General features: G+C 48.3%; 4 protein-coding genes across 16 annotated transcripts; 1 reads left to right on the top strand and 3 right to left on the bottom strand.

Moving 5' to 3' along the window:
* Positions 1 to 29,357: 29,357 nt before the first annotated feature.
* STARD7 (StAR related lipid transfer domain containing 7) lies at positions 29,358 to 70,816 on the bottom strand. Of its 4 annotated transcripts, none has more exons than XM_084804147.1 (9): positions 70,731 to 70,816; positions 46,519 to 46,971; positions 39,501 to 39,703; positions 35,276 to 35,325; positions 34,348 to 34,458; positions 34,154 to 34,236; positions 33,616 to 33,715; positions 31,589 to 31,673; positions 29,358 to 30,582 (listed from the first exon to the last, which is right to left on the bottom strand). In XM_084804147.1, the coding sequence occupies exons 2-9, from the start codon at positions 46,938 to 46,940 to the stop codon at positions 30,380 to 30,382; spliced, it is 1,257 nt and encodes a 418-aa protein (XP_084660273.1). In that variant the 5' UTR covers positions 46,941 to 46,971; positions 70,731 to 70,816; the 3' UTR covers positions 29,358 to 30,379. The 4 variants fall into 4 exon arrangements, with proteins under 4 accessions (XP_084660273.1, XP_084660272.1, XP_084660270.1 ...); XM_084804146.1 differs by lacking the exon at positions 70,731 to 70,816 and adding an exon at positions 56,809 to 56,949; XM_084804144.1 differs by lacking the exon at positions 70,731 to 70,816 and adding an exon at positions 56,575 to 56,718.
* Positions 60,028 to 74,632, bottom strand: TMEM127 (transmembrane protein 127). Of its 2 annotated transcripts, XM_084804159.1 has the most exons (5): positions 74,504 to 74,632; positions 74,090 to 74,224; positions 70,731 to 71,172; positions 63,813 to 63,977; positions 60,028 to 62,842 (listed from the first exon to the last, which is right to left on the bottom strand). In XM_084804159.1, the coding sequence occupies exons 3-5, from the start codon at positions 70,972 to 70,974 to the stop codon at positions 62,535 to 62,537; spliced, it is 717 nt and encodes a 238-aa protein (XP_084660285.1). In that variant the 5' UTR covers positions 70,975 to 71,172; positions 74,090 to 74,224; positions 74,504 to 74,632; the 3' UTR covers positions 60,028 to 62,534. The 2 variants fall into 2 exon arrangements, with proteins under 2 accessions (XP_084660285.1, XP_084660284.1); XM_084804158.1 differs by lacking the exon at positions 74,090 to 74,224.
* A 30-nt stretch (positions 74,633 to 74,662) lies between these two features.
* CIAO1 (cytosolic iron-sulfur assembly component 1) lies at positions 74,663 to 88,767 on the top strand. Of its 9 annotated transcripts, none has more exons than XM_084804153.1 (9): positions 74,663 to 74,783; positions 77,351 to 77,516; positions 78,405 to 78,553; positions 79,372 to 79,483; positions 79,639 to 79,727; positions 82,106 to 82,307; positions 83,981 to 84,068; positions 87,743 to 87,974; positions 88,566 to 88,767. In XM_084804153.1, exons 2-9 carry the CDS (start codon positions 77,378 to 77,380, stop codon positions 88,608 to 88,610), a joined length of 1,056 nt encoding a protein of 351 aa, XP_084660279.1. In that variant the 5' UTR covers positions 74,663 to 74,783; positions 77,351 to 77,377; the 3' UTR covers positions 88,611 to 88,767. The 9 variants fall into 9 exon arrangements, with proteins under 9 accessions (XP_084660279.1, XP_084660274.1, XP_084660282.1 ...); XM_084804148.1 differs by having other exon boundaries at positions 74,663 to 74,853; XM_084804149.1 differs by lacking the exon at positions 74,663 to 74,783 and adding an exon at positions 75,004 to 75,061.
* A 1,018-nt stretch (positions 88,768 to 89,785) lies between these two features.
* On the bottom strand, positions 89,786 to 137,147 carry SNRNP200 (small nuclear ribonucleoprotein U5 subunit 200). Its single transcript, XM_084804143.1, has 45 exons — positions 137,020 to 137,147; positions 135,033 to 135,196; positions 133,805 to 133,976; positions 132,549 to 132,741; positions 130,942 to 130,997; positions 129,743 to 129,841; positions 129,308 to 129,460; positions 128,809 to 128,908; positions 127,409 to 127,545; positions 125,905 to 125,988; positions 125,505 to 125,678; positions 124,137 to 124,274; positions 123,801 to 123,956; positions 122,955 to 123,125; positions 122,529 to 122,722; positions 121,776 to 121,899; positions 120,516 to 120,665; positions 119,927 to 120,037; positions 118,427 to 118,558; positions 117,669 to 117,857; positions 116,610 to 116,807; positions 114,117 to 114,269; positions 113,405 to 113,485; positions 111,999 to 112,082; positions 111,207 to 111,313; positions 109,400 to 109,518; positions 107,923 to 108,077; positions 107,231 to 107,420; positions 105,722 to 105,895; positions 104,805 to 104,965; positions 103,947 to 104,174; positions 102,041 to 102,232; positions 101,596 to 101,774; positions 99,093 to 99,244; positions 98,008 to 98,116; positions 96,844 to 96,952; positions 96,445 to 96,634; positions 96,002 to 96,166; positions 95,764 to 95,885; positions 94,688 to 94,831; positions 94,306 to 94,482; positions 94,026 to 94,186; positions 93,261 to 93,342; positions 93,019 to 93,111; positions 89,786 to 91,425 (listed from the first exon to the last, which is right to left on the bottom strand). Exons 1-45 carry the CDS (start codon positions 137,062 to 137,064, stop codon positions 91,282 to 91,284), a joined length of 6,411 nt encoding a protein of 2,136 aa, XP_084660269.1. The 5' UTR covers positions 137,065 to 137,147; the 3' UTR covers positions 89,786 to 91,281.
* Positions 137,148 to 141,787: the final 4,640 nt, after the last annotated feature.

Here is a 141,787-nt window from a genome sequence, read left to right as displayed (position 1 = left end):
AACCGGGCATGTTTAGCCTTGAGAAGAGAAGACTGAGGGGAGATATGAGGGCGCTCTTCAAGTACTTGAACGGTTGTCACAGAGAGGAAGGCCAGGATCTCTTCTCGATCATCCCAGAGTGCAGGACATGGAATAATGGGCTCAAGTGACAGGAAGCCAGATTCCGGCTGAACATCAGGAAAAACCTCCTGACTGTTAGAGCAAGACGACAATGGAACCAATTACCTGGGGAGGCGGTGGGCTCTCCCACACTGGAGGCATCCAAGACGAGGCTGGACAGCCATCTGTCGGGGATGCTCTGACTTGGATTCCTGCACTGAGCAGGGGGGTGGACTCTATGGCCTTATAGGCCCCTTCTAACCCTACTATTCTATGATACGAAGGAGAAGGAGAAGGAGAAGGAGAAGAAAGTGGTGTGCCACCTTTGGGGGTTATTTTGTTTTGCTTTTCTTTTAACTTTAATAAGTCATTAATATATTAAAAGAAAAGATGAATACAATAACAAAAGCCACCACAAACAATGACAATCTCCAGCCAAGCTACAGACAACATATGAGCTACTTAAACAGGCATGGAAGTGTCAAATATACAGTGACCTGAGTAGTTTCTCTTAGTAACTCTTTCGAGGAGGATTGATGGATGTGAGGTGGGGGTGTCTGAGAGGCCCCACCATTGACATATTAAATAAAAGCATAAGAGCATGTCATATAAAATGAGTCTGTTTCAGTCTCTTCTTTTGAGGTTTTCAGCTGATGCGCTTTGACTTGTCTAACAGGGCTGCGTGTGCTGCACCCTTTAAAACTAAAGTGTGACGGTGAGTTGGCCAGAGCTCCCTTACCAGATGTTCCCCATGCATCACCTCCCCTCTATTTTGACTCCCCCCCCAACTCGCTCTGAACTTTGAAGTAGGAAGGAAAAGCTGGGCCTGGAAGTTGCCTACCCAGCTGGACAGCAGACTGAGCAGGCACGAAGCTCACCTCCCCACGAAGGTGAGATGTGCTGTGTTTTATTTAGAGCATAACAATTATTTCTAGAGGGGCATCCATGCATATAAACTAGCAGATGCACATGTTATGCGAGGAGCGGTCCTCTTTATTTGCGATGCATGTCCTCTCTGGGGGCGATTCACAAGTGGCACCCACCCTGTTCGTCCAGTATGGCCTGTTCCGAACGGCGGGCGGTTTCTAACTGTTCGGGGAGGACCTGAGATCTGCTTGACTTTGTTCTGGGACCTTTTGTAGGCATCTGCTCTCCCAGAGAGCTATGACTGTTGTAGACCTTTCATATGCCTACAGAACTCCTTTGGTATAAAGAGGTTACACCCAGTGGAGGCTGGTGGCTCCGATGTCAGTGGGGCAGTGCATCCACTCTGGGTTTCAGTCAGAACCAGCCAGAATTCTAAGCTTCGCACCTTGGATAGCTCCTCCACCATCCTGACTGGTTCTGACTGAGTGGATTTCCTGTCCCGCGGACATCGGGACATTACACCTCCTATGCAGTCCTTGCCCAGTACCTACCCACACTGTTCCCCACTCCCAGGGCCTCCACTGTCCACTCACCTACGCAGACAAACCACTTGCTAATAGAGCGTCCATCGTACCTGGATTGAACCTCAGTCTATTCGCCGTCATCCAGCCCATTGCTGCATCCAGGCACTGATTTGAGACATACAGGATCCAGTGCCCCCTCTTTCCTAGGACATCACTGTCCCCATGATGGGGGCATCCTGTTACCGTTTTGACAGTGACCGTTATGGTCTGTCAGGCCTCAGCCCCTTTCCCTGGGCCTCCAGAAATTAAGCCTTTGCTGATTGTGGAGAGGGTGGCTGGGTGTACTTTGGTCTCTGAGGCACACGCATGTCCATGACTGCACACAAACACTCAGGCAGTGCAGGGTGCACTGCTGTCTCCTGGCTCTGTCGGAGACGGCCTTACCTGTCCCACCACACAAAGGCCCCTGACCAGCCCAGGCCGGCCCGCCATGCCACAAGCGCAAAAGCCACCTGCGCCTGAGGGAGCTCCCGTGCCCAGCAGGTTCCCAAACTGCAGCCAGTGTGCTCTTTCCATGGAGAGGCCTCCTCCCTCCTGCAGCACTCCACAGCAGCTCCTGGCAGAGACATGCACATCTGTCACCTGAAAACGGCCTCCTTATTAAGTGGCTGCCTGGGGCAGGATCTAGGGTAGGCGCGCGATTAATGCAAAGGGCAGGATGCAGCTCAGCAGGTCAGAGACATGACTGCTGCTCCAGTCGGACCAGGAAGCCTGGGTGCAGGGCGGTCAGCTGCCCCACAACTCGGAGAGCGCTGAATTAAAGCCTTCGGGGGACGTTAGAGGGGAGGCTCTGGCCTGCATAGGCTGTGAATTTGAATGCCACCTTGGGGGTCGGCCTTCATGCCAGCCATGGGAAGGCGGCTCATTTGGGGAAATAAAATGTGGCCCAAATAATGCAAGAGGCACCCTGGCTCCGTCTAATCTAGCACCTGTTTCCCGCAGCGGGCAGCCCCATGCCTCTGGGCAGCTCAAGGCAGGGCCTGAAGGCAGCAGCCCCTTGCCTGCCATCCCCTGCCCCTGCCCCCCCCCCCGCCAACAATGGATATTCAGAAGAATACAGGGGAGGCTGGTGGCTCCGATGTCAGTGGGCAGTGACTCTGCTCTGGGTTTCACTCAGAACTCTAAATGAGCTCTCCAAGGTACTCCATACCTTGGAGAGCTCCTTTGGAGTTCTGCCTGGTTCTGACTGAAACCTGGAGTGGAGTTACTGCCCCACTGACATCGGAGCCACCAGCCTCCCCTGTAACAATACCACACTTGAAGCTGGAGCTCCCCATTAACGTTTCCCCCAAGTAAATATTGATGGTGCTGTCCTCCATACGTTTATCTAATCCAGCCTTCCCCAATTTGCCACCCTTTAGATGTGTTGGACTACAAAACCCATCACCAGTGGCCCTGCTGGCTGGGGATTAGGGAGACCAGTTGTGAATTGCCAGAAAAGGGGACACGCATCAGCAAAAAAGAGGACAAAAGAGGACCCCACTTTGCATAACATTTGCATAGGCTATGTATAGATGCAAATTTAGAAAGAATTAATATAGTTTAAATCGAAATGCAGTGCCTCTCGCCATAGTGTGGAAGACTGACCAGGTGAGTGGTGCGACTGTGCGGGGTGCTGTTCAGGTGAGGTTGACGGGCAGCTTCAAGGCCCAGCAGCTCTTCCTTCTGATGGCTCTTTAGCTTTCTGCCAGACGTGGACTGGACAGCCCCTCAAATAGAGGATGCTTTCAAAATAGAGGACAGCCCTCTGGCAGCCACTCAAATAGAAGACTATCCTCTGCAAAAGAGGACACATGGTTGGGTGATGATGGGATTTGTAGTCCAACACAACTGGAGGGTGCCAGATTGGGGATGGCCAGACTCCAAAGCGGGGCAATCAGTTGCAAATGTGAAGCCAAAGCTACTGAGTAAAGAGCTAATTCAAGCAATACTTTTCAAATCCAGGTTATGACAGGTACCCAGGTTGAAAGATCAAAATATGTGCCAGATGCCATTCATTGTGAATGTTGCACATTTGTTTCAACGATCACATCTTCCTTCAATGAGCAGAGAACGAAGGGGGTGGAGAAGGCGATTGTGGCAAGACTTGCCTGGCCCCTGGTGCAAGACCTCCGGAGAGACATTTTTGCCCTTTGTTTAGAAACAGGTTTTCCTCTGGAAACTGTCCTGCCCCCCCCCCCCGCCCCAACCAACCATTGCTGCTTTCTGTTTTTAGAAACCCAAACAAGCTCAGCATCAAGTTCCCTAAATTATTTGACTGTGCTGCAAATATTAACAGGTGAAAATGAGCCTTTGCATTCTCTTCCCCTTTTTTAGCACGGCACTCATGATCTCATCCATGCACAGGAAGCTGCCTTATGCCCAGTCCACCTGGGTCTGTACCATCTGCACTGACTGCTGGCAGCTCTCCAGGATTTCATGAATCAGAAGAGAAAAAGAGTTCCCAGGTGCCTGAAAAAAAACTTTTTCATTCTGCCTGATGCGTTTCAGAAATTTCCTAATTTAGTGGACAACATTAATTAAAGCAACGTTTCATATATGTTTAAGTTTCGTAGGAGTATTATAAAATGTTAACAATGTTTTATGGTGGAATTTTAATTGCAGACCCTGAGGAAGGACATTTCTGAAACACGTTGGGCAGAATATTTCCTTTCCCCCAGGCACCTGAGAACTCTTTTTCTGTTCTGCTTTGCGAAACAAATGCGCCTTCCCCTCTTGCTGTCTCCAGGATTTCAATCAGGAGTTTTTGCCAACCCTATGTGGAGATGTCAGAGAGTGAACCTGTAACTGAGCTATGGTCCTTTCCCTTAAAAACAGAGTAATTTTCCAGTCCTCATTAACTGACATAAAAGATGAATTTAAATAGGGACAGAAGAAACTGCCTTGGCTTACGGAGCTGGTCTTTCTATCCACCATTGAGCTATGGCCGTTCTGCAAAATGCATTCAGGCTTAATTCATTAGTAGAAAGTAAGTACTTCACTGCCAACTGCATAATGCATGCACTGAAAACACTGAGAAAAGCCCATTCTTTTTCCAGTGGAGGCTGGGGGCTCCGATGTCAGTGGGGCAGTGCTTCCACTCCGGGTTTCAGTCAGAACCAGTCAGAACTCTAAAGGAGCGCTCCGATTTACTGAACCCTGTCCCTAAAAGGTGTTCAGCCCCTTGGATAGCCCCTTTAGAGTTCTGATTGAAACCCAGAGCAGATTCACCACCCCACTCATGTTGGAGCCACCAGCCTCCACTATCTTTTACCGCTCTTGTCTTGACGCTTGAGCCACCTGAGTGCCCAGGTGGCCACATCGTGCCAAGGGGCAGCTAGTCGGCATCAGGTCACCTTGCAGTTGGTTCGCCTGAGAGAGGCAGCATCCCGTTTAGGAGGGGGACTGAGGTCCTCTCTTCAACGGAACGTCCTGCTCATTTCAAAATGAGATTTAATGTGAGCGAGCATGTATCCTTGCACATATGAGTACAGTGGGAGGCAAGGAACTGAGGGTGGTAGAGCAGATGCATTGGACAGCAACTCCCATCAGTCTTAGTCAGCAGGGCCGATGGTCAAGAATGCTGGGGGTTGTAGTACAAAACATCTGGAGGGCACCAGGTCGAGGTGAGGCAGAGAGCATTTCCTGAGCTGGCCCCTGGGCTACAGTGGCGCTGGCAAATCTCCCCGGATCGTAGTGCTGCTGCAGGACACCGCCCTGACCCCCCCCGGTTGCTAGCAATGGGGTTAAATACGGCTAAATCCATTACCTCAGTGCCTGCTGTCGGCAGGAGGGCCAGCGACCCTGTCAAGGCCAGCTAAATTCTCCTCAGCCTGAAGGGATTAAGTAGCTGAACTTCTCCACCTCCTTCCGGTGTCCCAGTGCTAGCAGCAGCAGTCTCAAGTGAAGCACGGGGGACAGAAGCGCCAGCCGACTGTGTGGGGCAGGGAGGCGAATGTGCCACAGCTCCATGGGAGGCGCAAAATGAACTAGGCCATTCCTAGCTCTGCTGACCCTTCCTTCCTTCCTTTTCTTAAGCTTTGGTGTGTGGCCTGGCACTAGGGCCGGCCCTACCATTAGGCCAAGCGAGGCATCCGCCTCAGGAGGCAGATTCTGAGAGCAGCAGGAGCAGCCCCCCAAGCTACTCCTCCTGAGCCTCTGGGGGCATGCCCTCCCTTGAAGGGTAGAGCTGTGTGTGCCACACAGCTTGTTCCGCACCCCCTAAACTAGCCGGCTCCCCTCAGGGGTTGCAGCGGACGCGATCCCGTTGCCAAGGTTAAAGTAAGTTTCAGCTGCCAGTCCAGTCAACTTGTCTATGTGGAATAGTGGGGGTGCGCACCATCTTGTTCTTTTTCTCAGGTACCAAAATGTCTTGGGTTGGCCCTGCCTGGCCCCATCATGCCTTAAAAGACAGTGTGGTGTAGTGGTTGGAGTGTTGAACCAGGACCGGGGTGCCGTGGATTCAAGTCCCCACTCGGCCAAGTCCCTACTCTAGGAGAGGAGGAGGATCATGTCCGTCACCATGGGCTCCTTGGAGAAAAGGCGGAATATAAATGTAACAAATAAATAAATAAGAAACGGACATCCCAGCTTCCTATCATCCAGTCTGCCTCCAGCAACATCAGAAGGAAGGTTCAGAACAGCAACAAAGGCAAGCCTTTCTGCATGCAACATATAATTCACCAAAGGAATGTGCTGCCATGTAGTATGGCCATATGTCCTCCTTTGCAGAGGACAGTCCTCTGTTTGAAGGGCTGCCTGAGGACTGCTCTCTATGTTGAGGTGCCCTCTGTCCAGCCCAAGTCCGGTATAAAGAACCATCCGAGAACAGAGCTGGGCCTGGAAGTGGCTCATCCACCGCACCTGGGCAGCAGATGGAGCAGCAGGCACACAGCTCACCTGGTCACCGTCTGACCCACTCCGGTGAGGTGTACCATGCTTCTATTTAAAATAGAGTAATAATGTTAAAATTAGCATCTATATGTATAAATTAGCCTATGCAAATGTTATGCAGATATTATGCGGTACACTGCTTATGCAGATATTATGCGCTGAGAGCAGAGAGCACGGATCCAGCAAGGAGGGAGAGCAACTATCCCGTTGCCTTTGAGGTATATTAACTGCCCAATCAACAGGCTCCGCCCTGCCCCCCCAAACATGGGCTCAATGAGGTGCTTCTGAGTACATGTTCACGAAAATCATCCGCCCTGGCATCCACCCTTTCTCAGATGCACAGCTTCGAATCAACAGGCATCCACCATTTCTCAGCTGTGCTCCTTCATAGCTGCACAGCTTCAGAACAGCAGGGCTGACTCCCCCCGCCCCCCAGCTCAATGACTATTTAAAGTGAGAGGCAGCAACTGAGCCCATGTTCACAACGGCGCAGTTCCAAAGCAGCAGGGCTGCTCTTGCACTCAACGAAGTGGAACTGAAGGCAATGAATTACTTCCGGGTAGACATGTAGACACCGGGGGCTGCGGTGGCTTAGTGGTTAAGACGCTGAACTGCAGACTGGAAGGTCAGCAGGTCAGCAGTTCGAGACCCGAGTGCCGCGTGACGGAGTGAGCTCCCGTCTTCAGTCCCAGCTCCTGCCAACCTAGCAGTTCGAAAGCAAGAAATTGCAAGTAGATAAATAGGTACCGCCTCGGCGGGAAAGGTAACAGTGCTCCGTGCACCTCGGTGTTCAGCCATGCCGGCCACATGACCACGGAAGCGTCTTCGGACAGCGCTGGCTCTTCGGCTTAGAAACGGGGATGAGCACCGCACCCTAGAGTCGGACATGACTGGTTGGGGACACCTTTACCTTTTACCTTTAGACATGTTTACCCCTCTGCTCTCCCCCCGCCCCATGTAGCTTTCCCTTCCGCTAATGAGCCCCGCTTCCACCAGCCCGTGTGCCAAAGCCAGCTGAGGACTCCCGAACAGCACTGCGGCCACTGTGACAGGAGAATCCAACACAAAATGAGTTTGAAAGAAACCTGGATTTAGGGCAAGAAACACTGCACTAGCTACAGAGAGCAGCATGCGTCATCTGACACTATTGATTTGGGGGTGGAATAGAACCGGAGTAAAAGCCCCATGTAGATGGGGCCCAAGCCATTTCGCTCTCCCCTCAGTGGCCAGTTCCAAAGCTGGAGACCTCCAGCTCTCACACTTAGCCGCCTCTGTCCTTTTGTCCCCATACAGCAATTTGCTCAAACTCTGTGCAAATACTCAGTCGTGCCCGCTCCTCCTCCCTCCGATCTGGACCTCCTTGAGCACTGGGTTCTGTTCCGGAGGCCCTGCTGAGGAAGCGTCCTGCATGAGGCCCAATCTGCAGGAATGCGAAGTGGGGCATTACATCCAAACCTCCAAATTGCTCTGAGGCTGGATCACACCAAAGGCCTCTTTTGCCCAGCATTCTGTTCTCACGCTGTGCTTCCAGACAGAGCACTACCAGTCCAAAGGCATCGTGCAGCTGTTCTGTCTTTCTTTCTTAGCAGATTTCCCATGGTAAGAAAAAAGATGGTGGAAAAACACAGGAGGGTTATGAGTGGAAGATGGCAGCTCTGGAGTCTGGGGGCCCCCTGTAAAATTCCATGCATGCAGCGGGGTATCTGTGCCATAAAAGCACCATCTGGAAGCACCCCAAGCAGATGCCTGCAGCACAGATGGAGAGGGGGTGGCCGTCCGGAGGTTGCTGGACTTCAGCTCCGATCCGCCCTCACCATTGGCTTATGCTGGCTAGGCCTGATGGGACTTGCAGTCCAAGAACAAGCGGGGAGCTGCACGTTCCCCACCTCTGACCTACAGGAAGCCCTCAAGCGAGGCAGGAATGCAATAGTTAGAGTGGCCACTTCCGCGTTGCCCAAAAGGAGGACAAAAGGGACGCGGATTTGCATAAAACGCACAAGTGCTCATTCGTAGAGAGAGATGTGGATTTAGAAAGAAGTGCCACGATTCAAATAGAAATGCAACACATCTCACAGCAGACTGGGGAAGCTGGTCACCACCAGGTGGGCCTTGCTGGTCTCCCTTTCTGGGGTTCTTTGGGCAATAGCCAGTGCTGCCGCTCCGCTTATGCCGTAGCACAGTGGAGGCTGGGAGCTCCGATGTCAGTGGGGCAGTGAATCTGCTTCAGGTTTCAGTCGGAACCAGTCAAAACCCTAAAGGAACTCTCCAAGGTGTGGAGCAAGGAGCTACTCCAGGTGCAAAACACCTTGGGTAGCTCCTTTAGAGTTCTTTTTTTTAAAAAAAAATACTTTTAATTCTATTTTTATCTTTATAAATGAAATAAACAGTACCAACAACCTAATCATTATCTACAGTTTCCCAACAATACAGTATTCTTAGGAGGACACAGCAATAACGAAAGAGAGAGAGAGAGAGAGAAAGAAAACAGAAGAAGAAGAAAGCAAGAAAGAAAATGGAAAAATATAAAAAAGTTACTTAAAAGGATTAAATTTAAACTCCGTTACACATAAACTTCAAATCCCATTCTACTTAAAAGTTATACCTATAACACTGGCAATATTACAATTCAGTACAGCATAGATAATCAACCTTACACTTCAATATCATATCATCAGTCTTGTAACAAGGCAGCAGGCCTACAATTCATTTCCAATAACCATATATTGCCCTTCAGTTAACATATAATAGTAGGGCTTAGCAATTTAACCAGCCTAAAATGTTACTAACCAGTCTCATAATAATGATAGTAATAATAATTAAAAAGGAAGGAAATTAGAAAGGATAAAGCTCCTTTAGAGTTCTGACTGATTCTGACGGAAACCTGGAGCAGATTCACCGCCCCACTGAAATCAGAGCTACCAGCCTCCACTGCATAGCACCGGCATCAGCGCCCTCTACAACACCAACAGTGTAGGACAGCTGGGCTGGTGAGGACTAGGGAGAGGGCCTCTTCTGTGGTGGCCCCCGCTCTGTGGCATTCCCTCCCTAGTGACCTCCGCCGTGCCCCCTCTTTGATGAGCTTCTGCCGGGCTTTAAAAACCTGGCTGTCCAGGCGGGCGTTTGGGGTGGGTGGGGTTTTTTTAGAGCAGTGTTGTTTTGTTATTTTTTTTGGTTCAGTTGATGATGTAAATTTCGTATTCGTATTGTACGCCGCCTAGAGTGGCCAGGCAGCCCGCCAGATGGGCGGCTAATACATCAAATAAATAAATAAATAAATAAATATGGGGGTGTGACTGATTTTCCGGGGAAACCTGTCACACCACTGCATGCTGTTGGTGTTGGGCTAGAGGTTGCTTTCGCTAGCACGACGTCAATAGCGTTAGCAGAGCGGCAGTGTTGGATACGGCCCTTATTTTTAAACGGGACTTTGCCCTTCGAGTACGGGACACACTCAGAATAGAGGGCTAGTCAGGTGGTAGGCCAAAGATAATGTTTGCATTTTTTTTTCTTTCTCTCCTCTTTTTTTATGTTATATTGTAATAAAATGCATATTTGTGTGCGTATGTGTGAGTACACATATAAATCTATTTTTAGATATGATACTACTTAAAATTTACAAATGATTTGTTCCTGTTTTTGTCTTTCTCTTAAACTTTGCTTTCCCCCCCTTTTTATTAGCATTATCGCTATTAATATCACTATGGGATTATTGTTGTTGCTGTTCCTTGCTGGTTAAACCTTTAATGTTTATTAATACATGTTAACTGAATAGTAATTTATGGCTAATGGAAATGGATTGTTTACTTCTATTTCTGTGCTAGAAGACTGTTTGGATATTTGGTTTGTCTTTATTGAAGTTTAATACGATTCTGTTTTTTTCTTTTTTTTCTTCTCTTCCTTCTTTTGCTATCCTCTCTTTCTTTTCTTTCTCTACAATACTGTAATGTTGGAAACTGAAGATTTTGATTATATTGTTGGCAGTGTTTATTTTATTTGTAAAAATAAAATAAAAATAGATTCAAAACAGGAGAACAGAGGGCTGTCCTCTCTAAAATAGGCTGCCTGGCCACCCTAGCCTCGGTCACACGTGCTCCCTCACTGAAGCTCCTGATGGAGTTGCAGCGCTCCAAAGAGCGCTTCCGGCCGGGCTCGCTGCCGTTGCCGGCCCCGGGGAGGTGAAAGGCCTTTGCCGACGCCACCCGGCGCCATTTCCTTGTTCTTGCCAGTCACACCAATTTCCTCCCCCTCTTAATCAGATTCACTTTTCCCAGCTGCCCCTTGGGAAGTGCCCAGGGCCATTGCAGAGAAGCCACCCTACACCTCCCTCTCCCTCCGCCAACGCGGCTTCTCCCTCCTGGCTGCACGTGGCTGGCTGCCATGTGCCGAGGCCAGGAGTGCCCGAGCCGCCTTTTGACCTGCCCCACTGGAGGCAGATGCGCTCCAGGCTGCCTCAGTAGCCTGTTTGACAGGAGCAATGCGCGCCCGCAGCAGCCTCCTACTCGGCTCTCTTCCTGCTGCTGTATCGACATTTCCCGCATGGGAGATTTCTCTCCCCCCCCCTCCGCTCCAACACGCCCACATACACAGTGAGAAATGAATTGCCTTCTGGGGAACTAAATGGGAATGTGGAGAAATCGCCACAGCTATGTTAGCAGTTCTGTACACCAGAATGCTATTTAACTGGCTTTAACTGGGCACCAAGGAAGCCACCAAGGAAGCGCTAATCCCGGGCCCAGACTGAGCGCAGAGGAGAGGGAGCTGTGTGGCAGACGACATGAATGCGTGCAAAAGGTCCCACAGGCATTTCCCTTGAAAAGGGTCGGGTGGGAGGTGATGGGAAAACACTGTTCTTGACCAAAAGCCCGGGGAGGAGGTGCCCATCCGGGGAGGCACCACTGGGCTGGCCTAGATGGACAATCGTCTGTCCTAACGTAAGGCAGGTTCCTATTCGCTTCTTTTTCAGAACTTGCAAAGCGCTTGTCTGTAGAAGAAAGGAACGAAAGCGCACCAACTGCTGCATACATTAGAGACAAGGAAGATTAGAACAGGGTATGGAAACCGTTCAGCGCCAAGTGAAAAAGTACCGAACAGCAGCTAATCGAGCAACGGTCCCCAGAAACGGCTTTAACAGCAATGAGCTTGGTGGTATGAGAAGCTCCTTACAAGTGTCCTAACAGGCCATGCTAGGACACTTGTCGCCTATTCCCCGGGTGGAATGTACCGGAACTGTGGTGCCATGATACAGAACGCAAGCTGGGGTGGCCAGGTGTCCTACTTTACAGGGGACTGTCCTCTGTTTCACATGTGTCCTCAGGGGGTGTTCTCCAGAACCCTTCACCAGACTAGATGGTACAAAACACAGGGGGAGAAGAAACAGAAAAGTCCACAAATTAGGCCAGATGTTCTGGCCATGAGCTCTGCAGCTTAGGCTGCCTCCAGATGGAGGGCTCCTAGCACTACCACTGAGAAGGCACTGCGCTGAGCAATGGAAAAATGCAGGACGGTTACCAGTGGAAGATGGCGGCATCTGGGTCTCCCCATAAAATTCCATGAATGAGGCGGGGTGAAGCACCCAGGGTCTCAAGATGAGTCTGGAAACACCCAGAGTCCCAAGACGGAGATGGAGGGCTGAATGAATGAGTCCCTTGTAGGTGTTGCAGATGTCGGATTAACCCTGGCTTTCTGGGATTGAGGGCTCCTTCACACCGGGCTTTTATCCTGCGATTGAGATTGCTCCTTCATGGAACTTTGCGGGCTCTTTACATGACGCCGTGACCCTCCAGGGCGTCTCCTGCGCTAAGTGCCCTTCGTTCCGTTTTTAAATGGATCACACATAATGAGCTATCAAATGACCCCATTGTGTTCCGCTTGAGTTCCCTCCGTGAAAAGAGGAAAAGCAGCAAGGAGAGAGATGTATGTATTTATTTATTACATTTATATCCCACCTTTTTTCCTCCAAGGAACTCAAGGTGGCGTACATAATCCTCCTCATCCATTTTATCCTCACAACAACAACCCTGTGAGGTGGGTTGGGCTGAGAGTCTGTGACTGGCCCAAAGTCACCCAGTGAGCTTCCATGGCCGAGTGGGGACTAGAACCCGGGTCTCCCGACGCTCAGTCCAGCACTCTAGCCACTACACCATCAATGAAAGATAATGGAAGTCTCAGATACGGGGAGAAGGGGGGGCGGGGAGGAAGCGCATGTAAAGGGAGTCAGTGGTGATCCTGCATTTAAAACGGAAGCAGAAAGCCCCGTTTGCAGGATTTTAGGCTGGTGTAGAGATGTCCAAAGAAGCAATGGCTGAGCCCCATTCTGAGTCAAAGAAGCAGTGGCGTTTCAAAGAAGCAGCAGAAGCTTCACCTAGTTCAAAATGCAGCTGTGAAGGTCTGAGGCCTACAGAGGCAAGGAAAAGAAAAAGGTCAGGCCTAGAGGCCTGGGTTTCTTTTTTTTTGTTGGGAGGGGGTATTCCCTGAGGGAAGCACTTTCATTTCCCCAGTTAGGTTTCATTTTCCTGAGCCAAGTTTCATTTCTTCAGGTTTGAAACAGTACTTTCGGTTTTGGGGGGTAAAAAGGGAGAGAGAGTTCGGGGAGAGAGAGAGGACGACCAGAGCAGGAAGAGAGAGCAGGAAGAAGCAGCCTGGAGAAATGCAGCTACGGTAGAGGAACTGGTGTTTTTGCAAGCTTTATTTTCTCTTAATGCCTTTTGTATCATGCAGCAGTATTGAGAAAATACCTTTAGATGTAATTTGCTTGTTTTAATTTACCAGTGAACTGTTGTGGTCAACACCCAAGTGTCTGAAGTGCTAATCACCCCATGTCTACAGCCTAAATTCCCCTCTTTACAGGGAAGGGGAAGTTTAAAAGAAAGAAGGTGGGACTCTTAAGGAGGAAAGAGATCCTTAAGGAGTTGCTCAGGGGGTCCCGGTCATAAGGGGAACCCTGAAAACAGCAGACTATTGTCTGGGGTGCATGTTACGTATCATATAACACCAGTCTTGAAACAGCTGAACTGGCTTACGATTTGTTTCTGAGCACAATTCAAGATGCTGGTTTTGCCTGCAGTGCCTGAAACGGCCGGGGCCCGGGGCACCTGAAAGTCCACCGCTGGACCCGTATGAGCCTGCCAGTGGAGGCTGGTGGCTCCTATGTCAGTGGGACAGAGCATCACACCTTGGACAGCTCCTTTCGAGTTCTGACTGAAACCCGGAATGGATTTACTGCCCCGCTGACACTGGAACCACCAGCCTCCACTGGAGCCTGCCCCAAATGTGTGCTCCTCATCTGAGGCCCTGTTGCATGTCCCGCCCAGTGGTGCAGCTAGGGCGGACCTTGGGTCCAGAAAGACCAGGGCCCACGGGACCCCCCAGTGACCCCCCCAGAGAGCGGCAGGTGATCAGGGCAGCAGAAGCAAACACCATTTTATTCCTGTGGTCATGATGGTGCTATGGTTTGAAGGAATTTAAAATGCAGAACTGCACATACTCAGAGTATATTTTTTAATCAGGTTGGCAGGTTTGTTGTTCGAATTGTGAGAAACTAACATATCAGGAATGTAGAAGTAGTTTTAAAGCTTGGAATGGCGGCCGGGGGCAGCGGGAAGTGGAAGGTTAGTTATGTGCTTCACAAGTTATTTATTTCTTAGCTTTATATCTTGCCTTACCTCCAAGGAGCCCAAGGTGGCTGACATGGTCCTCTTCCTCTCCCTTTTATCCTCACAACAACCCTGTGAGGTAGGTGAGGCTGAGTATCAGTGGCTGGCCTAAAGTCACTCAGTGAGTTTCATGGCTGAGTGAGTACTAGAACCCGGGTCTCCTGAGTTCCAGTCCAACACTCTAACCACTACACCACAATGGTAACACATGAGGCCATCTAAAGGGACCCCCCCAAGACCATGAAGTCCAGGGTTTAAAATTACCTAGCTGCACCACTGGTCCCAACTCTAGAGAGATGAGGTTGCTGGGCACTCATAACAGGGCCTTTTGTGTAGCAGCCCCCTAGTTGTGGAACTCCCTCTCCAGGGAGGGGAGGTTAGGCTATCCTCATCCTTAGTGCCCTTTAGACAGCTGTGGAATACTGTTCCACTGAGCTTGTAATAGTTAATGCAGCTCTGTTTTTATTATTAATCCCCGGTTTAAAAATGTATATAATGTAATTTAAATATGTTTTAGGTGTTTGTATTTTTATGTATTTCATTCTTTTTTCATTGTACATCGCCTCAAGTGCTCGTTGAGTGGAGGGGCAATCCCCCCAAATGGTCTAAATAAAATAAAAAACAATGTTCTGACAATATAAAGGCTGGTGGCTGTAACTCAGAACCTGCAGGGAAGGTATGAATCTACCAGTCAAATATTAGGTCCGTCTAGCGTAGTTTTGTCTACTGCAGTTTTCCCCAACCTGGCGCCTTCCTGACGTGCCATACTGGCTGGGGTGATGGGATCTGTAGTCCAGCACATCGGGAAGGCACCAGGTTGGGGAAAACCGGCCCATTGTGCCTGGTGACAGCGTTCCAAAGTCTTGCTGCTAACACATCTTCTTATGCAGAGATGCCAGGGTCTGATCCTGTGACTTTGCGCATGCTACACTTTGCGCCAATGAGATATGACACTTTGCTTCCCCATCCTTCTCCATGTGTCAGAAGCCATCCATCCCACTCTTATCTGCCTCAGCGGAGTGGGATGTGCTTGGGCAGGGTCTCTTTCGCATTACTTCCAGGATCTTAAGAACATGCGCCATGCTTCAGGTAATGCACGCTAAATAGGTGTTGAACAGTAACCATATGCAGGATGCAATAATGCTGGGAATTATCTCTCATAAGAGCTAGCCCACTGTTCCAGGAGATCCAAATTCATAATACTTATATATACACTTTGCCTATACCAACCTGGCTGGGGATAATGGGAGTTGTAGTCCAAGACATCTGGAGGGCACCAAGTTAGGGAAGGCCGATACACGTTGTCTCAGTTACTCTTACAACAGCCCTGTAAGGGAGGTCAGTGGTATCCACATATTACAGATGGGAGTTTGAAGGACGGTGGCATTCTCAGCTCAGTCTCTTCCCCACACTAGCTCTGAGAAGACCATTGTTTCCAGCCGGGGACTGCAGAGCTGCTTCACAAACGTCAGAAGTACCTGAACCTTTTCTGGATGCAGGCCCAGTCCTACCATTAAGCCGAGCGAGGTGGCTGCCTCTGGTTTGGGATGTTGCGGAAGGGCAGCAAACTGTTACTTTATTTACCTTCTTCCTGCTGCATTTTAACTCCCAGAGAGAGGGGGATCATGGGATATTTCTGTCTCAGGTTCTGAAATAACTTGGCCAGCTTGCGGTATTATGCATCTTGGCTTGCAGTGTGGGGTGGGGGGCATGTGTTATCCTGCCTCAGGCAGCAAAATGTCAGGGGCCAGCCCTTTCCGGGAGTACAGATGTGGCTTAGCTCTTCCCGTGCTGCGTCTGTTTAAGGCCTAGGAGTGACCCCAGTCCAGGCCACCCTCCCCTCCCATGTCACAGCCAAGGACACACAATAGGAAGCAGACTTTGGCCTGTCCGTCTGAGCGGCGGGGGAGCCTTCCCTCCCTGCCACCCGGGCTCAGCGCCCTGATGTGCCACTCTGCTTCCGGCGACCCTCACTGTTTCTCTAGTGACACACCAGAGCAGGACCTGTTTTCTTGATCACTGTCGGGTTAAAAGGTTGCCACGATTTCCCAATACCATGAGCATTCAGTTCTTTATTATTTATTAAAGAAACCTGTTCTGCTTTTTTCCCCTTTCTGAATAAACATCTACACCTAAGACAGGAAGCGTCTTCTTTGATGATCACCTCCCTGCATTTTCCCACACCGCCCATCTAAGGCGGTGTGGGAGGGACAGGAGTCTTGCAACCCAACAGGGAGGAGGCAGCGCTCCCTCGGAAAGCCCCCCAAATGCACCTTCCGAAGCATGGTTACTCAGAAGTAAGGCCCTCTGGGTCTAATAGGACTGTATGCCTGCTCAATGAGTTTGCAGCCTTCAAGGACCCAGATTCTTAACCCCGGCTAGCAATAGGCCAGTTAAAATGTCCACATGTTCAAGTCAAATGGGGGCTCCCCAACTCAAATGCCCTTCCCAATCTACTTCGTGCACAATTTAAAGTGCATTTATTTTTCACTAGCAAATGGACCCAGCTTTGCATGGGCTGGAACAGCCCTTCATTTGATACCGCGAAGCCTTCAAGCGCAGCTGTCAGTGTTAGACCTGGCAAGCACAGTGTGTCCAAGTGAAGCCACGGCTGCTAAGCACTGGCCCTGTGATATTGCGCCCCCTAAGTCCCACTCCTTCCCCTGGCTTCCGCCTGTATGGACTACGGAGCTGCGTGCTGCTTAGGGAACTCTGCTCCTAGTGACTGACGATGTCACTGTGGGCTTCAACCACATGGACACATTTACATTAATTAAATGTAATAATTAATTAAAATAATTGTTTTCAAGAAATAAAATAACCCCAAGGTGCACACTCCTAGAGCTTCACCACACCAGGCTAAAATCCTGCATTGTTACCGGGGCTTCCGCTTCGGGATTCTTTGCGGGTTTAGCATTGGCTCCTTCACAGGGGGCGGACACGTGCTTTCTTGGGGGGATCGGGAGGGGTGACGCAGGGCTCTCCACCACCGGGAGATGGGCCCATCGCACTGCACGAAGGATGGGTCAGCGCGCCTGCTGCAGACCCCACAGGACGCGGCGCGGCATGGAGGAATCTCAAGAAGGCGGCAGCCCGGAGGCGGGTGGGGGATGGGGGAGGTGCATTTTTCATACGTTCTGTTATACAGCCACTAGTTGGTACTGCCGATATATCAGATTATCTCCACGCCTTTTCAAAGCAGGATAAATGAGGAAAAGCATGCGAGGTGTCCTGGAGGTTGATGTCGTCGTCTAAGTGACCCACAAACATCCATGAGTGGCCAGTCATGAGTGCGAAATAAATCACTCATGTAAAGAAGCTCCTAGTGTCCCCTAACCATGCATGCCAAGTTTCAGGAGTCTAGGTTGCACAGTCTTGGTGCTGTGTAGGGATGGACGAAAGTCCCTTACCTGTCCTCGAGGCTTGCTTCGCGGTGGGGGGGGAGGTGCTTTGCTTCTCCCCCCGAAGTTCATGCGAGAGGGGGGAGGCGCCCCACCTCGCCTGGCCGAAATTCAGGCCGGGCGGGAGGCGCCCCATCCCTCGCCGGCGAAATTCAGGCCGGGTAGAAGCGCCCCGTCTACCCGGCCGCGAAAAAAAAACCAAAAACACCACCCCCGTGATAGGCTACGTAACGATTAACGTAGCCTATCACGGCTAGATTTCCAAAGTCAGCCGTGATAGGCTACGTTAATCGTTACGTAGCCTATCACGGAGGTTTTTTTTTTTTTTTTACTGCACTTGTAATGGCGGCGGCGGCGGCAGCCGGTCGAAAGACCGGCTGCCGCCCCCGACCCTGATGAAGACCCGACGAACCGCCGCTGGGACCCGCCGCCGGGAGGGACATTCGTGAAAGGTAAGTCCCATCCCGGGGGGGCGGGGGGGCAGAGAATTTCACCGCCAATTTCGGGGGGCCGAATGCATTGGCACTCGGCCTCCCGAAGTTTCGGGGAGAAATTCTCCCCCATCCCTAGTGCTGTGGCACTTGACTGACAGGCACACATCCTTTTATTATTAGAGATTTGTTGCATATCAGCATATGTCTGCACTTCTTTTGTGAGGATGTTGTCTTTCCCGTGCACATAAAGTGCATCATTTAATACATTTTTTAAAAAATTAAACAAAAAACACCATGCCCCCCTAGGCAAGGCTAGCAGGCCAAGCAACTGCAGAACTGACCGGTCCCCTGGGCAGAGCCTGGCAGAATCTGGACTTTATTGGCTGTTTGGGAATCCAAGAGTGACAGAACATGGTCCAGTTGCTCAAACTCGTAAGGTACTGTACTGGCTGCTTAGCAACCCTAAAAAGGCAGTAGCTGTTCCATCTCTATGTAACTGATGAGTGGAATGTGGTGTGAACTTCACAAATACTTGATATTTTTCTATGATTAGAGACTGGAACTCGACATCCCCTTCTCTGTTTCCCCATCATTTCATGAATTTGTTATTTGTTAGGACTGTCAACTAATTAAAGGGTTTTTACAGTCAATCAATGGCTTTTGAACCAATGAACCAATGAATCAATTAATTTATTCAATGTAAATAAACTGGTTTACTAACCCAGTTCCTCAATATACGTGTTTGTTGAGATGTGGGAAAACATACAATTTAATGAATGAAAGCCGCCACTTACAGGGATTAGGCCAGCCTAGGCCAGCCTTTACCAACCTGGCGCCTTCCAGATGTGTTGGACTGCAACTCCCATCATTTTCAGCCATTGGCCCTGCTGGCTGGGAGTGATGGGAGAGAGCCCTATGAAGAGAGACTGAAAGAACTGGGCATGTTTAGCCTTGAGAAGACTGAAGGGAGATAGGATAGCACTCTTCAAGTCCTTGAAAGGTTGTCACAGAGAGGAAGGCCAGGATCTCTTCTCGATCATCCCAGAGTGCAGGACACGGAATAATGGGCTCAAGTGACAGGAAGCCAGATTCCGGCTGCACATCAGGAAAAACGTCTTGACTGTTAGAGCAGTACGACAATGGAACCAATGACCTGCGGAGGTGGGGGGCTCTCCCACACTGGAGGCATCCAAGATGAGGCTGGACAGCCACCTGTCAGGGATGCTCTGACTTAGATTCCTGCACTGAGCAGGGGGTTGGACTCGATGTTCTTGTAGGCCCCTTCCAACCCTACTATTCTATGATTCTATGATGGGAGTTGCAGTCCAACACATCTGGAGGCACCAGGTTGGCAAAAGCTACTTAATTTATCAGCCACTTCAAATGTGCATCCCTGAGATTTGTTTCTATTTCGGAGACCGTGTCCTCTCCCTCCATTGTATATCTAGTCCAGCTTGACCTCTTTTTTTCTTTTGATTTTTTTTAACTGTGGTGGGAAATCAGTGCAGCTATTCTCTCCCCACCCCCTGTCTGTTGCTTCTGGCTGAGATATGGGGATATTGTCAAAGAAATGGGAACTGCAAGAGAGATCGCACAAAGCTTCTGACGGCGTGTTGCAGCACGTTTCGTGGCCCACGGTACGGAAAGAACCAGTCCGACCAAATATAGCTGCAACTCACTCGTGGCTTTCTTGGGGAACCAGTTTTTCCAGACTCTCGCAACAGCTGGTGTTTCCAGCCCTTCCTCGAACCTTTGCCTCCAATTCAAAGCTGGCTTTTCAAACCTTGGCAGGAGGGAATAGATCGAGGGCCCTTCCACAGCCCAAAACAAGGCGCCCAGAGGGCTGGCCTTGGGCATTCGGGAATGAGGGGGGAAAAGAGGAAGTATTTTCCCTGCATACACCAGATCCTAGCTGCGCAAATTTCAGCCATGGCAGGCCACGCTGAGATGGAAAACCCAAGTGGCCTAGCACTAATTGACAGAATCTGCGCAAGCCCCATGGAAGTGAACAGGAACCAGCGCACAGAGGAGTTCCTGCTGGATTGGGCCTGAGGTCAATCCCCTGCCGTTCTTAATGGTAGCCCAAAGGCGCTGATAGAGGTGGCCACTGAACAGTAATCCCTTGTGATTGGCACACCTCTCTTTCACTTCAATGGGGCCCACATAGGAGAGCTTCCCACTGATACGGGAGGGCCATTTTTTGGCAGAAAGGCGGGATGAAATAAACAAATAAAATAAATATATCCTTCTGCTGCCCTTCACAGCAACAAACCCACGTTCATAGGAACATAGGGAGGTGCCTTATGCTGAATCAGCCCATCAGCCCATCTATTCCAGAGTATTGTCGACTGACTGGCAGCGGCTCTCCAGGGTTTCAGGCAGGGTTTTTTTCCTGCCCTACCTGAAGATGCTGAGGATCCAACCTGAGACCTTCTGCATAGGCTCTACCACTGAGCCACAGTCCCTCCATTCATCCTACCTTCCCTCCCCCACCAAACACACATACATTATTTTTATTTTTGTATGTATTAGATTTATTAGCCACCCATCTGGCCAGCTACCTGGCCACTCTGGGCAGCGTACAATACAAATAACAACGCAAAATACAACGAATTAAACAATCAACTAAACAAAACATCATTGCTCTAAAAAACCCCACCCCACCCCAAACACCTGCCTGAACAGTCAGGTTTTCAAAGCCTGGCAGAAGCTCATCAAAGAGGGGGCATGGCGGAGGTCACTAGGGAGGGAATTCCACAGAGTGGGGGCACCCCAGAAAAGGCCCTCTCCCTAGTCCTCACCAGCCTAGCTGTCCTGGCTAATGGGACAGACAGAAGGCCATCCGAGGCCAATCTTGTTGAGCCGCATCCCTGGTGCTGCTGGAGGCGCTCCTTAAGATAGAATCATAGAATAGTAGGGTTGGAAGGGGCCTACAAGGCCATCGAGTCCAACCCCCCTGCTCAATGCAGGAATCCAAGTCAGAGCATCTCTGACAGATGGCTGTCCAGCCTTGTCTTGAACGCCTCCAGTGTGGGAGAGCCCACCGCCTCCCCTGGTCATTGGTTCCATTGTCGTATTGCTCTAACAGTCAGGACGTTTTTCCTGATGTTCAGCCGGAATCTGGCTTCCTGTAACTTGAGCCCATTATTCCGTGTCCTGCACTCTGGGACGATCAAGAAGAGATCCTGGCCTTCTTCTCTGTGACAACCTTTCAAGTACCTGAAGAGTGCTATCATATCTCCCCTCAGTCTTCTCTTCTCAAGGCTAAACATGCTCAGTTCTTTCAGTCTCTCTTCATAGGGCTTTGTTTCCAGTCCCCTGAACATCTTTGTTGCCCTCCTCTGAACCCTCTCCAGTTTGTCTGCATCCTTCTTAAAGTGTGGTGCCCAGAACTGGACACAGTACTCCAGATGAGGCCTAACCAGTGCTGAGTAGAGGGGAACTAGTACTTCCCGGGATTTGGAAGCTATGCTTCTATTAATGCAGCCCAAAAGAGCCTTTGCCTTTTTTGCATCCACATCACATTGTTGGCTCATATTCAGCTGGTGATCGACAACAATTCCAAGATCCTTCTCGCTTGTAGTGTGGTTGAGCCACGTATCCTGCATCTTGTAACTGTGCATTTGGTTTCTTTTTCCTAGGTGCAGAACTTGGCATTGATCCCTATTAAATGTCATTCTGTTGTTTTCTGACCAGCCCTCCAGTCTATCCAGATCACTTTGAATTTTGTTTCTGTTTTCCAAAGTATTAGCTATCCTGCCCAATTTTGTGTCATCTGCAAATTTGATCAGCATTCCCTGCACCTCCTCCTCCTCCATAGACTGGGCCAGAACCGGAACTTCCTTCATACAGTCCTATTCAGACCCAGTATTCCATCCGTTTCTTCAAAGAACCCTGAATAACAAAATGTTTCAGAACCTGGAGAGCATTGCGGTGGTGAAAGCTGGTGTGACGTGTGGACATGACCATTGGCAAACACAGGTACTATCCTAGAGGTCCACTCACTGGAGAGCGGGAACTGGCACCCTTTTCAGGACTCTCTCTCTCTGTTACATGGGAAATGGGCCCACGGCCTCCCTGCCACCCTAACTGGGGTGCAGCGCAGGGAGCGCGCACTCTTCAACGTGGAGGAAAAGCCCACACATTTTTAGAAGCCACCAGGGTAGGCAGGAGGGCACCTGGCTTGCACACGCTTCCTGTTTCCATCACAGCGCAGCGTCGTGAGCCGTGTAGAGTGAGGCCAGCAGCTTCCTTCCTGCATGACTCAGCTCTGCCACAAACAGCCCTACCCCGCTGGATCAACAGTGTCTTTGGCCATTCCTCCAAAAGGTCAGCGACGAGGGCCCCGCAGCAACAGATGCAGATGGGGAAGTGGGAGATGCACCCACTTCCTAGCCGGAGGGAAGGTGGGCTGAACGCAGAGCAGCGGTCATTCCTCACCACAGCGAGAGAACCACAGACCAATGAAGACATTGAAGTAAAGCAAGGGGGCAGAACCTCAGGCCTGCGGCTCAAATCCAGACCCCCCCCCCACCCCAGCTTGTCCTGAAGGTCAACTGAAGCACCAGTTGTTTGGTGGTTTCCTGGCTTTTGTGAAGGCCCCCCCCCCCCTTAAAGGTCGAAATGCCTCTCCTAAGGCTTGGTTTCGGACCATAAGAACTTTAAGCAAAAATATACTGTGTCTTTTGCCTCGGCTTTTTTGCCTTTGACCCTGACCTCCAATGGAATGCGGCCCCTGGGAGCGTCTCCAAAATGGAATTCCGCCCCTTTGGCTGAATGGTGTTCTGCACCCCTCCATTAACAGCTCCTGGGAGCCTGGCCACAGAAGAGGAGACGGCCTGCAGTGTACGATTGCTGGTATTGACCTTTGCTTCCTTCCAGCCAGTTTGGGTCCAGGAAATGCTACGGGATCAGATTGGCCTGTTCAATCATTCCCACTGCATCAAGATAACCCAGCGGTCCCAGCCTCAGAAAAGGCAGCCTTTTCATGTCTCTGCATGAGTACCTGCTCTCTGCCTTGCTTCCTTCCAAACAGGCTCCATGGAAGATTGGTAATGCTACAGTATAGTGAGTATAATCATACCAATCATTCCTGATGCAGACAAGCCATAGAATTAGCCTACCTCCCAAGTACCTGGTCATCCTCTCTCTGCATGAGTCCCTGCTTAGTGCTTCGAGTTTTTTCTGGCAGTTTTCACTGGGCCCAGGTAATTCTGCCACTTTTCCACATGGGATGGGGGGTGAGGGCAGGAAACCCTGAATGCTCCAGAGATACAGCAGAACAACTTGCCTGCTGCCACTCTGCACGAGTCACCGCTCTGGCCAGCGTCCCTCCAATCAAGAGGCACTCCCAGAACAGTGATTCATGCGGACACATAGAGGATGCAAGCAGGCAATTTTTACACTTCCACAGTCTAGAACGAAGGCACTGGGGGCTTTAGTTTCAATTCAGGGTGAAATGTGTGCCTCCACTATCACCAAAAGTTGAGGGAAGTCCTGGAGTAGAGGAACACACTGGAAGCGAATCTGTGGGTGGACAGAAAAAGGTTGCTCTCTCTACCTCACTGGAGACGCTGTGGCCGCTGACTTTGCCAAACACTGACACAGGAGAGGCCTGGCATTGCAATGTCAGGCTAACAGTCCATGTTAAATCATTGAGACTAGGGGATGGTGGTAAAAAGGTTTTCTGATCATCCAAATGGGGATGAGTAAAATCGGGCATGCAGTGAGTTATGATGGCCTGACAAAAGGCCATAGGACAGCTTTCGCCAACCTGGAGCACTCCAGATCTCTTGGATTACAACTCTCATAATCCCCCAGGCAGCATATCTGGCTGGGGGATTATGGGAGTTGCAGTCCAACAGATCTGAAAGCTGCAAGGTTGTTTAAGGATGGAACCCTCTCAAAGTGGCCTAGAAGATAAAAACCACACGAAGTGTCTCTGTTGAAATACTAGAAGCCTCCAAGGCAAGATGGCAGAGTTAGAGTGCTTGGTCTCAAAGGAGAACATAGATATAGGGAGCATCACAGAAAACTGGTGGAACTAAGAGAACCAGCAGGATATGGTCACCTCTGGATACAAGCTTTAGAGGAAGGACAGGAATGAGCGTACCGGGGGTGTTCTGTCCCGTTAAAGATGGCATAGAAGAAATGAACGAGAAATCTCAAAAGGGTCAGAGATGCTGGAGGTGTCAATATCAGCCCAAAATAATACTGGGGAGATACTATCACTCCCTGATAAAAACATTCTTCCCCTCTGAAAGAAAACCTTTTCAAGAGTGACGTTTGCCTCCTGATTTAGAGAGGGCGCCTGAGCGAGCAAGCACAGGAGGGTGGGAGGGAAGTGTAATTCAGCTATCAGAAGTTGTACTGATGGGAATCTCCAGGTATTTGTTATGCTTGTACCTTTTCCGTTGTGGAACTGGAGAGCGAGCAGAGGGATTTTCCTTCTCACACTCTCAGCTAACTCCTGCTCTGAAAAAGAAGTGTCTCTTCCCCACCCCCGACGGGAAAGTATGCTGCCATCATATCATGAAGGGCCATAGCTCCATGGTACAGCCCCCGTTTTGCATGCAAAAAGTCCCAGGTTCGATCCCTGGCATCTCCAGGTAGGGCTAGGACACTCCTGCCTGAAACCCTGGAGAGCCGTGGCCGCCAGTCAGTGGTGACAATACTGGGCAAGATGGACCCAGGGTCTGACATGAGGCTGCTTCCTGTGTGCCTTCCTTCCCCCTCAGAGCACCTTCAGCTCTTTTGAAGGCGCTTCATAGAGCCAAGACTGAGGACAAGCTGAAAGGCGCTCGGCGCGCGCACGGTCACAGAGCATCTCTCAGTGGCTGGGTGGGGCAGGACAGCCAAGGGAGGCTCCGTAAAGAGCGGCAGGCCAACCCCAGGTATGCCGTGCTCCGTTCAGACAGATTGGCTGCAAAAAGTTCAGGTCTCGAAGCCCGGCTGACAGGCTGCTGAGCCCAGGCTAGCAGTACTGTGTGAGCGGCCATAAGAGGCTTGTCTGTTCAGGCAACTAACTTAGGCATAATCAGTGCTTGGAAAGGGGGGGGTGACTGCACCTGCTTGCCCCCCCCCCCCGCCCCTAAGCTCTGGCTGTTGTTAGGCTCTTCTTTAAAGAACTTACTATTTTCGCTAACAAACGAACTTGAGAAAACGTACACCTAGAAACAGATGCAGGCAGAGCAAAGAACACCAGTGCTCACATTCCATCCAGCACAGGCCATAAACAGCAGTCTGAAGCATAGGGCTGCTTTCAAGGGTTCCTCTCCTGTGCAAGCACCGAGTAATTGCTGACTCCTAGAGGGATGCCGCTTTCGCTGGCGTTTTCATGGCAGACTGTAGCGGGGTGGTTTGCCATTGCCTTCCCCAGTCGTGACTACCTTTTCCCCAGCAAGCTGGGTACTCATTTTACCGACCTCGGAACGATGGAAGGCTGAGTTGACCTGAGCTGGCTACCCGAGACTCTGCTTCCGCTGGGGTCGAACTCAGGTCGGGGGAGAATTTCGGTTGCAATACTGCCGCCTACCACTCTGCGCCACATGAGGCTTTTCAAGGGTTAGGGGTACCCTAGAGAAAGCACAGAATAAAATGGTACCATTTTGCCTAGGCTGTAGCACTTCAGGCTGCAAGGGCAGGATTGCAGGTTGGAGCACTCTCGGCTGAAAGAAGTTGCTGTCACGGGGGATAAACTAACTCTTTTCTCAGATACGTTTTTAATATACACAGCATGGGCAAATCATTTCCAGAGGGGAAGCAAAAGAATATGGACCCCTTACACAAACAGAGGCTAAGGTACAGTCCAAGAAGAGTGCTGGGAATTGTAGCACATCTGGAGGGCACCAGGCTGGAGAAGGCTATACTAGGTTTACAGTATAAGGTTTGATAACTTATGGCAGGGGTGTCCCAATTTGGGGGGGGTCAGTAGGCACATTTGGAATGTTGAGTGTCATGGGATGCTCTCACAAAATGGCTGCCATGGAGTCAAAATACTTCCCATGTATAAAACGGCTGTCATGGTGTCAAAACACTCATTTCTCAGAAGGCAAATTGATGGACTAAAAGAAAAGTCACTTGTTCAAGAACCTCAGTCCAAGGCAGAAGTGGGGTCTGAGTGCCCAGACACAAAGCCATTATTTTGAACCCCAATAAAGAAGGCACCCTTCGGTTTCCAGCATACCACCCTCCCAGTAAAAAAATAAAATATAATTAATAATAAAATACCTTGTCTGTGGGCACATTAGTGTGCACATGCACCATATTAGAGACCCCAGACGTAGGGGTACGGGGTAGTTATAAAAGCTGCCTATGAGGACCATTTTACTTCCACGCCTCATCTCATCTCTAATATTGGGGCGGGGGGAGGTGGGGAGAATGGGATTTTCTTTGACCCTTCTACATGTCATCAGTTACATCAGTGCATACATCCAGCAGCGTTGATACAAGTGAAGTTCTTCACATGCTTCTCCAGAAGCTTCGGCCAACCCCTTCCTTAATGCCCAAATACTGGATGCCCAAATCATGGAAATTTGCTACACTGCCGTATTTTTTTTAAACCTCCCAAGATTTCAGAATAACCAAGATTATGTTCCATAAACCCTTCAATCAGTGGTGCTGATTGAAGCTTCCAAAGTGGTAGGGATAGAATCTAGGTTTCCACAGATTTAGCCAGCTGCAACCATCTTTTAACTGTTGTACAATAGCATGCTGCCACCTCGTGGCCCACAGATAAGACAGCGACATAGTATGTGCAGGTTGGTAACTGGAAGGCATTGAGGGGTTAACAGAAATGCAGAGCAAACTATCAGACTTTAGTTAACTTGCAGCTTTGGTTTGCAACACAAACTACGCAAGGCCCGCCTACCCCAACTACAACATCCCCTAGCCACCATAGCAGTCCAATGTATCTGGAAGGCACCAAGTTGGGGAGGCTGGCCTAGATTATAGGGACAACTACAAAGTGAATTTTTATGCTTTCTCTGAGATGCTTGTGCACTGTGGATTAGCCCAGAGGTTCACCTTGTCCCACCAGCAATTTCCTGCAGTGGTTGGGCAGATGCTCCCCAGAAGCTGATCATGATGGAGGTGATACAGTGGCTGGGCAGATGCTCCTGAGAAGCTGATCATGATGGAGGTGGCCATCCCAAAGTTGTAATCTACACCACACTGCCTCTGAGATCCGGCTGATAGACCTGTCTCCCTTGAATATGTGTCTTTTTAAAAAAGAAAGCTATCCATCCGAATGGCTATCACAATGTTCTACCCATTTGTGGCCCATTAAAGTGTTGGTTTTAAAAGCTCCTTGAAGACACATACGAAGATACTGATCTGTAAAAGCTAATCATTCATACACATCCAAAGATGTCACTGCAGCAGCTCCCCAGTCCTGAACAGGGAGCCGGTTTCTCGTACACCATGTGTGGAGAGCATCTTTGGCACTGGAAGGAATGCTGTGATGAAACACAGGCATTGTGAACAATCCCAACTGGCAGCAGTGAAAGTGTAAATGACCGTCCCAAAATAAAAATAGGTCAAATCCACATCAAATCCAGATGCATGCACAGCCACGGATTAGTTTGCAACCGTTTGGAAGATGCATGAGACTTTTGAGATTTCAGCAGACGAGACATCTTGGGGCAGGGTGTCCTATAGCCACTCCCCACAACTAGCAAAGCTGGAATAATGCAAAATCATAAGTGGCATAGTTTCCAACACTTGTAGTTTTTGTTTTAAAAAACCATGGTGTACATACAGGCCTGATTCGGATGTGGATATCCCACCACTTCGGCAGCTGATCCACGGGTCGAAGGAAGCTGACCAAGTCCCAGTTCGCATGCTCGCTTCTGCGCTGCTAAACAACCCAGGGACGCCATACCCATGGTTTGTTCTTGGGTTTAAACTCTGGATTGTGTCTCCCTCGACAACCCGGAGTCCTGGGTTCACATGTCATGGAGAACAACACAGGGATGTGGCGTCCCTACAGAATAGGTCAAACAGTCCAGAGCCAATGTGCTCGACCACGGACTCCCATGCGCTTCCAAACAATCCATGGTTTGTGGTATGCGAACCAGGTCTACTCTTCAAGGGGGCACAGTGCAAGTCTCGTCTCCAGAAGCGTAATGGGATGATGTTCCTGCTGGTGTACTGACCTCTCTAGGTTTGGATAATGCCAAGGTATGGCAGATACAACACTGCTAACCAGCAGTAAAAAATGCAGTACTATGTTCTTATTTATTCTCTTCCCAGAAGACACAATATTGACTTAAAACTATCTCCATTTTGGGATGCAAGCATGTGTGGGGAAAACTTGAACAGATGTTCCAAGCATGAAGAAAACCACTGCTCCAGCAATGGGAGGCTCTAGCCCACCATCTCCCCAAAGGACTGACTCATGAGGCTGTTGTACCAATCGATTACGTTTATTGTTACTTTGGTTCTCAAAGAAACACTAGCTTTAAGTAAAAGCGCAAGGAAGTCCATAATAGCTATGTTAACAGGCCCTGCCGGCCACAGAACAAGACCGAAGACGTCTTCATGCACAATTCCATCGTGCCCCACTCCATATATACAGCCTCCTGTAACCATTGTTTACCAAGCTAAGAAGAGGAGCTTCCTCAGTTTAGTGCTGGATCTGCTCAACTCAGCTTGGATATCTCACATTTTCTGCTCCATGTGGAACTTAAAAACAACAACACAGAGAACGAGAGAGTGTGGGAGAAGCACCCAATTTTTCACTGGCACAGAAATGGTTCTCCAAGGATATTTATACACAACAACTTCTAGTCTCACTAATGGATCATTCTGCTTTGTATTATTGGAGGACAGCGCAGCAAGTATAACTTCTTTCTACAGCAGCACATTCCGTGGGTGCCACCAACAACCCACTGCAGGCAGACTCAAATTATGGTGCATAGTGCAGGTGAGTGCATACGCTTAGAAAAAGAGCGTAGGCACCCCCTGACACACACTTCACACGGGACACTGAAAGGCAGTGCACCCGGTACAGCAGGCATGTAGGAATGTGTCCTCCCCGCCCACCCCACCCCAGCGCCCAGCCAGTTCTAGGGCACCACAATGGAGAGCTTGGCTGAAACGCTCTAATTAGTACATTCTAGATTATGGAAGAAAACCAAAACAAGGCTATGCTTTTAAAAACCCTAGAATATCTAGGGTGGATGCACACATGCACTGTGCTTCAACTCTGCTCCCTTGGCCCCTCAAAAATCATGCAGTGTGGTTGTGCTGTATGCTGTTCAGCGTTTACATTTGTATTTACTATATGGAAGGTTTCAAAGACCTTCGTACCAAGTCAGAGCATGTTACGGATGCTGCTATCTGTCACGCACTCACGAACGGCACGCACTGCAGTTCCCTTTGTGGGTCTCCCAAGGGAAGCTAGACTCCCTCCCTGCCACCCAGGACACTACTTACAGGGAAATCTGCAGCCAAAGGAGCCTCTTCAAATCCACAGTGGCAAAGGGACAAGCTGGACCGACTTGTAGGAAGTCGATGCAGACAGCTCCTGGTTCCACTTTGAACGACCACCAGTGAGACACTCATGGCCTGCCAGAGGTAGGCTTTCCCTTTTGAGAACATCAAGGCAGCACTTGTGTTGATACTGTCAATTTGACAAAGGAGTCAAATAACGCCAGGCAAAACTTGAGAAAGTAAGCCAGTAGCAGTTGAATGTCACCAAGCCAAAGAGGAAAAGATGCATTAAAAAAAGACACCAGAGTCTTCCTCCACTCTGCAGCAGACACAGCAAGAGTATGTAGCGCTGACCAAGAGGAGGCACTAACAAGCGTCCACCAGGCTTGTTGCCTGCTTCCAGCAGCTGGAGGCTGCATTCAGTAGTGCCGGAGGAAAAAGAAATTCACATTAGCAGCAGAGAAACTCCGCACAGGTGGAACACGAGGGGATAACACTCACAGGGCCCAAAGAAAGCATCCGGGCCCAGCAAAGGATGCACAGGTCCTGCTCTGAGAAATAAGTATCTTTTGGATTGGCTTAGCTCAACACGCTAGTGGACGCATTGCAGGTGCTCATAAGCCACAACTGTTACAAAAGGTTGAAGGCTGCAGTGGCCTGGCAGTTTTGCAGGGCTGCCCCCTAAAGTCATCTGGGCAGCACCTAAGGGCGGCTGGGGTGAGGGAGAGATTTTCCCCATGAACACGACAGGCTTCTCCAATCACCACCATTGGGAAATAAGATCACTAGTACAGAAATGGCCACACAAAACTGCTTTTCAAAATTGCCAAGCCTAGCTCTGAATGGCCAACATTGCTGCCCTCATCCAAGATGGCACAGGAGAGGGAAGCAGTGGGGCGGGGGGGAGGGAGTATGGAGACAGGAGGAGACCAGCTGGACTACGGTCCCAAGGGCATCCCCCGTCCTTGGCCTTTCTTGCTTGTAAGCCTAGAAGCAAGAGGCTTGGGCTGCCGACTCTGCGGAGAAAGCACTCTCCTTTAAGCATAGTCTATATGAACAGGGCTGCAGGTCCCTTCGCCCTTGTGTTCCTGGCTGGGGACGCTGGCCTTCCCCTCACTGCTGCCACTGCCACTACCACACTCTGAGGGCTTGGCAGAGGAGATATAGTCCTTCACTGCTATTTCCATGTTCTTAGCTTTCAGAGCTGCCATGTGCAGTTTTTCTAGGAAGTCTGGCATGCCTGGGAAGAGAGAGAGAGGGAGACAAATAGTCGCACAGAAAACAAAATCACAGGCGTCAGAGTACAGCACTTTGAGATGGTCAGAGGCTTCACTTAAGACCCCGTTCATCTCTTTAACTTCATTCTTGTTTTCCTCAAAGCTGTTCCCCTTTGTGATTCATGGAAGACACTTGTATGTAGGAATTACCAGGCTTCCCACATGGAATTATCCTACAAGTGTAATATGTCACACCAGTTGCTACTTTTGCAGTATCCATGGTAACTCCAGATCATCACCTTTGGCACTTTAAGAAATTGGGGGAGGGAGATTTACCCCTAAGGCCACAACCCCATGCATACATGAACGTAAGCCCCACCAAGGTCACAGGGACTTGTTTCCACATAAACCTGGGCAGGATCAGAATTCAATGTGTTGCCTTTTGAATGTCCTGCACTGAACATAAGGTGCAGGACCCTCTTACTTCCTATCATGTCCCCCAGACAAAAAGCTTGGAGCCAGCAATGCTGCAGAATAATGAAGCCCCATCAGCCATTGTGCAGAATCCAGGCCTTCTCACTAGGGACCTAAAGGTCTGCTTATGTCAGGAAGACACTGGAGCCAAGTAACTTTCCCCCTATTTATGGAATTTTAAAACATGGCTGTCCTTTTGAGTTAAGAGCAATAATCCAGCCAGCCGAGAAGCAGTGGCTCCATGCGGATGCCTCAAACCTCCTTGAACTGCCCAAGTGACTTTCTGTCCCCAGCAGTTCAGTCCATGTCTCTGGCAGTGCAAGAGATGAGGGATGCCAGCCTTCCAGGTCCGAGTAGCTGGCCACAGAAGATTTGGAATGTAAACACGGAGTCTTTTTTTGAACCTGATGGGGAGTTTTTCTGATTAATGTGGAGGGCATAGAAGATACGTTCTTCTACTTGTTAGACCCGATATTAACCCACTTGTGATTTCCATCACACCTCCATGGCAGCGTTTTCCTCCCTAAACTTAGGGACCCCAACCCCATGACTCACCACTAGAGACCATCCAGCTGACACAGTACCGAGGGAACACAGTCTGTGGATTGTCACTGTAGGTCAGCATGTAGTCAAAGCCGTTCTGAAGAGAGAAATAGTATTAGCAGCCCCTTCCCAAGAGTCACAGTGGAAGGACACCCTTTTCCCACACGCCCAGTTTATTCATCCATCCATCCATCCATCCATCCATCCAATCCAACTTTTCTACATAAATAGCTCAAAGCACTGCAGAACAAAAGATTATACAAAAAAATGATACGAAAGAAAACAAACTGGAACAGCAAAGACTAAGGCAACATGGAGATAGTTAACACAGCAAGACCTCCAAAGCCAACATTAAAGCTCAGGGATGTTCATATGGGTGAAGGAATTCTTAAGGTAACCTGGTCCCACACCATTAAGGGCTTCAATGCTCAACAGCAGCACTTTAAAACTGAGCCCAAACACAAATAGGGAGCCAGTATAGGAGATTCAGGATTGGTGCGATGGGCTCTGGTCTTTTGGTTTCAACCAGTATTCTGGCAGCCACATTTTGTACCAACTGCAATTTCCGAACAGTCTTTAAACGCTGCCCCCACAGACAGTGCACTGCAGTAGTCCAGGCCTGGATGTAAGTACAGCATGAGTAAATCAAAGAAAGCTTGCAAGGTAATGGCATAGGAGGTTTAAAGGTAACAGTCTCTGTTAAAGAGGTTTGTTCCCACCAGCCTCTAGATCAGGAGCTGCCTATGAGCAGATATTATGAGCAGACAACATGTCAGAAAACTTCTCCATTCTTTTCATCAGCAGTATCCCAGCACGTTCAAGCTTTATGGAGGGGAGGCAGCCAGAACGTAGGAAGCTGCTTTGTATCAGGCCAGTCTATGTGTCCATCTACCCCAGTATTGCCTACTGAATGACAGCGGGTCTCCACGGTCTCAAGCAGAAGCGAGACTTTCCCTACCACCTACTAATACCCTTTTAACAGGAGGTGTCAGGACTTGAACCTGGGGCCTTCTGCATGCCAGCTCTACCAATGAACTGTGGCCCCTCCCCAAATGGCCAGAGCTGGGCAGACATGGAAGCTTTGAGAAGACACTGAAACACTCCAGTCTATTCTGGATTTAAAAATGAGCTGGAAGCTATGAAGTTGCTAGGTAGTTTTAAGTAAGGTTCGCAGTCCCACTCTGACTCAAATAGTTGTTGCTATATTAATCTGACTTTCCATCTCTGCGTAATTATTCATTTTTAGTATGTGTATCTCTAGAAGCCATCCGGTATTGGGAATGTACAAGAAGTTTGATTCAACTCCATAGATAAAACTAGTTATTTAAATCAACCATTGCTGCCTGATTCAGTACTGCCTCTTAGATGTTCCCCCCACCCCAAAACAAAAATTAAAAAGCACACTGTCAGGGTTCCACCATTGACCTGGACCCACTGAGCAATTCCTGAAGGATCTCTTGCCTCCTTAAGAGTCCCACCTTCCTTCTGTTAAACTTCCCCTTCCCGATAATGTAGGGTTTACGCTGTAGGGTAATTGACACTCTAGACACAGGGTTTATCCACAACAATTTACTGGTAAATTAAAGTAAGCAAATCACAGCTAAAGGCATTTACACAATAGAGCTGAGTGATACAAAAGGCATTCAGAGAAAGTAAAAGTTGCAAAAGGCAAGTTCCTTTACCTGGAGAAGTACTTAGACTTCTCCAGGCTACTTCTTTCAGCTGCCTCTCAAGGCTCTGGTCTCCCCGACTCTACTCTTACTGGCTCTCTCTCTCTCTCTCTCTATATATATATATATATATACCTTGCTCCCTCAAAACCCAAAGTACTGTTTCAAACCAAAAGAAATGAAACTTAACTGGAGAAATGAAACTACTCCTCTCAGGGATACCCCTTCCCAACAAAAAACTCCAGGCCTCTAGGCCTAACCTTTTTCTTTTCCTTGCCTCTGTAGGCCTCAAACCTTCTCTCTCTCTCTCTTTCGCACGCACACATGCACATTCAAATTTCAGGTTCTCTCTGAATACTGAGAACTCACCTCATCAAACGTCTTGTGAGGGCGGATAACCATCTGGGATTCATAGGTTCGGACACGGACAAATTCAGGATCTTCTGGGACATTTGGGTGCTCAACCGCTCTGGCAAAGAAACAGGAGAAAGGACATGCATTTCACAAAAGACTTGTACACTTTATCTCAAGGTCTACGCACAGAAGTCATCACTGTTGCAGTTCAAGTTAGACCTAGTCAAAGATTTTCAGCACGACAATGGGAGGACATGGAAGGTTCTGCTGGACCAACCTAAGAATGTTTTAAAATAGAGTGTTTCTCAAACATATGGACAACGTCGGTGAAATTGGTGCAGGGTGGAAGGTAAGTTTCTAGAACCATATCCCACACAGTTAAAATTTCCATTTTCTGCTTTCCTTCCATTTCTGCAGCATTTGCCCCCCAAACCATTTGAAAACCCAAACCTTGGGGGTGGAACTACACAAACTAAACTTTTATGGATCTACTTATTTTGCATTGATTGCAGCTGCAGAATATTCATCTTCCACTTGGCACAGGATCACTTACCGTGACACCAGAACCATCAGATTATTCTCCTGGTCCACATTGTACCGCCGAACATACACATAGTCCCGTGAGTACATTGGGTACTAAAAGGGCAGGAACAGGGGGAAGAAGAAAGGACACATTTGTCAACCTGGAGCATCCCTCAGTTAATGCACCTGGCATGATACAAAAGCTATAGATAAAGGAGCACTCACCGGAAAGTGAGTTACCCAGTGAACAACCTCTGATCCAGTGTCCTGGTCTCTCTCAATCACCTCCAGTTTGATGACAAGTGAGTCCCATTTCTTTCGATATTCTGTATCCAGCTAGAAGGTAAGAATCCATGAAAGCCTACTTGCATGAAGGTGCCATATGTTTCCTGCTTGTCAGAGTGCAAATACTGCTCTGACACATCACTAAGAGGCATGATGGCAGCTTACTGTGAATTTAAACTTCCAGGACACATTACCTAGAAGTTCTTTTTAGGACGCTGAGGAGGCAAGTATTAAGACTTGCTGCACTCTGCGGATCAACTTGTTTTCATCTTGCCAGCATGACAGTCCTTTTCTTGCCCATGCAAGGCAGTAACTCCAAAGCCTGGCTTTCCCCTCTCTCCAAGGGATGCAAGTGAGAAAAATCAGAACTCAATGAAAGTTTGAAGGAGGCTTAACAAAGCTTTCAAGACTTGGGATGTTCATTTTACTAAAGTGGCAGAATGGCAAGGTATGTCAAAAGGCGCAGAGAACTGGGGGGGGCGGGAGGAGGGAGGGGGAACAAGAGAGAGAGAGACAGAGAGAGAGAGAGAGAGAGAGGGAGAGAGAGAGAGAGGATCCTTTGGAAAGGTGAGGGCTGATTGCATAAAAGCAAGCAGAGACTCTTGTGCCAAGACCATCTCCCACTGACTAACTGGCTACTGCAGTCAGGACTATGGGCTTCCAGTGCTCCTGGTGTCAGCTAAACCCTCACCGTATATTGTGGTACCCTTCATGCACTCCCAAGCAGTCAAACATCTCAAAAAACAAAACAAAAAACCAGGAACAGTGCTGAGAATCAGAGGCTTTTAAAATGCAGGATGAGTAGAAGATTCAAGCTAGGGTATCCTACGATCAATGAGGGACATGGAAGAGGCGTGAGAACACTCACCTGCACATTGAAAAACTGCCTAGGAGTCACATCTGTGTATGTCCCAAAAACTGCAATAGAAAGACAAATAGCATGGCAACTGGTTAAAGCACACACATAGCTGTCCGCTAGCTGGGTATGATTTGGAGAAGTGAACTGGATTCTAAGCCCTATGCACACAAACAACAGCAGTGGGGGGAGGGGAAACAGCGAGGGCAGGTTACATGCAAGGAAGAGAGATGCCACCTTCAAGAGGGAGATGCAGTCTGGCGTAATGAAGAGCAAGAACAGAGATTAACAGACCATGGAGAGTTTAACTCCACAGCTTGCAGCAATCATGTAAACTTGCCATGCATCCTCTACATGTAAATTCGTGGAACTATGCTTTCTTTTCATTCAACCAGATGTCCACTGTTCCTCATGTGCTCAGCAGGAGAAAGTGTCCCTTGCACTCTGGTGAAAAGTCCTCCCAGCAGCCTCCAATTTGGCTAAGGAATCTGCAGGCCTGCCTCCAGTGGTTTCTTCCATTAGTCAAGTGGCAGCACAAGCAAGGCAAGACTCTGACTCTCCCTCGAGCCTTCTCTGTGCTTGCCAGAGGGTTTGAGGAAATGGTTGCAAGAACAAAGAAAGACTGGGCTAGTAAGCCAAGTAGATTTGTATCTGGTTCTTTGGCTTCCTTTCACATACTGGCTCAGGCTCCATTTATGCTGCAGCTCCACGGGCAGTGGGCACAGAATCCAACATCCCAAGACTACTAAAGCATAACTGAAGGGGGGGGGGGAGCAATGCCAGCTGAAGTCTCAGGGATCGTTCAACTAGGTTTTCCCATAGTTGGGGGTGAGGCACTTCAGTGCCCTTCATAGCTTATTTCCATCTTAGGAAAACGAGAATTCTGCAATACAAGAGAAAATGATGCAAAGCTGCTCAATGTTCATTTTATACAGAAATAATGTTTTTTTGGCACAGGATTTAGATTGCATGAGTGTAGAATTTTTGTTTTTAAGGGTTCAAGTACACACAGCCTTCAATGAGGGTAGGCTGAAGCTTCAAGGCTGAAGCCTTTTAAAAGCTGGGGTTTGGAACCTGAAGCCCCTGACCTAATTTCATGGCGGGGGGGGGGGGCGGGGAGAGGGTGGCGCAGAGGGGGGGGAAGAGGGTGGCGCGGGGGGGGAAGAGGGTAGCACAATGCAATGCTGCAAACTGAGACCACTTTTGCCCACCGCTGACTGCAGCACTTGATTGACTTTTTCTGTGGGTCAACATCCCTTCATGAGAAAAAGTATCCCCACTCCTGTTTTAAAGAATAGGAGCTTGACTTATGACTCTGAATGAACAGAAACTGAAGTTGAAGTGACCCTGTTTTAATCCACTTTTTAAAAAATCTGGCTTTTAGTTGTTGCCTGAGGGATATGTTTGCAGAGCTTTAGAAGTCAGATGGGGAACACCAGGAAGGAGGTGCGTTATGGCAGTGGAGACAAGCCAAGCCAGCTAAGTGGCTGGGGCATTAAGACAAAATACAGGCAAGTGCATTTTCTGGTCCTCACTCCAGCCTTGGTAGCATTTATAGGATTGTCAGTGACCCACCAAGGATGAAGGTGCTGCTGTTAAAAACAATGGTAGAACTGCTGCTATCCAGGATTTGACTGTAGACAAGTGTGCTACCTTGCACGTATCACAGAAACTTGGTTAGACGAGGAGGGGAGGAACAAATCCCTCCCAACTGTGTCCTCCAGGTTTCCAGCAGTAATTTCAGCTTAATGGGCAGGAAGCCTGGAGTCCATCTGAATTTCATGCCTCTTTCTGTTGGCCAGTTGTGTTTGCAGCTAGCACTGGGCTCTTGAGACAGGATTGGGATTCTGCTAGTGTTTTACTAATCCTGCTAGTTAACAGTCTCTCTGGCAGAGCTGACAACCATCAGGATGTCCCAATGTGTTTGAACCTACATACTCTTGCTCAAGGCCATTCCCTTCTATACTGGTTGAAAGGAGGCAATGGAAACTGGAAACTGGTATCTAAAGGCAAGCAATCCAGACAAGAGTGGATTGCTGGAGGTGCTGTCAGTTGGAGGGCCTGCTGATGGAGTGCAGGTGCAAAACCTGTTTTGCACGGGCTTACTCCCCCTCAAAAGTAAAGTATGCCATGTTCCAGGTCCAGCTCGTAGCATCAAAGGGACTGCCTATACTGTTATAGTTCAATTTGCAAGAGTTTCTACAAAAAAATCATATTTTGCGCTTGGCAAGAGAAGAACTTTTTTGGGGGCCAACAAAGTTATGTTATTTCCGGGTTACACTAAAGAAATCGCTGACAAAAGAAGGCAATTTACCAAGGCGAGAAATCAGGCAAGACAAATGAATCTGCAATATCATATCAAATACCCTGCAATATTTTGCATTCTTTTTGAAGGCCAGATGAAAAAGTTTTTAAATCATGAAATGGTGGAGGCTTGGCTAGCCGGCGTTCAAAGTAAGGCACGGGATACATCTTCCCCAGCCTCATGAGCTGGGAACTTTTCAATTTTTATTTGAAAACTTTTTATTGTTATTTGAAAACTTTTTATTGTTATTGTTTTTCGGATTTGTTTGGGTATAAGATCCGGGCAGTGTGCCAGTCCAGAGGACTGTTTACATATATCCTCCCCCCCTTTTCTCTCTCTCTTTTTCTTACTTCCTCTTTTTTTACATTAGACATGATATACTGTATAATAAAATCCCTGTTTCTGTGTGTATAGATATGTATACATTCATATATAGATTTAGAAATGGCACTATCTAAAATATAGATAGCATAAAGTGTATTAGTAATTTGTTATTATTATTACTTATCCTTTTTAATTTCTTTCCTTTTTATTATTATTACTATCATTATTATGAGACTTTGATTAGTAATATTTTTGGCTGGTTAAATTGTTAAGCTTTACTATTATATGTTAACTGAAGGGCAATATATGGTTATTGGAAATGAATTGTAGGCTTGCTCCCTTGCTATAAGACTGATGATATGCTATTGACATGTAAGGTTAATTATCTATGCTGTACTGAATTGTAATATTGGAAATGTTATAGGTATAACTCTTAAGTAGAATGATATTTGAAGTTTGTGTGTAATGGAGTTTAAATTTAATCCTTTTAAGTAACTTTGTAGTATTTTTTTTTCTTTTTCTTTCTTGCTTTCTTCTTCCTTTTCCTTCTTCTGTTTTTTTTTTCTTTTCTGTTATTGCTGTGTCCTCCTAAGAATACTGTATTGTTGGAAACTGTAGATAATGACTAGGTTGTTGGTACTGTTTATTTCATTTATAAAGATAAAAAATAGAATAAAACGTATTTTTAAAAAAGAAAAGAATCAAGTATGCCATTTGGGGGTGCTCCTGGAATGGCCTTATCCCTGGATGCCCAGGTGACAGTGCTGGCTGGGAACACCTTTCATCAGCTTCAGCTGGTTTGCCAACTGCGACACCACCGCCACCCTTCACAAGTGTTGGACCACAACTCCAATCATCACCAGCCAGCACAACCAAGGTTGGCTGCGGATGATGGTAGTTGTAGTCCAACCCATCTGGGTAGCGCTAGGTTAGGGAAAGCTGGACTATTGTAATGCTTTTGGAAGACTGGAAACCATTTGGCACAACAGGATGCTGGTAGGAGAAGGGCAGGCAGAACTTATTACAGCAGCTTACCTCCACCTGCTGCCCTCCAGATGTTTCAGACTACAACTACCATTATCCCTGACAATTGGTCATGCTGGCTGGTGGTTGTTGGAGTAGCAGCCCAAAGCATCTGGAGGATACTAGGCCTGGTAAGGCTGCATTATACCAGCCCTATAACAATCGTTACTAATCTATCTGCAGGGTCAATGTAAAGTACTGGTACTGACCTCTAAATCCCGAAACAGGGAAGGGCCAAGTTATCTTAAGGACCCCCTCTGCCCACATGAATCTGCACAGGCCTTGAGTCTGGCATCAGAGGCTTTCTGACCCATTATTACCAGGAAAGTGATTGGTGAGTATTCTTTGGTGGTGGCTCTGAAAGTGATCTCCCTGGGGAGATCTGACAAGCTCTTCCTGTTTTAAGGGCATGCTGAAAAACTTGCATATTGATTTCTACTGCTTTTATGCCGTCTCCACTGTTTTTAAGGCTGCTTGCTGTCTTTTGTACTTGGAATCACAGAGTCAGAGGGAGTCTCCTAGGCCTGCCATACAAATGCAAGACTCGTGTGTTAAGGGACAAAGGAATGCTAAAGGGGGTACTACCTCGGTACTGGTACAGATGGGTCCCTCCGATTGGACGCCTCCACAGCTTGAAGTGCTTCTTGTCCATCACCATTTCCCAGCTCTGCTCCTCAAAATCGGAAGCTATGTCCTTGCAGGGTGTTGGCTCCTGGGTGTGGTTCTCCCCTCTATTGTCCTGGATGAGCTTGGTGATCTCTTCCATGCGTTTCATCTCTTCTGCAGACCTGGGGGATGGTGGGGGGGAAGGAGAAAAGATCAGTCAGGGCTTGCTCAGTCTGATGTGAGCCTATCAGGCCAGCTCTGCTGGGATGCCACCTTCACTCCAACCTTTTGGTTTAGAGCTTGCATGGTGACAGGCAAGACCAAGGAGGATGGAGCACTCAAAGCAGGGAATGCTGTGGAACATGGATACTATTCCCAAAGTTGTACAACAAACCTGTAAATAGCCATGTCTAGAATGACCAAAAGGCCTCCAGGCAAGGATGTTCCTGTGACTGAGGAGTGCCGTTTCCCCCTTTCGGTGTATCTCAAGTGACCTACATTAGCATCTGCAGGCAGGGATGTTAGTGAAAGCGTTTTAAGGACTAATGTCTTTTGTGGACATCTCTGTGAGGCATCTGTGCACTGCTTAGAAAGTGTCATAAATTCTTTTTTGGTATAACTTTCTGGTACAGACGAGAGTGGATAGCCACCTTGCGCTCCATTTTCTTGGTGGTAAGGCAGGGTACAAATCAAACCAAATATTAAATATTGGTCCGGTTTGGACATATAGACAAATAGTGCTTTGTTGTGTGTATAAGCCTTGGATTCGTGTGCCTCCGCCCTGGCTGCAAGATCAGAAGCTTTCACTTCCAATTTCAATTAACCACAGTTTAGTGTTGTATCCAAACCCTAAACCGTGACTAATCTTAACTATCCTCAAGCAGACCAGCTTCATAAACTAGTTTGAAATCAGTTTGTTTTGACCAGCCACAGCTAAGACCAAGTGCCATTTCTCTGGGTTTGGACATGATGCTTAACTGCAGTCAATCAAAAACAGAAGCAAAAGCTTTTGAACTCTGCTTGGCCACATGGAAGAGAGGGGGGGACACATGGCCCTGAGGCCGATTGTGGTGTCTTCCTGTAAAAAACCAAGGTTTATTGTTATGCTAGAATGAGGCTACTGTCTGCTTGAAGGTTTGAAATCAGACTCACAGATTTCATGTCCTCTCTCAAGTTGTTGTACATGCGGAGAAATACATTCTGCTCCCTCCCCTACATGTTGCCAGTGGTGACAGGAAGAAGCTAGGGACAGGTGGAAGACCAAGCCTCTCATGAGCATAGCTGCTGAGGTAATGTGGGAAAGGCAACCGATAATGCTATTATTAGTCTACCCAAAACCCCCAGAAGCCACTTCCTGCTGCAACTCCAATTTGCCTCATGGGGGTTTGCTGGCAATGATGCTGCTTTGGCTTCTGGCCAGTGACTCCTTGATGACAGTGACTGTCAAAATAGATGGGAATCTTGTGTTTACACAACATGGGCCTGTTTGTAGGCTTCATCTATGTCATCGTAATACCCTCCTAGCAGGACCTTTGGCGGCTACCCTCAAATAAAAAGGGACTCCTTAAGCCTAATAGAGAAAATGCACAGGCATGCACTAACACAGTAACAGGTCAGCACAATTCCTCACATCCTCCCTGGAGATCTGCACCACTGACTAAATCATCAGAAGGGCTGTGACATGATACCGAAGTCCACAAATATTCCTTAAAAAAACTACCTGGTAGTTGCACATCAGAATTTGCCCTGCCCTACATCATTAGCTTAACACTTCTGCAACCTCACTTAGCATTCTCCGCAACATACAAGACCAGAATTTAATTGTCTGTTGCAACCATAGATGCGTATGGTCCTGTTTGCTTGCTCTCTCTTCCCAATCACCTTCTTCTGGAAGTTTTCATTTCTGGGACTAGCCATGGTTATCCATTACGTACATCCAACGGTGACTGTTCTTCATGATAACCAAGGTGCCTTCTTAAGCTTAGTGTTCATCCCCTATCCCCTCTGTCTGCTCTATTGTCACTCCAGCTCCAGAGAAATGGAGGAGTCATTTATTTATAAGGTATTTTTCAAGGTACGCATTTCAAAAGTGACATATAGTAAGAAATTCAACACAATAAAAACATGTCACATTTACTATAAAACAATTATTCATGATTATTTCTGTTGCACTTTTAGCAAGTGAAGTGCAAATTAAAATTTGTTCCCCCCTCTGCTCAGCCCCTTCATTATCATGTTACAGATGGGGGATGGAGGTCTGGAGTGTGACCTGTTGAAAGCCACTCAACAACCTGGCAGATGCGCTGTAACAACTTCAGCCCAATACCTGAGGTATGACTGCCTTCTGTTCGCTCAGGGGCGGTTTTATTTTCCTGACATTTTGCCACCCAGTCGTGAGCTGTCAAAATGAAATTATTGCCCTCCAGCAGTGAGGGCTTCATAACTATGACTGAGCACATTGCCGGGGCATAGTGTTAGCGAAAACATGTGCATTTACAAGTTACAGGCTTGGCAAAACCCAAAGAGAAATGTCTATTTCTTAGAACTTGAAGAACACCTCTGCCCACAGTTTCACTCACAAGCAAACTTTTAAAGTATGTTTTGATGCAGTAGGCCTGCCAGACACCTAATATGACTGATCTTTCAGGGTCATAACTGGCCTATGAATCCTACCCTGGCTGTTATTGATCATTTTTATTCCTGCAGACGTTTTGCTTTACAGAAAAAGAAAAGAACTCAAAGAAAAATAAGGCAGAGAACCATATTTCAAACACTGTGGATCACTGAAAGAATGCTATTATTCTGCCTGGAAGACAGAAGCCCGGAAAATCAGCACAGCTATTGTCAGTGATTACTAGTGCTCCAGGTACTGTTGACACAAGATCTAAAAATAAAACATCAAATAAAGCTCACGGGCCAAGTCCAATTAGTTTCTCAAAGGTCCCAACTGAGACGACTGCTCAACGCCAGCCTCGCTGAAAAGATTCAAACCTAACCAAATGAGCTTTTTTAGGTACACCTAAACATTAAGCGTATGCAAGCTGGATTTTAAGTATTTTTTTAGTGAGAATTGCCAGTGTGCGGTTTAAGGCACATAGAGAAGTTTGTAGACTTTGGTACTGTGGGGAAAGAAGCTAGAAATGGAGGTTGCCTAGTTACCTCAAAACTTTGTCCCCAGAAGCCTCCAAGTCAAGGAAAAAGCTTTCCAAGCCTCTCACAAGATTAAAACTTTCTTGAACATCATGGGGCAAAATCCTATCTGCTGATGTGGGGTTTATGGAGAATTGCAAATTGGAAAATTTTCCGATGCAAATTAGGCTAATTTGCATAGGGTTATTTGCATCAGAACATCACTAGAGAGTGATCCAGTTTAACATGTTCAGTAAATACAAGTAAAACAAACACTTAAAAAGTACCCCATGCATACACCACAAGTATGTGACTTGAAACATTTGAGGAAGCAAATTAAAGAACACTTAATATGATTTAAATTTTATATTATGCTTTAGCTTTAATGAGCTTCCGCCGTGCATTAAAAACGTGGTTGTTCAGGCAGGCATTTGGGGTGGGTTAGGGTACTTTAGAAAACATTTTTATTGTAGAATTTTATTGTTTTAAACTGCTTTATTATATGCTGTACATCGCCCAGAGTGGCTGGGTGACCAGCCAGATGGGCGATTAATAAATTTAATAATAAATAAAAATAATAAATAAATAAAAATTATATAGACATTTTCATTGGAACACTTGTAAAAATTTAAAGTCAATGACCTTGGGTTATGCAAGGGTTGTTTAGCCCTCAAATAACATCTGCTGGTTAGGGGTTGCTCACCCATAATGGTGGCTGGGATGTGCTACAGTTCCTCGAGGGTAAACTACCCCATGATGGTCTGTTGTGTCGTGTGAACTGGCCCAATAGTATATATTTCCCTTTATTGCCCAAGTAGCGAGTCAGAGGAGTACTCCTCCTTCCCTTCCATTCGTCAAGTAAGGAGGTGAAATAGGATTATTGGAAAGGGCGGGGAACATTAGCAAAGCCCTCAAGAGACAGCACCTAGGCTTGGGTTTGTGTGGAACATTATGTAAACTTGCAACTACGTATGGGCAAGGAGCAATTCTTTCTGGGCACGCAGCTTACCACATCCACATTCCAGGATTTTCTGGTGACACTCCTTTCCTTCTTCCTCTTCTCTCCCATTACCTCGGAGTTGCATTTTAAGAAACTCTACCATTAGTCTGCCCTGCCCATCCCATCCCCCTTGCCTACCATCAACAAGGCTCGAAGTCAGTACTTTAATCCACAATGTCTCCCTCAAGACAGTGCTCATTTTATTTATTATTCAAATGTATATCCCACCTTTCTGCACAAGTCACATAAGGCATCCAACAAAGTTTTAGGAAAACATTTAGTTTTGAAAAGCAACATAAGTCTTAAATAAAATAAAATAAGAAACGAGAACAGCGGCGCAAAATAAGACTACCCATTACTAAAAATCAGCAGCAGGATAACATTCACCTGGGGAATTCAAACTCCTTTCTAAAGGAGGCAGCCTTCACCTGCTGATGCAAGGCCAACAAAGGGTGGGGTGGGGGGACTAGGTGGGTCTTCCTTGGGAAGGAGTTTCAAAGCCTTGGTGCAGCCATTGGGAAGGCCCTTTTTAGTGTTCACATCAAACACATCACAGGTGTTGGAAAGACATAGAGCAAGTACTCTTCCAAAGATCTTAAAATCCAGGCAGGTTTGTATACGAGAGGGCAGTCTTTCAGATAGTTTGGTCTCAAGCCATTTAGAACGTTAAACATTGTAACAAGCACTATGCCCAAAAAAACATCAGCAGCCATTTAAGTTGTTGTAACAATAGAATCAAGTACACCTAATAACTGGCCTTGGCCAGACCCTTCTGGACACTTTAAGGCAGGGCTGGGGAACATGCTCCCCCCACCCCCCGGGCCCACTGTGGCCCCTGCCACACCCAAAAATTCAGGGGATCCCTCCAAAATTATTTTTAGATTTTTTTTGCGAACAAAATGGCATCCAGAGCTGCTATAGAGTGTCAAAAGGGTCACAATTAGCTTGCAAACAAGCGAACTTTGATCCTTTTGTTGCTCTGTAACAGCTACAGACACCATTTTTAAATTATCATTATTTCCCCCCACCCCCCATTTTTTGGCACCTGCACATACACGTGTGCGCGCACATGCACGGCCCAGCCCAGGATGGAGAGGTCACAAAGTTACCCACTTCTGATTTAAGGGTAGCCCCACACAGACCATGTTAACAGTAATCCAAATGAGATTTAACCAAGGCGTCATCATGCTTCACAAACTACACAGTCCTGCATTCCAAGGTTAGCCATTTCCAAACAGAAAGTTTGGAGTCCCTCCTCCACTACTTGTTGTAGACAGTTACACAGAAGACACAGAACGTCTTAAGAACTGGCAATTTGCGCACAAACCCATGAGCAATTCTAGGATGTGTCACTTAGGGCACAATCTTATGGCTACTCATCAGCAGCTAGATGGCCATGGGGTAGGTCGGTTCCCAGGAACCGACCTCCACCCCCTCCCGTGCTGCCTCATAGGCAACGCAGATCGGCCCTGCGCTCATTAGAGCAGTGCGGAGCAGCAAAAACAGGGCATTCCTGGGGGCGGGCGGAAGTGCCTTTCCGATGCTTTCTATGCGTCATCCGCCTCCTCACCCAGCCTGACTTCCTGCAGCTCGCAGCCGATTTCGGCTGTCTAGCCGCGAATGCAGGGCGGCTGAAGTGCAGCACAGAAGATCCCCTCCATGCTGCTCCTGCCTTGCATTGGATAGGCGGCCACCTATCCCAATAGGATTGCGGCCTTAAAGATGTGTGCTTGCATGCTCCGCACAAACACTAGGGATGTTTCTCAGTAGTCTTATTAAAATCATCTGCCATCACCTCACAACTTGATTTTTTTACACATGCCCGATACAGGCAACTGCTAGACAAATGCCACCATATCCCAGCACTGTGGACCACTGCTGCTTTTTATATTATTTATTTTATGTAAGTTCAGGAGGGAGAAGAAATTGTTGTAGTAAAGAAAAAGAAAAAAAAAGCCTAAATTTAAAACATAAAGAAACTGGTACAGTTAAATGGAATGACAAAAAGTAGGTGCAGTGGTGTTGAGTATTACAAAGGCTGTATCGTGTTCAACTGAAAACAGACGGGATGAGATAAATTGAATGGGATGGGGAAAATAAAATATGTGAAATAAAACAGATGGGGTACTTTGGTTATTAATTCCTTCTCCAAGTACAATAATTATATTTCACTGCTAGATCTATTGGACACAATGACTACTGTGCCTAGAAACCCCTTTTAGTCTCTGGACATGCCTCCTTTTCTCATGTGGACCCCAGTATGTCACCCAACACAGCCCTGACTGAAAAAGGTGTGTACCCCTGTATGAAGCAATGTATCCAGAGACAGTTGGCTCTTGCAAGTCAACATTTACAGAATCAGTTATTATAGTTCAAATTATACAGCCCCCAAAGATTAGAAATAAAAAAGTATTTCTAATTCACATAACAGCAAAGTTATTTGAAAACATGAATGATAAAGCTTCTGTGTCTGGAATGGAGGCAATAACTAGTTCCCACGTATCTATTCCCCACTACCCATATCACTTTTCCCATTTAAAATATTCTTAGTCTGCTTCTGCCAGGGCTCAGGATGGCTTATAAAAAGAAGAATTAAGATAGAAATACATACGAAGAGCAGTTAAACGCAGCAGCAAGACCACACAGACAGTACTATTTCTCAAAAGAGGCAATAAAAAGGTCATCAGAAAACAAGGGCTGCTGGAAGTTCATATCCCTTCCCTCCCAGCAAAAACCATGCTCTAACAACTGAGGAATTAAAGGAAGTTGAAATATTATCTGCACAGTTATGAGCACAGAATGTTTTGTCCACCCAAGGCAACTCCCATGCCAGTTCCAAGATGTTAGAAGGAAAAAGCGAAGACACACCTTTTCAGCTCCTCTTCTTTGATCCTCTCCTCTTCCCATAAGAACACACCAGTGAGGGCTGCCATCAGTTTGCAGGCATTAGCGTGACGCCCTTGAAATTTGCGCCACAAGGAGCTGAAGAGGCTCTTGCGTGTCCTCTCTGAGTAGATGTTATTGTACAGCTGTCCAATCTGCTGGGCACGTCGGACCCTTTGGCCAGTCACATAGCTGCACTGGTTGGCCAGCAGGGAGAGGAGGCTCTTTTGTCTTGGGCATTGCCCTGTACCTTTCTGTAGCCAGGTGAGGAGCCACTGGTACTGGTCCTTCAAAGACTTCTCACTTCGCCACAAACCCAGTTTCCCTTTGTAGCTGGTGAAGCGGGCCGAGTTAGCATAATAGGAATAAATGCTGGAGGGAGGCCTCCATTGCAGAGGATGGAACATTCCTGCCAAGCTTCACCGACGAGCCAAAGTCCTAGCCAAGGAAAGAGATCAGAACAGAAAATTAGTCCAATATGCCAGCAGCCTTTCACACCTTCATGTTCGGGATGCTGCTCTGCTAACTGTACCAGATTCAGCCCCACAGTTAACTCTAGCTTCATTCTAAGCTTCTGAGAGCCATCAGAGCAGCAAAGAGGCTAGTGCTGCAACACTGCTCAATAGAAGACCTTCTTGAACTAACATTCAATAAAGACGCAACTTATAGAAGCTCACCATAAGATCCCCCTGGAGTTGTTCAGTCTCAGTGACTATCTTTGTGTGTGTTATAGCAAAAAAAATAAAAATAAATAAACATCTAAGACACTTGACCTTATTATGTTTTAGTAGAAGAGATTGCCAGCTAATTCATCCAATTATAAAGCGGAGGTAATTACTGTGCTGCCTATTCCCAATGTTGTGCTCTGCTATTACTTTAGCGTTGCATGTTCTATTTCTTTTAAATTTTATATTAATCTGTTCCACAAAACAAGACAGTTAAGCAGCCTCATCCAAGCCAAAACATCAGGAGGGCTGGTGAGAGGTTCTATAGTACAGTCACTGATAGGTTCAAACAATATGTGTTGTGGTCTTTAATATTCCATTCTGTTCAAGGACAATTTTTCTATCAGCCAACAATCAGATCCAAAAGGCAAGGTATACAATCGAGCAACTAACCATATTAACATCCTGCATCTGTCAAGAGCAGACATGACAATGTAAACCAGTATAGAGATGCAACAGACATGAAGAATACAGAGAAGAGGGAGGGATTAAGCTTCAAAAGGCAGGGGTGGGGTGGATTAAACCTGAAAAGGAGTTGTCCAATTCGAAAGTTTGCTTCTAGAATTTGAAATACTAGTTTGTTGAAAGGAAGATGTTTTCTCCAAAACAGCAGACTCATTAATATGGAGTGAGGGGGAAGGAAGAGAATGAACACAGCCAAACCACACAGAAATCAAATGAAAAGGGCCAATTGTTCAGTGTGTTTTTTGCTCATTGGACAATTGAGTGGCAGACACGTAATCTCACCATACGGCACTTCCAGTGATTTGACCTCCTCTCCGATCAAGTAAACTGGAGCCAAAAAAAAAAAAAAAAGCCTTCTCCCCATCCACACTGATAGGGCGTTAAAACCTGTAGGTAATCTGTATTAGCAACATGATCAGCTTTCAGTCTTCCAAGTCACACTTCACCACCACCCAGCAACAACCCCGATACAGGACCATTTAAAACCAACTCCTGAAATCCAAGTCTGAAAGGGGAAGATGCACAGGCAAGCTTCCTTATGCAGACAAGCGGAGAATTCTGCAGCAGCTGACAAGCAAGACGCTAAGCCCAAGGGTCCTTCAGGCTCTTCGCAAGAATATCAAGTATCACAGGGAAATGCAGCAAGCGAGAGGGGTTTACCCTTAAAGGAAGCCTAAAACGATTTTGAATAAACTACTTCTCCTCTCGGAGGTGCTGCTGATCATGAGCCGGAGCCTATAAGCCCCTGAGTGACCAGCCTAGGAAGAGTGGCTGTGGGTGCAAGATCAACGCTCCTGCTTCCCCTTGTGGCTCTGTGCAGCGGCATGCTGGGGGCGGGGCTTAATAGATGCGAAACCAGAGGAGGCTCCTTGTGTTCCTACAATGTACACTGAACATCTACTCTGGACAAGACTCGTGGCAGAGTCACCAACAAGGACGGTCACTCCACTGCACTAGCCTGTGGCAGCAAATCTCCTGAGAGGTCCAAAACTGAGCTGTTGGGACAAGAACTTTGGCAGCAGTAGCCAATTTACTGATAGGGCCACAATAAGCCACTTATATCCCAATGATAACTATGTATATTTGGAGTGGGTGAACTGCATACAGCTTGGTCCCAAGTAGAGGTGTGAAGGCCTGGAAAAATTAAGGGGAAAAAAAAGGTTTCCCCCATTTTTTTTCCCCCCCAAGGACCATTTTTGTTTTATTCCAAAAAACTGGAAACACTGAACAGCTTTGGATTACGAAACATTTTCTTTTAGAATGATGAATAAAATATTTATCCAGCCTTTATTCCCCCCAAATGATTTATAAAAACTGAGTAATGACTTCTATAAAAATACTAAGGCATAACACTTCTGGAAATGTTTTTTTTTTTTTAAATTTGATTTGTACTCTGCTCTTCTACCAAGAAAAATGGCATTCAAGAAAAATGAAGCCATGGGGGAGTGTTTTTTTTAATCCTCTCTGTAGGATTCCCAGCAGTTATTTCTTCCATTCCTTATTAAAATTGTTGAGCTAGTGTATCTTTTAGGGATGTTCCAAGTCGTACTCAGTTTCCCAATGTATGAGTGGAGTCATCATATCATGATATGGAAGAAAATGTGCATTCTTGACAGTTTGAATTTTGTTCTATCACATCCAGTGTTTCTGGGCTTGTTTTGGTTAGATGCTGTAGTAGTAAATTAATATAGTTCTAATCTAAAACCCATATATGAAAGAAACATTGTTGGTATCATGCCAGCAGATGTGATGGAACAGCGTTTGGGTTTATTTATTTATTTGATTTATTAGCCGCCTATCTGCCCAGCTGCCCGGCCACTCTAGGTGGTGTACAATACTAATAACGAATTTACATAATCAACTGAACCAAAAACCCCCACAAAAAAATAAAAAAACACTGCTCTAAACAACCCTAACCCACCCCAAATGCCCACCTGAACAGCCAGATTTTTAAAGCCCGGCGGAAGCTCACCAAAGAGGGGGCATGGCAGAGGTCACTAGGAAGGGAATTCCACAGAGTGGGGGCCACCACAGAAAAGGCCCTCTCACCAGCCTAGCTGTCCTGGCCGATGGGACAGACAGAAGGCCTACTGAGGCCCATCTTGTTGAGCAGCATCCCTAGTGTTGTTGGAGGCGCTCCATAAGATAAGATTGGGCCGGAACCATATAGGGTTTTAAAGGTCAATGCCAACACCTTGAATCGGGCCCAAAAAACAACTAGTAACTAGTGCAACTCCTTCAGCACTGGAGTGATGTGCTCTCGTCGATGGCTGCCTTTAATCAGGTGGGCTGCCACATTCTGCACCAACTGCAACTTCCGAACTGTCTTCAAGGGTAACCCCACATAGAGCGCATTACAGTAGTCTAGGCAAGAGGAGACCAGGGCATGATGGGAGCAGATGGTTAGCGAGGTAGGGGCGCAGCCGCCTTATCAGATGGAGTTGGAACAGTGCCGCCCAGCTCACAGCTAACACCTGAGCCTCCATGGACAGCTGGGAGTCTAAAATGACCCCCAGATGGTGGACCTGGTCCTTCAGGGGTAGTTGCACCCCATTAAACACCAGGTCAACATCCCCCAACCTCCCCTTGTCTCCCACAAAAAGTACTTTGGTTTTGTCAGGGTTCAGTTTCAGCTTAGTCCTTTCCATCCAGCTACTCACCAACTCCAGACACTTGGACAGGGTTTCTACAGGCAACCTTGGCACGGATTTAAATGAGAGGTTGAGTTGCGTGTCATCCACATATTGGTGACATTGCACCCCAAACCTCAGGCCCCAGCGGCTTCATATAGATGTTAAATAACATCGGGGAGAGAATAGAACCCTATGGCACCTTGTAACTGAGCAGCCAAGGCTCTGAAGTCTCCTCCCCCAGAACTACTTTCTGGTACCTGACAAAGAGGAAGGAAGGAACGGAACCACCGTAATATGGTGTCCCCTATGCCCAATCCCTCCAGGAGGTCCAGGAGGATACCATGGTCGATGGTATCAAAAGCCGCTGAGAGATTGAGAACAAGGAAGGAGCATTCGCCCCTATCCAGAGCTCTCCCCATATCATCCACCAAGGCGACAAATGCCGTTTCTGTCCCATGCCCAGGCCTGAAGCCCCAATGAAATGGATCCAGATAATTGGCTTCTTCCAAGTGTGCCTGCAGATTCAAGACCGGGCAAAAGTTGTTCAAGTCTTGGGGATCCAAGGAGGGCTTCTTTGGCAGTGGTCTTATCACCGCTTCCTTGAGGACTGATGGCATCACTCCCTCCTCAAGGGAGGCATTCACCACCGCCTTGATCCCCTCCCTGAGTGTCTCCCTGCAGCTCATAATGAGCCAAGATGCGCAAGGATCGAGTTTCATCTTTCCTTAAAGATGAAAGCACCTTGTCCACTTCCTCCGAAGGAAGAAGCTGGAAACAATCCCACACAACCACTCTGCCACCGGTCACCCCTCGTTCACTAACTGTATCCATAGCGCACAGAATAGCATTCCTGATCCGGTCAATTTTATCTGCAAAGTGCTTTGCAAACTCATCACAGGAGGCCTTAGAATGCTCCATTGGTTCTGGAATAACTGGACTGACCAGGTTCCAGACCACTTGGAACAGCCTCCTGGGACAGCACACTGCAGACGTTGTAGAAGCAGCATAAACATTCTTTTTTGCTGCTCTTATTGCCATGTGGTAGGCTGAAACTACAGCTCTAACCAGTGTCTGATCATCTTTGGAGCGAGATTTCCGCCACCGGCGCTCTAGCTGTCTCACCTCCCACTTCAGAGCTTGCAACTGTGGGGTGAACCATGGTGCAGTATGAGCTCTGTTCAGGGGGAGAGGGCGTTTCGGAGCCACACGGTCGAATGTCCAGGTGATTGCAGCATTCCAGCCATCCACCAGGGTCTCAACCATGCGGCCGTTTGCATGCTCCAAAGAATCCCCAAGTGCAGTCAGGAATCCATTTGGATCCATAAGACGCCTGGGGTGGACCATCTTAATGGGTCCTCCACCCCTGTGGAGGGGTTGTGGAACCAAGAAGTCCAGTCCTACCAGATAGTGATCTGACCATGACAAGGGGTTGGTGGATATACCCCCAATTTCCCGATCACTCCCCACCTCTCCGGAAACAAACATAAGGTCTAATGCATGGCTGGCTACATGGGGGGACCCAGTTGGAATAGGGTGCACCTCCCAGGAAGTCATGGCCTCCATGAAGTCCCAAGGTGGCCCCACAAGGATGGCCTCCGAATTTACATTAAAGTCCCTCAACACCAACAAGTTAGGGGACTGCACATGCACATCAGAGACTACCTCAAGCACCTTGGCCAGGGAGTCTGTCGTGCAGCACGGTGAATGGTACATGAGCAGAATCCCCAGACTGCCTTTTGGGCTTAACCTCCAATACATGCATAGTCAGCAACCCTGGTCTCCCGCAGAGGGAGTCTGGTGAGGACCAAGGACTCCCAGTAGATAACAACCACTTCCCCTCCCCGACCCCCAGCCTTTGGCTGCTGCGTATATGAAAATCCAGCCAGCCAAATGGCCGCAAGAGCGGGAGTGGCAGCCTCCTCTAGCCAGATCTCTGTAATACATGCCAGGTCCACACCCTCATCCAGGATCATGTCATGGATGAGAGACGTTTTATGCGCAATAGACTTGGCATTACACAGCAGCAGACGAAGGCCAGAGGATGGAGTCACGCATCCCCCAGCCATCCTTCGGCTCTGGAACAGGGGACAGATATTACGCATCTCTCCCCTGTTCCCCCTTCCCAGCATGGCCTGCCCCTAGTGCTCCGCCAGCATCTGCCGCCCAGCCTCAGTATGGTCTGGCCCCCAGAACTCCCCCCACTGCCTCCGCCACGTGGACACATGCCTCCCTCACTTCTGCCTATCAGGTGGGCACCCCACCCTTAAAATCACGAACACCCCTCCAAAGCCCACCACCCACCAACAACTTTTAAACACTACAACCCAGGCCCTCTGCTCCCTTGTGGCTCCCCTGAGCGGCTCACCCAAGTTATAAACCTTACGGGGTCGACAGAAAGCCGTGTGATCTTCCCAGCAGGGAGGGGTCGAGCGAGCTCCCTGCTGCTCCTGCCGCTCTGGCCGAGGTACAGGACCAGGCTGGCCTCCCCCTTGTAATGATGTTCTTCCCTGAGGCGGGAGGTGCTGCCCCCGCTGTAAAACCTTTTACCTACGGCCACTAGAATAAACCCCCCCTACCAAAAAGGAACGGAGGGAGCCTGGGGGACCATAGGATTGTTTGGTTTACAGGCTCCAAGGTTGGAGACAGGGCTCCGGCCTTGGAGACAGGAAACTACTCTCTCCAGCCCAGCCCCTGCGCTGGCTACCTCTCCGTGCTCAGAAACCTGAGCGCGGAGACAGGGAAAAGGGGGCAGTTCTGGGGGCAGGGATGCTTCCTTACGTAGCCTCCTATGCTTGCCCCAGCCTCCTTCCCTCCCACTCAGAGGCAACATGGCTAAAAATGCAGGGCGGCTGTGGAGCACAGAGGTGAGGATTGCCTCCATGCTCTGGCTGCCCTACATTAGGATACTCGGCAGCTTCCAACTTAGGAGGCTGCTGACTATCAACATAGGATTGTGTCCTAAGTAGCCTGGTTCCTATGTTTTAAGCATAGGATTGACACCACCACTAGAGACAATGGTTCAAAATGAACAAAAAACAAGATGGTCATTAACAGAAATTATTTAAAAATGTGAGTCACTCTTCAAATTAGAGGTTGAGCTTAAAGCTTCTTAAATTAAATATGGTTGCTTCCCATACCTAAGCAGACACTTTCCCAGCTAAATAAAATCTCAAGACCTTTTCCTTCGGTACAGATTTCCCTAAATTACACCCCACAAACAGGAACAGGGTTAGGAAGTTCCCTAAACTTTCTTACAAACAGGAACAGATACTGTATACTAGTCTTCCCCTGCCCCCAGTTCGTTCTGCTAAATGTTTTAGAGACTATGTGTTGAAGTTCCCTCTGATCAGCCATAAAATAGGAACCTAAAATATATTCTGTGTAACTTGCTTTACTCATGAAACTATCATGGTTGGTACATTAAATTTAAAAGTATAATTTATTCAAACAATAATAACAAATTTACTGCGTTTACTTTTTAAAGTTTTTAACGTTCATGATAATTTTATGAGAAAACCAAGTTACACATAATGTAATTTATAATCTTAAAGCACCCTTCCCCAACCTGGTGCCCTCCAGAAATTTTAGACCAAAACATCCAGCATTCTTGACCACTGACCATGCTGCCTGGGGCTGACGGAAGCGGAAGTCCAAAACGTCTTGAGAGCACCAGGTTGGTGAAGGCTGGGCTTTAGATCTGTAAAGAGCGCTTCAAAAAAAGTACTGATTTTCCATTTCCCCCAACATTTCCATTTTTTCCCCACAGCTTCAAAATTTCCAGAAATTTTACATCTCTAGTCCCAAGTAACAGATTGCAGCCTAATTCTCTTGGGCATCACAGAACATTTTGTTTTCTTGAGACAACTGCTTAAACATTGCACCCTAACACCCCTTCAGGGTACAGGAGCTTCTGCCCTTCTAATTAGGTGCATAATTTTTCTGCATGGCCAATAACCTCTGAAACAGGGTGGATTAAAAAAAAAACATTTTTGAAAATTTAAAAATCAAAGAATACCAAGTTTTGCTTAAATAGTAACTAGGTTAGTATTACACAATCTAGGTATAAGCATGTTGGCCCTACAGTTGCTCTCTAAACTGAATTGACGCCTCTACCAGAAATAGAGTTAAAGGAGGGTTTTCTGTGTAAAATGTGATTATTTCTCAGTATGACTATTTATACTGCATACCAAACACTCACATTTTTTTTTCACCGCTTGAAAATAAACTGTTCTAGTCTGCCCTGTACCTTATTTGTACCTATCAGTCATGGGTATTTCATTTGTGTCTGCTACTTAGTTTTCATGACAGTGGGGCTGGGCCAGAGTAGGGTGAAGCAAAAAGGAGGAACAATGGAAAGAAGGGGAAACAAAATTGCTCAGCATGTGCAGGTTGTTATATTCCCATACTTATCACAAGACGTAATGGCTGCTGATTGTAAGAAAGAGCCTATTCATTGGAATATTACCTTTGCTGTTTTAAATCTGTATTTTAAATCTCTGCATTGGTGCTAGGTTTTATTCTGGTTGTACTGTTATATTGTGGTTTTAAGCTTTCATATTTTATATTGTTTTATGCTGCGCTTTGTGATTTTAATTTCTGTGAACTGCTCAGAGAGCTTCAGCTATTGGGCGGTATAGAAATGAAATAAATATATTTTGAAGACATTCTATAGGTAAAAAGAGGAAGCATGCAAAATACACAGTGCAATGAAGAGATGCAAGGCCTTCCCCCTTTTTATTTTTTTAAACAACAAAGTTTATTACTGGCAGCTGGGATCATTTCAATGCAAAGTGGGGGCCTTTAGCTGCTCCTATCTTTTCCCAGGGCCACATGTTGGCCTTGGAGACATTCTTAAGAAATGAAGATAGCAGGTAGCTGCGGGCCAATGCTTTTATCTATGGCATGCACGTTTTGTGCTGGTGTTCTACAGAGTTTCTCAAATTGCCAAATGTGACCCTGTAAAAAATTAGCCTTAATTTCTATGCCTCCAAGAACCAATCTGTTCTAGTGGTTAGAGATTTGGGCATGGGCCTTGATTCCAAGAGCAACCTCTTCCATTGACTTTATGACTTCTGTTCTTGATCTGCTCAATGGGAGTTGTAACAGGCTCTTGTGAAGATAAACACAAAGCCCACATAAACATTTTGCAGATTAAATGAGTTCTGAGTAAACAATTGGGACGAAGCAGTGATTATTATTTTACTAAGCTTTCCCACTAAATCCAGCTATACAGTCTGAGTAGAGGTACTAGGGATCTGCAGGTGGACAATCCTTGTCCAGAAGATTCAAAGAAGGGTGGATTAATGTTAAATTAAGGGTGCAACCCTATGCATGTTTGGACAGAAAAAAGTCCTACAACACCCAGCAAGTTGGCTGGGGCTTGCTGGTAGTTGTAGGACTTTTTTCTGTCTAAGCATGCATAGGATTGCACCTTAAGTTGATTATTTAAATCAGCAGGATAAAAAGGCTGATTTAAATCACTGAATGCTTGTAGGTGCAAGCGGGCACATTTCAGAAACCAGGAGAAGTGGATGAATATGATTTCCAGCGAGCCCTCAAGAGGACAGGCTGAGATATCAGCGTCCGGCCCAGCTACTTAGCCGTCCCCACGTGGCCGCCAAAAGCAAAGTTACGCACAAGAAGCTACGGAAAAAAGAGGAGAGAACGTGCAACTTGTTTTAACGGGCGTGATTCATAGCAGCTGGCATAAAGATGTCTTTTGCCGACGCGGATTTTCTTCCCCCGTACACGCGCCTATACCACACGACACCCCCTGGACCAAATCCAGCCCCCGGGAAGCTGCCACTCGCTCGCCGCACGCAGAGCCACCGCTCCCTCGGTCAGGCACCTCAGCCGAGGCTCGCTGACCCCCCAAAGGCTTGCTGGGCCGCGGACATCCGCAGGCCACAAACCTACTCGCACTCGCTCGGCGGTGTGTGTGTGTGTGTGTGGGAGATCTATGCCCCACTAACCCCGACAGGCCTTGCCCGGCCTGCGCTGCCCCACGCCCCTCCTCAGGGATCAGCCCCCTTGGGCGCAGGGCTGGCCGGCTGGCAAGGGCCCGCGCCGGAGCCGCTCGCCTCGCAGGCGCCGGCGGCTCCTTCCCGCGCCGATGCCGGGGCTCAGCGGGGCGGCGGCGGCCTCCGGGCTTCCCCTCCGCCCCCTCCCCGCAGGAGGGGGCGCCGGGGGCCCGAGCGAGGCCTCCTGCGCCCACTCACCTGGCGACGGCCCGCTGTTGCTGGGGGCGGCCCGCGGCCCACCTGCAGGTCCCTAGGCTCGGGCAGTGGCCTGCTGGCTGCGAGGCGAGGAGCGTCGGCCGCGGGTCGCTGCAGCCCGCGCCCGTCCTCCTCTCTGGCGGCGGCAAGACCCTCGCGGAAGCCGCTCCGCTCGCCCGCCTTCTGCCCCCGAGACCCCGCCCCTCAGGAGCAGCCCGCCATTGGCCGCCAGCTCACCATCCCCGCCGCTCGGTTGGAGGAGAGAGGCATCCATCCCTCCTTCCGTTCCGCAGCCCCGCCCCGGCCAGCAGGGTAGGCTGGACTGACTCCTTCGCTCGATCGTCCTCTCCTCCAACCCTTAACTCCGCCTTGTGACCCACTCAAGGGCGCCCTGGAGACGGCAGGACCCCGCCGGGGCTGCCCCGCGCGGCGCCTGAAATAAAGGCTGGCAGTTTCGGTCTGTCTTCTCTACAAGGAAGAGGGAGTTTATACGCTGGTTGGCCGAAGCCTGTTTTTGCTTTGCACGCGCTAACTTTCCTTAAAAAAAAATGGGGGGGGACAGGTAATAATGGGCTGTTGTAAATGAGTGTGTATTTAACTACACCATAGATAGCATATCTATCTTTCTAAAATCCATTACCACCCCTTTCCGCGCTAGGATTGGCACGAAGTCCTTACCGCGCTAAGGAAATGTGAAACAGGCATGTCATCCCGCTTCACTGACAAACCAGAACTAAAAATGCAGTGGCTGAGGGAGCTGGGCTTTTGAGCGTGGAGTGCTGGGCTCAAATCCTCATTCAGCCAAACAAAACACAGGGGTGACTTCACTACGGCATCTCTCAGCCTAGCCTACCTCACCGGGTTTTTGTGAGGAACGAACACGCTAACCTCTTGCATGTTGCCCTGAGCTCTTTAGAGGAAACGTGGCAGTTATTTGAGCTGAATTAATGTTCACCCCCCTGCCAGCCCGAATCAAAAGCTTAACAACCAATATCCCAAAACCTAGCTGTGAGCGATCTTTGCATCAGTCTCATATTTTGTGCATGTTTACTTTTATTCTTTTGCAAACTTTGGGTTTTGCTTCAAATGAGAAGCAGTATATAAATATTAGTAACGAACTCTTGGTAGGCCTACAAGTTTTCAAGTAACACATAGCTTCCTCCCACTAACATATAATGGAAAAGAACTTTTAAGGATACAATCCTATGCATGTTTAGACAAACAACCTACAACTCCCAGCATTTCCCAACCAGGATGGCAGGCTAAGGAATGCTGGGAGTTGTAATAAATAAATAAAGGCCTACATTTCTATACTGTGGAGTAACCAAAGCTCTCTGGGCAGTTCACCACAATTAAAACCATGAAATACAGCATCATAAAATATAAAAGTTTAAAACTACAGTATAAAACCAAAATAAAATCAAGCAGCAATGCAAAAATTTAAAGTACAGTAACATATTTTTAAAAAGACTAAAATGCCTGGGAAAAGGTCTTCACCTAGTGCTGAAACAACCACAATGTAGGTGCCAGGGGAGCCTCTCTTGGCAGCTCATTGTACAACTGGGGTGTCACAACAGAAAGGCCCTCTTCTTCGTAGCCACCCACCACACTTCCTTTAGTGGTAGCTCCTGGAGAAGGACCTCTGAAGCTGATCTTAGGGTCAGGGCAAGTATATATGGGAGGAGACGATCCTTCAGGTAACATGGCCCCAACCTGTTTAGGGCTTTGAATGTGAGTAGCAGCACTTCAAGTCCTGAAATGAATTGGCAGCCAGTGCAGAGAGAAAAATCCTGGCTTATATTCATGGTGGCCAGTCACTGCCCTATTCTGGATGAGCTGAAGTTTCCAGACCATTTTCAAAGGCAGCCCCACATAGAATGCATTGCAGTAATTCAGATGAGAAAATCCAAAGCATGGATAACGTAGCTGGGCTATCTCTGTCCAGATAGGATTGTAGTTGGTGTTAAGCTGATAAAAGGCGCAGGTGGCCTGCTATCAAGGCCACCTGTGCCTCCAATGATAGCTCTAGATCTGAGAGCATCCTGAAACTACAAACCCGATCCATTAAAAGCTGTTTCAGCACTTCTTTTAATGCTGCATCTTCCATAGTCAAGATAGGTTTTGAACTTATTTTTGAAACCATTTTTGCACTTTGTATCACTGTAATAAGGAATAATTTTCCTGTGCTCAAATGGAGCAAATAACAATGTAACAATAAGTGGCAGCTTTTATTACATGTGAAGTTCTGAGAGAAACAGTTCCCTTCCATCAGCATCCTCAAAACAGCATCTGCATGGTGGTGTAAGATGTATGAACATTCAAATATGGTCGATTAAGAAACAGAAGTTAATCGGTTAACAATACATTGAAGTGGCTACCACCCTTAAAAATTGTGTGAAAATTTTAGTTGCATAACATATTGGAGGTTCTGCTTTTGAGTACCTTGCATGTGTACACCTCTATAAACAGGCCAGTGCATAATGGGGGTGGGGGGAGGAGAGAACAAAAAGTACGTAAAAGTATTTAGTATACAACATGCTGCTATCCTCTCCTTTCAGGCATAGATGGTATGATGAAAAATAAAATGTACTTCGTTATGTGCCCAAGCTGATTTGCATGTGAACGAAGAACAAAGCAGGCAGTGTTTGCTCTGAAAATGTGTGCCTCATAAGAGAAGCTGGGCTGGCCAAGGCATTACATTCAAAGTAAGTTCAATCAATCAAACACACTGCTTCCACTACACTATGGCGCTCATTTTGCCAGACTAAACACCCTGGTGTTAAAGCAAGATGATAAAAGATAACCAGTTCTGCTCTATTACAAAACATGTCATTGTTTTTGTATATTCGAGGGCACTTACGCCCTCATTCTTCTACTGTCAGCCGAAAAGCTATGACTTTCCCTTCCTTACAGTAAAATTTTAGATTGTGGATTCCTCGGGGCAAAGAATTTTGTTACGTCTCTCTGTAAAACACTATATAAACTGGTAGCATTATAGTATGTATATAGGTAGGTGTTCTCTGAGGTCACATTCTACAGATTTTGAATTGCCATCCTCCAGCAGTGACGCAAGACTCTTCCATTTAGGAGGAAGGATGAGAAGTCTTCACTCTGCTGAACGTTGTTACCTATTCCTAGCCTTCAAGGATAAAAGATTAGAAATTCTCATTCTTAGTCATGCATTAGCCCTTAGGAAAAAAAAGAGTTTTAAGGCAGGTTGACAAAGACTAAGGACTGATTCACACATACCTGCAGCAACGCGACTGCTGTCAAAAACAAAATTAGAAAAGCTTTATTATGTACATGCAAGACCTTGGCCTTTGGTTATTGGACAGGCAAGCTATACAAAAGCAAGCTGATTTGGTTAGTGCTTTCTAATGGAGGTGGGTGTACAGGACTGCCCAAGTCTGTGATAATTTCTTTTGTGACCCCCAGTCTAAACATCCAACAAGAGAATGTTTACATCAGTGTTTTATTTTTGGTAGAAAAATTCAGGACTTTACAGATGGATTTAATCAACAGGGCTTCATAAATGATGTTCAAGGTCTTAAAATAATCACAGTAACCAAGTACACAGATTACACGGAAACCAATTTTGGTCCAGTACCCTCTGTGGAAACAAGCTGAGTGAAAACCATCTCCATTCTGAAGATGGGTCAAGCTCCCTTTGGCACATGGAGGTGCTGCCAGCGTCGCTTTCCCTCCCCAAGGCCAGAAAAGGAGAAGACCAAGAGAGAGTAACCAAGAAAATCTCCCCCAGACCTCACATCAATCTCATCAAGATCCAAACATTAGAGATTAGGTGGAGATAGTAAAATTATGCACAATATTTACAGCCAAACTCTTTTCTCATATGCAGCAGTCTGAAGGGAGGGGCAGTCTCTGCTTGCACCATATACAAAATGTGCCATGGAGTCTGCTTTGTGAACATGTAGAAAACTTTCCTCTGGAAAAAATGATGAGCAAGAAGGGGACACAAAAAGAAGGCTGTGCCAGTGATGCTCATTATCCACTAGACTGGAGCTGAATGAAAGCCTCTTTGACTTCCTGCAAAGGATGCAACTGCTGTTTCTACAGTCAGATTTCTCACAAATTCTAGTTTTGTCCTTTTCCATCATATTTTTCAGAGGAGGAAATGCCTTAAATAAACTCTTCAGAATCCAATTAAAGCCTTTGCCCCAGTTTTCTTACCAAGCAGTTCAGAAAACATAAATGACTCATCCCTCTCCCACTAGCTGAGATATGTTTCATACCTGTAACCTGGAAATCTCAGACAACACTGCACACTATATCCTCTGCATGAACTAGGACAAGTATGGGAAGCAGAGAGAGAAGCTGGTAGTTCAAAGCCAGATATAAATTCAAAAGAGAGGAGTGCCCTCAGGATATAACTTCAGCATTCATATCATGGCAAACACCCTTCATAGCAGGTTAACTTCGCTAGAATAGGAGCAGACTCCCATATTGGTAACATTTAAATTTTTTTTTTCCTTTTCCAAGAACTTGACCCCCCCCGCATACTTTTTCATTCCATATAAGCTGTCCCCTACTGTTAGCAAAAAACAGCTATCGTGAGTAGATAAAATTACTGGCTTATTCAAAGCAGTTTTAGCTCAATAGACTACAATATGCAAAGACAAAAAGGAAGTCAGTCTGTTCCCCATACAGAGGGCCTTGAGCTGTCCTTTTATTACTGCCTGTAAGGAGTATCAGGAGGATCTCTGCCTTTCACTGAAGCACTGGCTTAAGTCAGAAAAATTACCTTTGAGGCAACAGAGAGGGAAGAATCAAAAGTAGGTAGAAAAGATTTAAATTAAAATAGATTAAAATAATTAAAATCAAGCCTGGAATCAGGTGTTTGCATATAGTCTTGATATTTGGTAATAACTGAAAAGCGGACCATGTATGTTGTGTGTGTATGCACGCACACACCAGTGCCAATTGGAATGATAGCCCTTCTAAAGGCCCTGTTACCTTACCAAAGGTAGTCCAATCCATCCAAAAGAAATTCAGTAGTGGCAATATCCTGGAGCTCGTTCTGCCAAGTTTTGTTGGTCTCTCCACCCCCAAATACTTAGGGAGGGAAGGGGGCTGTGAGAACAGCAAATAAAGTGCAAAATGCTTCTGTTAAGTAGCATGAGGCAGAATGTGGGAGTAAATGAAGCAATGGTGGCAGCAAGCTTATGCCTAAAAGCTATGCCTTTCAGGCAAGCACATGAATCAACTGAAATATGTCACCTCCCCACAAACCAGTGCATAGAGAAGGATTTCTACCTTTAGATGTGCTAAATGCAGATCAAGTTTGCCCCCAGGTGTGAATATCCATGAGAGTCACATTCCCCAAAAAGAGGCAGCGCCTCTGAGCTCGGGTGGATGAACAGTGCAGGACTGTTGAACTCACTACTGCGAGTGTGCATACCAGTGTGAAAGATCTTATCACAATGCAAAAAATAGCAGACCCCACCCCCACCCCCTTCCCACTCAGTCAAGCTGTGCACATGCCATCTCTTTCACAGACAAGGCGAGACCTCCTCCTGAAGTAGCTGTGCTTTTCCTCTCAGCACAGGAGTATGTCCAAGTGAACGCAAGTTTCTCGACAGCCCAGGACAAGTCTGTGGAGTCAGAGAAAGCACAAAGCTGCAACTGGGTCAGTTATTTCAGCCGCTTGGTGTACATAACGCAAGGGACACTGGGAAACAAAAATCACCCAACTAATTGCCTTAGAACAGAGGACTGCTTTGGAGGCCCCTGCACAGGCAAAGCTCCTGTTTGGGCGACTCTCCAAAGCGAGTTCTCTCCCTCACGAGGAGGTCATCAAAGTGAGTGAACCACCTCAGAAAAAAGCACCAGTGAATGGCTCCAGGACAAGGGAGTACATTCCCAGACAATCATGTGCAGTTAGGCCTTTGGGTCAGGCCAGAAGAAAGCCTTTTCTCCCCTGGCCCCGTCATCCAGTGGTAGCATTATGGTGTGTATGCTGGAGGTGGCTGGAACTGGTTGATCACTTCATACTCTGCAGGGTAAGGTTCATTCTCCTCCATCTCAGAAAGGAGCTCCAAGGCCTGCTCTTCTTCTTCCGTGGGGTAATGGCGCAGCAGGTTGGCAGCTGTGGCAAGGATAGAGGCCCCACCAGCTCCAGCCACCAGGTAAAAGCTGACAGCAAATGTAACGTACACTTGTGAGCCGTGGTACTTCTTGTGTTGCTGCTGCTGTGCAAGAATCAGCTCCGAGGCCCAGTAGCAGAACCCGATCACTGTGGCGCACTGCAACACTGAGGGCAGAAGCAAAATGCAGGAAGATGCATTCAGAATCAGCACATGAGCAGAAGCAAGACCGTGTGCCAGTTTTAACATCTAGATACTACATACTGGGCTTTCACAGGATATACTACGAGGACACCTTTTGCCTCTAACATAATTTTTAAAAGACTTGTGAATATAGTGAATGTGGCACATAATGCTGGAAAACAGTAATCATTCACTGGAATGGAAGTGCTTCGAAATATGACCAATTAATTTGAGTCATCTCGCAAACATGGCCTTTCTTGTTTCTCTGAATAGACATGGGCTTAAAGATGCACATTATTGATCACTGACTGCCGTATTTGCCAGAGAAAACGTTATAATCTAGGTTTCTTTTTCTGGGGAATGTGGTCGCTCTCCATGAAGATACTGCAAGGGGTGGTCTGATGACATATAGGGTATTATTGCCTAAACTATGTCTGAATAGCAGCATTTGTGATTTTTCTGTGGCAGATCCCCAAGTCCAGGGCCAAAGACCCCACAGTGCCCATGCAGACAGAAGGCGAAGCACGCTACCTTACTACCACTACCGGACTAACGAATACTACTATGTAGCGCCTTCAGTATATAAGGTACTTTACAGAGAAACATAAGAACAAGACAGGTCTCTGCCTTGAGGAGCTAGCTAACCGTCTGAATTTCAACAAAGGGAAGGATAACGGGAAGAATGTACAAATAAGGCTGTGTTTTGGTCAGAGCTAAAAGCAAAGGCTCCAGGGAAAAGGTGGGTTTGAGAGAGGAGAGATGGCATCCCAGAGACACCAGTCCAGAATACAGTTAAGTAGCCACATGGATTTGGTAGACCAATGCCAGGGCATGGAGGGCCCAAGAACTGCAGGCCAGCCCCATTGTGGGACTAACATAATGAAAAAGGACTAACATAAGCTTTAGTGACTCCAATATAGCAAATCCAGCAGAGGATCACTCCGCTCCAACTACCTGTGAGGATGTGGGCAAATGCGTAACGCCGAGTGATCTTCAGTGCAGGGTGCTTGGGTCCAAACACATCCAACAGGAAGGCTGAAAGGCTGCAGATGATTCCCAAGAAGCAGAAAGCAGCAATAACTCGAAGCAACAACACTGTCTGGGGGTTCATGCAGTAGTCTGGAAGGGGAAGACAGAACCCAAAACTAGCTTCCACAAATGTCATTACAGCTCATAAGATCAGGAGCTTCCTAGATCATTCTGGGAGTTCAACAATTTAGTTAGGCAACTGCGCCAGAATCTGCATGGCACATTGCATTAACTGTTGATTACCTAAACATTTATTTTGGTCCCATGATGGGTTAGGTTGATGTGAGACACTCCCTGCCCAGATGGCTTATAGCAAATATTTTTGTTTGATCATGATGGTGAATTGTCAATAGCATGATAAAAACAAAAAAGTTTCCACAATCTTAATGCCACATTAAAAATCTTTAACGTTGCTAGCAACAAATTCTTGGTGCCATGCTGATCAAATTGTTTGACAACTTCACGATAAAATGCAGCAGCATGAAATACTGTAGCCTGGTGTGGAAGGTTTTATTGCTTACACACAGCCATTAGCCAAGATAAATGCCTTGTTCTTAGCACATTAAAAAAATACATTCCCTCCAGGCTCACCAAGAACACAGTACCTAGTCACATGGTTTTATTTTAAAACTGTGGCCCAGCGCATGTTTGATAAAATGCCTCCTCAGACAACTTTTTACTTGGAGAACTGATCAGAGAGGGACTTGCTCATCTGTGAAATGGGAGCTGTGCCCTACTGCCCTAGGTTTTGTGGGGATGAATGTCATGTTTTATTTTAGGGTGCAATCCTATGGGCTGTGCCCCCATCAGACAGAAGCCTCTGCACTCAGATGCTTCTGAATATCCAATGCCTTGTTGGGCTGTCAGCAGGGTGGGAGGAGCGACTGAGGTGATTTTCATCTCCCTTTTATTTTTCCTTTTTCCTCTAGATGGGCCTCTGAGCCCGTCTAGTGGAGGCGTACTGGTGAACGCAGCCCTGGGGCTGGAGGGGCTGTAAGATTTCTCATACTTTGCCCCCTCCCTGCCCATGGAATGCCCCCTTTTCAACCTCTACAGGGTCTTCTGAGGCCACTTTTACAACCTCAGAAAGCAGCCAGTGTGGGTCTTTCTGCAGCTGTGAGGGGAGGGATCAGATAGCAGTGTCTATGGCCTCAGGAGAGGAGACTCTGAAAAATCCTATGGTCCCTGGGATGCTCTCCACGGACCATAGGATTGCTCTCTAAATACCCAAGCACTTTATAAGCAGCTTACAAGAATATTGGCTATACAAGAATGAACTGTGCAGCAGCTCAGTCCTCTCACAAAGGAAGCATATGAATAGCATCTTCTTGTTTCTAGACATGTTCATGGCATACAACAGGAGGTCCCAAACCTTTTTGAGCCAATGGAGACATTTTGAGAGTATTGTGGGCACTTCCACAAAATGGCTGCAAGGGGGGGGGTTGCCTATTCACAAAATGGGTGCAGTGGTGGGTGTGGCCGGTCACAAAACACTCATTTCTGTGAACACAAACTCATGAGGCTAGAAGAAAAGTAACTTGTCCAAGAACTAAAGTAGCAAGTGGATGTGGAGTCAAAGTTCCAAAACACAAAACCACCCTTTTGAATCCACAGTTTTCTGTGCCAACACCCATTTCATAGAAGGCAAACTGATGAGGCTCAGAGACAAGTAACTTGGCCAAATGTGAGAAACTGAGTACAAGACAAAGATGGGGTCTGAGTCCCAAATACTAAATAACATAGTTGCCCCCACAAAGTACAAAACGCCCATTTCACAAAAGGCAAACTGATGATGCTGAGAAACATGCACGTGCACACCACACACACACAAAGCACACATCCACACCAAAAAACAGGCAAACATTCACACCACACACAAAGTCCCAGGCAAAACACACACTGCAAAAACAGGCATACCAGCTAACACCCCCTACCCCCAACAGCAGGCAAACCACACACCCAGGAAAAATAAATCCCTTGCTCTCCACCCCACAGGACGCTCCCTATCACACCCAGCTTGTCTTTTTGTTTTTTTCTGAGCAGCTGAACATGCTTCAAAACGAAATACTGGGCTTCAGCCACCATTCTTGGAAACAATGATGGTGCATTAGCCTGGTGTCTTGCTCTGTATGCCAAGCTGGAATTTGTCATTTGCCTCCCTGAAAATAATTTCATTTAAAAGAAAAGGCAAACCTCTGATCCTCAAGATTGTAGAATATGGCTTGGAATGCAACTTATAGAAGCTTACACAAAATTACTAAGTTTCTGCTCACACTTAGGGCAAACAGAGCAACCTTTGGGTGGCTACATATGGGAAACAGCAGCCCCAAAGTAATTTTATTTGCTGTTGGCCCAACCAGAGTCAGATCCTAGTTCATTACTCTAGTTGCAGCCTTCTTATGACTGTCTACCGCAGCCTGCTTTTGTTGTCTTTCAGCAGGATGTTCTGACTCAGCCTCAGGTTTTTCCAGATTCCCCTGCGGTATAGAACTTCCTTCTAGCCTCAAATTGTTTTGACAATGCTGATAGTTCATATTTCAGTCATCCAACCCAAGCCTCTCCTGTACGTTATGTTTCCTCAACGACCTTTCTAACTACTTAGATGCTCAACGCTGGTTTGTCTTGTTGCTTTCACCATAGCAACAAGCTGTGCTAGAGAAATACACATTCAACAAAATAAAAACTGGAGGATGGTGTGGTCTGTTAGGAAGCAGATGGCAGTCTTATAAGCAAATACATGGAAAGACAATGCCCCTCACTGAGAGCCTGAGGTGGAACTCAAGCTAAATTTGGAGGTGTTTTCTTTGGCTGCATGTAATTAACATGTCAGGGCTTGACCAGTCAGGAACCTGTCAGAGTTCCAAGACTTTAGTGGGTGGATTTAACTCTGAAGGCTCAGACCAGACAATAGATAATACTGTAAGACATTAAATGTACATAGTTCACCTGATGTCTACTTGTGTGGCTTAGGCTCACACAACTCACTTGTGCTAGCTACGCTGGATTCTTGACTTTTAAAAGGCTCTCACTGACTCACAACTTTCAGATTTGAGACAGTCAAACACGGTGGGATTAACATATACGGCCGCCTTGCAAAGAATTACACAGAAGACACTCTCCCACAATGCCACTCCTCTTTATTTCAAAAGCAGTCTGTCATGCTGCATTGGGGTGGGAGCGGAGGGCTGCAGTTTGAGAAACAAATCTAATGTCCCTTGGGCTCAGAAACTCATTCCAAAGTTCTTTGGATCCTGGCCTAAGTAACACAGCCCTAAAAAAATGTTATGCTCACCCAGTCCTGCTTGTCTAAAATAGTTTACTGCTTCCAGAAGACATTCAGATTCTGTCAGACTTACAAAAAGCAACATATTCGCCAGATTCTAACTTTTTCCAGGCTTATAAATAGCCACTTCTCTGGGGAGCACAAGTCCCTAGGTGACCAGGGAAGGGAGCTTTTCTCAGATGGGAAAGGTGGCTCCCTTTTTCTTTCAGGCAATAAATGACTGACACAGATATGTGTGAACAGGCAAGCTAGTAAACATTTTCATGGGGCTAGTAACTTCTGTCAAGGCTGCTGTATATGTTAATCACACTGTATTTGACTGTCTCAAATGTTTAAGTTGTGAGTCAGTGAGAATCATACCATCAAGAGATCTCAGTGACTTTAGAACTCAAGAATGCTAAAAAAAAGTACTTATTTCAATTTTATTTTAAAAGTCTTCATATTTCCAATCTGTCCTGTAGCTCTGAGTACTAGAAACTTTAGAAAATGTGAACAGGGATTCTGAGGGTTTTTGGAACTAGGCGAGGATTGCCTAGGTAGTATTCAAGATCTGTTGGATGCAGCTCCTCCCAGTACAAGAAACTGTGTAGTCCTGTTTAATGTCAGTTTCACCATGACAACAAGCAGCATGAAAGCATATTCAGTAAAATGTACTCTGCTTGATTTTAGGTCATTTATGGCAAGCACAGGAGTCACATAATCTAATACCAAAGGGATATTTGCCTGGAGCCTAATGTACTGAAGATAGCTGTGGTTAAATTGCCACAGCCAGTGACACCAGAATGATTCAGTCTGATTCGAATATGAAGTGAACTTCCTCTTGCTCCAGAATTATTGCCTGTGGTGATTAGTGGTGCATGTGTGGTGTGTGTGTGTGGTGTGTGCACGCGCTGTGTGTGTGGTGTGTGCGCACGCGCTGTGTGTGTGTGGTGTGCGCACGCGCTGTGTGTGTGAGAGAGAGAGAGACAGAGAGGGGGGTGGGGTGGGAGCTGTACATAGTGCAGAGCAACAGATACAACAAAGCAAACGAACCAACTCAGGTTCCTGACCCAAAGACCTTATGGTAAATGTTGACAGCAGAGGAGACAAAGGGAGGAAGAAAGGCAGGTGCAACAGGGATGAATATGAACAAAAGTGGTTACACATATTTAGGCTTCATTTTGGCTGGGGATGAGAACCTAAAGCAGGAATAGGTAACGTGGTGGCTGTGGGCATCAATGCACCCTTGAACACCTTTCTTGGTGCCCACTAAGGGACTCTACCCCTCCCACTTTAAAATAAATTAACACATTTTGCTGTGAAATAGGATCTCTGCCCTCTGTTCTATCTTTTGAACAGGTTGCTTGTCCTTTGCCACGCCTCCCGTGGCAGCCATTTTGTGGTGGTGCCCATGAGTTTCTCCAATTACCAAACTCACCCATGGCCCAAAAAGGTTGCCTGTCCTTGACATAAAGGATTAAGCAATAGGCATCATGGGAAGGGTTTGTAAGGCCCCAGGCCTGAACCAAGCTATTAGTAGTTGTAGAGTGGCTTAGATCCATAATGCTCTCTGCCTTTGGTCAGAGGGCTGCTGTTTTCCCTTAACCGGGCCTCCTGTTGTAGCCCGATGAGTAAAAGGGTGAGAAGCAGCTCCAAGAACATTCCCCACTAATGAGGAGAATGTCTTATCACTGATGAGCCTGAGAAGCAGAGTTTGCTTATCTTAAAGCTGCAGATGGCTATGCTTGAGAACCAAGTACTGTTGGTTGATGCTGAGAATGAACACTAGGGATGTGTGCTGCTGTCTTGGCACTTCTAACTTAAGAGTTCAAGGCCCACGGCCAGGGCGACACAGGGTTGTTTTCAGGGATGGATTTGAAAGCAAATGACATTATGTAGGTTTTCTGAAATTTCCAGGGATAGTGGGCACTGAGGGAAAATAGGCAATGACGGTATAAGAGGAATAAAAGATAACTAACTGGAGCATTCTAGACTTCTCAAGGGCAGCAGTTTTAACTGGGCGGAGTGACTTTGACTGCCAGTGGAGAGCTACAGGCAACCAGCCAGTTGTTTGGCTGAAAATTAACACACACGGCTGAAAGGTTATCTTGACTGTTTGATTACTGGTGTCTGCAGAAAAATGTTGGGCTTTTCAAAATGTGTTTTAATGTATGACTTGATTATGTCCTTTCTAGAACACAGGCATCAAGCTGAGCAACACAGAAATAATATGGCAGTAGATGGCAGAGAGAGGGAGGAAGAGTAATTGTTGAGCAGGCAAGAAATTATGCAGCTTTGCTTCTCTGCAGCAATGACAACTTGCTGGTTAGGATTGGTGTGCTGTGAGACTCAGCCAAAGTTAAATACTTTAAGTCCACACATTTACATTAGAGCTAAGCACATGCCTAATTTTCTCCCATTGAATTTTAATAAGTTACATCTTGAAACACTAAACATCAAGCATTAAATGAAGGCCATTATAACAAAAATCATATCTTTGTTATGCAGGCATGGACAGCACCTGGTTCTACAGAACCTGATTCAGAGACAGCACCTGGTTCTACAGAAAAGCAACTTTGGCTGCAATCCTGCTTACCCAAGAGTAAGCTCCACTGAACACAGTAGGACTAACTTTCAAGAATACATACATATAGGCTTGCACCGTTTGAATGGGTAAGGAGAATGGTGGGCCATTACTCCGGGGACTGTCAGTAAGGGCACAATCCTATGGAGACAGTCATCAGCCTCCAAACTTGGAGGCTGATGACTATCCAACGCAGGGAAGCTGGAGCCTCCATGTTCTGGCTACCCTGCATTTCTGGCTAGAGAGGCGATTTCACCTGTCTAGCCAGGGTGCTTCAGAGCAGGAAGGGGAGAGGCCATACAGTGCAGAGGAAGCTGTGTAATGTGGCTTCTGCGGTCTCCTACCCTTCCCCAGGACCGCACCCTTTTTGCCATCTCCATGCTCTGTTTCTGAGCACAGAGACATAGCCAGCTCAGAGAGAACCATGCTAGCTATGAGGGAGCAGGGAGCGTGATTTCTGGGAACCGAAAAATCCTATGGCCCTCTCAGTGTCCAGTGGCCATGGAATTGCTCCCTCTGTCTCATTGCTACAGCTACACATTCCTCCATAATCTCTGGGTTGGCAGTTTAGGGCCACATGATATTCCACAGGGGGTTGGATTTAGACCTGGGGCCTCCAGTCACTGATCCTCAGTATAAAGCACAGATTTAACAAGAGAAGACATGGCATTAGAATGCTTTTTCTTTGCACTGAAGTATATGTTTTGGTACCAACAGATCTCATCCTTATCAATGTTTGGAAATGGATTGGCTACCCCGCTATCAGCAGTTACTTCTACCATATCAGAAGTCACACACAAACAATCCACCTTAGTGACCATTCAATTCAAAGAGTACACTTACAATCCTATGCTCATTACTACACAGTAAGTCCCACTGATCTCAGTGGAACCTTCTGCCAAGTAAACACCATAGGATCATGCTGCATGGTTAGTCCTTGAACCAGCCACCCTGGATTTCTCCTTAAAAGCACACACAATCCACATTTTGTTCTCACCTTTCAGTAATTCAGGGTCAACGTATCCAAGCACATCAGCAACTCCCAGCTCTTGGCGAGAACAAGTGCCCCCATGAATCCGTAGCCAGGCGGGTTCTGCCAAAGCAGTACACAGAGCAGTTATTGAAAGGGCACCAGGCAATGCAGAAGCCAAGCTCCTTTCTGGCTGCTTTGGCAAGGCACTCCCATCCTGGCCTCTCCTCCTACGCCCGCTGGGCAACACCGAGCCACTTGGGGTGTACATGGATCCTCTTCTGAGATTAGGCCAAATAAATCCAATGCCACACACTGTGGACAGAAGCACTTTAGATCATCAGGAGTGGATGAGTGTTCAGTATTATCAGGCTATTGGGCACCAGTCAGGGAGAAGCTGATTGATAGAAGGCTTGCAGGCAGAACAGGTCATCAGCTGCAGTGTGCTTTCTATATTCTGTTGAGAAACCTGAAAGAGATGATAGATGCTTCAAGTGACAACCAGATGCATGTTTTTAAATAGCTTTTTGCCTGTGGCAAAAAAGAACCGCCTCCAGATGATCACAGTAAATGCGATTTGTAGGCACTGGCAAAGCTAAGCAGATGAAATGCAGTCATTTTCCAAATAGGACCCATGTAGGACCCATTCCAAGTCATGCCAAGGGGCTTGATACTTGGGTTAAGAAAACACAAACGCTACAGAGTGGTCAGTAATTCTCAGGTCAAAGAAGGTGATTCAATCAAACTGTCACATACAGAGCAAAGGGTGTGTGCACCTTTGAAGGCCACAGCCACTATGTATTTTATTAACATATTTATAGCCTGCTTTTTGGCTCCTAAATGGAACTCTCAAGGCTGCTAACACTAATAAAAACAATTTAACATGAACAATAAAACAGACATATAGCCCTTTAACTCTTCATAACAATCACCAGTGTGTAATATCCAGTAAGTTGGCTAGAGAATTAGCTTGAGGAACAACCATGCATAGTCGGAAGTGATGGGGTGTCCTGATCCCAAATGGCACCACTATTTATCTGCTCTCCCTTTCTTGTCAAGCAAAGGAATCTGTGCTTTTGGCATGCATATTAGCATCTAAGCCCACTGAATAATTTTGATTAGAGATATTAGGTGTTCTGAGAAATAAGTGCATGTGATCCGAAATAAAAGATGAGGAGTCCCGCTCCTACTCTCTTCCAATAAAAACAGCACAATCTGTGCTTTTGCCATGCAAGTTTAGTACAAGAGCCTATTGACGTCTTCCTAACAATAGCTAGTCAGAAATGTAGATCCAGTGAGTTTGTCAGAAACAGACATTTTGCTGAGGAATTACCATAGCTGGCCTGTAACAAGGAGCGGGGGCAATCTCCCCCATCTCCAAATGGCATCCCTTTCTTTTCAAGCAAAGGAATTTGTGCCTTTGGTATGGATACCTATCACTGAAACCTTACCGAACTGTTTCTAACCAACTATTCAATGTGCAGAGAGCCAGGGTATTGGGCCAGAGGATATTAGGCCCTCTAGGGGTCAGGTGCTTGCACAGGAGGAACCTTTCCTTTTTTCCCTTAGTCCAATGAACAGTTTCGAACAACTGTGCATAGATTTCAGCTGTTTGGAAAGATAAGGGGATGCTCTCTTTTGCTCTGCCTAAATGGTATCCTTGTTTATCTTCACATACACTCTCTTTTAGGCAAAGCAGTTTGTGCCCTTGGCATGGTCACAGTACATTGTTCATTCAGTTTTTCAAAGACCACTGAATGTACCACAACAAGAGCCACTCAGGCTGCACGAGACCAGAAAATTAGGTATTTTCCTGAGGAATAACTGTATGAGATTTTGAATAAAGAATAAGGAGCAACCCTCCCTCAAACTACCCTTAAGTAGCACCTCATTTACCGTACCTCCCTATTAAGCAAAGGGATTTGTACTTTTGGCCTATGCATATGCCCAATGAATTGTTTCTAACAAGAATCACTCAGCCTACTTAAGGCCAAAGAATATTGCTTACTTGAGGAGTATCTGAATACCTGATTGTAATTAAGCCCAAGTACATGTTCAATTGCAAATTCTTCCCGTCTTGCCCTGCCTCCCTTTCCTTATTGTCCTCCTTTTAAGGTATATAGATTGTAAGACCCTCATTCTTTGTAAAATGTCACGTACATGGATGGCACTAATAACAATGAGGGGCAACCCTGCTCCAACCTCCGTTAAACAGCAACTCTGTTTACCTTAACTCTCCTTCCAACACATCATCTGAGCCCACTGACCTGCTTTTAATGACAAGCCACTCAACCTGCATAAAGCCAGAAAATATTAGGCAGTCACCTGAGGAATAACCAAATAAAGGGTTATATCTAAGCCCATGTACGTGTAACTGAAGCAACTGTATATTCTTCCCCTGTATATTCTTCCCCTGTCGCCACTTCTCTATTGATTTCTAGACTGTTAAGTCCCTTGGGGCAGGGATCTGCCCAATTTATTTAAAAAGAATTCTTGGCTGCCTTTCAGGGCAGAAGCCATCCCAAGGCCATTCACAGCAATAAAATACAGCCCTCTCATTCTTTGTGAAGTGCCGCTTATGGTCCTATATTAATAATATGGATGATCCTATATTAATAATACTTTAATTTATTACTGAGGGGCAACTCCCACTCCAACCTTCATTATAAACTGTTTAACAACAATGAGTCTTGTGGCACCTTAAAAATGAACAAATGTATTATAGCTAAGCTAAGCATTTGTGAACTAGAGTCCACTTTATAATACACAACAATAACAATAATACTACATGCACAGAGACTGCCCATAACACCAGTTCTCTGGTAAGCTCCCAAACAAATATAACAATTCAAACACAATATAAGGTGATAAAAACTACTTAAACATTAGCACTATAATTAAAACAGATTTGAAACAAGAGGACCAGACCATAACACGTGAGTTAAATAAAAGGCCTGGAGGTCTTTACCTGGCACCAAAAAGACCACAAAGATGGGGTCTCGCAAACCTCTCTGGGAAGGTTGTTCCATAACTGGGGTGCCACTACCAAAAAGGTCCTCTCCCTGGTGGTTACCCAGCTCACTTCATTCAGCAGGAAACACTCTAAACAGGCCCTGTGAAAAGGATCTTAAGGATCAAGTAACCCGGGTCCCAAGCCATTATGTATGTATGTATAACATTTATATCCTGCCTTTTCCCAAGGTGACTGACATGGTCCTCCTCCTCTCCCTTTTATCCTCACAACAACCCTGTTCCGTAGGTTAAGCCGAGAGTCCGTAACTGACGCGAAGTCACCCCGCGAGCTTCACGGCTGAGTGAGGACTATAGAACCCGGGTCTCCAGGGCCCCAATCCAACCCTCTACACACCACAACACACCAGGCTCACTTTTTAGGGCGTTAAAGCACCCCCATGGGGACCACACGATCCTCCAGACGTCGTTGGACTGCCACTCCCGTCACCCCTCACCACTGGCTGGGCCGGCTGCGGCCGATGGGAGCCGCAGCCAGCGACCAGCAACATCTGGAGGGCGACAAGAGGCTGAGGCCGGCACCTGAAGCCGGGCCCGGAAGCGAAGGGGGAGCCGCGGCGGGCGGCGCGCCCAGGCAGCGGCCTCGCGCCTCCACTCCGGACCCGCCGCGGCCCCTCGCGCGGCGGCTTGTCAAGGGCGGCCCGCTCCCCTGCCGCGCGCCCGGCCGGGAAGGGCCCCTCGAGAGCCGCTCACCCCGGGGAGGGGGCGCCCATCCTCAGAAGCCGGGCGGGGGAGACACCGCGGGAGGCCAGGCCGCCGCAGCCACTCACCGCTCGGCCCGGGCCTCGCCTCTCCGCGTGGGGCCGTTATCTTCCGCGCGCCGCCGGCTCTGAGGGGCCGCGGCCGTCGCCGAGCCCGACAAAGGCCCTTCCGTCCCTCCCTTCCTGCCACCCAGCAGCTACGGCAGCACTTCCGTTTCCGCCTCCTCCGCTCGAGGCGGGCCGCGGCGCGTCGCGTCGCGTCACGACGCCTCCTCTTTCGCCGGGGGCCCCCCAGGAACAGCGTCGTTCTTTGAAGTCCCCGTGCGGGCCTCTGCCTTTCTCTCTCAAGGTCTCTGGAGGGCCCCTCAAAAAAAGATTTTTTTTAAGTCTCCCCCCCTCCTCCCCCCCCACAAAGGCGGGTAAGTTTCGCAAGGTATCTTGAGAGTTGTAGTTTCGACGTGCGGGCTTCGCTTCTGCGCCGGGGTCAAAAGGACTGCGGCGCCCAGCAGGCTTCGCGGCCGGCGGAGTTCCTCCGGCCGCTGTGTCGGGAACTACAGCGCCCAGTGCGCAGGCGCGCGGAGGAACCCTCGAGGGCGCTGGGAAGGAAGCGCAGGAGAAGCCCGCCGGGTGAGAAGCGGGGGGCCGGCGCGCCCCAGCACCCACTCCGGAGGGCGCGCTCGGGGGTCTTCCTCCCGCCTCACCTTCCCGGAGCCTTGAGGGGGAGGCCGGCGCCCCATTTCCTCCCCTGGGATCCCCTTTCCCTCCTAGCCCGATAAAGGAGGGCGGCGGGGCAGCCTCACCTCAGCCCGGCGCGCTCCTGAGGCGTTGGACTACAAGTCCCAGCATCCTCCGGCCAGCGTGGGACGGTCTCCGCGGCTCTGTGTCTCCCCTTGACTAGCGTGGGAAATCCAAAAATTGCTATTGGTTCCCACCCAGGTCAAATCGGGCGGTATTTGCAGGCATATTCGCCCCTCAGGAGGGGATGGACGGATGGCAGCCGCCAAGCATCGGAGAAACAAGTGCGGGGGCTCTTGCGCTACGTGCCTTTATTTTTTTTATCCATCCCTCTCCTCTCCCTCACCAATACGGCCAATAACTTCTTTTATTTCTTCCAAGTGATGGATGAGAATGGCAGCGATAGTCGCCCTTCTGAAAGAGCCAAGCCTGCCGAATAACATAATGCTCATCCCTGATCGTTGGTCATGCTGGCTGGGGGATACTGGGAATTGTAGTCCAACACCTGCAGGGCACCAGGTTGGGGAAGGCTGCTCTACCCCATATCTCTGGATTCGTGCACCAGGAGTTCCTTGCTACAATTTATCTGTTTTAATTTTTACACGGCCCTTTGAGATGTGCTGCTAAATGGAACTGCCAGGGTAGTGGCCCTGTGAATAGCGGAGGCTGCAAACAAAAGAGGAGAGCCGTTACCTTTATGGCTTTACTTGTGGGCTTCCTCAGGGACATCTAATTGATTGTTGTAGGAAACAGGACACTGGACTAGGTAGGCTTTGCTCTGGCTGAGACAGGGAATTCTAAAGAGGCTGCTGTGAAAAAGGCAAACTCCATGTTAGGCATAATTAGGAAAGGAATTGAGATTAACATTTCCAATATCCTACTGCCCTTATACAAACCTATGGTGTGACCACACTTGGAATACTGGTCACTGCACCTACAAAAATGATATTGCAGAGCTAGAAAAAGTGAAAAAAGGCAACAAAAATGATCGAGGAGCTGGAGCCTCTCCCCTATAAGGAAAGGTTACAACAGCTGGGTTTGTTTAGCTTGGAGAAGAGGAGAGTAAGGGGAGACATGATAGAGGTGTACAAAATTATGCATGGTGTGGAGAATGCAGATAGGGAGACTGTTTTCTCCCTTTCATAATACTAGAACCCAATGGGGTCTCCCATGAAGCTGATTGGTGGGAGATTCAGGACAGATAAAAGGAAGGGCTTCTTCACACAGTGCATAGTTACATTACGGAATTCTCTACCACAAGACATAGCTACCACTTTGGATGACTTTAAAAGGGCGTTAGACAAATTCCTACTAGTCCTCATGGCTATATGGTACTTCCAGTATCAGAGGTGTACACCTGTGTACACCAGTTCCTACGGAACATGAGTGGGAGGTTGCTGTTGCAGTCATGACCTGCTTGTGGGTTTCCCACAGGCACCTAGATGGCCACTGTGTGAACAGAATGCTGGACTAGATGGATCCTGGTCTGATCCAGCAGCAGGGCTCTTAATTGCAGCCTTCCCAACCTGGTACCCTCCAGAGGTATTGGTGTGCACCTCCTCCATCCCCAGCTAATTGTCTGCTAAACAGCATGGCCATGTTACTTTTCCATCTCATGGAGAAGCACTGTTTTGCACAGTAACTACCATCCTTGCTTTTGGAAAGTTCTGGGCACTTCACCCACAACAGTCCAGTACCCATAACTCTGGCCTGGCTGTGGCCCTTGTCCCCAAATAAATCATCTTGCTTAGGATGCAGTCCTGTACCCCATTACCTGGGAGTAAGTTGCACTGAACCCAGTGGGACTTACTTCTGAGTACACATGTATCAGATTATGCTGTTAGAATAACACAGAAACCTATTAATTTCACAGTTGCCTCCCATATTTCCAGGCATAAGATTGTGTTGTGCAAAAGGCATGTGGCCTGCATGACCAGAGGTTTTTAATTATGCTTCCAGGTAGTATAAAGGTTTTACCTAGTTGCAATTCAGTATGTCTTTGTTGGTATAGCAGCCAGTTAATACTCACTCTTGTTCAGAAAATGGATGAATTATAAAATGGAAACACTGGTTGAAATCGCTAATCTAGATAATTCTTTTGTTTTTTAGAAGTGAGCATTGCCTTGATTTAAACCAGTCCACCTTGCTTAAAGAAATCCCCTTTTCTTTGCTACTCCATAGATTCTAGTGTGACCACTTGGTGTTAGGATGAAGGATTCTTTGACTCTCCTGTGTCGCATCCCAGCACACCCAGATTCCCGGTGCTGGTTTCTGGCCTGGAACCCTACAGGGACTCTGTTAGCTTCCTGCGGTGGGGACCGTAGCATCCGCATATGGGGGAAAGAAGGTAAGCTCAGATACGCCTTCCCCAATTTGGTGCCCTCCAAATGTTTTGTACTACAGTTTTCTGCATTCCCGACAATTGACCATGCTGGCTAGGGCTGATGGGAGTTGAAGTCCAAAACATCTGGAGGGCACCAAGTTGGGGAGGGCTGGCTCAGAATGCCACAACTTGGTTAGTATTCTGGTGAGGGGACATAAAAAAGACGACCACATCTTTGGTTAAGGGCCTTCCGTTTCAAGTTAGGAGAAGCTCTGCTTCCTGGATTCCATGCTGCGTCTTCTGCCACAAAGGCAGAGAGAGACTTTTGACGTCGGACCCTTTGCAGCTATAGATCCTATGCACCTGCGTGTGATATAGCCTACCTGCCTATTATATTACCTAGAGCAAGTATTGGATGTTAAAGTCAATGTTTTTTCTGTTTATATCCTTGACTGCATGTCTAGATTGTGCTTGTTTAAAAGAAATCTAACTTCTGTTTACTTAAATGGCTATATTCTGATCTGGATGGATAGATCCTGATTAATCTTACCTCACACCGGTTTAATGCCTCGTCCCTCTCGGTCAAGCTGTGGCAAGGAGAGTGTGTTAACACTTTTGGGGAGTTGAGTGGGAAGATTGGGAGCTGGCAGGGTGGTAACTCAGGAGCTCAGATTTCTCCCCCCTTAATACTTACAGAGTCTTGCTGCTTTTTAATTCAGTAGGTGGTGGCAGCTGTACATTCTCTGAATGTTTTAGGTGGATCTGATCCCACTGTAAAGCTGGAGCAGCTAGACACCTGTTTAATTTGTCTTATCTAGTGACCCTGGAGCGCCAGGATTAGCAGGAGGGGAAGGACTCTCCAATGGACCCCAGCAATATGACCCATTGCTTGCTGGCTTTCTCTTTCACCAGGTGATGCCTGGGTGTGCAAGTCTGTGTTGGGCGAGGGACACCAAAGGACCATCCGCAAGGTGGCCTGGTCCCCCTGCGGGAGCTACCTGGCTTCAGCCAGCTTTGATGCTACCACCTGCATTTGGAAGAAGAACCAAGAGGATTTTGAGGTAACTTGAAACTCCCTTTTGGTTCTTTTTGTGTTGGTTATCTCATGCTTTAAAATTTAGTCCAAGATGTCTTAGCTAAGATGTAAAATCAAAAGAAGAGTATGATGGTACGATGTACAATTTGAACTTACCGGTCCTTGAGCTTGACTCATTTTTTGTACTTAACGAAATTTTAAAAATAAATTAAGTTGCAGCTTACCTGATAAAAATTTGCGCACCGCTGCTAATCTTCTCCTGCATCGCACAGTCATAGGGAATGTTGGCTATGTTCAGAGGGGGTGACCAGGAGGGCGAGTCCACACTTGGCCAGATCTCAACATGAACTGCGAGTGCACCTGGAACATGCCCCAGAATCCACTGCAGTGCACAGTGGTTCTGCAGCAGAGGTTCATGCTGTTGCTGTGCATCCTCATTCACACAGACACATCATCATCATTGTTATATACTGCCCCATAGCCAAAGCTCTCTGGGCGGGTTACAGAAGTTAAAACAATAAAATACAGTATACAGAGTTCAAAAACCTTTTACATAAAAGCATATGGACAATATATACAGCAACATATATCTAAAAACAACTTTGAATGAAAACATTTTTTTAAAAAAATCCAACAATACAACACAGCTTAAAAACAGTATACAAAAGTCAGCAAAAGGAACAAGAATTCTAAAAAGGGAAGGCCTGCTGGAATAATAGAGTCTTTAATGCCGGCTTAAAAACCTTAATATCCAGGCTACTACCCCCTGCGATTGTATGTTTTTCTCAGTGCTTGCTGGTTGCCCTTCCCATAAGAAATATCTCCCCACCCTTTCTCTGTCAGTGTGTAGCCACTCTGGAGGGCCACGAGAATGAGGTGAAGTCCGTCGCCTGGGCACCATCTGGCAACCTCCTGGCCACCTGCAGCCGAGACAAGAGTGTCTGGGTTTGGGAAGGTGAGAGCTGGGAAAGTGGTTTGGGGGAAGGGAGTTTGAATAAAGGCATTGCGGCTTCCTGCTGTGTTCATAGATGTTACAACACTGGCAAGACTCTGCAGGAGTGCCCTGTCTTTAAGCTTGGCTCACAGACACCCTCCCTTCTGCCATTGCAGTGGATGAAGAGGATGAGTACGAGTGCATGAGTGTCTTGAACTCCCACACGCAGGATGTCAAACATGTCGTCTGGCACCCCAACCAGGAGGTGAGTGGCTCCCTTCCAACAGGATGGGGCTGTTGGCAGCCCTGGGCGTGGAGGGAACGTGGCACCTTGGAAAGCGGTTGGTTGGCCAGTCTCTGACTAGGGCAGCATTTCTGAATATAGGTTCAAAAAAAGCTTGCTTCCCCCTCCCCTTCAGAACTTTCTCTACTTTGTGTCCCCCTGCTTTGTACCGCGAGCCAGCATGAAACACCGATGTGGAGATTCACACACCTGATGCAGCCTCCTGCTGCTGTTTTACATGAGGGTTTGTAGGCTGGAGTGCAAAATTGAACACTGGCATTTGAAGGAAAATAAATTTATTTTTATTAATTATATTTTTAATCCGCCCAATAACTAACTTTCTCTGGTTGGTTATTATTTCTGTGATTACAAATTGTTAAAAGACTAAAATGCCATACAGTTAAAATATAATACACAATGCAGATATTTAAAGGTTTAAAATAGGATGTGGCTGATCCTATCTTAAAACTACACACAGGAACTACATTCCACAAAAACGGATGCCAGAATATATCTGTTAGTGCCACAAGAGTCTTTGTTTTAGAACAAACCAGTAGCTCTTCCTGGTCTCTGTAGTTGAAGCTGAGATGTGGATCAGTCAGGGCCCTCTTCTGGGGTTCTTCAACCCACCTGGGTCTTCTTGACTGGTAAGAGAAGACTCTATCTGCCTTCGGATCCTCTCCTTCCCTAGACTGTCATGCCCTCCTTCGGGTGTCCTTCTACTGAAGTGGGAGATACACTTGGTAGTCTACCCTATACACGTGAAATCTTCAGTCTAGTGCAGCCTTCTCCAACCCAGCACCCTCTGGATGTGTTGGACTACAATTCCCATCATCCCCAGCTGACACGGTCCTTGGCTTGCTGGCTTGGGTGATGAGTCTTGTAGTCCAATACATCTGGAGGGTGCTAGGTTGGGGACATTTGATCTTACTTGCCTATATTTTCTATTTTTTATGTACTGTATATCTTGCCTTTCTGCCAAGTAGGCTCGCTCACTTACTCACAGCTTTATAATAATAGCAGTAATTGCAGAATTCCTGAGACCTAAAGGTAGTTAAAAATCTGCCACCCTGGTTGGGAGCTAAGTTTCAGCTGGGTCTGGATTATGAAGTAAGCAAAGGGTGGAGAGTTGCCATTTTGGGGCTGCCTGCCGACTCTTCACTGGCTGTTACACAGGCAAGAGGGCTCGTTCACAGAGATGGGTGTGAAATTCATTCCATCAAGTTTTTATGTGCGCTAATCCACAACCTGAGCCATTATGATTATTACAGTTTCTATACCACCCCATAGCCAAAGCTCTCTAGGCAGTTTACAGAATATGTGAGTGGAGACAGAGCTGCGTCCCCAGATCCTCACTTTTCCAAGTGCTTCTCCTCTCCCACAGCTTGTTGGGAAAAGATGCACAAAAATGTCCATATTATTGAAAAGTATGCACAACATTCATATATTTGAGGAAAGTGTACTCAAAACGACAGTATATCAATGAAAAGTTCTCAGAAATGTGTACATCAGAAAAATGTGCACACAAATTGTGTATGTTTGGAAAAACGCACACACAAAAAGCATGGATTTCTATGCAGATTCTTCACCCCCTCCTTGCAAACTCATCCAGAAACAGGATGGAACGAGCTTAATCCTGAAAATCTGACGAGCTCTGCGAGAAGGAGATGGTCAGCTCCATCCATCCCTACTCTTAAGCCCCCCTGCAAATTATGTGCTGCATCTGTTCCCTTTCGTTTCTCATGCTTTGGTTTATTGATCCCTCCACTGAAAGCAAAGAGGCAACAGCGCACCTCTCTCTCTCCCTCTCTCCTGGATCTGATTTCCCCAGAAACTGCCAGAGGGAAAGTTCAAGGGCAGAGCTGTGTGTGTGTGTGCACACGTGCACACTCTGCACTAAAATAAAAACTGAGAGCTCTGCATCAAGTGCAATCCAAATTCTGTGATCTGTATAAATTACAGTGCCCCGTGAGCAAGTTTGCATACTTTCTGCTATTTTGCATCATTTCTTGTATGTTCTGGTTTTACACTTCACAGGAAGGGACCAGTACCCTTAAGCCCCTGCCCCTGGCAATTTTATGCAGTCTCATCTTTGTCTCTTGAAATTTCACAGTAGGCTTTGCCCACTCTCACTTTTCCAGGCTTATCTTTGTTGCTATAAGGGCTACGAACTTGCTTTTTTAATTTTCTTTTTTAAGTTCTGGGATTCTCGGGAAGCTGAGTTTTGCATTTGATACAACATTCTTTTTTTTAAATCCTGTGCTCCCCTCGAATAGGGGCGCACGCTGTTCTGCTCTTAGTTCTGCCTAGGAGCTGCTTCCTTCTGACACTTCCTTGGGATTCATTCTCTCTTCCGCCAGCTGCTGGCATCAGCCAGTTATGATGACACGGTGAAGCTGTACGGGGAGGAGGAGGATGACTGGGTGTGCTTCACCACCCTGGAGGGGCATGAGTCCACGGTGTGGAGCCTGGCCTTCGACCAGAGCGGGGAGCGCCTGGCCTCCTGCAGCGATGACAAGACAGTGCGCATTTGGCGCCAGTATAAGCCGGGGAATGAGCAAGGTCAGTGGCGCAGCGAGGTGGAGTGGACCCGTTCAAGCTGTTTGTGCTGCCTGCTTCTCCAAGATCCACAGCTGCAGCGATCCCTCATGGACTATTCTGTTGCTCCACTGGGAAAGTTGAGGCACCACACAAAAGTGACTTCTGCCATGTCTTCAGAACTCATTGGTAGCGGCGCAGAAGTTCAGCATCTTAAGGGTTTCCCGTTCAAGCCTCGGCGCTCTTTCTTCATATGATAATCATCAGCACCATAAATACTAAAAGCAGAATCATTCTCGTTATGTAATGCTACGTAAGCAGTGGATCCTTATGTAGCATTAACAGCACCATCCACACCCAAGAGCGCAGTATTGGCAGGCGCCAGGGAACCCCATGGTTTACACAACACCCGCCCTCCAAAAAACAGCCCAATGAGAACTGAGCATACTCAGCGGACATGGAATGACAGCTGTGTGGGAGGGGGGAAATGGAAAATGTGGGTAGTTGGGGGGGGGGAATGGAATGCTGTGGCAGAGAGCATGGCTGGCTGGCACCCTGAACAGCACTGTTGCACATTGCAACGTTTTGTTGCAGGTCCGACTTGTAACAACCGCTTGTATACCACTTTCACGTGCTCCACACGAATCATCTAGCAGTAATTCTCACAACAGCTCTGTAAGGCGGGGTGGGGAAACTGCAGCTCTCTGGATGTCGAACTCCAGCTCTCATCAGCCCCAGACAGCATGGTCAGGGATTATGGGAGTTGTAGTCCAGCAACATCTGGAGGGCCGCACATCCCCCAGCCCTGCTGAAAAGTCAGTTGGTATCTTTGTGCCCGCATATTGCAGATGTGGGAACTGAGGCTGAGAGCCAATGGCTGCCTGCTGAGTTCATAGCGGAGGTGACGTTTGAGCAGGTGACTTCTTGATTTGCACCTCAGTCTCTGAGCTGTTCCTCCAGACCTTCCATGTCGGTCTGGCCACTGTTCTGTATTCTTGGGTCTCTTCATTTCAATTCCAAATCCCCAAGATCATGGAGATACTTGAAACATAGGGCAGCATCTAAAATACGGGTCCAGGATTTGGAGCTCCTGTACTCGACTGAAGGCAGGGCGCCCAGCTGTGTCGCAGAACTCTTCTTGGCACCCTGCCCTTGCCTCAAAAGCAGGGTGAAAACTGGAAAGGGACAGAAGGATCTCCCCCTCTGCCACCTGGCCAAGGGAGACAGGCGTGGCTGCAAATATCAGGGTCTGCATGGAATTGTGGAAGCTGAACCATCTTACTCTAACAAGTGGAGTTTGAAAAAGTGTCCCTCTGCTCCAGGGCCCCTGGCACTTGAGCGAAAATCTTGCCCACAGACAGTCCCTAAAGTGCAGAATGCCAACTTGGTTTGGCGTGCAGAGCGGGAGAGCTTCTGCATCCACAGGACCTAAAGCAGCCATCCCCCACCTGCTGCCCTCTGGTTGTGTTGGACTACACTGCCCAGCATCCCCCAGCCAGCATGCTGGGCATTGCAGTCCCAACACATCAGGAAGGCACCAGGCAGGGGAGGGCTGGCCCAAAGCAAGCAGGAGTGGTTTGTTCTCCCCCCGGCCTCACTTTCTGAAGCCAGAGTTGAAACTGGCTTCTCTTCCCAGCGGACTTTTTAAGTCCACAAGGCAAAGCAGATCGGGCTATGGAGCAATTTGTGTATTGCAGGTGTGGTCTGCAGTGGCACCGATCCCACATGGAAATGCGTCTGCACCCTCTCTGGCTTCCACACACGGACCATCTACGACGTGGCATGGTGAGTGGAGAGGAGGGAGGGAGACGAGCCCCCTCGGGCAGTTTATAGTCTCAACCATGATGAGGCCCTCGGTAAGCAATCTGTTCTGATCAAGCGATCATGCTTTGCAGAGAGTGTGCCACCGCAGGCAACGGGGTGGAGGAATGTGCGTGTCGGAACGGTTGCCTGCAGACCGCCCGCCCCACCCCCGGCTCTCTTCTCCAGTAGAGAACAGAGGATAACTCCTGGCTATGCTTGTTTCCCCCACAGGAGGAATGCCAAGTATGCTGCTCTGGGGGGGGCGGGGAGAGAACGTTCAACTGCTTAGGCGGATCTGGCTGCAGTGATCCATGCTTGAATTACCTCGTTTACTGCAATGCGCTGTGTGGGGGTGCCCTTGAAGCGTGTTCAGAAACTACAGCTAGTGCAAAATGTGGCAGCCAGACTCTTTTCTGGCAAGCGTTTCGGAGACCATCGGACACTGGTCTTGATCCATCTATACTGGCTTCCAGTTTGTTTCCAAACCCAGTTCAGGGTGCTGATTTTCACCTAAAAATCCATTGTGCCCTCCTGTCTTGTGGTGCTGCTATTTAACGCCGGATTGGTCTGCAATAAGACTGCACTCATTCATGATTTAATCATGGATGAGAGGGCCGACCAGGCGTGTATCACTGAGACTTGGGTGGGTGAGCTGGGTAGTGTCAACCTGACTCACCTCTGCCCACCTGGGTACTCAAGGCAGCACCAACATAGGTTGGAGGGCCGGGGGGGTGGGGACTTGCTGTGGTTCATAAAACTTCCATCTCTATCACCAGGAGACCACTCCACCTTGGAGTGGGCCTTGAGGGGTTGCACCTGGTCTTGGGCCATAGAGACAGATTAGGGATGCTGCTGGTGTACCACCCACCCTGCCGCCCAGCATCCTCCCTGACTGAGCTGGCGGAGGCAGTCACAAGTGTGGTGTTGGAGGAACCCAGGACGGTGGTTCTGGGTGACTTCAATTTCCATGTTGAGGCTGTCTCCGGAGCTCCAGCTCAGGACTTCATGGCTTCCATGACAACCATGGGGCTGTCTCAGTATGTCATCAGCCCAACACAATAAGCAGGGCACACCCTTGATTTGGTTTTTGCTCCAACTTGTGAGATGGGTAGTCTGAAGATTGGGGGGCTCCAAGTAACTCCATTGTCATGGTCAGACCATTTCCTGGTGAGATTTGAACTTACAGCATTACTTTCCTCCCGGGGGGGTGGGGGGCCTGTTCGGATGGTCCGCCCTTGGAGACTGATGGAATCCAATGGATTTCTGAATGCTCTTGGGGATTTTCCAGTGGAGAGAGGTGGTGATCCAGCCGAGGCCCTAGCCTCACTGTGGAACAGTGAGATGCGGAGGGCCATTGACTTGATTGCACCTGAGTGCCCTCTCCGGCACTGTGGAGCCCGTTCTGCTCCCTGGTATACTGGGGAGCTGCAGTCAATGAAACAGGCTGGACGTCAGCTGGAGCACAAATGGCGCAAGATTCGAAGTGAAGACAACCAAGCACGCTCTCGAGTGCATAATCGTGCCTACTGTGCGGGCAGCAAAGAAGGTTTATTTTGCTGCCTCCATTGCGTCCTCAAGTAGCCGTCCAGCAGAGCTCTTCGGGGTGGTCCGGCAGTTGTTAACATCTTCCCCAGTAAATGGGGCCCTGGCCCTGTCGAGGACCTGCTGTGACCTTTTTCACAACTACCGCCCAGTCGCAAATACCCCTTTTCTAGGGAAGGTCCTTGAGAGGGTTGTGGCGAACCAATTGCAGGCACTCTTGGAGTCTGTAGGAGTCTGGCCATAATTTACCATCAACACTGGAGGCCCTGTTACATGCCCCACCACTAGAAAGGCTAAGCTGGGGATACACAAGACAGGGTCTTTTCAGTAGCTGCACCTGACTGTGAACTCCCTCCTGCAGGAGGTCAGGTTGTCTCCATCCCTTAGGCAGGCAGTACACACTAAACTGTTTCTTCAGGCCTTTGATGAATCGTGATGTTATTCTGGCCTGCTTTGAAGAATGTTTTATTTGTTGCGATTTCAGTGTTTCAACAGTACAAAGCCTTTAAGGGCCCCAGTGGAAGAAAAGTGGTTTATAAATTCTTAATTTTGTTTGTTGTTGTTCAGTTGTTAAGTCGTGTCCGACTCTTCGTGACCCCATGTACCATAGCATGCCAGGCCTTCCTGTCCCCCACTCTCTCCTGGAGTGTGCTCAAGTTTCTTAATAATTATCTAAATCCAATTAAAGATACATCACTTAAGGCTCTTTTGGCCGCTACCTGACAGCTGCCAGTTCATAGCGGGAAGAGTACATAATGCAGAGGAACAAGAGAGTCAATGGAAGTTAGTGCTCAAGATGTCTGGGACCATTTTAATCTTACGCTTCCTTTTTGTACCCCAAAATAGCTCTTGGATAGTCTCTGCCCTGGTTCTTGGGACAGAGTACACAGAGACCTCGTTAAGCTGCCTCTAGCAGAGTGAGGGAATCGTACTGGGAACAGGGCTTTAAAGTAATTATAGCCCATTCTTCATTTTTTTAAAAAAACCAGTCAGGGCGGCTTACAACAGCAATCATAAAAAAGCACAAGTTAAGATGGGAGATAAGACCTAAAAAAATAATCACTGTGGGGGAATCAGTAGGATAGTAATAGAGAAAGCTCTACACCTCACTGAAAGCATTTGTTTTGTTACTCCAACAAAGCCTTCCCCAAACGGGCGTCCTCTGGATGGCGTCCCGGTGATGGGACACCTACGATACCCATAAACCCCCAGCCAGCATGGACATTGTCCATGCTGGCTGAGGGGAGTTGTTGTCCAAGTAGGGTTGTCCATTGTGGGGAAATCTGCCCTTTTTGGGCCAGACACACCCCTGTGATGGACCTGGCTCGGCTTGCATTTGTGAGCTGCGCCGTGCAATAGTTCCCCAAATCCAGGAACTTTGCTGATGTTTTTTGTGCAAAGTGGTGGTGGTGGGTGGCGGTGGCAGGGATTGCCACAGGTGCAAATCCTTTGTGCTCTCCTAGTTGACACTGGTGTTCCTGCCACCACCGCTGTGTGCAAATGGCTGCTACTCCCCCTCCTGGGTAGGGGAGAATCAGCCAGTTGTGCACAGTGGCAGTGCTGCTGTTCACGAGTCTCTCCTCCTCGCTCCCGGGAGGAGGAGGAGAGACTCATGCACAGTGACCCCACTGTTCACAAATGGCTCCTTCTCCCCGTCCCCGGAAGCCATTTGCACACAGCGGCAGGGCTGCTGTGTGGGAGTCTTCTGCCTCTTGGGGCTGGATGAGCAAAATGGAGGATGACGGGAGCATTGCTCTCCACTCATCCTCCTGTGCCAGGGCGCTCCCTTCTTGTCCTCCAGCCCCTGCACTGCTGTGTGCAGAGGCAGGAAATCAGCGAGCAGGCCTGACTCACTGTGGGCTGAGTCACGCGGATGTCAGACTGGAGTCTGGGCGATTGAGCCAGTGAAAGCCAACACATCCCTAAGTCCAACACTTCTGGCGGGTGCCAGGTTGGGAAAGGCTTCTGTAACACTTTGCTTAACAACTGGATATTTGTAATGCAGTCATAAAACAGAGCTCTGATTGTTACTACTCCGTGTTGACTTAAAAAAAAGGGTCACCGGCGTGTTCAGACCCACCTAGCAGTACTCCTGTTTTTTTAACCCTCCGCAGGTGCCACCTAACAGGCGCGTTAGCCACAGCCTGTGGAGACGATGCCATCCGTGTGTTTGAGGAGGAGCCCCTGTCGGACCCCCAGCAGCCCACCTTCACCCTGACTGTCCACATGGCCCAGGCTCACTCCCAGGATGTGAACTGCGTAGCGTGGAATCCCAAGGAGCCAGGGCTGCTGGCGACCTGCAGCGACGATGGCGAAATGGCCTTCTGGAAGTACCAGCGTCCCGAGGTTTGCTGAAAGCATCCGTATTTTCCCTGTCCGCCTGACTATGATGGCGCAGTCCTTGTATCGCCAGTTCCTGCACTGTAACAATGAGATACATGTGGGCGGCAAGCTGACAGGAAAGGCAGTTGAATGGGTGATCATGTAAAATTGCCACGAACTGCCCCCACCCCCAAACCCCGATTTCCAGAAGATTTGCAATTCCAGAGGTGACAGCTACTAGTTGGGGGAAAGGGATGCTGGCTTTCCTTCTGTACAGATTCATGTTACTGCCCAGTCAGACTCCATGGGCCAATAGGATAGTCTTGTCTTCCAGTCGGGTAGAAAATCAGCCCATCTACAGAAGCAAGGTTTCCATGAGACGGAAAGGAGTTTCCTTTCACTTCTGTTCTAGAGCTAACGAGGGAAGTAACAGGCCTTTCTAAATGCTGGTTTCTACTTGTAAGACCAGTCCACTGAAGAGACAGGCTTGTAGTGGGAGGATGTGGGGACAGTTCAGGAGGGGAGCAGTTACTGAAGCTAGATGGCTTATGAGATATGTAAAATAAAAAATGTAAATTATCACGTGCTCTTGTGTGTCTGTTGCTCTCTTTTTAGGTGGGCTTTGAAGAAGAGTCTGAAAGGGTAAAAGCACCAACATAATTCAGCAACTGGAAGATGGGTTGGCTTGGAGAAAGTGTCTCCTTAAATGTTGCATGTGGGGGGGCAATCTCTACATTTCATAGTTGTGAATTAATATATCAGGCAAAGCTAAAAATAAACGCTTGGGAGAAATTCTGCAGGGACTGCTGCTTTAGAAGGTGACTAAAAAGGTAGAAAAAGCAAGTGATTATGGCAGAGGTCCCCAACCTTTTTGGGCCAGTGGACCTATTTGCAACATTGAGAAAGTGTTGTGAGTGCAATCCCAAAATGACTGTCATGGGAGGGGTCATGCATATTCATAAGACACCCATCTCACAAAAGGCAAATTGGTGAGTTTAAAATGCATGCAACTAGCCCAAGAGCCAGAATACCAGGCAGGGGTTGGGTTTGAGACCCCAAGTACAAAATGCCCATTTGAATCCAATGTTTTTGCTTCAACAAAACACCCATTTCACAGAAAGGCAAACTGGTGAGGTTAAAATACAAGTAACTTGAACACCAACCCCCCACAAAACATGCAACAGAGATCCTCCTCCAGCTCTGATGCTGGTTCTCCCGGGCCCTCCTTCACCACCACGCGTGCAAGCTGACCAGGCAGCAGTGTCAAGGCAGCTTTCTTTTTTGCAGGCGGCAGGATGTACGTCAAAGCAGAGTGTTTTCCTCCAGCCACTCACCATCTTGAATGCCTCTAGGCCAGGAGTGAGGAACGTGCAGCCTGCCAGATGCGTGACACTCCAACTCCCATCAGCCATGGCCAATATGGCCATTGGGCAGGAATGGTGGGAGCTGTATTCAACATCTGGAGCACAGCCTCCCCACCTGTGCTCTAGGCCCATGTGGGGTTCCAGAAGCATTCTAGGGCAATAAAGATGGACAGGCACCTGGAAGCAACACTTCCCTTTGGTGCTCCCTGTCTTGTTTTTAAAATTAAATAAAAAAATAACACAAGGGGAGGTGGCTGGAGGGGTGGGGTAACCTGAAACCCATGTTGTTGGTGACTGCAGGAGTATAGTTGGTAACTTAAGTAGTGATGCCACTGAAACTCTAAATTAGTCCGTGTCAAGTCAAATGGGTTTGTAATCTTCAGATGTATAATGAGCCCTGACTACAAGTCCCTTGGACTTTTATGAGCCTGTATAGACTGCAGACAAACTGCCAACTGTGCACATACAAAGACGTCTGTTACCGTAACCTTTACTTTCTGAAGGAAATGAAAATGTCCTGGACACAATGCTCATACCATGGAAGGATTTTACTTTAATCCTTCAGTTAAAAAAAGTGGACCTGAAACCATACCACAATCACATTCGCAGAACAGCCATGTTGATTTGTATCTACCCCTTGTTTAACACTTCTCACTCACAGCTGGGTGTTCATTTCTGTTCCAGCTAGAAATTTGGGACTGCAGCTCCCAGCATTCCTGACCATTAACTATGCTGGCTGGGGCTGATGAGAGCTTAAGTCCAAAACATCAGGAGGGGACCAGGGCACAGACTGCACTGTGCAATCTCATTATAAGCTTACTTTAGCCTGAGTTTACAACGTTGGACTCGTAGCTCAGTGAAGAAATAGTGAATTATGACTGGGTCAGTTCATCCATCACTAGCAAGTACTAAGGAAGTGGCTGTTGAAAAGCCAGAATTCATTGAGAGAATGAGCAAAGGTGAAAAGAAACCAGTTGTACACATCCCCACCAAGCCTGGCCATGTATATCTTCTTATAGCAACAGGATGTGCCATTGCTTATTCGAACACTCTACTTTCATACAATCCAGGCAGATTTATGTGCTTGCAGGCAACGTGGGACATCTAGCAAGCTGCAAAATTATTAAAACAGTTGCAAAATCTGGCATGTGAGCGTTGCACAAAGAAGCAAAGTGTTTACATTTTGCCAACAGAGTAATAATCAGAGCCAGAGTAACCGTTGTACTCCCTGCATTGTGGGGCAGGGACACAACCACATTAAGGCTGTGTTTCATCATCTAGAGTTCCCTGATATGAGAAGTATTATCTTGCTCTGGCTAGGGCATCTCTATGATTGGTTCCCTGCACCTGAAGCAGACTGAATCCTACTTACAAGCTAGAGGAGCAGTGCAAAGATGGGCCCAATTTGGAGAGTAAGACAATGACAGGCCGTAGTGCAGAAGGTTGGAGGTACAAGGCCAACACCTGCAGATTTGGGGTGGGGTAGTAAAGTAGTTACACACAAACCAAGTCTAAGAACCATCTTCCTTTGCCCCAACAGAAGGCACCCAGAGTTTGTTCCTAAAGATCTTTATTTGGGAAAATAACAAAGAACTCAAAAGAACCAACTCCGCTCATTTGCTGAAGACACTGTACACAAAGCTACCGCTCAAGTTTCTCAAAGATACAAAATAAAAGTTTTTCCAGGGGCTGGAAGGTCACAGAGGTAATTCCTCCAACGCATGTAGACCTTCCAGCAATTGGAACTGAACACAGAAGCACTGGGTACTCCTACCATGGCTGGTTGGGGGCTTGGACAGAAGGAGCCACTAGGAGCCTGCTTGGGGGCGGCGGGGCACAGGAGAAGTCCAACAGGCAGCGGCACAGAAGCGAGGAGTCCTCGGGGGCTGTCATGCTGGATGTCCTGCCCCGAGGCGGCTCAGAAGTGCTCTCGGTGGTCCAGCAGGAAAGTATGCCACACACTTGGCTCAGTCGGAATCACTGTCACTCTCTGCTTCCTTCACATCCACACTGAACTTGTATTCCTGGTCACAGCCCATGTAGGCGTCACTCATGAAGTAGAGGGTGTAGTTGTGAGTCCCAGTGGCCGGTGCCACAAAGTCCAGTTTCACCTAAATAAAAAAAGTTTGTGAGCTGGGGCGCTTGGTTCGAGTCAGGTCTTTGTGGGCTCCGGTGAGGCCAGAATTGGGCTCTGGTAAGGCCCTAGCCAGCACAGACAATGGTGAGGGATCATGGGAGGGCCACAAGTTGCCCACCCCTGCCCTGCAGGAAGGGACGGCAAGCTCAGAGGAACCTGGCTCCAAGCACACCGCGCAAAAGAAAACCTGGACTACTTGGCACATTTTGGAAAATGTTTGGAAGTATGCAGAGGGTATCTGGTAAGTGAACGGTTAGCAAAATAGGGTACACAGAGCATGTCTGGATGGTTTGCAGGCCACTGATAACCTACAATTTTCACTCTCACATTCCAGATTCTCGTGGGTTGGAGTGAAGGTTTAAAAGATTCAGTAGCCATTAAGTACATAAGCAGGAGAATACGTATCCTGCAATTTCACAGGAATGCAGGAAAAGCAATGCATTTGGCAGTAGGTATAAAACTTGGCTTCCCAAGAACCCAGACTCTCATTTAAAAACAAGAGCAAGCTGCTAGTCCTTATGCCTGCAAAGTCATGACTGAAAGTGTGTGGACAAGGCCTGCTGAAATATCAGACATTTATGGGGGCGAGGGGGTGGGGACGATACATTTCCAGATACAGGGATGTGGCTTTAGTACCCTGACAACCTCACCGCCCCATCCAGGCCCAGCAAAATCAGAATTATGCAAATTGGCTTGATTTACATACATTTTACAGCCTAAAGAATCCAGCTCTTCTTGACAGAGGTATTAGATTTCCTGGACCTAGGGGTTTACTTTTCTCCAAGCAAGGAAAGGTCCACAGAGCCTTGATCATAAGCCCCACTCTTTTTTCAGTGCTCATAGCAGGGCAATACCAGGGCATGAGTCAACATGACTGACAAAGATGACAGGGCAAGCCTTGGAAGGGCACTGGCACAAGTATACCAAGTTGCCAATCTCAGGCCAGACAAGGTCTGGACTAGCCAGGGATTCCTGTACTGAGGGTTGAAGGCAGGTCAACTCCACATCCCGCATAATTCAAGGCCACGTCCTCCCCCGCCCCCAACCACCACTGCAGACCTTGCTGAGAAAGCCTAAACACTTGCAGCTAGAATTCAGGAAGGGGCACGGGCATGCACCTCTCCCAGGACCCAGAGTGTGATGGCCTGGTCACAAAGGTGCAGCAGGCCTTCCAGAAGAGGGCGGAGGAGCTAAGTTGGCTGTTCTGACTCATCCCTTCTTGGCAGGTTTTCTGAGTTGCAGCAGTGTTTGTCTCTGGTTGGCAGGCAGAGTAAAACCTGCCTCCCTCCCCAAACCCCAATCACTTCACACGGGCAATTAATCGCTTGCAGTTTGTGGGAGGCCAATGAAGGCACACCTTGAGTGCCCCCCCCCCCAACTGGACACTGTAAACCACACTCCGATGGCGCTTTTGCTCTGATATGTCCAAAGGAGGCCAAAGGCAAGAGTCTCTGCCCTACAACCTTTAGCTCACCCTGGCCCAGCACAATGCTCAGAAGTGCAGCACTCACACCTCCCCACAAGGCCCTTTCTCCCCAGACAGGATTGGGACACCAGCTCAGCTTACCTTGGCCTTCTGTTGCAGTGTCAGCCTCTTGATGGAGATGAGGCTGTTGGATTTGGAGTCGCCAATCACTACCCACCAGCCCTCCTCACGTTTCTGTAGAGTGGGGAGAAGAGGAAAGAGTGTGACATCCTCCCTACCCCCCTGCACCACAAGATTTTAGTTCTCAAAGCCCCAGCATGTTCTTCTTTGCCTCCCACAAAGGGATCCCCCCCCCCACAACAAGCTAGCCAGACACAACGTACCTGTGGAAAGAGGGGTGCAATCACAGGCCCCGTAACTTCCTCCTCTCGCTCCAGCTGCACCAGCACCACCACTGGCCCTCCACTGCAGAAACAAACCAGGCTGAAGCTTAGGCATCCCCTCAGCGTGATGTGGCATCTACAAGGCAACTAAGCGCGAGTCCCCTATGCTTACTCCCTGGTCCACTACAGGCAAGACATTCAGGAGGCAGAATGGCAGCAAACCACACTGGATGTTGTGGTTTCCAGGGGAGAATCCTGACCAGCACAGCTTTCATTTAGAAAACAGACTGAGTTCTTAGCCTCAGCAAAGAGAGCCCTCCGAGTGGGAAGCTCCTGGAGGAATAATAGGTGTCCACAACTTTTAGGTACCACTTTGAACACTTACACTGTTGTAGCAAACCTGTAAACTCAGGTAAATTCTTATGCCCAAATAGCAAACGGGGGGGGGGGGGGCTGAATATGAGAGCGGTGCTTGCCTGAGCCCACCCACAGGGTTTATAATAGAGGTGCAACTGGAAAAGCCGACCATCAGCTCATAACTCACTCTAAGTTACACCAGATCACCTTCCAGGTGGCTTCATTTAGCAACAGCCCCCCTCTGCCCGCCCACCCTTCAAGTTAGTGTCCTAATCCCTGATACCTGCAGACATTCTGCCACCCAAGTAATAAGAATGAATACTGTACAGGGAAGCATGCTCGTCCAATCTGCATCCAACTTGGGATTTTCCACTGTCCCACTGCAAGCCCCCACCCCGCCCTAGTTACCTGCGAATGCCGTCCTTTTCCACCACCTCATAGGAAAGCTCAATGTTGGGGTAGCGGTTACAGAAACGAGCCACGTCAGCAATTTGGGCGTCGGAGAGCTGCAGCAGGCCGTTCCGGTCATCGTCCTCCATTTCCATGATGTCAAAGACGCTCTCCACGCCCTGCAAAGGTGGACAGACACGGGATGAGCAAAGCCTCGGGGCCAAAAGGGGGGCACTTCTTGGCCACTGTGCCACAGGGTAAAATGGAGCTCCCGCCACACCTCCCTGCCTGCACTCACCTTGTCCGTGCAGCGCTTGATGTGCTCCGAGGTGAAGTGCGGCAGCTGCTTCAGGTAGGAGTCCTTGGACCACATGGCCTGGGTGACCATCTGCGCCAGTTCCATGGCAGCCAGAGCGGGGCTCAGCCAGCCGTTACTGGAGAGGACGTCCACGCAGGCTTGGATCAGCCGAATTGCCTGGGAAAGGAGGAGGACCAAATGGCTTTAGTGTTCCAGGAACTGCAGCCAGAAAGGGCTCTGTGGACTCCCTCAGCCAGCCAAGCTCCTGCTGGACCAGATGGGGCTAGACAGTGGCATGCGGCATCGTTCACTGCACAGGCAGCTGCAGGCACCCACCCAGGCTCAGCCGTTTCCGCTCACCACCCGTCTCCCCCACTCATACCTTGCTGAGGATCTCCTCCGTGTCAGACTGGAGCTCAGCGCTCAGCTGCATACGCGACAGGTGAGCCTGCAGCAGGAGGTTAGTTTTGACGTGGGGGTCATTGAACTTGGGGTTATTCAGCTTGTGAGGCACCTTCTGGGCGAGCTGAGGGAGGGAGAGGGGCAGGAGTCAGCACACGGCAAATGTTCTCTTGTCTGTCTCTAAGCACCCAACACAACCGCCCAGGCTGCCCCAGTCCCAAGCCCAATATCAACCCCCCTTCCAAGTCCGGTATCAACCGCGCACTGAACCAGACGGCAGCACTGTGCCAAAGAGAGAGGTCCTTGGGATGCTGCAGGCATGACAGGAAGAGACTGGCCTGTGACAGAGGACAGGCAAAGGTGTAGCTCAGATAGGCAACGTCTCAGTGTTGGGGGACCAGAATGCCACCCCCAGACCCCATCATCAGCTGCTCCCCTGCCTGCCCAAAGTTGGCAGCAACAGAAGGGCTTGCTTTAGAACAAGGCGCACAGGGAGCAAGCCGTGCTCCCAGGAGGCTTCTGGGAGCACAGTCTTCCTTACAAAGAGGGGGTGTTACTGTCCAGCCAGTAGCCATTTCCAGTCCTTTCAAATTGGTTAGTCTGGGTTTTCTATATGAAGCTTCCCTACAGAAGTCAGACTTCTTGGGCTTTCTAAAAAGGATGAGCTCTGGCAGACCTAGTGTGGGAAAGAATCCCTCTTTGTGCAGCTCTGCTCTGAGTTCAGATACATGAGGAATGCAGAGGGAGAGGGAAGGTGGAGCAGGGCCATCGACCCCTGCCACGCCGCCAACATCTGCACAATGGTCCAGCTGGGGGGATGCTATGGCTTCATTTTTTAAAAATACACTGGGGGGAGGGCACTAAACTGCAGCTTGACAGGGATGTCTGACCCCCACTGTGAGTGGGAAGCCGACCTGGAGGGCAAAGCCAGCAATGGGTTGGCCGTGGCCATGTAAAGATGACCCCGGTCAAGCCGCCCGCTTGCCCCCAGTGCCCATCAGGGCAGCAGGCGTCCCCTGGAGAGCCGAGGCCTGAAGAGGGGGCTCAGTGCCTCACCTGCCGCAGGAGGTTGTCCTCGTGGTGCCTGATGGGGATGTTCTCGTACTCGGCAGCATTGGAAATGATTTCAATCAAGCCTCGCACTTTCGTCTTGGCGTTCAGTGACATGCTGAAGAGCTCTGGGGGGTTTAGTAAGAGGAAGAGCATTAGGGACAAAGCGGCAGCCTCCGGGAACAGACCACGCCCAGCATGCTGTGCTCAGGAGCCCTGACCTCCCCCCTCCCCGCCCCCTTACCGATGGTGGTGTAGTTGATGTAGTAATAAGCTGCAATCATGCCCAGGTTCAGAGGTGCAACGTCCATCTCGTCCTCGATGCTGATGCACTTGGACTGCTCGAGGTCACTGAGCGTCTGCTCCACCAGCTCAGACAGGTGGTCGGAGAGATGCCTGTGGGAAACGCCTGCAGAGGGAGAAACCAAGTCAGACGCTGCACATTTGGAGGGGTTGGGAGCGCAGGATTGCCTGGAAGAAAGGAGTGTTTGGGAACTGCAGGCTCCTTATTACTCAGTGTAACAATGTAATGCATCGTCCTATACAACTGTAACGTAAAGATGACCTGGGTAACAACGTAATGCATCGTCCTCCTCCACTTTCCCCATGTCCCTCAATTAATCTGGGGCAGGAGAGAGAAATGAGAGAACAAAACTGAGTGCAGATACTGGGGCACTGCTCTCCAACCTTGCAGGTTGTAATAGTTGGGATTTTGAGTCATCCTGCGGTACAAGAAGGTCCATGTGAGGTAGTCCACAGCATCTTGCTTATTCTCGATGGTCTTGGTGACAATCTCAGCATTGAAGTGATCATGCATGCAGTGGTCCAGATGAGACTCCACTGGGAGGGGTTCGTACAGGAACTTCTTGAAGAAATCCTTAAGTGGGAGAGCCAAAGTGGGGCTTTAGTGTTTTAAGCAAACTGCTTGTTTCTTAAATGTCACTAGATGAATAATCAAATACAGAACAAAAGAGAAGCTATGCTCCAAGCAAACCACACCTGGAGAGTGTGCAAAAGAAACCCACGATCCCAAATGCCCCCAGCTCCTAAAGGACACAAGAGTGTACCTGCTTCCTCTTTGCTCACCTTCTTGGAGCCCTGACACATAATAACACAGCGTCCCTCATCATCCTGCAATGGGCGGTTGGCGTGGCCCACCATCTGAAGCACATCGTAGATGGGGTAATCCACATACCTGGCACACAGGAGAATAATTCACTGTGTTAACAGAAACAGAGGTCAAAGAATGTAGAATTCTGAGTGCGTGCGTGCACGTGAGCATGTTTAGAGTGGGATGGAGTTCTGAAATATGCATGCCAGGCAAATTTTGAGACAGTCAGGTGTTTCAGTCTGCCTGGATGAAGTTAATCAGATTTATTTACCAGTGATTGAGGAAACGAGGGTTGAGGTTCTGAACACAGCAGGAATTACAGAGGCATCTGTATTTTAAGCTGTTTTATTATATATTTTGTATATCGCCCAGAATGGCTGGGTGACCAGCCAGATGGGGGATTAATAACTAAATCTGCACTGATGGCTGACAGTTCCACTAAGTCAGCCCTCCCTGGTGCCCTCCAGATGTCTTAGACTACAACTCCCAGCATTCTCCAGTCAGCATGGCTATTTGGGGCTGCTGGGAGCTGTAATCCAACACATCTGGAGGGTACCAGGTTGGGGAAGGTTGCCCGGAGTAATGGAAGCCCGACTTACATTCTTTGACTACTATGAGGGTAGAAGAAACTGACCCCACATTTTCGGTTTCACTAATCGTAAGGGCCAGCAACCTGTGCTTTTAACTCCAAAGTTCTAATTTGCAAGGGGATTGAATACTGAACTCTGTATCAGAGAGAATATTCTGAGTTCACAGCAGAACTCTGCCTGAACATTACACTAGACCCGATGGAAGCCACTCTGGACACCCGAAGGCCCATTCTTAAAAGCTGCACATCAGTGTCGCTCACGGAGTAAGGTATGTACATCTGGCAGGCTGACCAGATCCTGGCTTCTCTCAACTTGTGCCTCAGAAGCAAGGCTTAAGATGCACACCGGCTCGCCGCTGCCACGTGCAGCAACTGGCCCCAATGGAGATGCTGCCCCTCTGTGGGCGCATTCAGGTCCCTGTCTCATCTTGCACTGCTGTGAGGAAAGCTGGTTTGGCTCTTCCATCCCACTGCTGAGTAACCCATAGACCCCCACACCCCCGTGGACCCAGCACTTGGCCTCCCACGCCCCCCGGCACCCTTCACTCACGCATGGATCTTGCCGTTGTAGTACTGAGTGTCCATGATGATCACCAGGTGAGCAGCCACATTCATGCCCCAGCACAGGCTCCGTGAGGCCACCACCACCTGGATGGCGCCTAAGAACCGAGCAGAAGAACGGAGCAAGATGAGGAACTATCCTGGAGTCCAACTGACCGACACAGGTACACATGGAAAAGCAACCCAGGACTGCCAGCTGATCGCAGAGCAAGGATCAGCTGCCTAAGCCCTTTCCAGACATTATCCGGTGCAAAAACTGGCCATGCAGAAGCTGAGGCAAACTTTAGCACCACAGTGCCACCACCGATCGACACATGTCCATTTCTACTATGCCAAATGATGTCTGAAAACATGGGGGACCATAAATCTGTGTTCCCGAATAAAACATTCACGACTCTCTCACCGAGAGGATTCCTTACCAAAATGACTGTGTGCGTGCGTGCGTATGTGCATAAAAGAACCCACAAAAATTCCCTTGATCCACATCCAAGGATGGCCACCTGTACTCTCTAGAGCAGCCCTTAAGACTGGTCCAGGGCAAAAAAGATTTGCTACAAAACTGAGTGGTTGGACACCAGAACAACGTTGATGCCATTTACCAGATAAAGGTAAAAAGTAACCACTTCCCAGGTATAGAACACAGGAGCTCAAGCAATATATCACATATAAACAGGCACATCAACAAAAGAGATGCAACATCATAGCACTGAATATCTCTATTTCTCCCCACTTTTTTTTTTAAAGCATAAAACTTGCTTTTTGTGGGGGGTTGGTGTTCAAGTTACTTGTATTTTAACCTCACCAGTTTGCCTTGTGCATAAAACTAAGGGCAATCTTTTATACCATTTCTAATTTAAAAATTGGCAGGGCCAACAGGGGCCCCTTTCAGCCACCAGTTGGCCAACTCGGATCTGCAGAAGGCATTTGATACAGTAAGTTATTTCCTGGTGAATTTTGGAACTTCCCCAGCAGCAATGGCTGGAGGCATTTCTTTATGGTGCCCATGTATGGCCAACCCACAGAGAACTGTGGATCCCCTTGACACTGTTGCATTCCTCACCCTCCCCACTTTACCTGAGCCAAAAAGCTGCTCCACGACTCTTCGCTCCATAGAGGTCAGCCCCTCGTGTAGGTAGCCCACCCCATTCACCAGAGTTTCCTTCAAGGTGTTGTCATTCAGCTTGTCCAGGTACGGGGCCACATCCTTTTCAGTGCAGTGCAGGAACCTGCCAAGGAAGCACAAGCCAGAGCTCCATCAGGACAGCCAGCAGACCAGGCCCAATTGCAAGACCTCCTTGGTCTACTGCCTCTGTCCCAGGGTGCAGAACCTCTTTCAGCCTGAGGGCCCAATTCAATGTCAGAGAAGCTCTTGGGGGCCATGTGCCAGGGGTGGGCGGGACCAAGGGCAAAAAGGGCGGGGGCAAAATACCAAAAATACCAGCATGTTTTAGCTTAAAGCTCTGACTGCCAGTAAGCCTTAGGAGAGGCATTTCAGCCTTTGAGAAATGGGGTGGGGGACACCATGCAAATGCCGGGGACACCATGCAAATGCCAGGGAACCACAAGTGATTAGTAGTTGGAGGAAAGGGGGCAAGGCCATCTGGGGAACCCCGGGGGGCCAGACTGGGACCCCCAGGCAGGCAGGCAGGCTGGCTGGCTTTGGCCCAGGGCCTGAGGTTCGACACCGCTTCTCTATCCCAAGAGGTGGGGAACCTTTTTATGTCAAGGGCCACAGTAACTCAAGGGCCACAGTAACTCAAGGGCCACAGTAATTCAGGGGCTGCATCCTTGTGGTGGGTGGGGCCAGAGCCAAAGGTGCACAGGGCCACAGTGCCATCAGCCTCCCGCTTCTCTCTCTCCCCCTTTGCATTCAGCAGGCTGCCGGGGGCGGACGGATCCCTCTCACCTAAACTGATCCCTTGCAGAGGGCTGACCTCCTGCTTCCATCACTTCCTCTGTTTCACCTCTTCCCCTACCCCAGTCCCTCCCACTCCTTGCCAGATGTCTGAACTATTTCCACCCCTCCATCCACCTTCCTCTCCCCCCATCCCCCCATTTTCCTCTCTCCCTCTGGGCTCCCCCTCAAATGTATGAAATTAGGCCAAGGGCCACAGGTCACCCACCCCTGTTCTATTTCATCCATATGCCTCCCCGAGAACTGAGATCTGTTGGAGGGGACCTCCTCAGTGTCCCACCAGTACAACACATATACTATGGTGGGACATGGGAGAGAGCCTTCTCTGCTGTGGCACCCCGTTGTGGAATGCCCTCCCCTTGGAGGCCCGATTGGCGCAGACATTGGTCTCATTTCAGCGCCAAGTAAAAACAAAGACGACTTTTTACCAAAGCCTTTGAGGGCTAAATGCATTCCCTGTTTTAACTGTTTTATTGTTTTAGATTTTATCTGGTTTTAGCTTGTTTAATAGTTTAATATGTTTTTAGGTGTTTAAATTATTTATTGTTTTATACTGTTTAAATTGATTTTATCTGCAAGCCACCCTGAGATCTTAATGATATAGGGCAGGATAGAAAGGTGTTAAATAAATAAATAATAACCAAAATAAAATCTCATTTGTTACATTTCTATACTGCTCAACAGCCAACAGCTCCCTGGGTGGTTCACAGCATGATAAAGCACCATACAAAACCTTTAACATTCAGAAATTTAAAAACAACTGACAATAAAACTACCAGGACCTGATAAACTAAAATGCCCGTTGTATCTTATCCCCTGCAAGACTGATGGCAGGGGAGGAAGTTACCTCTTTTCAAAGCACCCAAAACACAGATGTAAACCATCAACGGATGACAGCAAACACATTTCTCATCAACACTTCTCTCCACCCCCCCCCCGCCTCCCGCATCCATCAAGCATTAATTCTGCAACCACAGACGTGATCCTGGAAGACTTTCCGTGTTGGAAAGCAACACAACAGCAGTAGTTTGAAAAGGGCTCTTCACCCCGCCCAAGTCTGGCCTTGATTTCCAGCTTCCTTCGCCCAAGATCCATTCAGCCCTCAAGACCTCCATCTGTGTCCTGTCCTATGCCCCAGACTTGAGCTGGACATTCTTCACCCCAGACATCAGTCCAACAACATGCAGGTGCAGTTATCAAATGCACGTGAAGGAAACTGGTCCATGCTTTCAGAACATGCATGTAATTTGGGGAGCCAAAGTGATGACTGAACAGAGAGATGCTGTTATTGTTCCAGAGCGGTTCCCCCGCTATTCTGAGCAGCCACACCCAGGGCAGTACTGTAAGCTGTGTTCCTGCTGCAGCAGCACAAACCCCCTTATTTCTTACATTTCAACTTTTGTTTCAAAACAGATGAAAAGATATGCTTGAAACAGTGTAGGCAGTGGCTGGTCAATCTCAGAGCACAGCGGAGTTAGATTTCCAGCAGTCAGGGAGGGCAGAGCTCTGGCGCTCTTTGCATACCCTTGCCCCTTCCCTATGACTGGCGAGCACAGAATAAGTTACGCAAAAGAAGGGGAATCATATACAGGCTGCAAAAGTCTCTTCTAGCACACTTACACACTGATTTAGAGGGCAGATTACATGAATCCCCCTCCTTACCTCTGTCTCTGGACATCTGAGGCGCAGGTGGTGAGGATGTCGATGGCCGTGAGACGCGTCTGCTTACGAGACGGGACGAACACAATGACGGGCTTCTTGGGCGAGTGCTTCATGATTGCATGATAGACCGGCTTGGCCATGGACAAGAGGCGGGTCTGCGTGTGACTGATGTTGAAGCCCTGAGCAGCAGGGAGAGAGAAACAGGACAGGGGGCAATACGGTCAGGCCTGCTTGCTGGTAAAGAGGCCGATGCGAAGGGTTGGAGCTCAGGGACAGAGCTGCACACAGAAGGGCACAGATTCACTCCCCGGCGTCTGACGGGTCTGGGCAAGACCCCGGGGAGCTGCCGCCACTTGTGTCACAGGCGAGACCGAGCTAGAGGGACCAATGGACTCAGCTGCTGCTTATGCTCCAAGAGCTACTGGGGAGACACACGTGCACTTACTTGGATGTGCAGCTCCAGGGGCACGGGGCGCACATTGGGGTGGAAGTTGAAGGTGGCTGTGGTGCTGCAGCCCAGCCAGTGGGCCACATCCTTGGCATTGGACAGCGAGGAGCTCAAGGCCACGATGCGGATGGGCCGCTCAATCTGGGAGGAGATGTAGCGCATCCGAGAGCAAATCACCTCCAAGACTGGCTGCAAAAGGAAGCCAGAGACAGTGGGGTCATGCTAGGTACGCCAGCGACTCCCTATTGAGAGACTGTGGTCAACTGGGTGGGAAAGGTATGCCGTTTAGTGCCCACGCCTCGTGCATCAGTCCATGGCTTTTAAAAGACCATGCAACACTCTAGAAATAAACTAACACTGCAATGGTCCAAGGTATCAACTCCTCTGTCTATTGCCACAACCAGGAGCATCAGTTTCCAGCTCTTTGCTCAACCATCTCCCACCCCTTCAGTCTCGTAGGGCATAATCTTATGGGGATGGCTGTAAGCCTCCAAACTCAGAGGCCTACGACCATCTAATGCAGAGCGACCTTCACCTCTGCACTCCTCCCACCCTGCATTTCAGTTAGACAGGCGTTTTTGCCCATCTAGCTGAGGTATCAGGGAGGCCACTGGATACGGCATCAGCTGCCCCCACCAGTCCCCCTGCCCACTCATGGGAACACCCCCTGTACCTTCCCTCTGAGGTTACCTTTGTGACCTCAGAGAGGCGGCCAGTGCAGTTCTCTTCCAGCCTGCTACAAGGGGGAGGGGAGCTCGGACTCCTGGGTTCGAGCTCAGAGCAGTGTCTCTGACCTTGGATCCAGGAATCCAAACTATCCTGTGGACCCCCAGACTCCATCTAGGTACCACAGGATTGCTCTCTTAAGAACACTGCAGTAGGACTCTAAGTGACAGCACCATGATGCAGCCACTGACATTTGTGTTCCAAGATCCCATCTCAAGAGAGGAGGGCCTGGGGGGGAGTGAAGGCCAATGGATCTGATGAGACGGACTGGGCTGGGAAGACTGCCTACTCTGCACCCACTGGGCATCCACCCATTTCCGATGCACCACGCACCATGACCGTGACTAAAATGGCTGATTTTGGACATCAGTTTTGATGTCCAACTGCCCTGGCTGATTTGTGAGGTTGATTACTTGGGAAGGGGACAGAGCTCCATGAAAGAGCTGTGCATCCAGAGGGTCCCTCATCCCCCAGCATCTCCAGGGAGGGCTGGGGAAAGCTGGAGCGCTACTGCTGGTCCATATAGACCAGGGGTAGGCCACTTAGTGACCCCCAGATCTTTTAGACAACAACTCCCATAATCCCCACCACTGGCTAAGCTGGCTGGGGTTGATAGGAGTTGTAGTCCAAACCAGCTGGAGGAGATCAGGTTGCCTACTCCTGGGGTAGACAATACTGGGCTGGAGGTGCGTGGCAGTGTCCTATGTGGCTCCTGTCCCTTGAGAAAAATAACACCAGCTCTCTTTGGAGCACAGTACAAGTCAAGGACCTGGTCCCAAAGAGCCCTGCTGGCCTGCCTCACGCTCTCCTCAGCCAGCACACACTGGAGTGAGTGAGTGAGTGAGTGAGTGAGTTAGAGAGAGAGAGAGAGAGAGAGAGAGAGAAAGAGAGAGAGAGAGAGGCAGGCTGCAGCCTCTCATATAGCGTCAAGTGCTGCATAACCTGTTTTTGGGTGGTGCAGAGGGGAAACTCCCCACCCCAAGTTCCAGTGGATGGATGCACAAAACCAGCCTCCCTTGGAGCTGTTCCCCCCGCCCCCCCCCAATACACACACCTTGTTGTCCACTAGGGATACAGCAGCTCCACATTACAAGCCCTCCCCCAACTGGCTCAGCACCCAGTTGTCTCCCCCAGGTTTCTTTGAGATAGGCTGCATCTCTCTGGCCTGGAGACTCACCCCATTCTCGCCCCCAATGAGGTGCACTTCGTCCACAATAAAGAGGTTGACGTTCTGCACATTCTTGCGCTGCTTCCAGCGCCGGGAGAGGATGTCCCACTTCTCAGGGGTGCTGATTATGATGTTGCCTTTGCCCAACAGCTTCAGGTCGGTGCTGGTCTCCCCAGTCAACAAGACAACTTTCTTGAGCAGACGTTCCTGGAACTTCTCATACCAATCCAGGAAGATCTGCCACGGCAGCAGGTAGAGGCAAGATTCTTTAGGCTGAGAGCTCTCTCTCTTTCTCTCTCTCTCTCTCACACACACACACACACACACACACACAGTACCCCTTTTTTCTGGTTTACAATGTACCAAATGTTCACTCAGAATTGTTCAAATCAATGGGAATAATCATTGTTATTCCAACTTTGCAGACTTTGATTCTTTTCTTGCAAAGGCTGGGGAATTGGGAAGACAATGCAGGAACCAAAGGGAGTAGGCCAGCCTTCCCCAAGCTCGTGCCTTCCAGATGCTTTGGACTACAACTCCCAGCATTACTGACCATTGGTTCTGCTGGCTGGGGCTGCTGGGAGTTGGTCCAAAACATCTGGAGGGCACCAGGTTGGGGACGGCTGGAATACACAAGAGAGTCAAAACGGAGTTATGTACATGTACACACACACACACACACACACACACACACACAGAGTAGCGGCTCCAGCTAAGGCCACTGATGTCTCCCACATACCCCATGCAGACCCCCTTTTCAGTTTTGCTGCCCGTAACGTTCTATGGGAGAAAGGAATTGGTTTAAATAAGTTCTGATCACCCTCCAGGAAAGGCAGATTCATGCATGGCAAGTCAAACCATCCGTACCTGCTCAGCAAGTGCCTCCATTGGTGTGATGTAGACACAGCGGCCCTCTGAGTTCTGCAGCAGCATCCTCAGGATGGCAAACTCAGCACAGATGGTCTTTCCGCTGCCCGTGGGAGCTCCCACAAAGACATTTTCATCGCTGTTATAAACCGTGTTGAACACTGGGTAAAAAAGCAGAGTAAAAATTTCCCTATGACACCAACTGTGGGCTCCCCCAGCAACACTAAAGCGGAACTGAATTTGAAATCGTATCACTGGTAAGCACCACATGCTAAAGACTACCAGCCTCAATTCCCTGGCTACAAGATGGGGCTCCTTCAACCTGAAAATGTGATTGGGATTCTGCATTGTGTCATAGAATCATAGAATAGTAGGGTTGGAAGGGGCCTGCAGGACCATTGAGTCCAACCCCCTGCTCAATGCAGGAATCCAAGTCAGAGCATCCCTGACAGATGGCTGTCCAGCCTCGTCTTGACCGCCTCCAGTGTGGGAGAGCCCATCACCTCCCCAGGTAATTGGTTCCATTGTTTTGTATTGCTCTAACAGTCAGGATGTTTTTCCTGATGCCCGTTTTGTCTTGGGTGGTCCCAGCTATAGGCACCCAATAAATATATTACTATGCAATACCAGCTGAACACCCATTCAGCTTTCTTGGAACCCCCTAAAAGTGGCACCATTTCCTTAGCGGCTCTACATCCCACCGGCCCCACAACCATCTGCACTCTGCAGCTCAGTGGGTAGAGCCCCTGCCTTGCATGCAGAAAGTCCCAGGTTTGATTCCCACGGCCTCCAAGTAGGGCTGGAAAAACTCCTGCCTGAACCCCTGGAGAGCCCTTGCTGCCAGTCAGTGCACATAACACTTGACTAGATGGACCAAAGGTCTGGCTAAGTATAAGGAGGCTTCCTACGTTGCCCACCTTGAGTTTGGATAGGATTGAAGAAGGGAAACTTGTCCTGGTAGAGGCTCTCAAAGGCGCTGTTCCGCAAAGCAGAGACAGGCAGTGGCTGGAGATCCAGCAACTCAGTTGGTGGAGGATACTTCTCTGGAAGGATCAGATGTCGGAAGGACACGGGCAACTGCGTCTCACAGGCTGCAATAAACAAGCACGTAAAGACAACTGAGAGGAGAAGATGGAGGACCAACACTAGCTGCCGGAACACCTGGGAGGCTGAGAAAGAGAACTTAACGTCACTGCCACTCCCTCTTGTACACCCTCCCTCTTGGAAAATCCATCTCCTTTAGGGGAGAGATGAACAAGCCAGCTGTGAGCTATCTTACCTGGCGAGAAGACTAACATTAGCCGTGAAGGTGGGTTAGCTTTTTTGTTTGTTTTGTCTTGAGTATATTGGTTTTGCTTCGTACTTATGTATAACTCTACATTATCTGAATCTGCGATTGAATTGTTCATTTTGTTTGAATGTATGTTTTGTAACAAATTGTTTTTTTCAGATGTGATCTTGCAGTTTGATAAGTTCATGATTACTGTGAGCCATTTTAATAAACGACAAATTAATAACAGATCTTCTTATATGCATGATTCCTCAATAGAAACAGTAATGGGGGGGGGCAAGGGGCAGACCCGCTGAAAGAACCAGCATGTTATGAAGAGGCCTGGGAGTGCCACATTGTAGTCACAGGTCCCTTTTGTTCCATTTGCCATCTCAGCAAACGCCTTTGCTGCTCAACGGGATCCCTTGCCTGCTCACTAAACCCTGGACCATCAGGCTCTCCATCCTTTTTTTCTACCTTCCAGATCCTGAGCAGCAAGCCGCAAAGATCTGGATGTCCACTGGCAGAAGCAAAGAAATACTCTGCTGAGAAGCTGATAGTGCTTCTCGTAACTGCAACCATCTATTGTTTTACAACTCCCCATGTCAAACGAATACAAAAATGTTGCATGCGAACCTTTCTACACTATGAAGGAGCCACAACGATATGCTTAGAAGGACGCCCTGGGTGGTCTTGCAGCACGACCTGCCCCTTGGAAGCTTTTAAGAGAGGCTATGGGAGAGTCATGTTTTTCCTGGCACGAAGCGCAAAAAGAAGCAAATGAAAGGATCAACTATGCAGGTAAGTGCATGACTTAACGCCCTACTAGGGCAAAGGAAAACCTAAAGCAGCCTTTCCCAACTGGGCACCCTCAAGATGAGTTGGACTACACCCCCATAATCCCCAGCCAGCAAAGGGAATTGTAGTCCAACTCATCTTGGGAAAAGCTGACATAATGGGAGAGAACGACATTGGGGCGGGGGGGATGCTGGATCCTATGACCTCACACAGACCTGTAGCCTGTGTGATGACCGATAAGGCAGGCGGTGGCCATGGCTATGCAGAAATGGTGTGCCCCCATAATGCACCCCCCACCCCCCATTGCGGATCCCAGCAAAGAAGCTTGCACATGAAAGGCAGCACCGCCGGGACTTACACAGCCAGCGATCAGAGACCACCCGGATGAAGTACTGTGGGGGGAGAGGCTCAAAGACCGGCACGAAGAAGGTAATGAGGTGCTCGTCCTGGGCGTATTTGGCCTTCAGGAGGAAGTACTCGTGATGCAGGATCACTTCGCTGTCCACGTCTTCCACCAGAATCCAGAAGGCCTCTGAGGAACCATGGACCTGGCCCAGGAGAGGAGAGAGATGGGGCTTAATGCTATATGGAGAGGACAAGGAGATCCACTAGACCATGACTCTGGGAGTGCACCCAGCCCTTCTGCTTCTCAAGCCCCATCCCCTGCTCCATGAGACGTCTGATATTAAAGTATTTCTTATCCTGCTCCCTCAGCCAAAATGGCTCCCAGAGTGGCTCACATGCAATCTGCCAAACAAGACAGTCCCTGGCCACAGGCTTACAGTCTAAAAAGACACAACACGCAAGGAAAAAGGGATGGGAAGAGGAAAATATTAAGTCGACTGTAAGCAGGACAGGTGGCATGGTCCCACTTCCCCTCTCATCTCCCTTGGTACAGCGTGCTGGAAACAGCGCTGGTGGTGACAGCTGAGAGAGGAGAAGACTTCATGGGGTATTTCAGCAGGGCTGGAAACTATACCCAGCAAACATCTCCTAACTCCCAAACCCCACAATACATTCCTGGTGATTATAATGCAGGGGGTCCCTTACCTTTTCATCCCATTGGAAATCTGGGGTAATTGTCAGCTCGACTTTCAGAGTAGACCTGGTGATGGGTTGCAAATGGACAGACAGCTCCAGTTTGGGGAACAGATGGACATATTTATGAATTGTCTTGCCCATCTTTGGCATCCGGATCAGCTCCCCTGGACAGGGACAGTATCAGTGAAGAGAAGGGTAGGCATATGAGCAAAAGAAGGTCTGAGATGGCTTACACTGACTCTACATTCTCAAGAGGGGATAATCGGGGCTGGGCATATTTGGCACATAATCCAATACAGAATTTGGTGTCCAGACAATCTCCATCGGGCGTACTCTGCTACTTCTCAACTCCCAGATGAGCTTCTCCTTCTTTTCTTGCTCTGTACCAACCCAGCTTTTCCAAACCAGAAGCAAGGGAAGTTATCTCAGAAGAAACCAGCTTGTTGAAAACCCCAAAGCTATTGTCTCCTTCATTTGGTTATAGCGGCTTCCCCAAACTGGTGCACCCAAGATGTTTTGGACTACAACTCCTATCATTCAGTGGCTGGGGAAAGCACCAGGTTGGGGAACGCTGGGTTATATGGTCAGTCATATGGAATTTTGAAATGGGCTATGTGACTGGCTACCCATACAGGTTAACTCAGTATTCTTGAATCCCTTCATAGGTCTGCCCATTGTGTGTTCTTGCATTCTATTACAGCGGGGTGTAGAACCACTGGCCTGGGGGCCCAATCCAGATCTCTGTGGTCCCCCAGAGGGCCACTCCCCCCGGCCCTTTCCCCTTCCCACCGATCACTGGGTGTTTCCCCAGCTTTTGTGCAGTTTTTTCCCCATTTTAAAATGCCTCTCTTAAAGCTTAGCTTTAAAATAAAATGTGCTGGTATCCCCCCACGCCCACCCCTTTTGCATTCCTCCTTGCCCACCACTGGAATGAGACCTCCCCAGAGATTCTCTGAAATGGAATTTGGTCCTCAGGCTGAAAGAGACTCAGTACTCCCGTATTGCCAGTACAAATCCCTCTTGGACAACTGCCAGTACAAATCCCTCTTGGACATCTTTGGTCCAACATGAACACTGATTTTATTTGTGTATTAGGATACCTTTGGGAATATTTTTAAAATTACAAGTTTATTTAGCAATTTACAGTGTATAATTATTCCTCCCTTTGATTCTCATTTATCCCAGCACTTGGCTTACCTTCCAAACTCGCAGCGATCCAAAAACATACCTCAGAGCGGGAAAAAGGATTGCATGTGGCCAGCCATGCTGCGCATAACTGCAACCAATGCACTTATTCCAAAGTAATCTGGGTAACTGTGCTAGGTCAGGCCAGGAAGCCCCCAAGGGGACAGACAGACGTTATGTGGTGCCCCCTTCAGTCTCCAAGCGCAGCCATCCTGGAACTTACATTCACTCACTTCAGCCTAGAGACACCGAGATTCCCCCCCACATGTACACCCACCCCAAACCACTCCTGCCCACTGACCTATTTCATTGTGATTCAAATCATACAGTCGCTCAAATGGGAAGTTTTTCTTCTCAATTTTCTTCACCACCTCTTCAGGCAGTTTCTTGAACTGACGAAGGGGGCACATGGACTGCCACCTACATGAGTGAAAAACACGATCAGGATTGTGCTCTCAACTGTGGCCAATAGATGGTGAAGTCCTCAGTCGCAGGGCAGGAGGTTCTCAGGCATCTGATTCCTCCTCCTCTGCCTTGAGCACTTCCTTCAAATTGGGGAGGAGAGGCAGGGAAATTCTTCTCAGCCACACTTATGGTGACTTCGTGGCCAGGCATGACAACCTGAAGCCTCACAAGACTCCCCATTTTCACTGCCCTGGGCTGCTGACCAGCAGGTGGAGCAAATGCAGTTCATGCTACCACTACCACAGGCTTGTTCTCCATCAGGCTATCAGGGCAGAGCTTGTCCTCACATAGGTACAAATGGGAAAGCATGGTCTTTCCAACATATAGCATGGGACTCTGGAAACCAGCATGGCTGCAATTGCAACACTGGCTTTTGGGAACACAGAATCATAGAATAGTAGGGTTGGAAGGGGCCTGCAAGACCACTGAGTCCAACCCCCTGCTCAATGCAGGAATCCAAGTCAGAGCATCCACAACAGATGGCTGTCCAGGCTCATCTCGAATGCCTCCAGCGTGAGAGAGCCCACCATCTCCCTAGGTCATGGGTTCCATTGTTGTATTGCTCTAACAGTCAGGATGTTTTTCCTGATGCTCAGCCGGAATCTGGCTTCCTGTAACTTGGGCCCATTATTCTGTGTCCTGCACTCTGGGATGATGGAGAAGAGATCCTGGTCTTCCTCTCTGTGACAACCTTTCAAGGACTTGAAGAGCACTATCCTATCTCCCCTCGGTCTTCTCTTCTCAAGCCCAGTTCTGTCATGCCCAGTTCTGTCAGTCTCTCCTCATAGGGTTTTGCTTCCAGTCCCCTGATCATCTTTTTTGCCCTCCTCTGAACCCCCTCCAGTTTGTCTGCATCCTTCTTAAAGTGCGGTGCCCAGAACTGAACACAGTACTCCAGATGAGACCTAACCAGTGTTGAGTAGGGGGAAACTAGTACTTCCCGGGATTTGGAAGCTATGCTTCTATTAATGCAGCCAAAATAGCATTTGCCTTTTTTGCAGCCACATCACATTGTTGGAATCTAAGAAACTCCCATTTTTATTAAAAAGCAAGTATCTAGCCCTTATGATGGCAGAGACTGCTTCACACGGCCAATTGTCAACTAATGCATCAGAAGCTAGCAGAAGGTGTGGGAACAGCACACAAGTCCTCTTTCCTCTACAGCTGCTGCTACTGTTCCCAAACAATATTTTTCTTCTTCCATTTAAACCCACACCATTCTTAACAAAATATGCTAAAATTCTGCCAGACAACTAAATTTTGCTATCAAAATAAAGTTAACACTTATGAAGATAAGAAGCCAGGCAACTGGATTCCAGAATGCAAGAAATATAGCTGACAAATGTCCTAGTAAGCACACATTGCCAGACACATCATTTGGAGAGGTCCAGATGTGACTTTCATGTGTACCTTCTCCAGAGTTCAATATTTGCCAACCTGTCCTCTCTCACCTTGATCAAGGAACCCATGTTTCTTACAGCATAAAGCTGTGATTCTATGGACCCTCGTATAGGTGTACGTCCCACTGAACTCAGTGAGACTTACTTCTGAGTAAACGTACATAGGAACTGGCTGCATGGTAGAAAGATGCTTTACTAGATAGAAAGTCTATAGTACATAGAAATTAGGCGCATGTCACATACATTCGCTTGTCAATCATCTTGCAGAGGTTCAAAGTCTTGTCAGTGAGCTGTGCCCAGCCACGGTTTAGGACAATCTCAAAGATGGCACGCATAAGCCTTCCAGCAGACTGAAAGAGGAACAAAGGATGTCAACATCAAGCATAAAGGAAGGAAACCTGGGGACAGACCATCTCTCGGAGAGCTTTTAATTTATTTCTGGCTAAAAACAAGCATTTAACTTCAACCACCACTATGCCCCTTATCCTAAGGTTCTCTAGTTCTGAGACTCCTCTTCCACCCTGCAGATTATCTGGCCTCAAAGGTATCTTCCTCCTCTCATTCCCGCCCCCCCCAATCCATACAAGCAGGGGCAGTCAAGTGATGCACCCTCTGGCCCCCAAAAGACAGTGCAACAGTAAATGAGCAAGTCTTCAAGGGGCCGCGAGACTCTTTGATGGGCTTCCCCTCTGGAGCTGCCTTCTGTCATGTCATACCACTGATCCAACTAGCCCACAGACAGCCTAATCTTGACTGGCAGCGTCTTTCCAGGGACTTTCCCAGCCCTGATACACAAGGCCTTTTGCAAAGCATGTGCTCTGCTACACAAGTGAGCTACAGGGGCCTTTGAAGATAGGGAAGCAAGGTTTCCGCTTTATCCATGAAAAATGACAGAAGTCTTGTGGAGGCTGACAGATTAACAGATTTATTGTAATGTGAGCTTTTGCAAGAGGTGTTAGATTCATGAAGGTTTCGGAGATGTAAGATAATGAAGCAAAAAGGTGAACACCAAGCTCTCTCAGAATTGTTACTCACCTGAGTGACATACACCATGTCTGCCATGAGAGCAAAGCCTTCCAGCTTTAGCTGGGAGATAAAGGCCTGGAGGAGCACATTGATCTAAGGAGAAGACAAGAGGTGTTACTATCCTCTAAAGTACAATCTCCTCCTCCCTGGGTTGGTAGGTAGTGAAATAAATGTTTGTGTGTATATAAAGGGTTTATTGCCCATCCTTATAGTTCTTACAAACATGTGTTTGTGCTCAGGGCAGCTTATAGTAATGGCATATTTTATCATTGGTTTTCTTTATTTATTATTTAAAATACTTTTAAAGTGCCCCCCACTTAATCCTTGCAGATACCAGATGAATATCACAGAGTTTGATACAAGAGTATGAGCGAAATAATCGTACAATACACAGTAAAAATTAAAAAATAGAAAGACCCAATAAACGACAGCATGTAGAGACAGATAGATCCTATCAACCAATTTAAAATGCTATGAATAACTACAGCCAGGAATGGTGTTGCAATGTCAGGATCAGGACACTTGCACACTACCAGTATGTTGGAGCGGCTGAACCTACGACTCAGAAAGCACACAGCTTATGCCACCATACCGTCTTGAATTTGCTCTTTTTAAAAACTCATTTTAAAAACATCACAGAGAATGACAAACAGGCAGGGAAGAGCTTCTGTGCCAGGGATGGGGAATGAATGCCTCCGACCCAGAGATGGCCGTTGAACATCTCCCATTATCCCTCACCACAGGCCATGCTGGCTGGGAGTGATGGCATTGCAATCCAGAAACATCTGGAGGGCCACACATTCCCCACCCCTGCTCTGCACAGAAAGGAAAAGGGCCTAGGTTAGACATGCAGCAGGAGGTGGGAGAGGGTAGAAGGGGCTGTGCCCCCCTTCACAGTTCTGAGTGCTTCCAGCTACTCAGGTCCCTGCAATCAGAAAACAAACACATCAGGGAGGGCTGAGCTAGAAACTCCCCCTAGATGTGCCAGGGTGGAGTGTGTTTGGCTTGTGTGTCTTTTTCACACTTTCAAGTAGTCTTTGACATAGAGGAGTATTCACAGTTAGCATCCTCCCATGTGAAGTGGCACAGCTTTGTTTGCATTCAGCCTTTTTTGCTTGCAGGCGGGACACTGAAAAATGCGTATTTTGCACACCCCGCCCCCCAAGGTTCCAAATCCTGCCCTCACATGCACCCAAATTCAGTAGGCGGCACAGATCAAGCACCGTACACATTTCAAGCAGCCACTGCTAGATTTCCAGACACTTCAAGCAAAAGGATGCTTTCTTTAGTTGGAAACTGGGCCTCGTTATTTCCCAGGAGGGCAGCTAGGCAATTGCCCCCCTGTGTAAAACATTCCTTGCAGAAGGCTAGATCCACCCCACCCCACCCCACACTGATGCGTTCTAAGTGCTCACCTTAGCACTAGGCTCCTCAATGCTCTCTTTCACTGGGATTGGGACCCGCTCAAGCAGTTTCTGCAGTTCCAGTTTCTCTTCCTACAAACAAAACAAGAGCAATGAGGAAAGGAATACAAGAGATGCATCACTCTGTCTAGCCCACAACAGCCCAATCATCTTCTGAAGCCGAAGAAGGGGCCGGGGGGACTCATTCAATATAGAAGGGCTATACTGGAAAGAGATCAAAAGGTCCAGCTAGTTTGCATAAACATTGGAAGAACATCCAGGATGCCAATTTCTTAGAGATTAACAAGTCCATTCTTCTGAAGAGGGTTTTCTCTTAATTATGAGCTAGGCAACAATTAACCCCAAACTGTTAACCCCAAATATGCAAATGTGATTCAGTCCCTTATGACTTAAAAAAAACAACCACAGAAGTCATGCCATGTGTGGGGTAGAGGGGAGAACCACACGTATTGTTTCCTGGTTAACAGAGCTTTGCCAGTTCAAAGCCCTTATTTGCGTGTATAAGCACTAGGGATATCATAAGCGCTAGGGATATCTCTTCCCCCGCCCCAGTCCAATAAAAGCCAAGATCCAGCTAAGGCTCTCAGGCCTCGCAAACACACTGCGCCGCACACTGCCCAGCCCAGGACTAACAAAATGGCTGCAAGTACAAAATCAAGAGGAGGAATCCTCCCACCCCACAAACACTTCTCTGGATTCATACCTCTCTCACAGTGATGTTCTTGAACTCAGAGGACAGTGAGAACACTCGGAAGAGCTCGATTTCACTCAAGGTAGGCTTGAGCAGCTGGTTGTAGGTTTGTATGGTGTCATTGGTGATGTAGTAGTGGCTGGCAATGCGGCCCAGCTCAGTCACCTGGGGGAACAAAAGGGAGGCGAAAGAACAAACCAAGCTGGATTACTGCACTATGTCATGAGTGGGGCTGCCCTTTGAAACTTCAACTAGTGCAAACTATTGCAGTCACTTTGTTCGTGGAGGCTCATCAGAATGAACACATTACACTAAAATCTGCATCATCTCCCAGTTTGTTTCCAGGCATAAATGAAGGTGGTCACTTTAGCTGTAAAAGCCCTGTCTGGTCTTGGGCTAAGGCCTTGAAGGACCACCTTCTCCCACACAAAATGGCCCAATAACAGACATAATCTTCTGAGGCCCTCGGAGGTGCCTTGACCTTTGGAGATGAAGCAGCTGCCTTGTCAGTGGTTGTGCCACAGTGATGAAGCTCCCTTCCCAAGGGAGATCTGCCTGGTACGTCATTTAATATATTCCAGGTACTAGGAGAAAGCTGCCCTGATCACCCAAGTTTTTAATTGACAGCTTTGTATAACTGTCTTTGGTTACGCTTCTTGTTCTTGGATGGCCGGTACTTGGTGATTTTGGGATGGTTCGTACTGTTCGGATTTTTACACCTGCTCCAAGTTCTGGATTTCTTAATCTATTGCTGTGTGGCTTGCATTTTTGTTTGAATGGTTACCTTTTTGTAAACTGCCTTGAATACCACTCTGGTAGAAAGGCAGTGTGAAAATATTTATAAACCACCTTTACCTGTGCAAAAAATATTGTGATTCAGGGCAAGATACTCTTATCTTATGGAATGATCTCCCCGACGTGGCCTGCTTGGCACCAACATTGTTATCTTTTCAGTGCCAGGTTAAGACCTTTCTCTTCTCCCAGGCATTCAGCAGTATATGTTAAGTGTTTAATCGATCCTGGAATGTCTTATGGTTATTTGTTTTTGATATTGTTTTGAAGTTGTTTTAGATATGTTTCTTTTGTATATATTGTCTGTTCATGTGTTTTTTATGTAAATGGTTTTTAATCTCTGCATGTTGTATTTTTAATGTTTTTAATCTTTGTAAACTGCCCAGAGAGCTCCAGCTATTGGGAGGTATAGGAATGTTTAATAATAATAATATTAATAACAACAACAACAATAATAATAGTAATAATAATAATTTCAAGATCAAGAATAGACAATTGCCATATTATGGTTTCATACTGTTAATGTAATTTAAATTCATGTCAGCAGAGCCTGGCTACTGGTGCTAAAATGCCCTGACTGGCCAGGCCCTTTTGACACTTCTATGCCAAAACGTTCAAAACCTCATTTACCTCAACAGCACAACATATAGCTTTGAACAGATCTACTATGTGCCTTCTAGTTAGCTTTTCTTACACACTGCCAAAATCACAACATGGGGACCGAGAACACTAGTACATGAAACTATTTCCCCCCCTCCTCTTGATATATAGATAAAATGGATGGTGGTGGTGATCTCAAGGATTTGGACATTGATTGGGATGTCCATAGTTGGAAAAGAAAGGAGGAGCCTTCATCATACCCCCATCCTGTCAAGAGTACTCGGAGGTACACTACTTCCATGCATGCAGGTTTGGTTTGCAATCACGGCTAATAGCCGCTACTAGCTCTAACCTCCATGAACTTGTCTTTTTAAAGCCATCCAAGCTGGAGGCCTTCACCACTCCTTGTGGCAGTGAGTTCCACCGTTTAATTGTGCATGGTGTGAAGCAAGACTTCCTTATGTCCTGAACCTATTAGCAATTCATTTCAGTAATACCAGGACCTCCAAAAGGTCCTGGTATTATGAGAGAAAAATGCCCCTCTCTCCACACTTTTCATAGTTTTTGGAACTTCTATCATGCCCCTTTGTTAAGCAGAACATGGCATAATATCCTAACCATGCCAAGCAACCACCACTAAGCACCGTGGATGACCAGACCATTAATTAACACAGGCAGAATGCACCCTATAAACCAGGGGTGTCAAACCTCAGGCCCGCAGGCCAACCCCGGCCTGCGCGGGAGGCCAACCCCGGCCTGCGCGGGAGGCCAACCCCGGCCTGCGCGGGAGGCCAACCCTGGCCCACCGAAGTTCCCCTGAGGGTCAAGACCCCTTCCCTGGCCCCACTTTCCCCCCAATCGCTTGGTGGTTTCCTGGCTTCTACACCTCGTTCCCTATTCTGAAAATCTGAAATGCTTCTCCCAAAGCTGAGCTACTGGCAATAAGAGCAAGCTAAAATATGCCCCACCCCTTTTGCCTTCGCCCCCCCCCCCCCCCCCCCCCAGAATGTGACACACACACCCCGAAGCTTCTCTGAAATGGAATTTGGCTCTTGGGCTGAAAGAGGTTCAACACCCCTGCTGTAAACACAGCTTGAACTCCCCCATCCTCACCTGGAAGTTTCCTGTCTTCTTGTCGTACTTGACTAAATTGTTTTTGTCTAGCATCAGTGCTGCAGTGTGCACCAAGTCCAGCCGACGCTGGTCCAGCAAGGGATCTCCTTTCAAGTCGTCATGGGAGATCCCATATAGGGTTGGGGAACGCAGCATTCGTATGTAGAGGTAAGTATAGCCAAGCCAGTTTACAGCATCCTGCAGCAGCCAAAAATCATAGCATCAGAACAGCAGCCTCTAGCAACTTGAATGCTGCAAGAATTAAACCTGTCGGGCCTCAACTCCTGGAAGTGATGTAAAAGGAAGGGGCAAAGGCCATGGTGTTGCCACAACGTGCTCTAAAGACCACCAAAATACACCCCCCTGGGGAAGTAGGGAATGGGTTAGCCGGTTTTTGATAAAATGGAGAAGTGGAGGGGGGCACAAAACCCACGGACATCTGTTGACTAGGGGAGGTGGGGAAGGCCTGAATTCTGCAGTTGGCCTAAACTAGGCTAGTCTTCTCCGACCCGCAAGAGAAGGTACACCTCACGCACAGCTGAGAATCAAGGCTCCAAAACCTGACTCTAGAACTATATGAGCAACTGCATACATTTTGCTTTACACATACACACAGAAACCCTACTAGGGCAAACCAACATCTATGCCAAGAAAAGTTGGAAGTTGACCTCTATCAATCATGCACCGCCAGTTAATCTACAAATGGTCATAGGGGTGGTCATGAGACTATGCAGGGCACTGAAATGCCACCTTCCACAGTTTTATTAAGTGTTAAAAAAATAACATAAAGCCAAGATACGTATATATATATTTTTGTATGCTGAACTCTGCACCCAATGTCAAGTGTTGCAGAACGCCAGCTGCCTTGACCATACGCGGTATACTGTGACCAGACATCTCCCCAGCAAGACATCCAAGCACAGCGGCCCTCTCCCCCTCAAGCTCCAGCCCCCACGATCAGTACAAGTTATCAGCTCCGAGCGTTCCTATGCTGAGACATTCGGCTCAAGGGAGTCACCATTTGCAACGGGGGGGGGGGGGTGTTCTCCTCCACCTCACCTTTGCATTCTGGACATTGCCCAGCACGACCTCTGCATTCAGCATGTCTGGGAGCTTGGCCACCATCTGGCTCTCAATGGGAAGCTGCTGGTTGAGCAGTGAGAGGTAATACTGCAGTTCTCCATGGGAAGTGATGAGGATCCCCTCGCCCTTGGTGTCGTACTGAGGTCTTCCAGCACGACCCAGCATCTAAAAAAACCCAACGTCCAAGGTATTAAAGTGAGACCTTGAGTAGGGATTTTAGCACAGCTGGCAACCAAGCCTCTTGAGATTTCTGCAGTGCCCAAGAACAAGACAGGGAACTTCTGCCCCGTGGGCCTAATGTGGCCTGCAGAGGTTCCTAATCTGGCCCGTGGAGGGTCAGGCACCATCCAGGGCCCCTCCCTGCTCCCCAAGTTCTCCTCTCTGGCCTGGAGGCCCAGGGAGAGGAATCCCCATGTGATCTGTGACTGGGACATGAGCACCACAAGAAGGAGGCCCCTGATGTGCCTGGGGCTTGCGGGAGTCAGTCCTGCAAGCACCATCCGAGTCCCTTTCTCTGAGAAAGGGAAAAGAACTGGAAAAAGACAAATAGGTGTGGCCAGATCACGTGACAGGGGGCCCTACCCCCTTCACAAATTCAGGCCTGCCAGCTTGGTCTGTCCCTCAGACCAAAAGAGGTTGCCCACTCCTGGCCTTAGATAAAGAAACACATACAGGGAGAATGTGCTCTTGATTCTCAAACCCATGAAGGAGTGCCCATGCCACATATTACTTACCTGCAAGATGTCCAGAGCTCCCAGCTCAGTCCAGCGGCCTTTCTCTGGGCTGTACACCTGTGTCCCTTTGATGATGACTGTGTGAGCAGGGAGGTTAACACCCCAGGCCAAGGTTGCTGTGGAAACCAGAACCTGTAAAGGAAGAATGTCAAAGTGCTGAAGGGATCATCCCTTCAGTCCCAAAGGAACTGATGTTCTTTACAATGCGCAGAATTAAGAAATGAAACCAAGGCTATCATTCAGTTAAATAAATTGATTATAATTATATGAGTTTTAAAATCAGTTATGCCTACATGTGTTTGCAGCTGATAAGAAAAGCAGCCTACGTTTGGATTATGAACACACTTGCTGCAACTATTGCCACATTTCACGAGGGGCAAACTAGAGATGTAAAGTTACTGGAAATTTTGAAGCCCCTTTAAACTCTTTTGGGGGGGGGGGAATGGAATTTTAAGAAACTTATATGCAATACTTTCTTATCAAACTTAACCTTACTTTACTACTTTGAAGAAAATTAAAGGCATTATGCATAACTTGCACATAAAATTATACCTAAAATGTGGATCTGAGACTTAGAACAGTGCAAATTACTTATTGTTTCTGCAATACCAATTAGAAAGTAATTAATTCATTATTCTGGAAGAAAGTGTTTCATATGTTTTTTTTTCCATTTCAAGCCTTGGTTGGGAGGAGCAAACAAAAAAAAAAATCATTTTTCAGGCCTGGGTAAGAGAAAGGCAAATATCAGTACAGCAGTAAGTTCAGGGTTAGAGGCAGGGAGGCAAAAAAGAGGTGCCTCCCAGCCCAATCCATGTCCAAGTCTTCCTTTCAAAAGAACGGCAGAATGCATGGATATATATATGTGTGTGTGTGTGTGTGTGTGTGTGTGTGTGTGTATATATATATATATATATATATATGAAGGAGGGAGGGAGAACACATGAACAACTGGCATCATCAAGAGATGAGCTAGCACAAAATGTAGGAAATGAAAAGGGAAGTCAGGCAAGAAGAGGTCAAGGGCTATACCCACAGCTTGAAACTCTCCCTAAGCTAACCTTTGAGCCTGCCACCAATCCTATCCTCTTCACCTGAAGGAGGAGCCAGCCTGAGGAGTCTGAAATACCCCTCCTATCATGTCGTCATCACCAGAAATTGCCCCTTTGTTCCAGTTCCAAAACAACTGGTTTTCCCATTGACATACAACATTGCTGCAGTTGAATGGAGAAATGCACTCCCAAATGTTTCTCTCAAGTGATACAGAAGTGCTAACAGAGAAAGATGAACAGCCCATTTTCAACACTAACCATTATCAGGTTAAGCTAAGGAGCCAGTTAACACCTGACCTCAGAATTGCTGAAACCTAAAGGGTGGCTAGAAACGTCTGGGCAAAGTATCTTTTTTCCTGGCTCAGTTCTAGTTTACTCACCAAGTATTCTAGTGTACAAAGAAACAGAGAAGCTATTCAAATATTTTTGATATAAGAAACTTTTGCCCTACCTGAATATGCTTGTCTGCAAACAAATCTTCCACCAATGTTCGGTCCACCCTGGTCATGCCAGCATGGTGAATGGCAAAGCCATAGGGTAGTAAGTCTTTAAGTTCCAAATTCTGCAGAGGAGAAGTCAACATTGCCATCAAAAAAATTAAAAAATTATCCCTGATTTACTGAAATTCAATTCAAAGAGTGAAATTTGGGAGGGGTGGGCAGGAACGCTTGCTAGTTACCTGCAAGCATTTAAGATCTCCTGATGAGGTGTCACTCCACATTCCATTCTATGAGGCGTCTAGGCTAACCTCTACTAGGACCACAGCCTTCTCTGCAGCAGCCCCAAGACTGTGAACCCTTCTGTGATTTTCCAGAAAAGGGCAAAACCTTTTTCAACTCAAACGAAACAAACTGCTATATTTCCTGGCTCTTGTATGTATTTCATTGCTGTGCTGTTTTGTACCAGTAATTTTCTGTTTTTATTGTTTGGTTTATTTAGATGGTATTATTTTATGGATGTCTGATAGTTTGTGAACCACTTTTGAAATGTATGAATAAGCGGTACATAAGTAGTTTTTAAGTACATAAATCAATAAATACCTTGCACTGCTCAGCTTCTGTCCTCAAGACCTCGGTGGAGGCAGATCCTTCACGCAAGAAAAGGCCCAGGGTGTCTTTCTCCAGGCACATGTCTCTGATGGCTCGGGCAGTTTTCCCAGTCTCCTTCCTGGAATGGACGAACACAAGCACCTAGAGTTCAAACAACAGAAAACAAAGATATTAGCAGGCTTCCATGAGGGTTATGCAATGGGAAAGCAGGGCTGGAGGGTTTGGAGAGACCTGAAAGGGTAAAGAGGCTCTGAAAAGGACAGCAGAATGACAGGGGGAGAAGCACTAACATCTCCTGGAAACCGCATGTCAGCCGGCCAGTGCCCAAAACAAAGAGAAACATTATATGCAGAATGATGTCTCCTCCACTACTAAAATTCTGCACAAAGGAAAGACACATTCTGTGGTGTGCATATATTCTGCACGCTGAGTGTAATCAGCATATTGGTGGCATCTCACTCCAAATCGACCTCACCCAGTGGCTTGACATATAAGTGAAAAAAAGATGGGCCTTGCAGGACCCCACAGTACAAGGGTCACAGAGTCGAGCAGAAACCCCCCAGTGCCAAACTCAGTGGGACCAAAAGCCACTGAGAGATTAAAGGGAATCAATAGGGTCAGCCTCCCTGCTTCCCCCCTGACAAAGGGTCATCCATCAGGACAACCAAGGCCATTTAAGTACCAAAACTGGGCCCAAACCCAGATTGCAATAGATCTAGATAATCCATTTTATGCAAACGCTTCTGGAGCTGAGTTGCCACCACCTCCTTTACAATCCTACCGCAAAAGGGGATATGAGCAATTGGGCAATAATTACCAAGATCTCCCAGGATTTCTTAAGGATTTCTGCACAAACACCTCTGTCAAGGCAGCTGAGAGTTTTATGGGAGATGGAGCCCAACAACCCCTGGAGGGGCAGAGGTTCCCTCCCTCCCGCTATATTTTAACATTATATTTGTTTGTAAGCTGTCCAAAGAACTTCTTTTTATGGAAAGGTTGTATAAATACAGTCATAAAACAAGCAAGCTGAGAATAGAAAGAGATGTCATGAAGTGGCCGAGATACAAAGCAATACTCACAGCACATGTCTAGAGATTTCCAAGCATGTGGAGGTATGTTGGCATACACAGGCCTATGTCCTTACCTATTCTGAAGCTGTGCTTCCAGAAGCAGTACATCTGTTTGCAATCCCTTTAATACAAAGATGACTAGATAGATGCAGAAATAAAGGAAAGCCCAAACCAATCCTACCTGGTTCTTCCCAGCATGCTCCATGATTTTCTCATACACAATCTCATTCATGATCTGGAAGCGCTTGATGGCTTTCTTCTCAGTGATTCCCACATAAGTCTGTTCCAGGGGCACTGGGCGAAAGCTGTAAGAAGGGTCAGGCATTGCGTCAGAGACAGGCAGAAGACAAGCACATCCTCACCCATCTAAGGAGAACTACAAAAGGAATGCTTAAACCCACAGATACTAGGCATGCCCTCTTCTTTCTGACAGAAACAGAAACACGAGAGAGAAGATGGGTCATTTACCTAGACCGTGTACACACAGCTTTGCCGATTATCACAGGTCTCATTTTAAAAAGGGACAAGGTTCTGTCCTTTTTGGCTGTAGAAGAAATGGCTGAAGACATGTAAGCTGAACCCAAGAGAGGATTCAATAGCCACAGAAGCCTATCTGAGCTCTTTCAGCCCTGTCAATTGCTTTTGTGCGTTCGCTCTCCATTACTTCCCACATACCCTTAAAACATGTGTGGGTAACACACATGCATTTTCAGCTGTATCATCTACATTCACGTGCAAAGGAGTGGGGATTAGCTGAGGTTTCCTGGCATGTGTAAATGAATTAACATTTGTCACTACCTACTGTATGAAACATACAGCCCATGTGTCTACTGACAATATTCTTCTCAAATGCCTTAAGTAGTTTTCATACAATTTTCAACTGCCTCTCAAAATGACTCCCCCCTCTCCCGTGCCAAAACCCAGCCAGCCGCACCTGTTGTCAAAATAGAACAAACCCTTGGCAGGTTCCACCCTCAGGAACGTAGCCACATCCTCATAGTTTGGGAGGGTGGCGCTGAGTCCAATAAGCCGCACATCTTCCTGGGTCATCTCAATGTTGCGGATGGCTCTGGCTACCAAGGCCTCCAGGACAGGCCCCCGATCATCATGCAGAAGGTGGATCTCATCCTGAAGAAAGGAGAAAGGTTTACCTCCCTGTGCAGCTGATCAGGGAAGCTAAAGAGAGAGACATCAGTTTTACACATTCCCAATGGAGCCCAGAAGCAATTATGCCTGCATGGCTGTAAATCTGAGTGTTTTGAGTGTTCTCCCACCCCACAAGTATCCCCAAGATCGCTGATGTGGCAGAAACATGGACCAGCCTCTTCATGGCCCCACAAGTGACTTCTAGGCAACTCACCAAGATAATGAGGCGCACCAACTGGGTGTAGGTGCGCTCCCCTCCTTTCCGGGTGATGATGTCCCACTTCTCTGGGGTGCAGACAATGATCTGAGTAGCATTTATTTCTTCCTTACATAATTGGTGGTCCCCAGTCAACTCAGCCACAGTGATGCCGTAAGTGGCCAAGCGCTATGAGAAAGGATGGAACACAGTTGTTAATCAATATCATCAGCACAGCAGACTTTTATATAGTGCGTTCAAGTGTTCCACAAACATGACTGCTGCGAACCTCACAACACCCCTGCAAGGTAGGTCAGCATTACTTCATATTGCAGATGGGGGCTGAGGTCAAGAGAGCGTGGCACGTCTGAGGCCACCTGATGAGCTCACAGCAGAGGCCGGATTCACACCGGGAAATCCCCGATTTGTAGCTCAGCCTCATCACTGCTATGCTCCACCAGCTCCCATTAGGTGTAGCCTCTCCTCCTGACACTCAGCACAGGGAGAGGCCACACAGCAAAGCTCTTTCCACTGACTGGGAAGGCCCTACTACTACTGGGTTTGTCACTCTCAGAGACGATTTGTGGCCATTCCACCATCCTCTTTGTAAAGGGCTTTTCGCTTTCCTCCACTGCCCCCTTTCCCGGTTTTGTTGTGTCCATTACACTGCAAGCTGTTCTGGGCAGGGACCTTTCTATTCTGATGCTTTGTGCTGCACCAAGTGGACTTTTAAGTGCTTAGTGAGCAATATGAGTGGGGAAGCTTCTCAAAACGCCAGGCACCATCTCTCCAAGCTCCAGTTCTCCCCCTTCCATTCCCACCCAGTGCTAGACCTGTACAAGCCAAATAGTGCTCCCAGCTTACCTTTCCAAAGCTGCCCACCATTTCCTGCACTAAGGACCTCATAGGTGCAATGTAGATAATTTTGAAGTCATCCACATTGATTGTTCCATCCAGGTTGATGTGCTTTCCTATCTCACGCAGCATACACATCAAAGCCACATTGGTTTTCCCAGCACCCTGGAAAACGGAATCAGAGCAGGAAATCCTCACTTTCTCCCCATACACACAGGACCACAGAGAGAGACATTTCCCCCATAAAAAGCAAGACTACAGATCCAGGAACAAAACAGGAATGGGCTAGAGGCGCAGGAAGATCCGTTTGCATTGACCTCATGGAACGGTGGGAAGGGCCCTCACCGTGGGTGCACACAGAAGCAGATTCGTATCCGTCTCAAGAGCAGCACGGTAGAGTTTGCTCTGAATCCGGTTCAGTGTTTTGAATCCCTCAAACCCAGCCTGTGCATATTTGGGGAGCTTCTCCACAGGAACCAGTTGCTGAGGAAAACAGAGAAAAATAATAAGCACTCAAGATTTTAAGATGAGAGCCTCAAGAGACCTGGTAAGTTTACCGGTCCTGCGGAAGATCAGCCCTATGAAGGGTCCTCCCTGCTCGCCTGTCCCCACCAGCAGCTATTTCAGCAGGCTGTACTGGGGGAGATGAGAGGGGGAAGCAGGGCCATCGCACCAGCCCTGCTGGAGATTTCATTCTTTTCCTCTTCCCTCCCCATTCCTTTTTCCTTGCATGTTGCATCTTTTGAGACTGTAAACCTGAGGGCAGGGGCGGTCTTGTTTTACTGATTCTACGTAAGGCACTCTAGGAGTTTCTTTGGCGGAAGAGTGGGATAAAAACCTTTTAAATAAAGACAGCAACAAGCCCATAAGACAGAATTGTCAAGGCCAGAACAGAAGTGATTCAAATCCTCTTATCCACTTTGAGCTGCTTTAGAGCAGAGACTGCAGCACCCGCCGCTCACAGAGACAAGAGTGGAAGATTTGAGCAGACTGAAGCTGCAGAGATGGTGAAAATTTTCGGCTGGGAGGCACACAGCAAAACAACTGTCTGAGACTGGGGACTAGAAGTGGGATGAAGAGCCAGGCCAAAGGCATCACCCTGCTAATCTAACAGATCTGTGGCAGTCAGAGCCCAGGCACTGACAGACCAGCCCGAGTCCTGAGATCTTCTGGGTCAGCTTTGCTCTGGCTATGTCCTTTCTGAAAGGTGAGCTTTAGCACCGGGCTCTCCAGGTGGCCCACTGTTCTTGAAAAACTGCCCTAGGAAGGCCTGTGGGCCACCTCATTGCTTACCTTAGACCTGCTGTTAAAAACTTTTTGTTTACCCAGTCTTTTTAAACAGGAGCTTTTCCTGAGATAGCACTGCAGCTTTTGTGCTTATCTGCTTATTTTCTCGGAATATCGTACATGACCTTAAGTGTACCGCGAGAGGCAACAGACAGCCAAAAAAGTAGAGATGGAGTTAGTACACCATCCCTATATGCCAGTCCCAGAAGACTAGACATCAGTAGTTACCAGCCATAACACACAAATCTGCTACAAGCCTGCGAGGCCACGAAACGACAGGGCGTGCGTCATGACATATAAACCAAAGTGGACTTCATGAACACTGAAGGCTGAGGATAAGCAACAGTGTGGCGTAGTCTGGAGGACCCAAAGTCCCCAAACCTGAGCCATGTTTATACAGAGCATAAATTAAAAAAGGCTGCCAACCTCCTCTGAGCCGAAGGGCTTTGGCTTCAGGGCAGGGACATGAACTTCTTCATAGCCCTTGCGCTGCCTGCGGAAAGAGCCATCTGGCAGCTGGCACCGTTTGTTGGCCATGAAGTGGCTGCCTTGGGCAAACACCAGGTCCTCCAGATCGAGAACTTGCCGAGGGGCCAATGCCTGAAATGGGAGAATGCCAAGACAAAGAATAAGGGGCGGGGGGAGCTGTCACTCTTATCCAAAAGGCTTAACTCCCCCACCCCCAATCTTTTATTTGTGAAGAGGATGAGGGCTGCAGGCAAGCTGGGATGCGGAATCTCTTGCACAGCTGCTCCCAGCTCACTCATGCAGCACTTTGCACCTGGATCTCTCATACCCATAAGAACCTCTGATGAAGCAAAAGTACCTCCCCTCCTTGATCCAGATCCATGGTTTCCAAGTCAGTGTCCATGCGGGACTGGCGGACACGTTCCCTGCGAGAGCGTTCCTCCTACAGTGGTGGAGAGGAAACTGCGTTAGTCTGGATTTTAGTTCGGAGAATGCATGCCAAACAGCTCAGCAATGGCTATGTCCAATATACACTCAACAACTTCCTGCACTGACATTTGTGTAAATTATCTGGTTGCTATTTGAACTTTGCCCTACAAGGGCTAGGCTCCCGCTTCCCTCACCAGACAGCTTCTCCCTTTTCATTACCCAATGGTTGCAGGAGACCCTCCATTAAAGCTGCAGCCCTAAATACATTTACTAAGAAGGAACTTTCTCTGAACCAGTGGGGCTTACGTCTGAATTATCATATAGGGGACTGCACCGTTAGAGACTCAAAATATGAATGTGGAGAGGAAATTAGCACTCATTGTTCCATGTTTGTAGTCACATTCCATACTCGAAATACTTCGTTCCCCAGCTTCATCTCAACAGCATCCTGAAGCAGTGCAACACAGCAGAAACAGCTTACATAGTGGAGTTGCCAGTCGAATGAATTGGGTCTTAGATGACTAGCGAACGTACCGGGCTTCGCATGGGTTGGAAGAGCCCTTCATTTGATACAGCGAAGACTTTGAGCAAATTGACGCAGCTGTTGGGAGTTGGACACGTTTTGCCCGCCCTGTCTGAGCAAAGCCACGGGCGGAGGCACCCCTAGGCAGAGTCCCTGGCACGGTACCCCTCCACAGCCCCTAGGGGAGGGATCTGGCCACCCCCTTCCCCTGAGCTGCCTACTCATCGCCCCTGGCTTCAAACGGTACTGGCTACAAAACTGTGCACTGGTTAGGGACGTCTGTCCCTAGGGACTGAAAACCTTGTGGGGGTCTGTCCAGTACCTTTTCCTGAGGGGGGGGCACAGCTGGGGAAAGGGGCAGGCATATAACTCTGTCCCTCGGCCTACTCACCTCACCTGGCTTCACACTGTATTGACTGCAATGCTATGTGCTGCTTAGGGAAGCCTGCTCCCAGTACCTGAAGATGTTACTGCAGGCTTCAACCACATGGCACTTAGGTTCATTAAAACTAATTAATGCAGTTTTAAAACAGAATCACCCTGAGGTGCGCACCCCTAGGGTCCCCTTATCGTGCATGCCAAGTTTCAGGAGTCTCAGTTTTACAGTCTTGGAGCGATGGCACTGACAGGCAGGTATCCACCTTTGTTATTATAGAAGAATGGAAGGTAGAGAACTTCACACGGCTGCTTGGCTTTCTACCATACTGACGGACCATGAGGAGGTCCGTCATCCTCAGTCTCACTCTCTCTCGTGGCCTAACCTGCCTTACAAAGCAATCATTAAACTCAAATGGATCAAGGAAATATTGCAATCCATACAGATGCCTCAGAGAATCAATATCCAAGTCAGCTCAATGTAAAAGATTTTGCCCAGGATTCCTTCCAACCTGCTCCCCTCTCCAATCCTCACCCGAATCAGATCTTCCTTCTCAGTTTCGTGTAGCTGATACAGGAACTTGGACAACTCTGGATCGGACTCCATCTTTCCCATAATCCTCTCCTTCTCTGCTTCACTCTGAGCACTAGCCAGGAGGGTACAATACAGGACTGGGGAGAAAGCAAAGGACAGTAGCAACTGGGGCACACAGAAAGACTGAATGAAACAGAACACGCTGCTGAACCCTCGCTAAGGGAAGACGCGGCCTGCAGGCTGGTGACATGGATCACGTGCCTGTGCTGTCCTGAACTAAGAGGTCTAGGAGATTTCTGGTGGAGAATCTGGATTCCTAAAAATCCCCAGTACCTTTCTTTGAAGAAGCATCTAGCACTCGCAGCTATGAAGACTCATTTTTAAATATGCCAACACCTGCCAAAGACATGAGGAGGCGGCGCCTTTATGTCCTGTATGGCTACCTGCCCCCCCCCCCATGGCTTTTAGAAACAGCTGCCAATGCATACAACCAGCCCCCCCTTCATTTATCAGATCTTTTACCCTGCCAGTATTCCACTTCACAAAACACCCAACATTCCCGAAACCCCAATGTAAGGTCCAGAATAAAACATACAAACAGGATGGGCCTATGCACATTTGTTCACATTTTGTCTACCTTGCACCATCTTGAACACAACTGGATGGGCCCTTGGTGCACGGTGCAGAACACAAACGACGGCTCAAACAGTTACAGGTCAGGGCTCTTGACGCCGTCCCTGCCGTTGCCTAAGGCATAAAGCCAAGGAGACAGGAAGACCGATGACCCTGCCCACAGAAACAGGTGTTCACAGATCGACCCGTCAGCCTGCCAGGGCAAAGTCGCCCTGGCCCTCTGGCACGATGAGCGCTCGGTGACACAGAGATTCCCTCACTCGTGCTGCACTTCCGAAAAGAACAGCAGGATCCCATTGTGCTTTGACTGACAGCCAAACTGGCCATGATGTCAGGCATGTATTTGGGCCTTGCAGGCCTGGCGTGTTTTTTGAACTCTCTGCCAGAGTTGAGCCCTCAAATCTGCCAATTCGTAAGTATGCAAGGACTAAGCAGGTGCTTGAAATCCTGCCTAGTCTGGCCCTCAATATGCCTCACTCACTTGGCGGTCTGGATACCCCTGTCGCTCTAGCCCCCTGGCATGTGTGGAGCGCTCCAAGAGAGAAGCGGGCTGAGCTGACCTGTACTGCTGCTCACGGAAGGCAAGAAAGAGCAACAGCAACAAGACTCCTGCAGTCTCTGGCCTTCTCTGTAGCCCAGTGGAAATGAGAGGAAGCCCTGCCTCTCCTCCAGGTCCTCTGGACATGCCAGGGGGCTTGGGTGAGGGGCTGCTTGGTGACAAGGCAAGATTTGGAGAGCCTCACATAGCCACAGCATAGCAAACTCACTCATCATTCTGTGTTGCCTCAACACTTTAATGAAGTCAAAGGTGTTAAAGCCCAAGAGGAGGACAAGCTGGTTTTCACATTCCCTGTCATCACTGGCTGTCTGGAAAGACATGAAAGGAGGAAAGTAGGTCACACTTGCTGTCCACAGAGAACTACTCCTTATATACGGGGGTTTCAGTTACAGAAGGGCAGACAAAGCCCTATGGTAGTTCAGACACAAATCCGGGCAACCCACAAAAGCCAGGCCCAAGAGAGAATGAAGCAAGGCAAATAAAGGTTCTGTTCTCCACCATTCAGAGTGAGATGTTACAAGGGCAGAATGACTGGGAAAGTCATCTTGTGCTACATGGAGCCGGCTGAGCAGGATCCCTCCCTCCTGGGCACGAGGCAGCAGATGCAATGTGCTTTTTCTGATTTAAGTGCTAACACACATCAGCTGCCAGCACCAGCCCAACTGGGATCAGCACTGCAAACACAGAGACGGCAGCAAGCGGAGCACCTTTAAGATTTCCAGCACTTCATCTGCCTTTTTCTGGGACACGATGGCATCATCATAGAAACGGCTCAGCTGCCGCTGCAGCCAGAAGGCATCAATGTCTCGGGGGTGCAGATCTTTCTTCTTGGAGCTCATCAGCTCACCTGATGCCACCAGCTTAAGAGAAACACAGTTATTTGCACAAAGGGCCTTGATAGAAACACACTAGAGCCTACAGACACAAAGCTCAAGTCCAGCTGCGTGTGGCCAATAGAAACCTTGGCATTTCCCTCCATAGTGGCCCATATTCCACTTTAGGGGGTTAGAAAGTGCTCCTGGTATACAGAGTGGCAAGAGATTGTCAAATTATGCTGACCATTACCCATCCTGAAAGCTACCGTTGTCAGTCACCCTCCTACAAAATGGGAAAAGCTCCGTATTTTCCTTTGGATGACTCACATTGGCTGAAAGAGTGCAGCGAACAACCGCCTCATCTCCTTCCATGTCATCATCAGATGCCTCATCCCGTACTTCTCCATAGACATCTTCATCCCCTTCCTGTTGGAGCAAGATGGCTCTTGTTTAGCGGGCCTTCCAAGGACATATGGCAACACTTCCAACACCCTAATATTCCTACTGGGAGCATGGCAACAGTCAGACAAAGGGAACCAGCACTGAAAAACGGGAATTCAGCAAGCAAAAGATACCAGGCCATATTTGAGCACAGGCAGGAAAGAGTTTGTGTCACCAAGTAAAATCCCAGTTAGAACTGGCTGTTGTTATTCTCTCATCAAGATCCGGGGAAGCTTTGGAGGCAGCACTCCCCTGCAACCTCTATTTCCCTAACTGGTAACAAGGGGGAAGGCAGGCCCTGGTCAGGAGGTACCCTCGCCAGTGGGCCAATCTAGCAGCACACATTGTGATGACAAGCCGCAGGAGAGGAGGGCTGGATACATCAAGAGCTGGTATCGCTGCTAACAGGTAGCATGATTTAATGGTTAGTGCACTAGGATCAAAGAGACCCAGGTTCAAATCCCCACAGAGCCATGATGTTCACTGGGTGACCAGGCAGTCTCATTCTAATTGCCTAACCTACCTCACAGCATTGTTAGGATAAAATCATGGGGGGTGGGGGGAGAATGACACCATGTACATCACCTTGAGCTCCTTGGATGAGAGGCCAAATATGTAATCAATCAACAAAACCCTAGCATTCCAGCCACCACTGTCTCTTTAATCATAGTGTGAAAAGGGGATAATTCTTTCATCAACCCAAACTGGGTTGCATTTCCTATCTCTGCCTCATAAGATCCAAGCTCCTCAGCCTGATCAGCTAGAGAGCTTAGGGGTTAATAAAATTCCTTTCTTTCTTTTAACAATAGCCTGTGTAGCTGCATAGTTTCCCAATATGCTAGCTAGATCCCAGAATCATAAACTGGAAAGAAAGGGAGGCTTAGGGGGGAAAAAGCGGGGGGGGGGAGAAAATTGTGTGGATGTTGCATGCCTGCATGTATACACTCCAATCATCACGCAGGCAAGGGAACGTCCTTTCTCCCTGGCCAAACCTAAAGGCAGAAGGTCATCCCCTGCTTGTCTGGCACGTGCATGTCCCCTTCCCCCTCTCCCCCGATCCACACCAACGGGGCCTGTTCACTCACCTCTTCATCAGACTCAAACTGCACATTTACCCCATAGGTCTCATCAATGTTGTCATCTGCAATGGAGGAGAAAAGGCAGATATGTAATTGCAGAGCAGCGGAAGAGGGCACATGCACTATGGAGCAGAGTGCCAGGCTTTACTAGAAGGAAGGAGTCAGGGCCAATGTTCCAGACAATCTGTACATTAGCTGTAGAAAAAGCCAGCCGGTGTATGCTACCCACTGCCCTCTGCAGGTGCCAAGGCAGCACATGCATTTGCCACCATGCCCTGAAATCAGTTCGCGGCATGCCACCAAAAACCTGCATTTCAGGTGGCTTCCAGTGGCATACTGTAACGGGGATCCAGGGCATGGGGCCAGTTCAACAGAAGTGGCTGGCGGTCAACATGCAACCCAGAGTCAGACCACTGGTCCATCTAGCCCAGCACTATCTGCTCTGACAATGGCTCCCACGGTGTCAGGCGGACACCTTTCACTCAGGAGTGGGGAACCTTTCCTAGCCTGAGGGCCGCATTCCCCCAAGGCTAGCCTTCCGGGGGCTGCATGCCGGTGCTGGGCGCAGCCCCTCTCACACACACACACACACACACACACACACTTGCTTCTCCTCTGCCTTGTGCAGGAAACAGGCTAAGGGCCAGGCAGGGGGGTGGCCTTTGCAGAGACTGCAGCTGGGGAGGGAAAGGCCACCCTTCCCCTCACACCGTCATCTCCACGGAGATCTGCCCTGCATGGCAATCAGGCTTGGGAGAAAAAAAAACCTCCCATCAGAGCCAATGGGAGGCTTTTTTTCAAGCCTACTTGCTGCATGGGGGTATTTTCAGGAGGTTGCAGATGTGGGGTAGGGAGAGTTAAGTCTTCTCTCTAGCTGTGGTCCCCTCCCAAAAAACTGCTCTGTAATTTCAGCAATTAGGCTTTAAAAATTTTTCTATTGGCACCAATGGAAGCTTAAAAAAACAAAGAGGCAAACAAACCTGCTGCATGGGGGCTGGGGCAAGGAAGGGGGGGTTGCAGGCGGGGGGGAGGCCCTGTGGGGCCCAGGCTCCCCACCCCTGCTTTCATGGGAGTTGCCCGGGGTCGAGCCTTGGGCCTTCTGCAGGCAATCCTTGTGCTCTCCCACACAGCTCTGGGCCCCCTCAACATGGGCTGGCTGCTGCCACCACAGGCTCACAGGGCCATGAAAACAGACCCAGCCAGAGAGAGGTTTCCAGGCCCCATGGAGAAAATTAGAATTCGCACCTTCATGTTCTTTGATGACCAGGAAATGAGAGTTAGTTACAACATCTTTCACCTGTGGTCACACAAACATGAGCTACTGGTTTCTATAGCCAGACGTCAGGAAAAGCAGCAGCAACACTGAGTACAAATATAAACGAGATTATCTGCCCAGGTTGGGGGGGGGGGGGGTTATAACAGCAGCTTCTCCATAGAAGGGGGTTCTGAAAGATGAAACTGGAAAGCATGCAGTAGAAATGGCTCAGTAAAGCAAGCCTTGCCCCCCAGGTGGAGACTGGAGTAAACAGTAAAGTACTCTACTCAGAGTAGAGTGTCCAAATGATACACTGAGAAAAAGAGTTCTATCAAAGTGCGGAGGCTGCAAGCCATACCCATGTTCTGGATCTCCTTGTCGCCACCATAGTCTGTGATCTTCTTGCCCAAGTTGACTAGCACATGGTAACGGGTGTCATCAGTCTGTCCCAGCAGGAGGTCAATTTCTTTCCGCCGCTCCTTGTCCCGTAACTTCTCGTTCTTCAGGACAGCCAGGACTTCATCTGCAGCTCCACAGAGAATGTCTCTGGGCTGCAAGAAACAAGAGTTGACTTAATCACTCCCTTTAATAGCAGACTCAGGTGATGAGGGCCAACAAAAGGCGATTCAAAATGGGGCCATGGAGGAAAAAGGAGGCATCAGCATGCTATGGGAAACCACAAGGTTTATAGAAGTACAACAACCACATTTTTAAAATACAGCAAAAGGGCCCAAAAAACAGCCTAGTGAAGATGAAGCAAGCTCAGTAGACACAGAATGTTGAGTGTCAGTTGGAAAATCAAAAATGGAGGGGGGGTGGGGCAGTGGAAAGCCCTGCTTGAGCCCCTCGCAACATATCGTACCCTGGAGGAGGCCATGGCTGGCTGGAACCCTGAACAGGAGCACTCCTATGAGGTGCTGAGGACACACTGCAACGTTTTCTTGCAGCAGTCGCTTGCACCCCTGCTTGGCAAGTGTGCCTCCATGTACCTCCAAGTTTATTTCAGTGTAAGCACTGCTATTTCTCTGGTGTAAAAGCAATGGAAGCAAAGCTGCTATTTCAGATGGGGAATCACTCCTGTACACAAAAATTAATTTCACAGAAATAAAATTTGTCTGTAAAGAACATATCCATTTGCTATTATCTAAACCATAAACCAAAATCATCAAGTCACAATAAAAACAAAAACTGAGTTCAGACATGAGAAATCCAAATTGGATTTTGAAAGCCATCCCTAAAAAGGCCTGGTGAAAAAAACAGGTCTTGGTCACCACTGAAAGGGTGATGGGGCCAGGCTCACTCCCTTTGGCAGCATATCTCAAAGCCAGCAAAGAAAATGCACACCTTGCTTTCCACCAAGCTGGTTCCCCGTTACTACACCATGTATATTTAGCACTAGCCAATACCTTAATGTCACTGGGTTGGCAGAGACAAGCAAGAAGTGAAATTGTTTGAATATGTAATACTGCCTGTTGGTATCACTACAGAAATGTTATAAGCTCATCTTGTTACTCTTTAGTCTGTGCACAGAAAACCAAACACGGGGTTTTTGACCTCCGCTTCGCCAGTGCCCCTAGAACATAAATGCCTTCACAACACCTGCCCTTCACTCACCTGATCCCCAAGGGCCGCCTGGATGAAGCTAAGCAAAACTTCATAGGTTTCCCGAGTCTCCTTAGTTTTGGGTTTGTAGATAATTCCCACCATCTCATCAATGCCCTCAGAAAGCAGAGTGTAACCTTTCATCTTGTTGATGTCATGTCTGTCCTCGTCACGTTTCCGCCGCCTAGAAAGGAGGGGAAAAGAGCAGCAGACAATCAGGGAAGATATGAGAACTTCGCATCAGTTCAAGGTCACAAGGCGGGTGCTGAAGAGGCAAACATGCACACATGGGACATACCTTCTATCCACCCCAAGCAAACCAACACAGGAAGGATGTTGCTTTTTACCGAGGCTGGGAGACTACCAGTTTCTTTATCTAAGTTGTGCTACTATATTGCAAGTTTAGGAAATCAGCCTAATCTACCTCAACCTTCCCCAGTCTAGTGCCTCCAAATGTGTTGGACTACAACTCCCAGCATGCCCAGCCAGCATGGCCAAATGATCTACCATATCTGGACAAACTGCTTCCTCAACATCAAGGGATCCCAAAAAAGGGTGAGGGGGCTGGAAACTTTGGGCAAATAAAACCATCTTGGGGACTGAAATTGCTGAAAGCCTGTCAGATGCCTCATCCTCCCATACCAAGACAAGCCAGTGGATTTGACCAGATTATATGGCCTCTGGAAGAGCGCACAGCACAGCAGTAAAGCACATGCTATGCATGCCAAAGGTCCCAGGTTCAGTCTCTGGCACAGGCGTGGGGAAGATGCGACCCTCCAGATGTTGTTGGACTGCAACTCCCATCAGCCGTAGCCAGCACAGCCAACAGTAAGGGGCGTTGCGAATTGCGGTCCGACAATATCTGGAGGGCCACGTGTCCCCTGTTCCCACTCTAGCATCCTCAGGGGTGGGGAACCTCTTTCATCCCAAGGGCCTTCAGCTCCAGCAGTGGGCAGAGTGGAAGGCAAAGGGGGCAAAGCCAAAGGTAAAAAGGGTAGGGCAAAAAATAGCAAAAAACCCAGCATAATGCATCTTATAGCTTTGCCAGTAATTAAGCTTTAATTACTGCCGGTAATTAAGCCTTAGGAAAAGCATTTCCACCTTCTACAATTGGAAAAATGTGCAGAAAAGCTAAGAAACCACCAAACAATCGGTAGTTAAGGGAAAGGGGGTGGAGCCATATGCGGAACCCCCTAAGGCCAGTTTGGGACCCCAGGAGGACTGGATTTTAAGTACTCACTTTGCTCGTCTCTCCTCCTGCATCTGAGGTTTGGTCCTCTGGGCCTTGTCACCCATCCGGGTGCCTTCTAGCTTCCCAACCAGTGACAAGACTTCCCCTGTAGGCTCATCACGCCGGGTCCTGTCAATCAGGGAACGGTCAGCTTGAAGGACGAGATTAGAGTTCTGGAAGAATCACAGCACAAGGGGTATGGGGGTGGAAGAGAGAGAGATGAGGACTTAGAGAAGGCAATAAAACAGATTATCTCAAATGTCCCCACTTCATTGTGAGAACTAATATCTGATCACCTCCCAAACTGCTGTCTATGCAGAGACCCTCCTTTCATATATCCCTTTATTGGCTTGTACTGAGCATAGCATGAACTGGCTACTTCACCTCTGCAGTTTTAAAACACTGACAGCTGCAATCTCCTAGGTACCAACTGGTGTAGTGGTTAATAGGTTGAGCTATGATCTGGATGTTTGCTGTAAAAACCTCACCTCCACCATGAAATAACTAGGTGGAATTAGGGCAAGCCGCTATCTCAGCCTTCTCTTAATGGCTCACCTAGGAGTCATCAGTGATCACAAATTCCATGCAAGTGATTGAATGCACTGGTGGAGGAGAGGTGTCTTTCCATTCCGCCTCTGCCAGTCCTTTGGGTGTCCACACTGGCAGCAGCGGAGGGGAAGCCCACCCTTCAGCTCTGTCCCTCCTCCGACAGCCTGCCTGGCCGGAGGCAATTTTTTAAAAAATAGACAGCTAAGGGTCTAGTATCCTGCATTACCAGGTTCAGTGCAGAGGATCCAGCTTCCCCTCTCCTCAGGACACCCCCTTGGAAACACAGGCTAATAATGAGAAAAATACCCTGTAGGCAACAATTTTCTCTCAACCCTCCTGCTTCAATCTGCTACAGAAAATAGCCAATGAAACAGGCCTGAGAGATTTGCTGTAGGGATTATTGAGTTAATAATATACATGATGTGTTCTGCACATTCAAAAATGCTATGCAAATGCTACGAATTATTATTCCCAAGATCAACACCTATGATATCCTGTTGCAACAAAAACAATAGTTTTGGGACACCTTAGTGGCTACACGTATGTTAATCTTTCACTTGCCAGAAGATGATGATGATTGAGAAAGCAGCCACCACCAACTTGCTGCCCTCCTGATGTTTTCAGCGATAAGCCCCAGCTTTCCTGGGCATTAACCATGCTGGCTGGGGCTGATGGGAACTAAAGTCCAAGACATCTGGAGGGCACTGGGTTAGGGAAGACTGCTCTAAAAACTAACAGATTTAGGCTTTATTGAGGAAGGAACACACTACTGAGCAAGTGTATTGATGACGGTGGACTTACTTCTAAGTAAACATGTATACATGGTACAGGACTGCTCTGTTACACTGCAAGCCTACGGACATCTACGTGAGAGCACGCCTCACGGAACACGACGGGCTTCATCTGAGAAAACGTGCACGGGATTCTTCTGGTCTTTGAGGCCCCACAACCTTGCCCTTGTCTTCGCTGCCACAGACTAACGCGGCAACCTTCACGGCGCGATAGCCGTGGCCGCAACGAGAGCGCGCGCTTCGCCCGCAAGCGGCACGCCATTAGCAAAGGCTGCTCTGGCCCAGCCGTGTCAGCGCCCTGTCCACAAGCTCGAGGGTCCCGGGCGCATCCCGCGCCTGTCCGGGCAGGGGAAAGGCCGACGGCGCCCAGCCAGCCGCGCAGGCCGAGGCACGCGGGGGCCCCGGGCCTCCCCCTGCCTGACGTGCACGGGGCGGCGCCCCAGCGCAGCGCTCCAGCCGGCCGGCTGTTCTGCTCGGTCGAGTATCGCGCGCGTCCGGCTGCGCCCTCGGGGGACCCGCCCGTAGCCCCGGAGGGGGCGGGCTGCCAGGCGCAGCGGCCTCGCCCACCGCCGTGCGCGTGCGGTGCCTCTCGGCCCCTCGACTGCGCCTCTCGCGCCCGCCCAGCGCCCGCAGGCCCGGCCCGGCCCAGCACTCACCGCCTTGTACTCGTACTGCAGGCTCCGGGCGGTCACGTCCGCCATGGCGGCGGCGGCGGCGCGCCCCCCCCCTTCGCGCCCCGGCCGCGCTCCCGCTCCGCAGACCGGCCGCGCCTCCCGCCTCCGCGACGCCCGGCCCGGCCCCTCACTCCGCGCGAGACGATCCTCACACGCAACGGGCTGCCGCGGGACTTCCGGTTCCGGGTCAGCTCCCCAAGTCCTTCCTGTCCCGCAGCCGAGGGCGCCGCTCCGCGGCAGAGTGCGCGCGCAACGGGTCCCTGCCCGGCGGGTCTTTTGCCTGCTGCCCAGACTTCGGGGTGTGTTCGACGCCCTGTTCCCGCCCCGCTGCTCGAGAGCGGGACGGGGGCCCCAGTCGCTCGCAGGAGGCAGCGGGGGGGCGGCAGCCTGGCCCCCGGCCCCCCCGAACACGGGTGCGCGCCCCTCCCGCGCGGGCTCTCTCGCCTGGAGAAACGTGGAGAGAGTCTCGGGGGGCGTGAAGGACTGCAGTAGAGCAGCGCACAACAGTCTCGCAGTGTAGTCCCTGCTATGCATGAGAGCCAGTGTGGTGTCGTGGCTAGAGTGTTGGACTGGGAGTCGGGAGACCCGGGTTCTAGTCCCCACTCGGCCATGGAAGCTCACTGGGTGACTTTGGGCCAGTCACAGACTCTCAGCCCAGCCTACCTCACAGGGCTGTTGTGAGGATAAAAGGGGGAGGGGGAGGAGAATGTAAGCCGCCTTGACTTCCTTGCAAGAGGAAAAAAGGCGGGGTATAAATGCAATAAATAATATGTATCTCCCCCTTGCAGTTTGGAGGGCTGTTGCACCCCCCCTATGGTTTCCACCTTTCACACGGGGGTGGGGGGAGATGAATCGCCGCCTATTTATTTATTTATCAAATTTATTAATCGCCCATCCGGCCGGTCGCCCAGCCACTCTGGGCGATGTGCAGAATATATAATACAGCAGTTTAAAACAATAAAATTCCACGGTAAAAACGTCATTTTTAGCCCGCTCGGGAACGCTCTCGTTCATTCATTCATTGTACTTCCACCAGCCTTCTATTTAATGTAGCCCCCGCAGAACTGTCTCCTTCTCGCAACAGCGCCATTAAAAAATAGCCTCCCCGGCGACACTAGCGACGGGCCCGCGTTGACTTCGCGGTGCAGGCAGGCAGCGGAGCGGTGACGTCCCCGGGGCAGCAGATCCTGCGAGGGAGCTCGTGTGGTTGCATCGCGCCCGTTTGATCGAACCTGCGCGGGCCCCCTGGGTGTTTCCGCGTGAAATCCGAGGCGCTGGCTGTTGCCTCCAGAGCCCTACAGGGATTGGGGCCAAGGCAGACAAAGGGCTGAGGCGATCCCCCCGCCCGCCTGCTGCATTCGTCATCTACAACCAGGGACGGGGACCCTCTCTCAGCCCGCGGGCCAAACTCGGCTTCAGAGCAGCTCTTGGGGGCCACGCTGGTGGGTGGGCCCAAAGGCAAAAGGGGCGGGGCCAACATGCAAAAGAATACCAGCATAATTAAATTCACAGCTCTTACTGCCGAGAGGCTTTTCAGCCTTTCAGAAACGGGGGGCAGCGTGCTGAAGCTGGAGAGCCAGCAAGTGACCGCTGGTCAGGAAAAGGGGGCCTGGCCACATGGGGGAGCCCAATGGGGCTGTATTTGGCCTGGGGCTCCCTGCCCCTGGCTGAGGCCTTGCCCTGCACCCCACTGCCTTCAGGGGTGTGCTTGGCTCCAGGGACTGGCGCTCCCTCCCTCCCTCCTGAGACCTGCCCACTTGGCTCCCTCTCTGCGCTTTTAGGCGAGTGGTGAAAACGTTTCTATCGCACACGGGATTTTGTTGGCTCGGAAATGTATTTCCAGCCTCGCGATGACCCTCTGCTAGATGTGAGACAGTATCTTGATGCTGTATGTGATTGTACCTGAGACAGTTTCTCAATTGCCATGATCAAAGGAATGTTGAAATAGGACAAGCTTCTCACCTATTACATGATCTTCAGCACACCTGCCAGAAAAGAGTATTATGTTGCAGGATTATGACAGAGCAAGACTTTATTTCCATCATTCCTGAACTTTGGGAGGTAAATGAAAGAACGGCGGCAGAAGAACACATTTGGGGCAGAAAATATTCAAGTTTCCAGGCAGTTAATTCAGACAGCATGAAGACATAGAGCTTTTCTAGATGAGGCTTTTAACCAGCTTGTAACCCACTGCGTCTGCGTCCAGGTTCTGTGCGGGATTGTGCTGGGATCTCTACACAGCTTTGGGAATTTATTACGAGTACAATTTTCCGCATCAGATCAAAACCTGTGGGAACGGAGCTGTCTTCCGCAATGCACCTTCCCAGTGCATTTCAGATGTGTTTAAGCACGACTCTCAGCACGGAGTGGATATTCTCAGTCCGGCCCCTCCACTTGCTTAATTTTTTTCATGAAAATGCAAAGTGGAAGGGCAGAGACAGGTCTTTTTTCCTCCATTTCCTTTCGATGTTCGGTCTGAAAGTGACACCCTTTGACTTGGAAGGGCCCCCCACGTGCTCACAGGCACCCTCCCCTCATGTGTCGCTGATGCACTCTATGGAATTTTCTAAGGCAGAGGCATCGTAGATTTTAGGAAACAGCTGGCTTTGCTTTACTGGATATCCTGGGAAGACTATTGAAAAAGTGCTAACCCACCTCTCTTAAAACAATATAGGATGACTTATTATGAAATGCAAATGCTAAATATTAATTATGAATTGAGAATTTGAAAATGTAAATAAGCATTGTATGCAATTGTACCAAAGAGAAGATAACACAAGAGACTCAAGCAGGTTCACAATGAATTCTAGGTAACTTGCATAAAAATAATGGTCAAGTTGACCTGGATAGTATTCAAAAAGAAAATGCTGATTTAAAGGCCTATCACTTGGTCCAAAAGTTGATTTGAGTAATGAACAGGTGTGAGACTGTATAATTCTGGGTCAAAAGTGTACTAAAAGTGTTCGCTTATCAATGGGGGATATGTGGCTCAACAACACAAGTGAGAAGGATCTTGGAATTGTTGTAGATCACAAGCTGAATATGAGCCAACAATGTGATGTGGCTGCAAAAAATGAGGTACTGCACGCTCTGCATTTGTAAGAGGAGTGTGGAGCGGTGAAAACGGGGCATTCCGTGGGGTGGGGAGGGCGGAAGTGCCGCTCCGACACTTCCTATGCAGCGTCTGGCATCCCCCCTGCTCCGACTTCCCACAGCTAGACAGCTGAAATCGGCTGTCTGGCCACAAATGCAGGGTGGCTGAAGCGTGGAGGGGACGATCCCCTCCGCTCTGCTCCTGCCCTGCATTGGATAGGTGGTTGCCTCCAAGTTTGGGGCAGCCGCCTATCCTGATAGGATCGCGCCCTTAAAGCATTTTATCTGTTATTCGGTGGTACAGACAGCTAAATTTTCAGACAAATAGCTCAAACAAAGTCTCTAAACCGTAACACAGGAGTTGGTCAGCTCTCTAAAGCAAGGGTTGGTCGATGTGCCAATATAAGGGGAAATATTTATATTTGATTGATCTCCCCATTTAAAAAAAAAAGTGACTGCGTGGGAAAGGGAACAAACCACAGCTGCTCCGTGTCCCCTGCCCTTTCTGTCCATAGCCCTGGAAAGAGCCGAGAAGGGCTTCTGCCAGGGCTGGTGAAATGTGTCCCCACCCCACCCAGGGAAGGGGAAATGTCTTGAGAACAGAGGGCTGCCATTACCCTTGGAAGGCCAACTCATGTTCCCCACACAGGCCTTGGCTCCTGAGCAGTCGTCTGAGAACGGCCTCCTCCTCCTCCGTTTGGCTGCTTCTTGCCTCAGCACTGCTAGGCCTCCGGGCTGCCATTTGACTTTAGCAGGCCTCCCGCCGTGTGCCTCGCAGGGGCAGAGGGCCCAGGACTCCTATGCCAGGTGCATGACAGGCAGAAATTCAATAGGTGCAGCTTTACCTATAGCATATGAGGGTGGAAGCAGAAGCTGTGGATATCCTGACTGTACTTCAGCTGACAGCTGTTATCAGCTGGTATTTTGACAGCCAGAACTTCAACAGGTGCAGTTCCCACCTCCAAATGCTGGGGGGGCTCCACCTACTGAGTTTTCTGCCTGTCACAGAGCTCCAGGGATGGTGGAAGAAAGCAAGGTTTCAACTATAAAAATACCATTCATAAGACAATGTTGGCAGAATAAACAAAGGAGCTTAAGGGAAAAATATGGAGAAGTCTGTCATTAAGGACACAAGGGTCTAAACAGTGTCGCTGGTCGGGCGCTGGCAGGGGCAGCTGGTTCGATCTTGCATGCCACATCTCATGGTTCAGCCTGATTTTAGCCATACGGGCCTGGCCACTGTCACATCCGGCTTGAATCTCTCTGTTAGGTTACCTGTATTGCTGCTTACCTTTACATGTTAGCATTCTGTGCCGCTGTGTGAGTTTTCATGGTTTCATGGTATAAAGGACATTTTGCACCAGATTAGGGGTGGGTCACTCTGTCCATCCCAGACTCGTCAAAATTGTCAGGAGGGGGGAGGGATTAGTCAAGCTCTTTCCCTGTGATTTCTGCACCAGCTTGCCATTTCAAAAAAAATCTGTTAAAAAATTCGTGGTTTTTTGTAATGTACACATTAACGTATGGATTTTTTGTGCACATTTCCGTCATTTCCTCTTGATTTCATGCCACCCACAGCAAAGGCCCACACAGCTTTAGGGAAGCCCTACCTCAAAATTAAAACTATTTATTGAAGAGCATCAGAAGAGAAGGTGAA

This window comes from Heloderma suspectum, chromosome 6 (genome assembly GCF_057233095.1).
Source record: "Heloderma suspectum isolate Gila_16-S chromosome 6, 16-S_ref, whole genome shotgun sequence".
NCBI lineage: Eukaryota > Metazoa > Chordata > Lepidosauria > Squamata > Helodermatidae > Heloderma > Heloderma suspectum.
Note: the sequence above shows the minus strand (reverse complement) of the source record. Positions and strands in the feature narration are given on the sequence as shown.

Coding starts and splice junctions, on each gene's coding strand:
- STARD7 (XM_084804147.1), bottom strand. CDS start 46,940: ATGTTCCATCCTCTGCAATGGAGGCCTCCCTCCAGCATTTATTCCTAT. Junction 35,326..39,500: donor CCATCTGTACCAGTACCGAG/GTAGTACCCCCT, acceptor TTTCTATTGCAG/TTTTTGGGACATACACAGAT. Junction 33,716..34,153: donor CTGATGGTTCTGGTGTCACG/GTAAGTGATCCT, acceptor TTTCTTTGCCAG/AGCGGTTGAGCACCCAAATG.
- CIAO1 (XM_084804153.1), top strand. CDS start 77,378: ATGAAGGATTCTTTGACTCTCCTGTGTCGCATCCCAGCACACCCAGAT. Junction 79,484..79,638: donor GAGTGTCTGGGTTTGGGAAG/GTGAGAGCTGGG, acceptor CTGCCATTGCAG/TGGATGAAGAGGATGAGTAC. Junction 82,308..83,980: donor TAAGCCGGGGAATGAGCAAG/GTCAGTGGCGCA, acceptor TGTGTATTGCAG/GTGTGGTCTGCAGTGGCACC.
- SNRNP200 (XM_084804143.1), bottom strand. CDS start 137,064: ATGGCGGACGTGACCGCCCGGAGCCTGCAGTACGAGTACAAGGCG. Junction 121,900..122,528: donor TTGTTCTATTTTGACAACAG/GTGCGGCTGGCT, acceptor CCCTTCTTACAG/CTTTCGCCCAGTGCCCCTGG. Junction 104,966..105,721: donor CAATCCTATCCAAACTCAAG/GTGGGCAACGTA, acceptor TTTTTTACCCAG/TGTTCAACACGGTTTATAAC.
- TMEM127 (XM_084804159.1), bottom strand. CDS start 70,974: ATGTACACCCCAAGTGGCTCGGTGTTGCCCAGCGGGCGTAGGAGGAGA. Junction 63,978..70,730: donor TGACCCTGAATTACTGAAAG/GTGAGAACAAAA, acceptor TTCCCCTTCCAG/ACTACTGCATGAACCCCCAG. Junction 62,843..63,812: donor ATTTGCCCACATCCTCACAG/GTAGTTGGAGCG, acceptor TTCTGCCCTCAG/TGTTGCAGTGCGCCACAGTG.